Source organism: Macrotis lagotis, chromosome 1 (genome assembly GCF_037893015.1).
Source record: "Macrotis lagotis isolate mMagLag1 chromosome 1, bilby.v1.9.chrom.fasta, whole genome shotgun sequence".
NCBI classification, from domain to species: domain Eukaryota; kingdom Metazoa; phylum Chordata; class Mammalia; order Peramelemorphia; family Peramelidae; genus Macrotis; species Macrotis lagotis.
The window spans coordinates 491,500,909-491,645,087 of NC_133658.1; the positions used below are offsets into that span (position 1 = coordinate 491,500,909).

Here is a 144,179-nt window from a genome sequence, read left to right on the forward strand (position 1 = left end):
TTTTATATTTTTTGCATTCATATTCATTAGCAATAACAATCTATGGTTTAGCTTCTCTATTTTAATTCTTCAATTCATTTATCAGGATGACATTTATTTCATAAATTTATTTCCATTCTTTTTGCAAACAATTTATATAGTATTTTAATTTCTTGAATGTTTTAACTACTAAATACATATAGGCATAAGGATTTTTATCATTCCAGATTTATTTATGGATTGTTCTATTTCATATTCTGAGATTGAACTCTTGAAATTGGTTATTTTTCTGTTAACCTGAGTATTTCATATTTTTATAAATATACAGTTATTAACTATTTCTTTTCTATCATTAATTATTGTTACATGCAATTGTGCAAAAGTTTCTTTTAAAAAAAAAGAATTGCATACCAAAGAGAGAGCAATTACAGTTGAATTTTTCGGGACAACACAGTAACAACAATAACAACTAAAATTTATATAGTGTTTATTATGTTCCAGTAACTGAGGTAAGCACTTTACAATTCTTTTCCTTCATGTCCATCCAATTTAGTCACACATGCTTGCTCCTGACCCAATTTTATCCCTTAACATTTCTTTCTCTGATTGGGTTGAGTCAGCTTCTGCGATTTTTTTCCAAAGTTGTAGGATGTCAGTTTCTCCAACTTTAAAGTCTTACATGGGGGTTCCTCAGGAAAAAAGAGACCCAGTCCCTCTCTCAACCAATTCCCTCCTTCTTAGTCATATAGAGTGTGGGGGTGGGTTCACCAGGTAAAGCTCTACAGTGATAAGAAAATCCTTGATTAGATTTTTTAAATGCTTATATGCTCACAAATAACATTCTATACCTTGAGAAAGGTTGCCTAAAATAATAGATTTACCTCAGATCCTTTACAGTTGCTCTGAATGTTCATCTTCTGGTTTTGATCCCAGGCTTTGATATCAGGTTATCATTCCATATGTCTATGCATAAACATATAAATATATATTCATATATGTATGTGCTTATGTTTATCTTGGCATGATGATAGGTAATACAGATGAACAATATAGGAAAAGTGAAACCATGTATAAAAATGCTCTATTATGCCACTACTAAAATATTTATAAGTAAAATAAGTTTGTTTGTTTTTATAATATTAAAGATTTGTGTTTAATTAAAAGTATATATATATATAAATCATATTTTTTACTAGAGTTACTATTCCCCTTCTATAAAGCTTAATATAAGATTGATTTAATTTTCAAGCCAGTAACTTGCTTTTCACCAAGACATATGCTGATTGCTTTGACTGGAAACAGTGAAATGCTAATTTCATAATGGGAAATTCATTTCTTGCTTCAAATTTGCTTACAATATTTGAAACTGATATCAAAGATCCAGTAATACTATATTATAGTCTGACACTATATATATATTTTTTAAATACTCTGAAATAAATTTTCAAAATGATGTCTATTCATTTTAGTATCATATGAAAGTTCTGAGTGATAGTAGTAAAATGTACTTAAAGAGTTAATAATTCTGTGACCTTCCTCAGTGTGGCAAAAAATGACTTCTCTTTTGCACAGTTATATACAACCCTGAACCACTTCAAACTTTACTTGTTCTATAATACTTCAAGACCTCTGGGTTATTCTGACCTTGCATAAACAAATTAAGCATTTCACCAATTCTTCATATAGAGGCTCTAGACAAAACCTCAAGCTGAAATAGACACAAACTCTAAAGCAAATGATGATAAAGAGTACTTTGCTCTATTTTCAAGAAGGTTAACATGACCCAGAACAACAAAATATTACTTGCTTGTATTGTATGATTTTTAAGCCCTCTTACATTAATGATGTAGATTGGTCTGAAAATCTTTATAATAAGTGTTTCTATGACACTGCCCTCCTAGGAATTTGTTGGACTGTTTCCAAACCTATTTTTTAATTTCTGGGAAAATGTCATATAGTGGAAAGACCACTAGATTAGGAGTCAAGAGATCTGAGTTTTTGTACCCACTCCACTATTATCAACTGTTTGATCTTGGGAAGATACAGTCTCTTTGGTCTTCAGTTTTTTACCTGTAAAATGGAAAAGGGTAAAGGAGGAATAGAGGGAAGGCAAGATTAACCCTAAGGTTGCTTCCAGTTATGGCATTATCTGAATCAATGATTTCTATTTATTTATTTCAATAGAAAGGTATTCAAAATAATATTAATAACAATGGATGTGTATTGTTACTTTCCCATTTTTATAAAATTCATTTAAGAATCATCTACTCACACTTTGAGGATATCATTGATGGACATATAAAGAACAGGAAAACTTTTTATAACAGACCACATCTTTGTACTCACATTGTTGACTGAAAGACAGAGAGGATACAAGATCCTACTGTGCTTATTGTACCTAATATTTTAAAGGTATCATAATAGTCTAACATCCAAGATTTCTATAGTAAGCATAAATATTCTCATCCTTGGAATAAAATACGGAAAGTCCACTACCAAGAATGCTGAATTCTGATTTTTTACACACTGATTGTTCCAATTTGTGAATTGCCTCCAGGGTAATTTGAATCTATTTCTAGAAGGATTTTTTTTGTTTTGCAATGGCACTCAAATCAGGAAAAAAACAGAGTTCTGAGTCCTAAACACTTTGACACTCGCCAACCGAGCAATCTTGGTCAAATTGCTTGCCTACTCTGCCTTCAGTTTTTTCAGCTGTAAATTAGAGATGAAAATATCTGTACTACTTTCCTGACAAGGGTTAGTGTGGGGAACTATTTTGTAAATTTTAAATGTTAAATCTATCATTACTATTGCTATCTCCTCTTTATTTATTTTTTCTCTACTTCTTGCCTTTATATATTCTTTCATTGTTCTTTAGCATAACCTCACAACCATGCAAAATAAATGATAACTATTTCATTTTACTTTTTTCAGTAGTTCTGGGAGAAAGTTGAGTCCAAAACATACTTATAGCTATTTATTAAACCATAATTTTAGTTATGAGAAAATAACTATAAATAATTTATTATAAAATCATAAAACAAATGAATGATTAGAAAATTATTTTAGAAAACTTGGATGTGAAAGAGATAGGAAGGAAGAAGGGGAGATAGAGGAAGGAAGAAAGCAAAGAGGGAGGGAGGGAGGAAGGGAGGAAGGAAGGAAGTTAGGAAGGGAGGGAGGAGAGAAGGAGGGAAGGAGGAAGGGAGGAAGGAAGGAAGGAAGTTAGGAAGGGAGGGAGGAGAGAAGGAGGGAAGGAGGAAGGGAGGAAGGAAGGAAGGAAGTTAGGAAGGGAGGGAGGAGGGAAGGAGGGAAGGGAGGGAGGAAGGAAGTTAAGAAGAGAGGGAGGAGAGAAGGAGGGAAGGAGGGGAGGGAGGGAGGGAAGGAGGAAGGAAGGAAGGAAGGAAGGGAGGAAGGAAGGAAGGAAGGAAGGAAGGGAGGGAGGAGAGAAGGAGGGAAGGGAAGGAGGAAGGAAGTTAGGAAGGGAGGGAGGAGAGAAGGAGGGAAGGAGGGAAGGGAGAGAGGGAGGAACAAAGGAACAAAGGAAGGAAGTTAGGAAGGGAGGGAGGAGGGAAGGAGGGAAGGGAGGGAGGAAGGAAGGAAAGAAGGGAGGAAGGGAGGAAGGAAAGAAGGAAGGGAGGAAGGCAGGAAGGCAGGAAGGCAGGAAGGAAGGAAGGGAGGAAGGAAGGGAGGAAGGAAGGAAAGAAGGAAGTTAGGGAGGGAGGGAGGAGGGAAGGAAGGAAGGAAGGAAGGAAGGAAGGAAGGAAGGAAGGAAGGAAGGAAGGAAGTTAGGAAGGGAGGGAGGAGAGAAGGAGGGAAGGAGGGAAGGGAGAGAGGGAGGAACAAAGGAACAAAGGAAGGAAGGAAGTTAGGGAGGGAGGAGGGAAGGAGGGAAGGGAGGGAGGAAGGAAGGAAAGAAGGGAGGAAGGGAGGAAGGAAAGAAGGAAGGGAGGAAGGCAGGAAGGCAGGAAGGCAGGAAGGCAGGAAGGAAGGAAGGAAGGAAGGAAGGGAGGAAGGAAGGAAAGAAGGAAGTTAGGGAGGGAGGGAGGAGGGAAGGAGGGAAGGGAGGAAGGAAGGAAGGAAGGAAGGAAGGAAGGAAGGAAGGAAGTTAGGGAGGGAGGGAGGAGGGAAGGAGGGAAGGGAGGGAGGAGGGAAGGGAGGGAGGAAGGAAGGAAGGAAGGAAGGAAGGAAGGAAGGGAGGGAGGAAGGAAGGAAGGGGGGGGGGAAAGAAATAAGGTATCATGTCCACCAATAATGATAAAGTTCAGTGGTAATGAGGTTTGAGACAATGTATGAAATAATAGATAAGTAAGAAAGGAAGTCCAATGCCTCATAGTAAGATAGAGGTAGATAATGAGGTAGGTGGGAGAGATAGTGTTTAAGCAAATTCACCATCATTTTTTATGTTAATGTCTATACTAAGATTAATTTTCCTTAATTTTAGTCTTCCTACTACAGGAAGCAGTTTCCAGGTTGCATCTTCATAGGGGTTGTTTCTTTGGATAATGGCTGAGAAATCTGGTCCTGAGGTATTTGATTTAGTTAAAAAAGTGACTCTTCGAGTACTTCCCATTGCTCTTTTTTCTGCTTACTCAGAGGACTCAGGAGAGTCCTCACCACTGTCTTCTTTTTCCAGAGGTTAACCATGTCCAACCAACTACTCCAAGCAAAGAGTTGTGGGCAAAGGATTTTTTGATATATGGTTTCCTTAGTCACCCTGATTGTATCTTAGATTTTACTTTTTTTTTTGACACGGCAGTGGGGTTAAGTGACTTGTCCACCGTCACACAGCTAGGTAATTATTAAGTACCTGAGTATAGATTTGAACTCAGGTACTCCTGACTCCAGGTCTGGTGTTCTATATACTGCACCCCCTAGGTGCCCCTGTATCTTAAATTTTAAAAGCAAATTATTTAAAGTGACTTTGCACTTTCAGAAAAACTTGAAAAGATATAAACTTCTGTTAAGTGAGATGAGCAGAAGCAATACAATAATGTACACAATAACAGCAACATTATGTGATGATCAAATATGATAGACTTAGCTCCACTCAGCAAAACAGTGATCAAAGACATTTATAAAAAATTTGTGGTGGAAAATGCCATTCATATCCAGAGAATCTAAATGCAAATCAAAGCATATTATTTTCACTTTTTTCAAATTTGTTTTTTGTTTTTTCTTTCTCATGGTTTTTCCCTTTTGTTCTGATTCTTCTTTCATAACATGACTAATAAGGAAATATGTTTAATATGATTGTGCATGTCTAACCTTTATCAGATTACTTGCTGTCTTAGGAAGGGAGAAGAGAAGAGAGAGGAAGGGAGAAAATTTTACAAAAAGTGAATATTGAAAACTATCTCTATATGCAATTGGAAAAAATATTTAGATAAAAAAATTTCCTTGTCAGACTTGGAAAATCTAGATATAACTTAGGTTTCCAGCAAAGCTGAGAGCACGTTGCATGATACTTTCCTAATTGGTGTAGTTTATGAGATGGTTCTGAACTAGAAATGTTCAGTTAAATTCAGTCTGGTCATGATGAGAACAATAAGGATGTCAAGCTAAGCAAATGATCTTGGTTGTGAATGACAAATTTATCATTTTCAATGGAAAATGCCATATTTATTTGAACTATTGCTAAAACAACTGCACACACAGTTCTACTTTTTCATAGACATTGGCATCATTCTTTTGTGCAATAGACATTTAGGCACTGAGAGTTTATTTTTAATTAATCTTATTCATGATTACCCTTTCTCAAGGATGGGGTATAGCAGCACAATAAAAAAAAAATTAGTTTCTTTTCCTTCTACAACTTTGGGAAGAATCTTTGTCCTTGAGAATATTAGGTGTACAAGTTATCTCCAAAATTAGCCCATGGAGCAGTTAAACTTTCCCAGGGATTGTGCATTAAAACTCATCAAACCAATACTTTACAGGAGCTAAGATTACTCAAGCAGATTGAATGGTCAGGATAGATTGAATGACCAACTAAACTCTTTCAGGAAAGATAGAGGACCACTGAACCATGTTATATCTTGCCATCATAATTTTTAGACCCCAGGAATTGTCACCTGACCTGTGGATGTTCCTTGAGGACCTATTTGCTCTGCTGCTACTCTACTTTCCATCCTTCATGCAGTTGGACCCTCTTTTATGTGTTGTCTTCCCTATTAGATCATGAGTTCCTTCAGAGGAGAAACTCTCACTTTTCTATTTGTAACTCCAGTACTTAACATAGTACTTGTCACATGATATATAGCTTAATAAATGCTTTTTAAATGATTCATTCATCCATTCCATCAGAGATCTACTATGATATAGAAAGACAAGAAAAAATCCATTCTTTCTCTCTTGAAACTTTTGTGACATGGAAAATATTGTTACATAAAATACCTTCTCTTCAAGGTTCTTCTTAAGAGTTTTAGAATTTTATATTTCAAGGCTCTTTGCATTATTAACAAGGTTTGTGTTGTAAAAACAAAGTAATTATATATTAATGGCACCAATATCCTTTTCAACTAGCCTTAGTTGTGTTTGGGTATAAAGGTTTTTATTTATATTGGGTAGTAATAGGAATTATACATTATTATATTTCTGTAATGTGGAATGAATATCAAGTTTGATAAAGATACTTTAACAATATTAGGTCAATCTAATCTTTAATTTTTCCTTCTCCCTTGGGTATTTAGATTGAAATGAAACAAACTGATATTTTTTCTGGAAAATAAAAGTTGGAGAGGAAATCAAATTATTTTGATCTCTCCTCAATATCTATTCTCCATAACACAATGAAACTATACTTGCTGTTTCTTTGCATGGTTATAGATATTCCATTAGAAATTATTGCTATCTTTTTGTTTTAGATTGCATTCATTTACAAATATATCCTTCCTTCCCCTCTACCTGGTAAACCTGGCTTGTAACAAATTATTTTTAAAAAGGGAGAGATTCCCCAAGATAGCACTGAAGACAAAGAAGGAAGCAGTTGCATACCCCCAAGATAGAAACTAAGTCAAGACTTTGAAGGCCAAGAAAATAGTGTGTAAAGGTGTGCACAGCCACCCCCACTTTCTAGTGGTCCAAGACATTTACTCCAGATATACTTTTCGCCCACAATAGCTCTGGTGTGGGTCTGGACATGAGTCAGGTTGAGTAGACAAACATATCCAAACACGAAAGGTTGGGAAGTGAAAATTACCAACTTTATTTTTAGAAACTCAGACTTTTTATAGCAAAAACTTATCTCAGGAATGACCAATTAAAGGAGACCCAGTTTTACAAGTTCCTGGGTAAATTTACAATATTTGTTCTTAGAAAAATGCATGCTTTTCTATCAAAGAAACCTTTTACAACCATCCTAGAGCCACAGATTATCCTAGGTCAGAGTTCACTGGTGAGCCAATGGATCCATACAATGAGCAATAATCCATTCATACCTTTGATGAAGATCACCAAGTGTATGTGAATATCATTCCCTGGGGCTGGCCTTCTACATATACTCAGAAAAGTGTCTCTAGGAAAAGCAAGCTTGGTCACTATGCCTTCATTAAGTTTCTCTTGACCACTGAATCTATGAAAAAGAATGAGGACTATAACACCCTCATCTTTATCATAGATGTAAAGACCAAGAAGAATCAGATCAAGCAGACTGTAAAAAAAAGCTGTAGGATATTATTGATGTGGCCAAGGTCAACACAATGATCTGGCCTAATGGAGAGAAGAAGGGATATTGCCAACAAAATTGGAATCATCTAAATTTCAGCTGATTCTACTTACCAAAAAAAGATTTACAGGAGACAGGGAGAGGGGGAGGGGGAGGGGGAGGGGGAGGGGGAGGGGGAGGGGGAGGGGGAGGGGGAGAGGGAGAGGGAGGGGAGGGGGAGGGGGAGAGGGAGAGGGAGGGGGAGGGGGAGAGGGAGAGGGAGAGGAGAGGGAGAGGGAGAGGGAGAGGGAGAGGGAGAGGGAGAGGGAGAGGGAGAGGGAGAGGGAGAGGGAGAGGGAGAGGGGAGAGGGAGAGGGAGAGGGAGAGGGAGAGAGTTTAACCTCTCAGCTATGCTGAGAAGGGAAATAAGAATTTTCTCTACTCTTCTCTGGAGCTAGTTCCTCATTTAATGGACATCTATCTACTTCATTTTCTAGTTCTTTGCTACCACAAAATGTGTTGCTATAAACATTTTGGTATATATTATTGTTAAATTCAAACAGCATTAGTGATTCCATTTTGCCTTTATTCACCAATTTGGAAGCTAAGTTTCACTTTCTTTAAGTCACCTGATTTTGTAGAAATCTTAATATTATTCATGGGGTGGCTAGGTGGCGCAGTGGATAAAGCACCCTCCCTGGAGTCAGGAGTACCTGGGTTCAAATCTGGTCTCAGACACTTAATAATTACTTAGCTGTGTGACCTTGGGCAAGACACTTAACCCCATTGCCTTGCAAAAACCTAAAAAAAAAAAAAAAATCTTAATATTATTCACACTCCTAAGTGTGAATAAGACTACCTCTCTTCCTCTCACCTTAGTGTCTCTCAATACACTCCACTAATTAAAAAAAAAAGCCCAGGTGTTTCAATCCTGTTTTTCCTGTGTTTTCCTCCCTCCAAATTATATATTAACTCAGTAGACACAGAGCTTCTGGGCTACTTGAGTCCTGGTTTGCTTCTGCAATTACATTCATTGCTAAATAAATGTAACTACTCAGTTTCTTTATTCTACTGAGCCAATACTGAACCATTCTTTCAGTCTCTGACCTCCCAGGATTGTGCTATGAGTAGACCTCTGACTCTGGAGTCAGAGTATCTGAATTCAAGTTCTGTCTGACAATCACACTGTGTGATCTTGTGAAAATATTTACCATCCTTGGATCTCAAGTTTCCTCACTTGTAAAATAATAGCAATGGACTAGGTGATCTTCAGTCTTTTCCAGCTCTAGATATTTTATCACCGGAGTATACTCCTAGCAGTGTAATCAGAGGGTCAATTTTCACCAAACATTAAAAATATCCATTTTGCTGGAAGTTTGTGTTCTTTCATTGTAGTAGTAAGACACATGCACTTACACTCTTCAATTTTTTATATACAAAATACTCACTGACTAATTCTTTTGAATATGTAGATGATAACTCTGGGACATCAAATAGCCTGCAAATTAGTCTTTTAAGTGGTATAGAAAGAAAGATTACTTTATGTTGGCAGAAGCTATTTCAGAAAAGGTCTGGGCCATGAAGCAGTCTTACTTGAGCTTTGAATAAAGGATATTCTCTTGTGAGAATACTTTGTAAGGAGATATAATTTCTGTTTCAACACATAATGATGGGGATACTTAATAGTATTAGTGAAATTGCAATATTGTGCACATATGGACTGACTGTGGCAGTACATATAAATATTCATTTGCTAATTGCACTAAGTTATCAGATTGGCCATGAACAGATTGACATAGGAGAGGTTCCAAGAACATCATGTACAAGTCATACATCTGAACTATATTTTCCCCATATACTTGGCATTCTGTGGCAGCACAGCAATCATGACTATTCCTTCCCTTAACCTTTCATTAAAAGTAAAATGTTTAAATCTGCTCACTTCTGGCAAAACTAAATTGACTGAGGGCCATGATAGATAGTTAAGAGCTCTAAATCTTATCATTATTCAATCAACAAATATGTTTCAAGTAAGGCTAAGCCACAAAGGGGGAAAGGCAAAAAGAAAAAAAGACAAACCACAAATTCTAATGGGGGGGACATTAAGATAGTTATTATATACTATATAAATTAAAGATTATCTTAGAAGTAGAATCATGGGGGGACTGGAAAATGCCTACTACAGAATGGGAGATTGGAGTTGAGTCTTGAAGGAAACCAGGAAAGTCAACATATGGAGGTAACAAAAGAGAGCTTCCTAGGCCTAGTAACAGAGTCCAAAGATGGAGTGTTGTCTATGAGAAGAGCCCGGCAGACTCTGATCTGATCATGCCAGTCCACTACTGTAGATGCCCATTTGTTATTTCTCCTTTGCACAGAGGAGACTGCCCACCTCATTTTGTGATCCTGCCTCTTTGGGATGATGACTTTTATGTCACTTCTTTCTCACAAGTCACTCATGACTAGTGGTGTGTGACAGACTACTTGATCTTATCATTTGTCTTTCCACTTGCCCTTTAGTTTATGATTGTACTGAGATTAGATTCCATGATCCTCAACCATTGAACGGCTCTTGGATAAGGAGGTTAAAGAGATGGGGTTTTGTGGCAATTAATACTTCAGTTGAGAGCACCGCAGTTTCCTGGATGCCATCCAGACCCCTTTCCTCTTCCTATTTAGTTCTGCACTCAGCTCATTGACCATCTGCAATGCAGATCCAAGATATAGGCATTCCCTGAAACAACTTAATGGACTGACTTTACAATTTTCTATTCTTTCCTCTGGGCAGAGAAGGGGGAGTGGCATCAATTTTTGTCTCCCAAATATAAAACTTCCCCAAACAAACCCCTACCACAACATAAAACAATCTCAAAAGATGGATATGGGGAGGGATCCTGTCTTGTCCTAATAGATTTTTCACACTCTGAAGTTCATTTCTTTCTTTCCAAATCTATTCCCTCCAAAATCTAGAATTGGGCTATTTTAGTGTCCTGCTCCTCTTACTGCTTTAGATCATGATACCCAACATCAGTAGGGATCCTGAGTCTGAAAAAAAATGACTTAACCCAGGAAGGGTGTCTCAGTCTCACTAATTTTAAAGAAAGCATTTTATGGTTATTCAGACAATCAAAGGAGGTTACACTCATGCATGTGTTGGGGGTGGGGAAGTCTCCATTTTAGGAGATCTGGAAGTGCCCACTCAACTTCTACTTTAGGATGCTTACATGTCAGATATTCTATGAATGGTCCAAAGTCCCTATTACACACATACAAACATACATATACACACAAACATACATACACACCCATAGATGAACAAATAGGAAAATACATAGATAACACATAGGAAAAATACATATATACATATATGTGTACATGGATGTATATGTAAATATTAATTAAATTTATTTTTCTTTTTTGTTTCTTTTTTGACAATATGCAAAAAAGGCAAATTATTTTTGTGGATTTTATAGTTAAATAGTAGTAAACTACATATCAGTAGGAAGATATAATTATGTTTCTTCTTAAGTTTTCAATTTCTTTTTCTTGTTTTAGTGTTAGAGATATTTCTAGACTAATACACAGTACTTTAAAATTTATAAGATACTTTTAAAAGATCATTGGATCTTTTCAACAACCCTATGATATGTCTTATTATTATCCCCACTTTAAAAATAAGGAAAATGAAGCGAAGAGAAAGAATAATTTCCCCAGGATCATACTAATAGTAGTTATATGAGGCAAGATTCAAACTAAGGTTTTTCTTCTTCCAAGTTCATCTTTCTATTCACTAAAAGTCCTCTAACAGTAGCAGATAGAGCTATATCAAATAATAGTAGAATAACTTGCTTTAGGTCTAGTCTTACTTAAAAAGTCTTTAGTACTTTTCCATTACAGAGAATGCTAGCTCTTTTTTTCCACCTTTACCATAAGCAACTATTTTTCCAAATTAAGGTTCCATTTATTTTTTATGCTTTCTATGTTTTTAAGGCAAATGACTGCTGCATTTCTTTTAAAAACTTTTTTATATCTATTGATATGATTGTGTCTTTTTTTTGCTATTCATAGCTTTCTAAATATTGATTAATATCCAAATCAATCATGGTGTATAATCATTTTAATCTGTTGGGGCAGGTAGGTGGCACAATCTGGCATTAGGAAGACTCAGCTTCCTGAGTTCAAATCTGACCCCAAACAATTTCTAGCCATATTTACTATTTTTCTTTATTAGCTGGGTAAGTCAATTAAGCCTACTGGCTTTAGTTTTCTCATGTGAAAAAGGAGCAAGAGAAAAAACACTCCAGTATCTTTAGCAAGAAAACCCCAAATATACTTATGAAGAGTTTGACATGACTAAAATGACTGAACAATAAATGCAATATGTTGCATCAATACTTATTATAAAAATTGATCTAATTTTATCTCTCCCTGATATAGACATGAAGACAAAATTCACATTATAGAATGATTCTAGCAAGATATCTGTTTTCTGGGGTTTTTTTGTAAAGAATTTGTTTAATATTCTAATTAACTGTTCTTTCAGTGTTTGATTAGTACTAACTGATGCTGCAGACAACTATTAATGTACTCTGAATTTTACATATGTATCTTTCAGAAACAAATTTGTTTAATTAAACATTAATCTATTATCTAAGCCTTCTTGGATATTGCTTCCTAAACCATCCTTTTTAAGGATGGAAATGGTCTCATCTCTATAATCAATATCTCCCTCTTTCTGAATGAAGAAGGGTGAATGATAACCCAGTTCTGCAGGAGATGAAGAAGATAAGAAGACAATTAGTATGCTTTATAACATTTGGTTTCAAGGATCAATACATTTCTTTTTTTTAAAAAAAAGGTCTTTTATTTCTTTAACTTATAACATACTAAGAAAGGATTTTTTTCATACTAAAGTAATATGCATTTCATAATATTTTCAATTGAACTAAAAAAGAATTTTCTAATATGTTTCAGCAATGGTAAATCTGTCTAGTCCTCAGTTTCTTTTATTTAGGAGTACTGCTTTTTTCAATTATTTTTCTGATGTTGGAATATTAAAATTCTCTATTTCTTATTCTGTTCATCTAAGGATTTTATAGTTTTCCTAAATATTTATCCATTTTATTTAATTTATCAGTTTTGTAATCATACTGTTACAACACATTAGTTTCTAATGGTTTCATTTATTGCTTTATCAGACTTTGGAAGGTAGTAGTGCATAGAAGAGTACACAGGGTCATAGTCAGATATGACTAAACAGCAAAAGTTTCCTTTATTTATTAAAAATGTTCTTCATTGTGTTTCATAAAGTTAACCACATATATATGTGTATATATAACACATATAAAAGATTCTAGTTTCTTTTAATCAATTAATCAATGTTTTTGCAAACATTAGATTTTTTCATTGTGTTTCATAATTATATTTGTGTTAAGGTTTTGTTTTATTTTATTGAATTTCTAGTAGATTTTAGTTGCATGCTCAATTCATTGATATGTTCTTTCTCTCTTTTGATTATGAAAATGCTTTGTTATGGTGAATGTAGGTAGAGAATAAACCACAAAACTTGAAATAGTTTTAGAAAGTATTACATCACTTGGCAAAAGAGAGAATTGAAAGGTGTTTTTCCTTTCAAAGTCTTTGTGAGATTATATTATATAGAGTTCAGGCCAGGGACATTTTCCTGATATGGGGGTCACATAGTAGGGCAGTTTAAGATGTGTATGATCAGATAAATATAAACGTTCAAATTTGGGGAACCCAAAACATGACAAAAATTAATGCCAAATGTAATGTTACTTGCCATTTCCTTAAATGATCCTAATAATGTGAGAATTTCACTGTATTTCAATATATGCCAACTCATAGGATATTTACTCTTGATTAGGTTGGATTGCACTATACCCTAGGTCCCCTCACATGTTTTGAATGGACGCAAAGCAAGATCTAAGTGGGAAATCTAAACATTTGTTGCAGATATGGTCAATCTGATCTTTACCATAAGCTTTAAATTAGACAATTTCATAACCACATAATCACATAAAATATTAATAAATAATAATATATTCCTCTACAATGAAGACATTTTTCCCTAATGACTGCTTTAGACATATCCCTTAAGATTTTGCATGTTGTCTCACTGTTGGTTCTTTGATTAAATTATCCATTGATTCTATGATCAATTCTATGACCAACATATTCTTTCAGATTATATTTATTGTAAGTTTGGACCCTTTCCTTAAATGCCCTTTATGGATAAGAATTATTATTTTTTGTGTCATTCAACATTTTATTTTCTATATTTGTTCTTGAGTTTTTTTAATGACCTAGCAGATGGTCATTTTTATAAAGCCTCCACAGAAAGACAAATACATGTATATGCATGTATGTATATATATATATGTATATATACATACATATATATATATCAAATTCTCATTCAGTCATTTCCAAATAGCTATCATGCCTTACTTTCTTAAATTTCTTCAGATCCTTGAGTTCTTTCTTCCCCACCTTTGATAATTTTCCAAGTCTGAAAGGCATGATTGATGACCTCAAGTTTTGCCATCTATTTCTATTTTGATTAAGTTTTCCTTTAAGGACTGAAATTCTATGTCATCTTAGAAAGAATGCTAAGTACTTACAACATTTCATTTTCTTTGGTATCTTTGAGTGTAATATGATTTCTTTCCTTGCTTTTTTAAATGTCTTTCCTAAAATCATTATTGCTACTTCTGATTTTAAAATTTTGCTTGAAGGCATAAAAAATTTATTTATGCTTTCTTTTAATTCTGTGAAAATTTTTATACTTAGAGGCAATCAGCATAGTGGTACAATAGATACTTTCAGACTCTTATGAAAAATTATTAATGTAACAAGACAAAAAATTGTTAATGCCAAATGTAATGTTTCTTTGCCATTTCCTTAATTGATTTTAATAATGCCAGAATTCCAATATATTTCAGTTACATACCAACTCATAAGATATTTACTCTTGCTTAGGTTATAAATCACCCTGAGATTTTACCTTATAAAGAACCCTAACTTGAGACAGATCTCAGCTTCTAATGCCCTTTCATCATTCCATTGGGATTCATGGCATGAAAGGTGAAACAGCCAAAATGGTTTTCCTTCCCTGGATTGCCAAGTGACTGGGGTCTCAAAACCAGGTCTTGCTACTTTATACTTTCTCCTTCCCTTTTTCTCCTAAAAGTATAAAAACCTATTCCTCTGAATTTGCTGATGGAACATCCTCCAGACTAGCAGGTCTGTTATCCTGTTTTCTCGATTAAAGATACTTGGTTCCTCAACTCATGACTTTGATTTATTTCAGAATTTAACATTAAACAGTGGTAGTGGTGGGATTCATTAAAGGTTATGTCTCCCCTAGTCTAGGAACTGAGCTTCTAGATGACCTAATACCAGCACAGGTCTAGTCCCCAAGCCCCATCCCTCACTAGACTGGTAAGTGCCTAATCTCTCTTGAATCTGTATTCCCATCTTTTTTTTCAGTTGAGTGGTCTTTTTAACTGAGAACTGGTCAAACAGAAACAAACACAAAAATGCTCTTCCAGGAGCCAATATGGTAGAATAAACAGGAAATCACCTGAACTTTCCCATATTCACCTCCAAACTAAATAGTGCCTCCACCCCAAACGAATTCTGTAATTGCAGACCCACCAAAAAAGATTATATATAAGCAATCTTCTAGTCCAAAAAACTCAGAAGGTCAGAAGATCTGTCTCACTAAGGTAAAAAGGGTACAGGATAGGAAGCAACCCAGTAACCCAGCAGAAAGTTCTGAACCCCTCTGCAACACAAGAAAGAGGGGAGGAGAAAAGAGAAAAAACTAAAACTTAAAATTTTGTAAACATGAATGCTAAAAAATTGTCATTACATATAATTGGAAAAAAAAACATTAAAAAAGGACAATCAATTTGGGATCAACTTAACTGACCACTCCCCTCTCAAAAAAAAAAAAAAGAACTGAAGTCAGTCATAGCTTTCTAGTATGGTTTAGATACTTTCAAGTTTTTGGAACATTGGCAATCATTGGCAAAATCTGATATAAAATCTCATCCCTGATACTGCTGGCCCCAACAGGATCCATTTGATAGATATAAAATTAGCTACTTAAAAATGTCCCTTGATAAGAAAGGATCAAAAATCAAACACCCTTAATGGGACTCATTTAACTAGTAATCATTAGAAGTAATTAAGAGGGAAAGAGTCTAAACTTTCATCCCATCAAGAAAATATTTTTTTAAAAAAATTCAAAATTGAGGGGCAGCTAGGTGGCGCAGGATAAAGCACCAGCCCTTGAGTCAGGAGTACCTGGGTTCAATTTTGGTCTCAGACACTTAATAATGACCCAGCTGTGTGGCCTTGGGCAAACCACTTAACCCCATTTGCCTTGGAAAAAACCTAAAATATATATAGATATAGATATAGATATAGATATAGATATAGATATAGATATAGATATAGATATATATAGATATATAGATATATATAAAGTTTTAAGTAAAAATTCAAAATTGATAAAGAGGCTGAATCTAAAATATTTCTCTTCTGGGAAGGATTAGGCCAATTGGAATCTCAAAAGAAAAAAATGAAAACCAAAATAGAGTCTCTCAGGCTATGTCAAGAACACACACAAATACATAACACACACACACACACACACACACACACACACACATACAAAAAACACATATATCCCAGAATTTTACTTAGAAAATGAGATTTTTTTGTGTGTGCACTCTAAATTATTTTTTAAGGAAGCCATAGCCAAATTTTGTTTTTTCTAAGGCATATTAAGTGTTGGTTTGTATATGTGACTGAAGACAGATGCTAATTCAATCTGAGAGTAAAATCTAGTCTATCAGTCTTGTTTGTTTAGTTTTGTTTGTTTTGTTGTTGTTTTTGAGGCAGTTGGGGTTGATTTGCCCAGGTCTACACAGCTAGTAAGTATTAAGTGTCTGAGATCACATTTGAACTCAGATCCTGACTTTAGACCTGACTCCATTCTGCTCTATCCATTGTGCCACCTAACAGTCCTTCTATATTTATTGATGTTGTTTTTTCAAAGCCTGCTTCAGCAAAGAGATTGGGATAATGAACGTTTAAACTCTGTTTTTGTCATTTTTTGTCATTTCATCTATGTTTAAATCAAACTAGCCTTTTCCTAAAACCTCTATCATACATCTATGACTGTTTTCTATTTCTCTGTCCATTATTAATCTGTTATCTTTTGCTGGGATGCCTCCTGTCCTGGACTGTGTTCTGCTTTTACCTTAGTGAGACAGACCTTTCCTTCTGATCTTCTGAGTTTCTTGGGCTAGAAGATTCTCTGGTCTTATTAACCACCCTGCTAGGTTCTGAGCTTTTAAAAAAGATCTTTTTTCCCCCTTTACTTCCCTGAACTGGTCAGGTTTGGAAATGTAAAGAATGGATTGATCATGATGTTTGTCCTTTATTCTCAAAGAAGATCATGACATCAGGGGAGGTGCCAAGACAAGGATGTGCACTGGATTTGAGTAGAGGGGGGTTGCCCAGCCTCATATTCTCCTCGGGAGCCATCTGGGTCCAGTGGTCAGATATGACTCAGGACAACTGGAGATGGCCCTGGAAGCGAGGAAATCAGAGTTAAGTGACTTGCCCAGTGTCACACAACTGGTAAGTTTCTAGTGTCTGAGGCTGAATTTGAACTCCTGTCCTTCTGACTCCAAGGTCAGTGCTCTAACTACTGTACCATCTAGCTCACCCCCAAAGATTGAATTAACACTCTTTAAAATTAAGGAAGATAGGGGCAGCTAGGTAGTGCAGTTGATAGAGCACCAGCCCTGTAATCAGGAAGACCTGAGTACAAATCTAGTAATAATTACTTAGAAGTGTGACTTTGGGCAAGTAACCCCTCTCAAAAAAAATTAAGGGAGATAAGAATAAAAACTTGACAGAAAAACAGGTTCACAATTTCATGGCTAGAAGAGGAAAAGGTAATCTTGCTGTCAAAAGAAAAGTGAGCTTCTAAGGAAATGCTAGAAATTTTAATTATATGCTTAGGAGTTTTGCAAATTAAAATGAAGTAGGAATTTAAGAATAACTTTTAAATAGGTGTATATTTCAAACTTAGAAATGCTGTTGCAACTTATGAGACTCCTATTTATTTTTATAACAGATTCAGACCTCCAGAAAGTAGCAAACTGTTCTTTTGCCCTAAACCTTTAATTTTAGTCTCAACTGAGATTAATTGATAGCCTCTCATTTATCCTAAGCCCTGTGGCCTGTTGGGAAGGAATTTCAGCTAAATTTAATTTAAATTGAAAGATTTACTAAAAATTTCTTCCCTTTGTCTAATCAGGCTAATGCGATTTTTATTAGATGATACAAACCTTTTTCTTCCTCTTATCTCTCCACCTGGAGAAATAATGCCCATAGGTCTGAAGAGAATCCAGGAGCAATTATAGATCATTTTAATGATTGAAAAGATGTAGCTGATTTAATGGTGACTTTGTTCTCTCCAAGTGAAAGACACATAGTCATAAAGAAGCTAATTGGTTAGCCCCAATAAAAGAATCCCCAATTGGTCTTTAAAAGATCCACAATGAGACCCCAATAATTCTGATGATCACAATTACAAGAGGTCAAATAATTTTTATTTGAAAGTATGAATATTTGTGTAACTTTCCTAGCAAACTGGAATAGGTTTCAGTAGACAGGAGAAAAGGAGCATAAGAATCCAACTCATTTTTAAGATAGGCTATGCAAAAGTGATAAATTATATGGGAGACCAAACTCTATTCTGAGAGATGCCCAGATCATTTGCACCCACTTTGTTCATCAATCCTTGCCTAAAATACAAAAGTATTTCCAGAAGAGATGCCCAGGTTGCCAAGGAATGATCATAGAGAAGATTAAGGGAATTATTCTTTAAGTCTACAAAGGAAAGGGAATTGTGAAAAGGGGCCAATATGTTATCCAATCTGCTTCAGCCCAAATCATTCTTAAAAGAGTTAGTATAGGGGCAGCTAGGTGGCACAGTGGATAGAGCACCAGCCCTGGAGTCAGGAGTACCTGAGTTCAAATTCTGCCTCAGACACTTAATAATTACCTAGCCGAGTGGCCTTGGGCAAGCCACTGAACCTCATTGCCTTGAAAAAAACTAAAAAAAAAAAAGAGTTAGTATACAGATCATTAGAAAGGCTATGTTGGAACTTATATATAAACCACCTTGCACTTTTCAAAAGTGTTTCCACTGTTATAAAAAGGGAATCTTAGAAATGAAAAGGTTTTAAGGCTTCCCCATAAAGAGAAATAATGCAACAGGAAAGAGTTGTAAGGACTATGAATCTCAAAGATAGTTGTTGGGGGTGGGGTTCCAGACTCCAAGATCCCAGCCTTTCTCTAGGGGTTCCCTTCACCCCTTATTCCCTTCACTGGTTTTATAGTTGAATAACTAATCTTTCCATTGGTAAGTTATCAAGTAGAAATTTAACAAGTCCTAACAGATTAGATGAAGTTGGTAAAGTGCTGTTGTAATAAGACATCAGTTTAACAATAGTATGTGAAGCACAGACATTTATAGAGTGAAGAGAAATTTCATAGGCAAGATGTTCCTTAGTGTAATAATTGCAATAGATTAATATCACTTGAAATCTTTTGTTGTGGGTTGGTTGAAAATGGTGAATCCCATTATAAAAAATACATAGAATAGATAGCCCCGTTGTAAAGTAAAATACTAAATAATTGAAATTATAAATTGAGATTCTGTATGATACTATTTGGAAAAGAGATACAGATATGTAACTGAATTTATTATGGTCTCATTTTAAGTGAAATGTACCCTTCCTAGAATTTATTATATTTGTTAGCTATTTGTAAGCCATTATCTCAATTATTTTATTAATATTACATATAAAGATAATGCCTAATATTAATTTGATAATTCATTACATTATAAATGTTATAAGAAAAGTTATCTTTCCTTATTTTGGATTATTGATCAATTGTTAAAAAACTTATATAAGCACATTATTAAAAATACATTTTTTCTGTGAAGTTGGCACAACAAAGATCCATTAAAATGTCCTCCTCTATGAAAGATAATCTTACTAAAAAATCTTACTAAATCTGTTAATAGCTTAAAGTCACATTGAAAGCTGCCTTTTAATATCAGATTGACAACTGAATGGGATGCCAATATTTTAACTCTTCAAGATCAAGCCCCATGCTCATGTTAAAATACGGTGATTTGATTTTATCAAATCTTAGAAATTAAAAAAAATATTCTATTCAATCTTTCACCATTGGAATGATGTAGAGAATTATGAATGTAGCAAAAACAAAATCTGTAACCTCTAAATGCTGTTACAATCAGGGAATCTTGTTAAAGGTGTGGATAGGTCTTTGCTCTTGAGATATAAATAGACTCCTATTGTTTCAATTGCTTAATGTAAAATTTGTATACTATCTCCTTCTTTCCAAACCCCAGTCTTCAACCCTCCACCTGGTTTTGGTCAAATGGGGGGGAGGGATTTCCCCTTTTGCCCTCAGTGCCCAGATAAGGGCCAAGGCTATAAAACCTGAACTGGACTTCCATTTGGGGCCAGCCCTCTCCCTCTCTGGTCCTGTCAGCACTTTCTCTCTCTCTGACTGTCTTTCCTTATCTCCCTATTATCCAAACAACCATGGGGAGCCTTTTGTTATTCTTTCTGTCTTAAGTACTTGTTGACTCTTCAGGAGGAAAAGTTTCTTTAGCCTCTTTTCTTAGCTATATTTCATAATAAAATCCTGAACAATTTTCACATCCCAGAGAAAGCATGCAAATTCATTCGTCTTTCAGTGGCCCCCAAATTCCTATGCTTATCTGGTTACCCCAGATACCATCGGCAACAGGAACACACCGTCCTAAAACTGTTTTGCAGTTTTAGTTTCCTATTATAAGTAAGGTTAGATAAGCATCTGGCAGTCTTGTTCATTCACCTTTCAGGATGAACTGTCAGAAATCTATATCATAAACTTAGTGTCAAATAAATATTGGTAATGGAAAAAAATAAATTTGGTTTTGTGATCTGAGACTATTAGAAAGAGTCCTAAATGTTTCTTTGTAATGTTTTAATTAAGAATTAACTCCTTCTTTGAAAACTTTCAAAGGTTTCTGCCTGGGGAAATTGGGCTACACCCTACAAGCATCAGATCAAATTCTTTTAATCTTCTGCCTGAACCAAATCAGTCTTTCAACTAGAATTGTTGAGTGAGACTTAGAATGAATCTACCCACACCTTTGATTATTGGATCTTGCTGTTTAACACCTCATGGAGGACTTCTTGGACAGAGCTAGGATGGTAACTGGAAGCTAGGAAGCTCCTGTACCTTTCCCAGAAATAACTTTAAATTGAATCCTCTAAACAGACCCTCTCTGTGACAGAACCCAACAAAAATCAGAGTGATACAACTTTTCAGTTCAAGATATCTTTTTCATTGTTTTTTGAATTTTACCATTTTCCCCCAATCTTGTTTCCCTCCCCCCCACCCTCCCACAGAAGGCAGTCTGATAGTCTTAATTTTGTTTCCATTCTTATATATATATATATATATATATATATATATATATTGATCTAAATTGAATTTATTGAGAGATAAATCATATCCTTAAGGAAAAAATAAAATATAAGAGATAGCAAAACTATATAATAAGATAATGTTTTTATTTAAATTAAAGGTCTTTGGTCTTTGTTTAAACTCCACAATTCTTTCTTTGGATAGAGATGGTATTCTCCATTGCCAATACCCTAAAATTGTCCCTGATTGTTGCACTGATGAAATGAACAAGTCCATTAAGACTGATCATCAACCCCATGTTGCTGTTAGGGTGTACCACGTTTTTCTGGTTCTATTCATCTCGCTCAGCATCAGTTCATGCAAATCCCTCCAGGCTTCTCTGAATTCCCATCCCTCCTGGTTTGTAACAGAACAATAATGTTCCATAAAGAACATGTACCACAATTTGTTCAGACATTCCCCATTCCCCGGTTTCCAGTTCTTTACCACCACAAACAAGGCTGCTATGAATATTTTTGTACAAGTGATGTTTTTACTCTTTTTTCATGATCTCTTGGATCAAAGGGTATGTACATTTTAATTGCCCTTTGGGCATAATTCCAAATTGCTCTTCAGAAAGACTGGATCAGTTCACAGCTCCACCAACAACACATTAGTGTCCTGGATTTCCCACATGTCTTCCAACATTGATCATTGTCTTTTCTGGTCATATTGGCTGGTCTGAGAGGTATGAGGTGGTACCTCAGAGATACTTTAATTTGTATTTCTCTGATCAGTAATAATTTTGAGCAATTTTTCATATGACCATGGATTGCTTTGATTTCCTCATCTGTAAATTGTCTCTGCATATCCTTCAGTTCAAGATATCTTGGAGGAACTTCAGGAAAAATCTGTCTCATGTGGATAAAAGGGAAGTGCAGCCTAGTGTAGGTGGTAGATCTGGGAGGTCAACAGAAGGCTCTTAGCCACAGTGTAGTTCAGGTCTTGGCTCAGTAGGCCAACAGTGAGGGTCCCAAGACCAGCTAGGAAGACAAAGTTTGACCCAAGAATGCTGGTACACAGGCAGGATTGAGTAGGGCTAGTCTAACACAGGTAGCAAACAGAAGAACTTGAGATGCCAGAGCAAAAAAACAGAAACTAGAACCCCGTCCCAGAGTAAAAACCCTGGCTCTTCACCCTCTCTGTCCCACAAGCAAAACTCAACTTTCAAAATGAGCAACAACAACCACACACACACACACACACACACACACACACACACACACACACACACACACAGAGAGACAAACAAAACCCAGAGCTTTAGCCATAGAAAGCTACTATTTTGATAGGGAAAATAAAAATGCCATCTCAGAGAAGGGAAACAGTAACAAAATGTTTGCATGTGAAGTCTCAAAGGAGATTTTGAATTGACTTCAAATCCTTGAGCTCTTAGAAAAGCTCAAAAAGGATTTGTAAAACCAAAGAAGAGAGAAAGGGAAAAAATTGAGAAAAGAAAAGAAACTCATGCAGGAGAATTACGAAAATTTGATCGAAGAAAATAATACCTTTAAAAAAGTAAAACTTACCAAATGGAAAAAGAAAACAGCTCCTTTAAAAGTAAAATTAACCAGGGGCAGCTAGGTGGTACAGTGGATAGAGCACCAGCAGTGGAGTCAAATCTGACCTCAGACATTTAATAATTACCTAGTTGTGTGACCTTGGGCAAGTCACTTAATCCTATTGCCTTGCAAAAAAAAGTGCAACATAAAACATACATTTTTTAAAAAAGTAAAATTAACCAACTGGAAAAGGAAAACTACTCCTTTACAAGTAAAATTAACTAACTGGTAAAGGAAACACAAAAACTAACTGAAGAAAATAAAACCCCAAAATTAAAATTGGACAAATGGAAACTAACACCTCTTTTAAACACCAAGATTCCATCAAACCAAGCCAAAAGATGGGAAAAATAAAAGAAAATGTAAAATACTCATTTAACCTGTCCAGAGGTTGCAGCAATTTCAAAGGTCCAAATGTTGGCACTTCTGGAATAGCAGGTGACTGCCCCATCCTCCAGGCAAGGATGCTGATAAGACAGTGGTCCTCTTCCCCAAAGATACAGTTCATGATGATGAGACAGTGTTCTTCTTCTGTAAAGATAATCTAATGATCATGGCTTTATATGCTTATGTGCATCAACATATTTGTACAGACATATGCCTTATGTAATATAATGTATTGGAACTAGATGAAAATATTCATGTGGTTGATAATTTTTAGTTCTATTAAGTATTTAATGAATTTAGTAACATAAGAATGTGTATTATTATATGCTAAGGAATAATAAATCCATGTTTTCTATACTTAATAATCATTGTATAAATGATAGTCTATAATGATGTAATGAATAAATACAATATTAAGGATAATAATAATAATTGTATATGAATCTGTAATCTCATCACAGTGAATGTGTTCCTACCATCACATCACAATCATTCCACCTTTTCACCATATATGACTTTTGTCCATGTTCTCCCATAAAACCTCCAAAGGAAGTCTATGTAATTTAATGATCAACTTCCCTTGATTTACTTGACATTACATAGATTGTAGTAGGGCATGTAAGGTATTTACTAACTACACTTCCCTCTTAAATAACTAAAGGACTCACCTTTTCTAGTCACACATCTCTGATGACTTCCTTTCCTGTACAATTATTTCTTGGTATTAGGTCAATGCCTACAAAGACCTATCATAAGCCTCTCCATTGCCTTTTAGGTAACTTGCATCTGTCTTTGTAACTTGTGAAAAAAATGAACTTATCCCTATATATAATGACAATTGTCCAAATTGTAAAAATATAGATGGGCTATCTTTTGCACAAAAGGAAGAATTACTCATATCAAAGAGATCATAGAAATACATTATTTCATATTGCTTATTTCTCAAAATAAAGAACCAGATAGCATCCCACTTTTTTGGTTCTTTCCAGTTGACTTCTTATTTTTGTCTTTTATTTTCTAAGCTGTTTTTGAGATTGTCTCCTCAGTTTTATCTTAAGACTCACACATGGTTCCCAAAATGTTGTTCATGATTAAATAGACTAAATATTAACAATTATTTTTAATTAATCTACATTTGTTTGGCAAAATGCAAATCCATTTTAGGCAGAAATTTACTAGTTTAGCAAAATGAGGACTATCTTCAAAAATTTTGTTTCTGAATATCTGATGTGAATTATATGGATCAAGCTGCCTTGGTTACATATATTCATGTAATTGATTCATTGTCAGCCTTTAGATGGATCTGTGAAGAAAGTAAAGATGTTATTCTAAGTGTAAACATATATGGCCATTTACTTTTCCTTCAAATTCTTATTAAAAAATTCTCATTGAAATAAATAACTTTCACTAAGCAACAATTCTCTGTCTAGAAAAACATTCCCTGCTTCTACTTTTATTAGACATTGTTTTATTGTATTGTTCCACATCCTTTTCTGGAGTTTTCCCAGGATATCACTGACCACAATTAAGAGACACAGTCACAAAATATTCCAATTTCAAAAGTGCTATTCAGTCCACTAATGAAGAGTTAGTTGTAGTAATAGAGGGTCCAGGTGCCCTTTTAAATTCTTGGAGATATGAAATTGAAAATTTAAAAACAGAAAACACGAATTATTTCTTATAGATTTGGTATTATCTTCATTTGTTTTGTATGTTTGGTGATTATAGAGGAGGTCTGGTTTGTGAAGAATTGTCATTTCCGTGATTAAAAAGAAATATTATTCAAAGAGAACATTTATAATTTAAATTGATTAAGAATGGCAGCACATCTTTAATTGTGTGCCTTCTTTCATAGTTCTTTTAATGTTTTTATTAATCTTGTTTTCAAAAATAACTCTTTCAGTTAGAACTATGGATAAAAATTAAATGTGGCAATTTATTTTCTTTTTACCTTAGAAGATGGTGTACTCTAACAGTATGGGTCAACATGACCATAACTTTCATTTATTATATGATATCAATGGTGTCTTATTAGTTCCTTCCCACTCTTTCATGTTTGTACATTTTTAAAAGAACTATCATGGTTCAATAAATTTTAACCTTTACTCTTAGAAAGTCAAATTATTAATTCCTAGCACTTATTTGCTTACATTTCTTCCTAACTGAAATAATACATATATAAATTAACCTAAAGATGAGAGTAAAAAATGAATGAACCAATTAAAATATACCATTTTTTTTGGAAACTATTTTATTTTTCCAATTACATGTAAAGATAGTTTTCAACATTCATTTTTTATAAGATCTTGAGTTCCAAAGTTTTCTTTCTCCTCCCTTCCACAACATGGCAAGCAATCTAATATAGGTTATGCAAGTGCAATCATGTTAAACATATTTCTATATTAGTTATTTTTGTGAAAAAGAAACAGACAAAAATGGAAAAGCATGAAAAAAAGATGAAAATAGCATGTTTAGATCTACATTAAGACTACATAGCACATCTTTTGGTTGTGGTCAGAAATTTCCAAACCTAATGATTGTCTTGGATCATTGTATTGATAAGAAGAGATAAGTCTATCATAGCTGATCATTGTACAATGTTACTGTTACCATGTACAGTATTCTAGTTCTGCTCACTTCATTCAGCATCAGTTCATGTAGGTCTTTCAAGGTTTTTCTAAAATCTGCCTACTCTTTATTTCTTCTAGCATAAAATTTTTCTGTTACATTCATAATCACAACTTGTTCAGCCCTTCTCCAACTGATGGGCATCCCCTCAATTTCTAATTCTTTACCACCAAAAAGAACTGCTATAAATATTTTTGTACACATAAATCATTTTTCATTTTTCACAATCTACTTGTGATACAGATCTAGTAGTGATATCAATGGATCAAAGGGTATGCACAGTTTGATTTCCCTTTGGGCATAGTACCGAATTACTCTCCAGAATGGTTGCATTAGCTCACAACTCCACTCATAATGCATTTGTGTCCCAATTTTCCCACATCTCCAACATTCATCATTTTCCTTTTCTGTCATCTTAGCCAATTTGATAGGTGTGAGGTGGTGTTTTAGAATTGTTTTAATTTGTATTTTTCTAATCAATAGTGTTTTAGAGTATTTTTCATATGACTGTAGATAGTTTACTTTCTTTATCTGAAAACTATCCATTTCCTATGACCATTTATCAATTAGAGAACATGTGGCAATATTATTAATTGTGATAGTGATTTCATATTTTTAAATAGGAAAAGATAAGTTGTCATAGCGTTGTTACTAAAGCTATTTTTAAATGTTAAATATTTCCAAGAGAAATAGTAGCTTTGGATCCAATTAAAAATTGTTAAATTTTGGTGTCTCTTATTTAGAGAACTTTTACCATACAGATTCTCATCTGTCTGACATGACAAGTGTCATCCTACCTGACTTCTTAGGATCTCTTCTGTAATTACAATTTCTATAAAATAATAGTTCACATTTAAGTAGTGTTTTGCTGTTCACTAAGAACTTTCTTCACAAATAATTTGGGAAAGTCATAACTTCAAGCCTAATTAATATGACAGAGCAAAAATTAAACTCCATACATAATCTGATGTACTAAGATATTTCTTAATGTAGGAAGGATTTCAAGTGGGAGGGGGGATGAGATGATCTGTGAAAGGTTACTCAGTCTGAGTTCCTATGGGAAAGCTTATCCATATTTCAAATAGTAAGGGTTAAAATCATTTTTGGCTCTCCTGCTATCCTTTGAACTATAAAACTAGGTTTTCATTAAAACATGCCAACCTATACTTCTCCCTTATCTCACCATTCTTTTTTTTTTTTTTTTTGGTTTTTGCAAGGCAAATGGGGTTAAGTAGCTTGCCCAAGGCCACACAGATAGGTACTTATTAAGTGTCTGAGACTGGATTTGAACCCAGGTACTCCTGACTCCAGGGCTGGTGCTTTATCCACTGTGCCACCTAGCCGCCCCGTTATCTCACCATTCTTAATGAAACCAAGTTATTTTTCCTATGTTCAAGCTATCTAGCTATTTTAAAAAACATAGAAATAACTTTCATTTATGTAGCATAGTAAGATTTTCAGGTTTTTCCTTATAACTACTCTATTCTCTCTCTCTTTATCTCTCTCTCTCTCTCTCTCTCTCTCTCTCTCTCTCTCTATATATATATATATATATATATATATATATATATAATTCTTATTTTACAGATTTTAAGACAGTGATTTACTAAGTATCACAAAATTAGAAAGCATTAGAGTCAAAATCCCTACCTCAGGAATTCTGGCCTACAAGATCCATGCCTCTTTCCTCAGTAGTCTACTTTCTACTAGATCATCTTCCTGTCACCTATGTAATGATGCTTGTCCTTTGTTCTTGAAGAAGACCTTGACATCAGGAAGGTGATGGCATGACATGTACTTGAATTGGACTTGAATGAGGGCATGTTGTGCTAAGTCATCAGTTTCACTTTCTCCTCCAGAGCCATCTGGATTCAGTGGCCAGATATGAATCAGGATGAAGGAAAAAATGACCCTGAATGAGAGGTAATCAGGGCTGAGTGACTTGCCCAAGGTCACATAGCCAGTAAGAATCAAATGTCTTGAGGTTGGATTCAAGCTCCCATCCTCTCGACTTCAAGGCCATGACTCTATCCACACCGCACCACCTAGCTCACTTATAGACAAACTCCTAAAGAACATGAAGTGTTTCCCCATTATCATGTTTATCAACATCAGATTCTCAGTTTAAAAAAAAAAAGACTTCTCTAGTTTGTCTCAGACAGTCAATCTCCCTCATATTTCTCTGTTTCAGACATTTCCTTTGCTCCACCCAAATGAAATTAGACATTTCATTTTTCTGATCTTTCAGCTTCCATCTCTGCCATGTCACAACCTTGAATATCCTCTTCCCTCCAGGGTATCTAGCTCTCTGATAATTTCACTTCTCACATGAAACATTCCCAAATTAAATTAAGTGATCACTCCAACCTTTGACTTTTCACAGCATTTTGGAGTTTTTGCATAATTTTAGACTCTACATTTATTATATTGAATTTATGAGTCTATTCTCCTCCATGAGTCAATAATTCCTAGAGGACAGCAACCCTTGCAAATTCCTCTTTGTTTCTTGGGTACTGACTAGAACAGTGCCTTACACATAGAAAATGTTCAATAAACATTTGTTTGGCTGAATTAAATTACATTTACTTACTATTTCTCAATTCTAGTAGTCAAGTTGCTCATATTGAAACAGATGAAATACATAGATGTGTATTCCATGTGAAATCTGTATTTTATCACCATTCTCTCCTGTTTGCCTTCTTATATTTCTGTACTTCATTTGAGTGTTGGCATTATCCTCATCAGAAAAGAAAAAAAAATTATCATCTACATGATTAAGCTATTGTTATATACTATTCAAACATATTGTATATACATGTAGGTATATATATATACATATACACATAGACACACATGTATTTGTATATATTCACACACATAGTGATTAATTTTGAAAATCTACAATCTAAGATGTTTGAAGGAAATAAAGAAAGCAGATTAAAAATTGGAAATATATGAAGGGCTGAGATCTGCTTCAGTTGAGAGAGGGAGATACTGGGTTAAGTCATCTTTTAAAGTATTAAAGAAACTATATGAAATTTTGCTTTACATTTTTCTTATATGAGTTATAGGGAAACGAATTGTTCTTATTAAACTGGCACCTTAGAATATTAATCTGAGACTCTTTTAAACCACACTAGAAGCTATGACACCTTAAAGCAATCAAGTCTTCCTCACACTACTGATAATTGAAACTTTCTATCTTATCTATGAGAAATGATGAAAGTGCTATATAAAAAAGCAGAGAAGTAGAGTGGATTTTAATTTCTGAGTCTCAATTTCCACCTCAAAGAGCTGATAGAAGATTCAAATAAGATATGAGTAAAGCATTTTGTCAGTTAAGAGCAGCTAGGTAGAGCATTAGATAAATCACCAGGTGGGGATCAAAAAGTTCTGAGATCAAATGTGATATCAGATATGTAACCCTGGCCACCTCAGTTTCCTCACCTATAATGCAACATGTAAAAATTTTGAGAGATATGGTTTCTGTGTTAACATTTTATTAATAATGCTAGCTTTGATTAATAAAAAGAATAGTTATTTGACCCACTTTCTCTTGAACCAAAGTTAATTCATGGAGGTGGGCTCACAGTTTATATGTCCTTGGAAGAGTGGGTATCCCTCAGGGTGGCAATTAACTGTGATTGGTTAATAAGTAATGAGAATTATTATAATGAGAGATGGAACATTTCAATAAGAGCCTGGGGGAAGTAACTTTATGTCATTTACTTCTAAATTGTCACCCAAATGTGAGCAAAACACAGTGTGGTCAGAGTTTCACCTTAGATTCATATCTTGTAAAGTTGGGTGGGGTAGCAAAACCTAGATTGAGGAGAATCTAATCCTCTGCCATCATCAATCCTGTCCTACTGAGCCTTGAAATGAGAACTTTAGAAAAAAGGGGGAAACTCTGGATCTCCCCAAGTCATTGGTTATTAATAATAATTTCTTCCAATAATAAAAATACCTATCTCTCAGGCTTGCTATGAAGATCTGTTATTATTTTTTTTTCATGTATTTAAGGTAATGGGGTTGAGTGGCTTGTCCAAGGTCACACAGTTAGGCAATTATTAAGTGTCTGAGACTGGATTTGAACTCAGGTCCTCTATTGTGAAGATCAAATGAGATAATAATTATAAAGGCACTGTGTGTGTGTGTGTGTGTGTGTGTGTGTGTGTAGCACTATATAAAATTACTCCAAAAAGGTCAAATATCATATAGCTATGCCAACAGTAAGTTGGTTTGCAGCAAGGCTTTGGTATGTATAAATGAGGGCAGGGTGAAACCTTTTGATGAGAGACCAAAAGTAGAAGACAGAACTATCACTCAGAAAATAAATATCATTCCTTTAACCTCCTGAGAAATTCATATACAAAGAGTGATTGTCATACAAATTATTTACACAACTGTGAGAATATAAACAGATCTTAGATTTTCCTTATTCTTTTGTTCATTGAAAGAGAAATGCTTTAAAGGAACTGGTATCTTTTTTTAACCCAACTATTAGTACCTAATTCACAAATGAGATGCTTATGTGCATATGTATCTTTCTAAGATGTATTATTTTAAAAGATGTTCTAGGATACCCACAGATTCTTTGTTCCTCTTTTCTCCTCCCTGATCAATTCTTCCACATTCAAAAACCCTGTTTATCTACATAATGGGGACTTTTTCCAACACAAACCTCAGAAGCATGAAATCATTGTTAATTTATCTAACAAAGAAGACTATTGTATTAATGTTTTAGAACTGTCTAACTAAACTGTACTTAAAACAAGACCAGTGAATGTATGCTTTTCATTCTCTGAAAAACTGACAGCATGATAAGCAATATGTAATTGAGGTAATCCAAGAAAAGGTCATTGAGCTTGATGACAAAATTATTTTCTTTAGAGTTGTATTGATTGGGTCAATGATTGCTTTCCTTCTGTATTTCTTACTTCAATTGAACTTCTATTTATCTCCATCATTTCAAATCAAGTAGATTCTTCTGATAAACTTGCTATCACAAACATGATTGGGGAATGGATGGTATGAGAGAAGGCTCCATAAATTATTTTAAAGTGTCAACATTTACAGTTGAACAAATACTTTCTCTTACAAATCAGGAATGAACATAGCATTGAAAAGGGCAAAATCTGGTCTCAAAAAAGAAGTTGATTCATCAGGAAGAAGGCAGGTATTCATCACTTGCAATGTGTTTTGGGGAAGGCTATATTCTAGATACTTAAGTATATTTACATTTTTTCAAATAGAATGCATATTCTTCAAGCACTGAAATTTTCATACATTATGTTTCAAGTCTTTTTTGATTGTATCAGGTTTTTTTTTTGCCAGATTATCTGTGTATATCTATCCTTACCTCTTTAAAAGATAAGATCCACCAAGTACTTTGACTATCTCTAAGTCAGGCTCAGCAACTTAGTTCTTCATTCAGTTCTTTTTAAAACTTTGACAGGAAAGTTTTCCCTCAAAGGAAAATGGGAGCAAACTAACCTTCCTTATATGATCATAGTTTTTAAGTCAATTTTAATGGGTATAGTACAAAATACTAGATTGACAAGCAAAGTAAAAACAACCCACTATAATATCTGAGGTAATGAATCTTATTTACTTAACAGATAAAGAAATTTATATTTTGCCATATTCTCATAATGCAAAAAAAGGAGTTAAACTAAAGAAAATACTTGAGATGATAAAAATTGCCTATGATAAAATTACCTTAAAAGGTTTTTCTAAATTTTAACCTTTGGCTACTGATTTCAAAATTATTTACATAAGTTGAAGGGATCAGATAAAGTCACTCTTTTTTTAGGTTTCTTTTGCAAGGCAATGGGGTTAAGTGACTTGCCCAAGGTCACACAGCTAGGTAATTATTAAGTGTCTGAGGCCGGATTTGAACTCAGATACTCCTGACTCCAGGGCTGGTGTTCTACCTACTGCACCACCTAGCCACCCCTAAAGTCACATTCAAATGTAAATGGTTGACATTAAATATCTGTGTGTAAATTTATAAAAATGAATATATGCATATATATGTATAAACATAAAGAAACCTATACTTTTACATATTAGCATAGCATAGGGCTAAAATAAACCAGGATGAGCCTGAAGAAATAACAGTATCCCAATTCATACACATCTCATCCAATGTTTGTCACTCCCCGCCCTTCAATCACATTAGCAAATATGATAGGTATAAAATTATGTCTCAAATTACATTTCTAATTAATAATGATTTAGAGCATTTTTATATGACTAGAAATTGTTTTGATTTCTTTATATAAAAACTACCTGTCCATATCCTTTAACCATTTATAAATTGGGGAATGACTTATAGACTTGACAAATTTCTTGAGATATTTGAGATATGAGACCTTTATCTGAGAAACTCTATAAATTTTTCCAACTTTCTCCTTTCCTTCCATTTTACTTCTCCCAATGCTCTCTATTTCTTATTGATTTACAAATTGTTTGTTTATCCATAAGTCTGATGTTCCACATTCTTCAAATTCTCTTGAAATATATCTCTTTATATCTAGGTCATGTGTCCATTTTTATCTTGATAAATGGTGTAAGATATGATTTATGTCCCTTTTCTGCCAAACTGCTTTTCAGTTTTACCAAATAATGAATTCTTATCCAAAAACTTAAATCTTTACACTTGTTAACCACAAGATTACTATAGCTACTTGCTGCTATAAATTTTATGCCTACTCTGTTCCACTGTTCTTTCTATTTCTTAGAATCAGATAATTTTGATAATTGCTGCCTTATAATATAGCTTAAGATTTGGTACTGCTAAAGTTTCTTAATTAGTTCCTTTGAAAATGTTGACCTTTTGTTCTTCCAAATGACATTTTTCAAATTCAGTAAAATAACTTTGGCAATTTAATTGAATAGGTGAATTAGTTTAGGTAAAATTGTCGTTTCTATTTTATTGTTGTACTCATGAAAAATTAATATTTCCCCAATTATTTAAATCTGGTTTTATTTGTATAAATAATTTTTAAAAATAATTTCATTCATATGTTCCTGGGTTTCTTTTGACAGGTGTACTCCAAAGTATTTTATACCATCTAGAGTTATTTGAAATTGGATGTATCTAACTATCTCTTCTTACAGGATTTTGTTCATGATATATAGGAATTATGATGATTTGTGTGGATTTGTTTTATATTCTGCTATATTATTAAAACTATTGTTTCAACTAACTTTTTATTTGTCTAGGGATTTTTCAAGACTATCATTATATAATCTGTAAAAATATATAATTTTATCACCTTGATTCCTATTCTGATTATTTTTCATCTCTTATAGCTCTTGCTAGAATTTCCAATAAAATATTGAAATTGTGACTATGGGCATCTTTGTTTCACACCTGATCTTACTGAGAAGGTTTCTAGCTTATCTCCATTCCAAATAATCCTTGCTGGTGGTAAATGTTTCTTATCAGTTTAAGGAAAAATTCATTTATACCTATATTTTTCAAGTGTTTTTTAATAGGAATGAGTTTTGTATTTTGTCAAAAGTCTTTTCTGCATCTATTGATATAATCATATGAATTTGTTACTTTTATTATTGATATAATAATATGATCAACACATGTTGGTGGAATATGGAAAAACCAGGATGCTACTGCATTATTGGTAGAACTGTGACCTGATCCATCCATTTTGTATATTAAACTATCTATATCCTCTGACCCACCAATACCACTCTTAAGTCTGTTTCCAAAAATGATCAGGGAAAAAGAAAAAGAACCTCTATGTTTTAAAGTATTTATAGCAGTTCTTTTTGTGGTGACAAAGAAATGAAATTTTTGGGAATGCCTGTCAATTGGGCAATGACTGAACAGGTTGTGGTGTGTGATCATGGTGGAATATTACTGGGCTTTAAGAAATGAACTTGATGATCTTAAAAAAAACATGGATAGACTTGTATGAAATAATGATGAGCAAACAGAGCAGAACAAAGAGCATGTTGTATACAGTAACGACAATATTGTTTTAAGAACAACTTTGAGTGACTAAGTCATTTGGACTACTATAAATACCCATATTAATGCAAAGGATCTATGAAGGAAGATGCTATGTGCATGCAGAGAAAGAACTGATAAATAAAAGTATGTATAGAACTTATACACACACACACACACACACACACACACACACATATATATTTGCATCTAATGGTAGTCATTTCTAGGATGGGGTGGGAAAGAAAAAAAGATAAAAAAAGAAATTTGTATGATAACTTTATATTTAAAAATGAATAGCAAGTTGTACAAAATAGATTTTTCAGTTTCATGTACAATTATCTTTTTTTATTTTACTATGCTATGGAAATGTTTAATTTATTAAGTACAAAATAAAATAAATTTTAAAAATGCAAGAGTGAACAAGTAAAAGTAGGTCATGAGTTGTAAACTAATGATGTTTATTGTCCTGTTTGGGGAAGATACTGTCAGAATCAACCAAAGGGTGACCCAAGAGTTCAATGTTGAACTAGGTATTTTTGTAGCATAAAGTGAGAGCCATCAGATACGAGGGAGTGGAAGTTCAGGTGAAAGGGATTCTCAAGATTAATAAAAACAGGGGCAGCTAGGTGGCATAGTGGATAAAGCACCGGCCTTGGAGTCAGGAGTACCTGGGTTCAAATCCGGTCTCAGACACTTCATAATTACCTAGCTGTGTGGCCTTGGGCAAGCCACTTAACCCCATTTGCCCTGCAAAAAAAAAAAAAAAAAAGATTAATAAAAACAATATGGTAGGTTGCCAGAAAATATTTGAAGGAGGGGTGTGTTACTCCTCCAGAGGATCTCCAGCATATGTGGGCAAGATGAAAACCAGAGATGATCAAGCAATTGGAATAATGCCTCTTATTGGGGTATTCTGGATGCATCAAATGGAATTGAGTTAAGTTAATTAAGTTAATTATTTATTATGCCCTGCTATGTGTCAGAATTATTACTAAGTCCTAGTATACCAAAAACCCAAAAAATTCCATCCTATAAGAAACTCACAGTCTCTGTGAGGAGACAAATAAATAAATAGGTAAACAGATAAACAGATACATAGTTAGATAAGCATATATATGTAAATATAAATGTGACTGTGTGTACATATATATGAGTGTGTTTATATGTGTATATATAGATAATATATATATATATATATGTGTGTGTGTATATATATATACACACACACACCCATATATATGTATACATTGGAGATAATCTTAGATTGAGAAAGACTTCTGTTAAAAGATGACATTTTATCTAGGAACTGAAGAAACATAGGGAAAAACAAGAAATGGAGAAGAGGAAGGGAAAGTTCCAGTCATTTGGGACAGCCAGTGAAAAATGTAGCCTGGTGAAGTCATTTAAGAGAATGTCACTAGATAGCAGAGAATGTAGAATAGAATAAATTGCAAGAAAATTGGAAAAATAAGAAGGGGCCAGGTTATGACAGATTTCCAAAAGCCCTCCAGAACCTCCACATTTTATCTAGTAATAAGAGGGAGTTCGTTTTGAATAAGGTATGGTATTTTTTGGATCTGTCCTCCTGATGGATAGTGGAGGGTTAAATGTCCATCTGCAGGAAGTCTGATTCCTGGAACAGACTTCCCCACACAGGCTAGTTGAAGGTCATGACAGAGTAATATCAATAAATGTTCTTTAAGGGGCAGCTAGGTGGTGCAGTGGATAAAGCACCTGGAGTCAGGAATATCTAAGTTCAAATCCAACCTCAGAAACTTAATAATTACCTAGCTGTGTGGCCTTGGGCAAGCCATTTAACCCCATTGCCTTGCAAAAATAAATAAAATGAAATGAAATAAAATAAAATAAATGTGCTTTGACCAAAATAAATAAATAAATAAGGTATGGCACCTACACCCTAAGTTGAGTAGAGAATGAATTGGAATGAGGAAAGGCTATTGGAAGTGACCAATGAAAGACTATTGTAAAAGTCTGTGGATGAGGTAATGAGGGCTAGTATCCAGGTGATATCCATTTTAGAGGAGCGAAGTGGACATAAACAAGAGATGTTATTTAATCATTGACTGGATGTGAGGGATGGGTGAGAAAGTAAGGATGAAACCTAAATGAAAGCCTAGTAGAGAAGCTAGGAAGAAAGATTTAGGGAAAAGATAATAAATTAAGATTTAGGTGTATCAAATTTAAAATTTCTACATGAGCAAAGAATTGGAAATTGAGTGAATGTCCATCAGTTGGGGAATGACTGAACAAATTATGGTATATGTATGTTATGGAACACTATTGTTCTAATAGAAACCAGGAGGGATGAGAATTCAGAGAAACCTGAAAAGACTTCCATGAATTGATGCTGAGTGATATGAGCAGAACCAGAAGAAAATTGTACACTCTAACAGCAACATGGGGTGATGATCAACCTTAATGAACTTGTTCATTTCATCAGTGCAATAATCAGGGACAATTTTAGGGTTTCTGTGATGGAGAATACCATCTATATCCAAAGAAAGAATTGTGGAGTTTAAACAAAGACCAAAGACTATTACCTTTAATTTTTTTAAAGTTGTCTTATGTACTATGTAATTTTGCTATCTCTTATATTTTATTTTTTCCTCAAGGATATGATTTTTCTCTCAACACTTTCAATTTTGGTCAATGTATAGCATAGGAAAATGTAAAGATTATCAAACTGCCTTCTGTGAGAATGAAGAGGAGGGAAGGGAGTTTGGGGGATTAACTGTAAAATTCAAAACATTACAAAAAATGATAGGTAGAAACTACTATTGTATAAAATTGGAAAACAAATAAAATATTTATATTAAAAATTTCTACATGATCTTCAATTAAAGATGTCCAAGAAGCACTTGAAATTGCAAAACTGGTGGTTAGGATTGAGATTAGGGCTGAACAAATGTATCTAAGAATCATCTGCATAGAGATAATGATTGAATCCACAATAATTGATGTCTTTACCAAGTGAAATAGTATAGAGTTACAAGAGAAGAGGACCCAGGACAGTCTTGGTGGATGCTCATGCTCAGCAGCAATTTAGATGAAGGCACTGCAAAAGAACAATCAGAGGGGTAAGAGGAGAAACCCTAAAGAGAGAAGAGAGTCTGAAGATGAGGGGCATCTGCAATGTTAGAGGCTGCAGAGAGGTCAAGAAGATGAAGTCACCAAGTGCTCATAATTTTAGCAGACCAATGATGTGGGATTCAACATCAGGATTAGTTACTAATGGGCAGAATTATCAATGTACAAGCATGAAGTAATAATCTGCAGGATTTAATGGATTATACAAGATCCTAACAGCCCTAACACTAACAAGGATTGGTTTCCCAAAGATCCAGTTCATCCCCAAGACATATGTTGGGAGAAGGACTGTCAAGTTCCTCTTCACTCCAGACTATTGCTACCTTTGAATGCATCCTTGTTAATACGTTTTATAAGATTATATGTATATGTGTAATATACATACATATATATATATATATATATATATATATATATATATATATATATATATACACACACATATATATGTAGGGTAGTGCAGTGGATAAAGCACTGCCCCTGGAGTCAGGCAGACCTGAGTTCAAATACAGCCTCAGACACTTAATAATTACCTAGCTGTGTGACCTTGGGCAAATCACTTAACCCCATTGCCATAAAATAAATTTAAAAATTTTTAAAAGATTATGTGTAGAATTTGGTGAGAGTTGGGAGACGGTCAGATACCAAAGGTGAATGAGCAGCACTGAAAAGGTCTGAACAAGTCCTCTTACTAGAAGTGCTAAATCTTAAATACCTCATATATCCTATGTGTATATATGTATTATATATTTGTGTATCCATTTATAAAACTATTACATGGTAAGATTTAGTCTCCTTTCAAAGTATAAAAACAAAGTAGTGGAACAAGCCATGTCTATATCAGAAGCAAAACTTTAAATAGAATTTCAAGAGGCTCCTCTTGATTAATGTCTGGTTAACTACTAATAATAGACCCCAATATTTCATGCTGAACTTTATTAATGATCTATGGGTTGGAGAGTGAGCTCAATTTAACCTTCATAATAAAAACTGTCATACTTTCCTGTTCTCCACAATCCCTACCTTTAGAGCAGTTACAGTCACTTATGGAGGTATTTTAGGACTTCAAGAAACTCTAGTCATATACTTGGAGATACCTTAGGGCACTTCCCTAAATGGTTCTAAAAGCTACTGATTACCAAGATTTTGGATTAATATTTGAGGGGGGGCCTTTGCTTTTTATCTTAGACATAAATCCAAGGAAGGTTGCAAATGAAGTTTTGTTTTTCCCTATTCATGTTTTCAGAAGTCTTGACTGATGCATACTTCCAAGGAAAGAGAGAAAATTGGACAAGTTAACTTTGTAACTTAACTATTCACCCATGTGAATTGGAATATAGTCAGAAGAGGAAAAAACCACCTTGAGAAATTATAGGCAACAAATACCATTACAAAATTGAACACTTTCTTATATACAGGAAGCTTTTCAAAATTCTTGAGAGATTTTTTAAAAAATTGATTATCTTTCTGAGAACAAGATTCAAATTAGGATATTGCTTTTCTTTTTCTCAATTTGAATCAAAATCAAAAGAACTTTTTCATCTCTTAGAAAAGTATTAGTTCAAGTTCAAGCCTTTATTTTCTATCTATGTTCAAATAAACCTCTGGTTGGAGAGAGAGAGAGAGAGAGAGAGAGAGAGAGAGAGAGAGAGAGAGAGAGAGAGAGAGAGAGAGAGAGAGAGAGAGAGTTTCTACCTAGGCCAACCCAGGCCAACATTTGACTAAAAATATGTTATTTGCTCATTTTATGTTTATTCTTTCTTGCTCCTTAGAGAAGGAGCATTAGCCAAGGCTACATCACTATGAGTTTTGAAAGCCTAGGAGAAAGAATTAACAACTTATGGGAGAGATAGGTTATAACAGATTTTGAAGATAGCTGAGCAAGGTAAGAAGCAAAGTCCTAGCAACCTGTTTGACCAAGCAAAGAAGTGGATCAGAGGCAGTCAAGAGGATGTAGAAGTAATTCAACCATGAGCTTATTTTTTTTTTTTTGGTTTTTGCAAGGTAAATGGGGTTAAGTGGCTTGCCCAAGGCCACACAGCTAGGTAATTATTAAATGTCTGAGACCAGATTTGAACCCAGGTACTCCTGACTCCAGGGCCAGTGCTTTATCCACTATGCCACCTAGCCACAACCCCCCTCCTTTGTTTTAGAAAAAAGACCAGGACATTAGGGAGGTGACACTGTGACAAGAACATGAATTGTATTTGAATGAGAGGGATACCTTACTTTCTCTTCCAGAGTCATCTGAGTTCCAGTGACCAGATATGAATCAAGACAACTGGAGATGATCCTGGATGAGAAGCAATCAGGGTTAAGTGACTTGTCCGAGGTCACACAGCTAATAAGTATCTGGTTTTAGATTTGAACTCAGGTCTTCTGACTTCAAGACTGGCACTCTATCTTCTGCCATCTAGCTGCCCTTAACAGTAGCATCTCCCTGATGTCATGATCTTCAAAAACCAAGGACCAACATCATCATCGTTATCCATGAGCTTTGATTTATTCAAAAGTGAACTTGGTAAATCAAATGTTTTGCCTTTAACTACCTTAAAGAGACTACCCAGATATTGAAGGGACTTGGAGGAGACTCCTTCAGGTCTTAGAGAGGAAAGTCATGTAACTTCCGTTCTTGATATAACTTTTCAGTAAGTATTACTTTAAAAAATATTTTTAACGAGTATGAACTTTAATTCAACATCAGTTAAGACTAAAGGGCAAGTTAACACTAACACTAGAATTACACATTCTAGTTAGGCCTTCCTCATCTCACACCTGGATTATTTTTAATAGGTAGGTCTACCTGCCTCAAGTCTTTCCCCACTCCAATCTATCTTGTTTCAAAGTCTATCAGTCACCAAAGTGATTTTCCTAAAGCAAAGGTCCACTCATCATACACACACAATACACACACACACACACACACACACACACACACACACACACACACACACACACACACAGAGACATTCACACACACTGCTCAATCCTCAATAAACTTCAGTGTCTCCTAATTACTTCTATGATTAAATATAAAATAATCTATTTTGCATTTTAAAACCCCTTCATTATCTAACCCTCTCCTGCATTTCCAGTTTTCTCACAACTTTCTCCTAACATGGACTCTAGCCTCCTCATTGTTTCATTTTCTCTTTTATCCCCAATGCCTAGAATGTTCTTTCTCCTTCTCTCTAAGTATTTGGTTCCCTGGTTTTCTTTAAGTCGCAACTAAAGGTTCACTTTCTATAGGAAGTCTTCCCCAAGTCTTCTCAATTCTAGTGCTGTCTATTTTTTTTCTTATTTATCTTGTATATAGCTCATTTTGTTTATATAGCTTCTATTTTCAATCTAGCCTATGAATACCTTCATGCATTTTCCACTGGACAAAGTACATTGGAAAAAACACTAATAATTCTTATACATAAATTCATAAATGATTGATTGATTGACTCTATGTATCTGCTCCCCTCCCCCCAAAAGAGGAGCTACTACCCTCAGGGATACTTCTTGGACAGTATTTGGACAGTTACTTTTGATATTTTCAGCCTAGGTTTCACCCATTGCAACTGCATATATGTTTGTGATATCATGCTGTCTATCCAGATTCATGGATTTTTAAAAAACATCTTTCCTTTTTTCTACATTTCTTAAAGAAAAAAGAACAAAAGAGTGTGACTTTTTTATTGTCATGAAATCCTACACAGTAGGACATTGAAAACAATTTTCTCCTTTATTCTTATCTCTTTTCTGATAAGTTTATATAAATTCTTTTTTTTTAGGTTTTTTGCAAGGCAAATGGAGTTAAGTGACTTGCCCAAGGCCACACAGCTAGGTAATTATTAAGTGTCTGAGGCCGGATTTGAACTCAGGTACTCCTGACTCCAGGGCCAGTGCTCTATCCACTACGCCACCTAGCCACCCCATTATACCACCTATATAAATTCTTAAGAAATACTAGGACTATCATATAAACAAATCTTCCTTCAACTCTTGGTTTTAAGGGATAGGAAGGGAAAGAACCTACAATTTCAGTAGATAAACAAGGAGGGTAAAGTTGAGTAGTTTGGACAGAAACACAGCTTATTTTCAGCCTTAACTATGAATACCACCTAGGTAAAGTACACTGGAGAAAACACCAGTGATTCTCATACATAAATTCATAAACTTTTCTACAACAGCCTAGACAGCAAATCGCCAGGGTTGTCAGACAAATTCATTGACAACAGCAAAATGTTCTGCCAGATGCAATGCCTCAATACAAAAGTCCTGAGCAAATTTTCTGCAGCCATGAACAAGCAATGGGCACCTTGCCTTGTGGAGAAATGCCCACAGTGCCAAAATATACTGATCACAATATCAAAAGATAATGGTTTCCTCATGATTGCCACCCTGCAAGTTGCTGCCTCAGTTGCTTTGGTCATTGCTACAGAACAACCAGGGCTCTGCTAAGTAGATCCTACACATTTACATTGTACCATTTCTATACCATGGATTAGAAAGCTTCCAAAATCTCTTCCAGTTTTATATCTATGATCCTATGAGCCTACAATCCTATATAGTATAGGATTGTGTATATATATATATATACATATATATATATATATACACACACACACACATATATATATACATATTATATTATATATTACATTTGTATTCTATGCTAGGATACAAAGATTGAGAAGATACAGACTTACAGACTTCTGGGGATCTGCAGTCCAATAAGGAACAGGACTCATTTTCAGAAATAAACCATGATTCAAGAAAAATTGAATTGATGAGTACCCCATAATTGTATCTTTATAAGCACAGTGATAGAATGAGCTGAGTAGTCATTTAAAGAAAGCATGGGTAGTGCCGGAGTGCCAGAATGCCAGGCCTGGAGTCAGGAAGACTCACCTTCCTGGATTCAAACATGGACAAGCAGTGTGACCCTGGACAAGTCACTTAGTTTCCTCAATCTATAAAAATGAGCCAGAGAAGGAAATGGCAAACCATTCCTGAGTCTTTGCCAAGAAAAACTCAAATTGGGTCACAAAGAGTTAGACATTACTGAAAAGACTGAACAATAACAAGAAAAACAATAGTAGAGTAAAGAGCACTGAAATTCAGGCTATAGGAAGACCTGGTTGCTGGTGCCAGCCCTACCACTAATGAGCTCTGTAATCTGAGCCAATTCACTTAACTTCTTTGATTTCCAGCTTCCTTAATATATAAAAGAAAGGGACTATGCAGTTGACCAAAAATTTTATGATTCCATAAATTTCTCTTACTTTTGCATGCTGGGGAGATTCTGCTTCTCTAGATATTAAAATCACTGCAAGATTTAACCCCATATCCTGTATATACTACAAGTTAAATGGATCTACTCTAATTCCCATGATAGAAAACAGATCTTCTCATTGGATGACCCAAGACTGTTCAGTACACAAAAACATGAGTTAAGACCTCCTTATAAGCTATCCCATCTCCCTTCAAAATATTCTGCTTCTATCTCAGGCTAATTATATTTGATGACTTGACAATGTTAGTTGGGTGGGGAAACATCTAACTAACCCACAGGCTGTATAAGACTGGTGAAATCATTTGGTGTGACTACCACAGCAACTGCAGATGGAACTTGAAATTCAATAAATTAGGAACTTTTAAGGGGTAAATTAAATGTTTGACCAAATATAGCAGGCTAATTTTTATAGTGATAATTTTGCATGGCCTGTGAATGATGGCATAAATTTCCAAATGGTCCTTGGAAGATAAAAGTTCTCCAAACCTGTGGAAGTCAAATGATTTTTGCTTCCATCATTTAAAACAGAATAAATTCTAACATTTCTATTCAACATGATACCATATATGGAAAAATTTTATGAGTGACTTAGGGCAATTTTTCCTGTGTCTAACTTTTTCTATTATTAAAATGGGGTTAGAAATACATAACATATATTTCACAGAATTATTCTGAGTTGCCAGAAAGGAAATATGTTGAAACTTTTCAAGTTCAAGTTTAATGGCATAAATATACAAACCAATATCATTTTCTTAGCATCATTGTCAATTGGTAATTTGCATCTTCATTTCCTCCTAGCCAATAGACACAATTAAGGGTTTGATTTAGTTTTATGGTTTAGAGTAGGGTGAAATTTGACAAGCTTTTCAGAGGTATTTCTTTGGTACCAACAGTTCTTCCATACTTCATACTCACTTTGAAATGAACATAGATATGTTCTTTTTCCCATGGCCACAAAAACTGTTAGTGATTATGAATTTTCTGTCCATCCATATGAGCACATATCACTTGCTAGTTACAAAAAAGGAACCTCTAGTCAATTGTATGCTTATACATAACTTTTAATAACTAAATAAATTTAAGTTCTTGATTTGACCTCACCCACCACACAATTCCAATAATTTCAAATCTTTAAAGATTTCTAATAGTTAAAAAAAGCCATTTAGCCATAGTGGAAAAGAAGCTTAGAAAATGTATAGATCAAATAAGAGAATGGAATAGATAACAGAATATATCATGGCATCATGGCATGCATATCTTCAAAAATATTAAGCAATAAATAACTTCCCCTTGTCTCACCCCCCCCAAAAAAAGGATTACTAACTGCTTGATTTAAATTGTAAACTTATTCATGACACATAAACCACTTGTTTGAGATTTATGTATTTTATATATACATTTATATGCCATTAAAATGAAGGTTTTTTAAGATTTAAAGCAAGAATCTTATTTAACAGTCATAAAATGCATTTGATGCTTCTAAAAGGACACTCTTTTTAAAAAAAAACCTTAATATGTACTTATCATCCATAATCCCATATTTTTTTTAAATGTAGAAAACAACATGGTTCTTTTCTTCTTTTCAGTTAATAGTATTCTATGTATATATGTGTGTCATCTCCCTTTGGTGAAAGGGAGATGACATCATAGAGAAATTATTTTTTTCTCTCCACCTTTTAATTCTATGTCAATGGACCTTTCAGTCTAGGTCCTATATTATAATAAAAGACAATGTCACTAAGCATTAACAATAACAACCTGGTGCCCAATGACCCAGCAGTTGCAGGTTCCAGTCCAGTGGTGCACAAGTCACTTTGACCTCCACTATCCATTGCTCAACCTCCTAAGAACCAACTGTCCTGCCTGTAATATTAACTTCTGGGAAGTGATTTTTATTCATTTTGGCTGCTGTTTTTGGACTTGTTCTCACTGCTGAGTTGTAAGGACAGTTTATCAGGCTTAATTACCTTCATCTTGTTAAGTAGCTCAATTTTTTTCTTTAAAAAAGCCAACAACATATATGCTGTTAATAAGATTAGCAGTTTGGGCTTGATGCCAGATACTACCTCTACGTAGATACATTGACAAATTTTTTTAAAGAAAAACAAGTAAAAGACTTTCTACCAAATAAAAATGGCTTTTGGAAAATTCAAAGTAAATTAGGAGATTGTGGAATGCATCTAAGGAGTAGGAAAAAAAAGCTGTAAATGTGACCATTAATCATCATGAAATCAATTTTGACTTTCTAGCCAAAATGAAATAGAATAGTTTGGAGATCTTAATTCTGATAAAGTATGATAAACAAACTGCCCACCAATCAATTTCATAACTCTTATTTAGATACTCATGTTAAGGGACTGGAGCCAGAGACACTGGGATTTCCCTGCTTATCCTAGAGAAATAAGCAGAAGTAATAAGACAATAAATTTCAAGGCATCAGAAGGACTATCACAAGAGGATCTCAGAACTGACCTATTTTTTGAGATCTTTAAAACATTAACAAGGTTGGGACCTGGGGGTGGGGGTGAGGGTAAAGAACAGCTACTACTTGAACAATGAGAGTAGGTATTTAGATTTGGAAGCCCTACTGCCTCTGAACTTCTTGTCTCATGTGGAAGCTACATATATTCTGCTCTGCATTTCACAGTTCTGTAGCTTTCCACTACCTCTAAGCTTGTGAGCAAACATCTATTTGTCCTGAACTCACGTTCCATATTCTTGCACTCATGGAAAACTTGGTCCTTTAGAAGACACTTCATCTTTGACACCCCCCCCCCAGTAATAGGTTGCAACTTAGTGAGTTCACTTAACTTTTCTCTAAGAGAAGACTTAGGCATATGCTTATTCTTCACTGACTTCCAAACTCTCCAGAGACCAAACTCACTTAGTGAAAAATGGAACTTATTGCCTTGAGAAGTACAAGAATAGATTCATCTTCCTGAGTTCAAATCTGGTCTCAAACACTTACTAGCTGTATGACCTTCAGCAAATCACTTAAACCTCTTTGCCTTAGTTTCTTCATTTGCTACCCCAGAATCATCTAGTCTAGCTCTCTTGTTTTCCAGATAAGGAAACTGAGGGAGGTTAAGCAATTTTTCCCAGGGTCACATAGCTAGTAAGTTTCTAAGATCAGATCTAAGATCTAAGATCTAAAACCAGATCCACACTGGGTTCAAAAACAGGGTCTAGACACTTGTTTTTAGTATCCTTCTACTTTCTCTTTTAGATATCCTAACCAACTACCTAATATTTCTTTCTTGTTCATTTTCTAGATGCCTAACCTACTCATCTAGGGTTTTATTGTTATTTTAAAACAGACATAATGATAATAAACATTTATATAGCATTTTAAAATTTGCAAAGTACTTTACATCCATTATCTCAGAACAATTCCATGAGGTAGATACTGTAAGTTTTATTATTCTCATTTTGTAGATAAGAGTTTCAGTAACTTGGCCTCAGTCATACTAGAAAGTGACAAAGGTGGGTTTTGAACCATGGTAAATAGTCAATTTTCAAAAAGTATTTATTCAGCATATACAATATACTGTGAGCTTGCTTTTCCTGAATTCCAGAAAATATTCTACCTAGTATTGTCAATATATTATGCTTCTATAAACTATTATATGACTAAACATGTTAAAAATGCTTTACAGGACATCCTGTTAGAGGGTAAGATGAAAATCTGCCACTAAACATCTTATCCAATTCAGCACTACATGAGATAACCAAAAACCACAAACAATATAGGGGAGGATGAGCCAGCTTTAAAGTTGGGCAGAAGTCTGATAAATAGTTCTGAAACCAGGAATGTCTTAGGTATGACCTATGAGGAGCCACATTAGAGAATGGAGATCCCTGATCAGGGAGCTGGGACAGTATGCCTGCTTCAAGTCCTTCCAGGTAACCTAAAGCCAACACTCTTATTTAAGCCACCAACAGAGCACAAGGCCAGTTTTGAATGTATGACTGTCCAGAAAGGAAAACAATGCAATACTTGGACAATGCAGCCAATGTATGGAAAATGAGGGCATTGAAGGGTCATGAGACCAATACATTTGTGACCTGTCAGGGACATACCATGGGATTATCACAACTAAACACTATTGATTTTGCAAGAAGAAATAGGCAGAGATAGAGTTACAGTAAATATCAAACTGAGTAATGAGGAGGCAGAGAGAAGAATCACTGGGCTCCTAAGAATTATGACTAAAGGCATGTACTATATGTCATATTTCAAGAAATAATTATAACAGCTAGCATTTGTCTAGTGTTTTAAATTAGCCAATAATAACACAAGCATTTATACATAGTTATGCAAAAAGTTATCACATTTTGATCCTCATAACAACCCTGAAAGATATGTGATATAATTACATTCATTTTGTAGGTAGAGAAACTAAGGCACATAGAAGTTGTGACTTACATGGAGTCACACACCTAGTAAATTTCTACAGCCAGATTTGAATTCAGGTTTTTCTGACTCCAGACCCAGCTCTCTCTATCTGTCTTACCTAGCTACTTCTCCAAAAATATTTTTAATTGCCTTATATTCATTAGAATTAGAGAACAAAGTGAAAAAAAATTTTATCTACCCAATCACCAACTAAAATTCTCCAAATCAAACAAATCAAAAATTAATACTGTTTAAAATTTAGGGTTCCAGGTCAAAGAAAAAGTATTCCAAGCAGATAGGGAACAAGAGTCAGGATCACAAACAACTACATTGCAACTACAGTAAAGGATAGGTGAAATCATAAAAAGATATTCCAGAAGGCTTATCAAATCATCCTGCCAATTTTAGTATAGTACTATAAGGGGGAATTGTATCTTTAATAGTGCTGACATCTTTCAAGCATTCCTGATGAAAAAATATCAGAAGTAGGTAGAAACTTTGAAACCACCAGATGAAAACAAAATGTAGAAAACTAAATACATTTTAAGTAAATTGGAAGGGGTTGAATATTGAGGAACTAGATAACATGCTAATACAAGGAGAAAAGACTTTTGAAATCTCTAGTCACAGAAAGAAAAGACTTTTGGAGTTTCTAATCACAAAAAGAAAAAAGAAAGAAAAACTGGAGGGGAGGGGAGGGTATTTTTTTTTTGGTCTTGATTTTAATAAACAAAATGCTAAGTCATCCTAATAATCACTGCTCTGAACTTTGCAATGCTCTATCCACTATATATCATTAAGCTGTCCTTAATATTCCACATAAATGGTGTTCAGGTGTGGGTGTGTGTGTCTATTGGTATATATATACATATATATATATATATATATACATTCATGTATGTGCTTGTTTCTGTTTCTATATATATGTACATTTGTGTATATACACATATAAACTGATTTTTAAGCAAAGAAAGAAAATAACATTAGTAAAACATCTAAAAATTGAAGAGAGTATAAGTACATTCAAAACACAAAGAACAGTTTTGTTATATTTTAATACAATATACACTGGTTTGAAAACTATGTAATAAAAATTCACAGAATTATATACTAAACTATGCCTTGAGATACTAAAATATCTTTGAGAATTGTATAACTAAAGAATAGAGAGGATTACAGAAGTTAAAATAAAGAACTTTGATTATTTCAAATTCAGAAGTACTTTACAAAAACAATATAGTTAAGATTTAGAAAGAAAATAGGTAATCTTTGCTGAGTTTCCTCTGATAAAGGTCTCTTTATAAAACATGTAAGAAACATTCAAATTTTTAAGAATATCAGCCATTTCCCAACTGATATGGTTGAAGATATGAAAAGACAGTTTTCAAGGAAAGAAATGAAGCCTATCAATAGCCATATTTTTAATATTCCAAATCTTTAATAATGATATAAATACAAAAGCAACTCTGTGTTTCTACTTCAGATAGATAAGATTGACCAAAAAATTTTACCAACGATAGACAGGCTATGGAAAAACAAGCAAATTAATGCACAATTCATGAAGTTAGACATTGATCTAGCCATCCTGGGAAACAATTGAAAACTTTGTCCCCAAATTCCCTAATCTGTGCATCAACTTTTGCCCAATGATAACATTATACCCATACTTCCAAAGAATTCCAAGAAATAGAGAAAGGACCCATCTACACAAAAATGTTTATAGTAGGTGTTTTTATCATGTCAAGGAGCTCAAACTGGGAAATAATTGAGCAAATTAAGGAATATATTAATGTAAAAGAATAATATTATATCGAGGTTCAAAGAGCTGACATCCTATTCAACAAGACCTGCTGATGTAAATGATGAAATGATTGTTATTGGAGAACTTTTGGAAGATATAAGCAAACTAAGGCAGAGTAGAATAAGCAGAAAAATAATTTATACAATAATAAAAACATAATAAAACTGATCAACTTTGAAAAACTTAAGGATGTTGATTAATGCAATGGTCAATCTTGATTCCAGAGGAGTAATAATGAAGAATACTATCCCCCTTCCTGATAGAGAAGGGAAGGACTAAAAAAATATGTGGGGTATGATCAATGTGGGAATTTGTTTTGCTTGCCTATGAATATTTGATAAACATGTTGCTTTTATTTCTCCATGAAAGAAGGAGATAGGAGGGAGAAGAGGGAGAGTGTTATTTTAATGCTCATTAATTTAGAAAAAGAATCCTATTAAAAAAAAGAATTATAGAGTATTATGTGAGTATAAAATATCACTAGGATTATGGGATTATTTTTCCCTGTAGAATTTCTATTTCAATAAGTGATTCTTAAAGACTAAAATGTCTTTGTAAAAGAGTAAGATTTGGTTATTCCTTTCTTCAGTTGATGAACACATAGCATGTATTCATAGGTGAGGTTTTAATGTGTTAACAAGGTGTTAATACCTTGGTATGATAAGCACTTCTTTCTAAGTCAGAAGGGTACAACTTTATTGGACCAACAAAAGTCTTAAATAGCTATGTTTTGGAGTCAGTTGGAATCAGTCAGAGAGAGAACAACAATAGATCAACCTTTTCAGTTCTTGAGGAAATGGGGACGACTAAGAGATATTTTCTTCTAGGCAAATAATCCAAATTGTTTCTAGAATAGAAATTACTCAACAAAAAGATTGGAGAATCAATTTGAGAAAGTTTGAGGAATTGTTGACACATATTCCAAATAGGAAAATAGAGAGGCAGTTACTTGAGGATGGGAAGCAGCTTCAATAGAGGGACCCCAGACAGTAGAAAAAAAACAACTTGAAATGAATTCAGGGAGCTAGTTCTAGCAAAAAGAGTAGCCAGATCTGTTAGCTCCACTTAATAAAGCCATAGCATCCTTTGTGGAGTTTTATAAAGATTCCCTAAAGAGAGAAAGTTTTTCAAGTCCTGATATACCCAGAATTGTGTCTTTGAATACATGTCTGCTTCACTGTCATTGTCTACTGTTTGTACCTGCCTTTTATAAAGACATTGTGTATTAGTGGGAGAATACAGTCTGGATTTTCAAGGGGCAGCCAAGTAGCTCAGTGGAGAAAGTATGAACCTGGAGTCAGGAGGGCCCAAGTTCAAATCTGATCTCAGAAACGTAGCTGTGTGACCCTGGGCAAGTTATTTAACTTTATTTGGCTCAGTTTCTTCATCTCTAAAATGAGCCGTTGAGGAAAGTAACAAGCCACTTCAGAAAATGGTAGCATGAAGAGTTGGACAGGCAATTAAACAAGAACATTTTTAGATTTATGGGAAGATGAAATATTTCATAGCTAATACTTTACTATTTCAACTTAGGAAATGATTTTTCTATGAGGTAATTATTTTTATTGATTTGACTTTTAAATTTTATTTTTATTTTATACTTTAATATTAAATAAATGGATATTTCATATCTAGAGAAAGGGAAAATACTGATTATACATGAAACTATAGATGTCAGTTATGTAAAACTAACTTTTCTTTTTAAATGTATAACAAGTTCAAACTGTGGTTTCTGAAGTTATTATACTTGTACATGCTTCTTTTTGGTCTTCTTTCTGTTCTTAGCATATTATTCAAAATATGCATCAATATCTTAATGCCTAACTCTTCTGGAGGTCTCCCCAACTCCATGGGGGAAAGTAAGATTTTTAAAATCTTTTTTTTTGGTTCTTTTTAAAAAAATTTTTTTTCTAAGATTTGTTGCACTTGTGTTCAAACAGCATATTTCTTTGAGGTTTTACTTATAGATGTTTTCAAGTTATTTCTTCTGAATTTGTTTCTTGAACTTCCCTCTCACCTTTTAGTTTTTAAAAATCAGATTCTTTTTTATTGTTTGCTTATTTTCCAATCTTCTTATTCTTGACTTTGAACTTTATGTTGTATTGAGCTCTGTTCTTTTAAGAGAGGTTGTCTGACCTGAGCTTCAGTCTTTTCTATCTATCTGCCACTTTCAGGGCTCAATTTGGAGGCTTGGAAGTTTCAGTGTTTTCAAGGTGATGTAATTCAGGGAGAGGTATGGTCATTGCCAATGCTCAGATAACTTTACACAGGTAAGGCCCCTGCTCCCTCACACCTGTGAGTGCTCCTCTTCACCCTGGAACTATAACTCAGAATTGGAAAATGGACAATAGAGCTGCCAGATGGCATCTCCATATTATTATAGGATCCCTTAAGAATTCTTTCTGCCCAAGTACTTGGTCCTTTTGCCAACCCTGAGTGCTGGCTGTCCTCCATCGTTGCTATTGCCAGTACTTTTTGGCTCCACTACTACCTTCCCAATTAGGGTCTTTGCCCCAGGGTCCACAAACTTCTCTTTCTGTTCTACTAAGTTGTGCTGGAGGGTGGGGTGGGGGAGACCATGATTGTCTTGACTTCTTTTTGACTTTCTCACTCAGAATCTGTTTTGGCATATTTTTATGTCATTATGCAAGAAGTCCTGGGGAGGATGAAGCAAAGAAGTCTTAGGGAGGATGAAGCAAAGTAGTTGATCCCTCACTGCACCATCTTGATTCTACTACCTGGCTTATTATTAACGAAAAATACACTAGTGAAGGACTTTGAGCTCTAGTATTAGAAGGTCACAAAAGATAATGCTTGAAACCTGAGTATAGTCATCCCTCTGACATCTCAACCTGCATACTTGTGAATACTGAGTTGGGAGATATTTCAGAATGAATGCTACATTATTAAAAAAAAACTATAATGGTACAATTGGTGCAATGGTGACAAAAGTGAGTGGCAATCATTATTTAGCAGAATGCTTGTCTAATCAGGAAGCCTTGTTTTAGTTGTTGATCTTCATATTTGAATAGGACCAATTTCATCATGGGGTTCTAGTTTGACTTGTGCAAGAATTGGATTTAAGTGAAGCAGAGTTACACAAAGTCCTTAGTCTCACTGCCTCTTCCAGAGTCATCAAAGTCTAATAGCAAGACAAAGGTCAAGATGGCTGGAGATGGTTCTGGATGCAGGAAATGACGTTAGCAAATTTAATGTTTCGCCAAACTTTAAACACTTCACAGGTCCTACTTCAATCACGTTCATGGCCCATTGGAATAAATTGTTCTCAACTGCCCATTCCACTGGGAGTAATCTTCACATGCTTAGAATAGACACCTCCCTACCTCACTGACAGGTTCAAGGTCTCTTGATTACCCTCAATCTGGTTTAGCCCCATCTGCCTAGATGGCTTTACTAGGATGTGACCACTAAATGCGCAGCTTCCTGTAGACACAGGTGAAAGCTGAGTGACAGATGAACATCACAGGTGGATGAGTAGTCATGAAAAGGGCTCGGCAAACTCTGATATAAAAGGGACTAGTGCTTCCTGAACATCCCATATCACCCTTATTGCAAAATTACAGTAGCCTTCTAGTGGATCTACATACCTCAATCCTTTCTTCATTCCAATCCATCACTAGTGATTTTCCTAAAGTACAGGTCCAACCATGTCACACACACACACACACACACACACACACACACACACATCCCTTTCCCCCAACTTGCTAAACTCAAATGACTCCCAATGGCCTACAAGACCCCCCCCCCAAATCCTCTTTTTTGACTTGCAAATTCTTCTTCATCTCCCCCTTTCCCATCTTCTTACACCTTACTACCTTAACCTTATTCTTTTTTTCATTGTCACTGGTCTCCTTTTATTCTACAAACACTCCATCTTGTGAGCACAGATATTTTCTCTGTTGACCTGAACTGCTCTTCCTCCTTATACCTACCTACCAACTTCCCTGGCTTTCTACAAGTCCCAACTAAAATTCCATCTTCTACAGAAAATATACAACACAAGATCAGATTTAGAAAATTCCAAAGGTAATAAAATTCACATGAATAGTTTTGTTATTGAAGTTGTCTGAATATATTGTAAACTGATACATACATCATACTCATAAATCAGTGAAAGGATGTGTGGATTTCTGATATGATAAAATGAATCCTATAATGAAATGAACTTTTTTTCCATGACAACATGAAATTTGCTACAGAAAGTTTTGACAATATTACTCCTCAACCACTAACATCACAAAATTCTAGGCATATGTAGAATAATGGATCTTTGTAAAACAACTGAATAAGATATTTCTTGAGACTTGTCTAAACATGTCATTGTAAGTGTCTAAGTGACACAGGATAAAGTAATATATAAAATGAAAATCCTAGAGCTGAGAAAGGACTAAGTTTTTAAAATAAAGAGGCATGATAGATTCCCGATATCTTCAAGAAAATCAAGTTTGATCAGCATTTCTAAATTTTCAACCTAAATATTATTCTATGTTTATTATGTTTTATGGCTTAAAGTTAATGTATGAATGAAAAAGATGAAAAATAAAAACTTTCAAATTCCAGAAACATTCTTTGCTTTTATATTTTGTACATTCTAAACTGTTAAATGCTTTCTTGTCATTCAAGAAAGATTTTATTTTGAGTTTTATAATTTTTCATCTAATCAGTCTGTTAGTCTTTACATTGTTTCCATGGTATACATTGATCTAAGTTGAATGTGATGAGAAAGAAATCATATCCTTAAGGAAGAAAAATAAAGTATAAGAGATAGCAAAATTACATAAAAAGATAACAGTATTTTCTAAGTTAAACGTAATAGTCTAAACCGTTAAATGTAACAATTTTTAGCCATAAATTTAAAATAAGAATTTTTCAAAAAGTATGAAGTATCAGACAACTGTAAGCTACCTGTAGCATTAAATTCGCATGAAGACTCATAACTATATGCTTTATTAAAGAGATAGTTCCCTTCAACATTGAGCATTATATAAATAAAATACAATATGGATCCACTGAATTGGTGAATTCTCTTCAGAGTATTTGACTGTGGTAATGGAGCTGTGCTACTCAAAAGGTTTAATGAAATAACTGGACTACTAAATCTTGCAGAGTAAATAAGAAATAGAAATAATCTGCTGAATTTTAATATAATAGCACTCAATTGCAAATTCTGCATTTCATTAACTTTTGTTGAAGGGGTCACTTCTGAGAATGAAATACATAAAACTTTCACATTGTTAAAGCAAGATGCTTTTTAAAAATAAAAACTTGGATTCTTATGTAATGGGGTACATGCCCAAGGTTACAGAGCTAGTAAGTGTCTGGGGTTAAATTTGAACTTGGTGCTTCCTGAATCCAGGGCAGCTAGATGGCACAGTGGATAGACTGTGGGACTAGAATAAGGCAGATTCATCTTCCTGAAATCAAATATGTCTTTAGATTAGACAGATTATTAGCTGTGAGACCCTGTGCAAATCATATAACCCTCTTTGCCTCAATACCTTCTCTGTAAAATGATCTAGAAAAAAAATTCCACTTTCTTTACCAAGAAAACCCTAGCAAAGATTTGGACACAAGTGAAATGGCTCAACAACAACAAACATCTTGACTCCAGCCAAAACACTCTATCCATTGAGCCTAGCTGCCTCTTAGGCAACAGAGATTAAGCGACTTGTCCAAAGTCATACAGTAAGTGTCTGAGTCTGGTTTTGGACCCAGGTTTTCCTAACTATAGGCCCAGTGCTCTATTCCTAAGTGGTCTGGTCACTAACTCATTATACTAAGTCATGATTTTTATTCAATATCAGACTCAAACTTTGCATACAAGATGGTTAATCTGAAATTAAAATGGAAGTCAGGGGAAAATAAAATCATTCCAAATACAATTTTTCATAGGATTTAGACCTGGAGAGAACATTAGATATCATCTAACCTAACTTTCTCTTTTTCACAGATGAAGACCAGAGAGGTTAAGTAACTTGTCCAAGATCACACAGATATTAGGTAGCAGAGTCATGTGAAGGAATTCAGATCCTCTAAAAAATCAGAGCTATTCCCCTTCCACTAAACTGTATTTGGGTTTCAAATATATAAAATTAAGCCAGACTTCTTAAGGAAATAAAAAAATTATATGTTTATTTGGACAGTGTAAAGGAAAAAAGCTGTAAATCTGTTGTCAAGTGTGCCATTTATGAAATTATATACTTTGAATGAAAGAGGGTGGTAAGGTGAAAAATGTCACTTTAAAGTAGTGCTTAAAAGGTTTGAAAAGTCCTTTATATACAAGGTATGGTTATTATTTAATCTTCATAGCAACTCTGTGAGAAAAATATTTCAAGCATTATTATCTTCTTTTTAATGGCAAAAAAATCATTGCTGAAGTCAGCCAGAGTCACAATGTTAATAATTGCACACAATAGGATGCAAACCCAAGTATGGAACTCCCAATTCCAATTTCATACTCAAAACTCTAAACCAGAGGTGTTAAATACAGGTCCAGTGGCCCTCATGTTCTTGCTATTCCCAAGCACTGAATCTAAGTAAAATGTAGTTGGGAAATAATTAACAAAATAAACAAAAACATTGAAAATGCTACATTTTAAAACTAAATCAATATGCTTCCTTCTGGGATCCTTATGTATGGATTTATGGACTCTGTTTCCCATTTGAGTTTTCTCCAAACCACTTCTCTAAACTTCCTTCATATGGAAATGTGAAGGTCTTCATAATGAACTGCAGGATGCCAAGAAATCTCATAGTAACTAATTAGTTCTTTCTCACCAGAAGTTGAGTCAGGATTGCCACCCTCTTAAACAGATTGGAAAATTGACTCTCAAAGTGAATAACTGAACTTCCCCAGGTCACCTGAGGACTGCTACTAATGCCAGTGCAGTCTTCATTTAACATAATGGTTGAAGATGCCTCTATATATAAAGAGACACCAAATGTCTTTTTAGCTTCAGTTCATAATGAACTGAAACCAGTTCAAAAGTTTTGTTTTGGGAAGTCATTTGTTTCAATCACTATTAATGATTGGGGGGGGGGGGGAGTAAGCAGTAGTAAATATAGGTTACTTCCAAGTATATCCCTTTCTCCTATCGCTCAATAGAAGATTCATGTTATTCATATCTACTATTCAATCAAAATTCTGATAGTTGTCCACAGATACCCGTGTCTTTCCTCAATGACTTTGATACCTGGCTTAAAATTTTTTTCTCCTCCCCAACTCCTACCCCATAATAGGGGACTTCAAATATTCTCTCTCTAATCATTCTAATTCCTCAATCTAATCATTCAGTTCCTCAAACTACGCACCTCCCACAAATTACTCTACCACCCTTACATAAGCCACATACAAAAATACTCTTGATCTTGCCATCACTCATAAAATCTCACCTCCATGTCCAAAATTTCTGAAATTCCCTTATCCAGTCATAATCTATTGCCATTTCATCTCTACCTCTGCCTTTCCTTATATAACCTTACTCTTCATCCACATCATGACTTCCAATCCTTTGATCCTTCACTTCTCTTCAAACCATTTCCCCTGCATTAGCCATTCTTTCCTCTTCCCATATTGGTGTTGTGGTGAATCAATTCAATGCTACAATACTACATTGCCCTCTCTTGCATGCAGTCCTTTATCACATCACCAATTATGACCAGACTAGCCTCATCCTTGACTCTCTCATCTCCTTCACAACCATAAACATGCTGCTGAATGAAAGTGGAAAAACTCATGCAACCATTCCTGGGTCCACTACAAATTTATTTTATATAATCTTAACAGGGCCCACACTGATGCTAGGTATCCTACTATATCTCCTTTATCAAAGTCCCTTCAGTGACTTTTCTAAATCTCCATGGGCTTCCCTTCTTCTCACTCCCCTCCAGTTGAGAACCTTGTTTCATACCTTATAGAAAAAATAAGACCATTTGTCATGAACTCCCTCTTTTTCTGTCTTCCTCTTCATCCCATATCACTTAGGTACCTTCTTCCATTTTTTAAGGGTTTTTGGAAGGCAAATAGGGTTAAGTGGCTTGCCCAAGGCCACACAGCTAGGTAATTAAGTGTCTGAGGCCAGATTTGAACTCAGGTATTCCTCACTCCAGGGCCGGTGGTCTACCCACTGCACCACCTAGCCACCCCTCTTCTTCCATTTTTGCTCCTTCATTTCTATTTCACATGATGAAATGGTCTTGACTCTTTACAAAAGATTCACTCTTCTACTTGTTCAAATGATTCCATTCTATCAGGTCTCCTCCAAAAGACTGTCCCCTCTGTTATCTATATTTTCAATCTCTTCCCTCTCCCTCTTCCTACTGCCTACAAACATGCCTGACTCTTCTATCCTGATAAACCCTCACTTTATCTTTTCATCTCTGCAAACTATAGTCCTATATCTCTCTTCTGTACTTTAAAGTCAAACTCCTAGAAAAGGTTTTCTCTCCTCTCACTCTCTTTTTAACCCCTTACAATCTGGCTTCCAATCTTATCACTCCATTCACATTTCTTCAAAGTTACTTTCTTAGTTGCCAAATCCAATGGCCTCTTCTCAGTCTTCATTCCTTTAAACACTCTAGTGACTTTGACCCTCATAATCACTCCTCAATGATCTCATTTCTCTAGGTTTTCAGGATATCACTTTTTCTAGTTTTCCTCCTATCTATCCTATCTACTCCTCTATCTTCTTTGCTAGGTCTTCATCCTCTTTGCTAAATTCTCTAAATGTAGGTGTCCTTTGGGGTTATATCTTGGAACTTCTACATTTATTCCTCTATGGTACTTCACTTGATGATCTCCCATGAATTTAATTATCATCTCTGTGATGATTATTCTCTAATCTACCTCTACTGACCCAAATGCACAACAGACTTCCAATCTCAGGTCTCAAACTTCTGAGCATGTTGAGTTGGATGTCCAACAACCATCTTAAAACAAAACAGAACTCATCTTTCCCTTTCAAACATTCCCCACCTCCTACCTCCCTAGTACTAAAGAAAGCATCATCACTTTTCCAGTTCTTCAGGCTCACAGCTTAGTAAACATTCTGGTCTCCTCACTATCTCCCACCACCTCAGGTCATTCCTGTATCCAAAGTGTTGCAAAAGCCTGATGATTTAAACTTTGCAATATCTCTTATCAACTCATTCCTTGAATATAAACTCTTATCAACTCATATCTTGATTATTGCAATAGCTTTCTGGTGCATCAGCCAGCCTGAAGTCTAATCATGTCACCCCCACCTACCACTCAAAAAATTCTATTGCCTCCAGGAGCAATTACAAAACGCTCAGTTTGAGATTCAAAGCCTTTGCCTCCTACTTTTTCCAGCCTTCTTATACCTTATTCCCCAAAATGTATTCTTTGACCCAGTTGACACTGGTCTCTTGGCTATTCTATGAACAAGACATTTCATTTCACAGCTTTGGGCATTGTCTCTGGCTATCTGACATGGGTGAAAGTCTCTCACTCCTCCCCTCCATCTACTGACCTTCCTGACTTCCTTAAAATCCCAAATAAAATTCCTTCTTCTACAGAATGTCTTTCTCAACCCTTTTTAAATTCTAGCAATTTCTTTCAAGTGATTATTTCCTATTTATCCTGCACAGGGCAGCTAGGTGTGCAATGGATAGAGCACTGGTCTGGGGTTCAGGAGGACAGGAGTTTGATTCCAGCCTCAGAAACTTGTCACTTACAAGTTGTGTGACCTTGGGCAAGTCACTTAATCCTAATTGCTTTATGTGCAGAACTAACTCCAGGCATCCTGATTCATATCTGGCCAATGAACCCAAATGACACTGGAGGAGGGAGTGAGGTTTGTGACTTAGCACAGCCCCTCCTCATTCAAATCCAGTTCCTTTGCTTGTCAGGGCATCACCTCCCCTGATGTCACGGTCTTCTTCAAGAATGAAGGACAAACATCATCATCCTGCATATACCTTGCAGTGTCTATATCTGTTTGCCTCTTTCTCCCTCATTAGATTGTAAGCTTCCTGAGGATAGACTATCTTTTGCTTCTTTTTCTACACCCACTGCTTAGCATAGCGTCTGGCACATTTGTTGTTATTCAGTTGTTTCAGTCATGTTTGACTCTTCATGACCTCATTTGGGATTTTCTTGGCACAGATATTGAGTTTTTTTGCTATTCCCTTCTCCAACTCATTTTACAAATGAGAAAACTGAGGCAAACAGGGTTAAATAACTTGCCCAAGGTCACACAACTAGGAAGTGTCTGAAGTCAGATTTGAATTTATGAAGATGAATCTTCCTTACTTTGGGTTTAACACTCAATCTACTACATCATCTAGCTTAACTGACTGGCACACAGTACACAATAAATGTTTACTGATTAATTGATCACTTCCTTGTCAGAATTTGGAGTCTGAATCATACAGAACTTGACATCTATTTAATTTTTGTAGTTAGATGTCTTGAAATTAAGCTTCATTTGTATTAGTTATCTCTTCCACATCATGATTTTCTCCATAATGGTTTCTATATATCGTGGATCAACATGAGAAATTAAATGGAAATGGGGGGGGGGGGTTTATAAAAGTCACATCCGACCTGAAGGCTAGAAGATGCAGAAAAAGTTTAGAAATTCAGAAATGCATAAAATATATGTTTAGGGGGAACTAGGTGGCGCAGTGGATAAAGCACCGGCCCTGGAGTCAGGAGTACCTGGGTTCAAATCCAGTCTCGGACAATAATTACCTAGCTGTGTGGCCTTGGACAAGCCACTTAACCCCACTACCTTGCAAAAAACCTAAAAATATATGTATATATGTGTATATATATATATATATATATATATATATATATATATATGTTTAGTAATATATAATATATCCTATTACAGTTAACCCAGATTCTACAATAAGATAAATACCCCATAAAAAGAAAAAGAAAAAAAAGTTCAGACTTCTCTGGTCCAAAAGAAGGGTCAAAATATTTTACATGAATTTTCCATATGTTGGGAAATGCCCCTCATCCCTTCACTGTGAAAGGGATAACTATAATTCCTTTGGTTTATTTTTTTAATTTATGTTTTTGTTCCCATGTTGGTTTTTACTTTATTTAGAGCAGTAGAAACTTGTACAGCTATTAATATGGTACATTTTCATTCCTAACATTCTTATTGTTCTTGTTTCATGCCAATGCATCAGGAGCATTTGCCAAACGTTATCTTAAATAATCCTCAATTTGTATAGGATTAAACATAAAAATGAGTGCTCTATTTTATGAAAAAAGAAAAATAAAATGACAGCAGGTTTGAAGCTGGTAGGAAGAAGAATTAATAAAATACTGATAAACAGAAGCATCTCTTTCTCTAAATATGCCTTGTCACTTACTTAGCATAGAAAATCTCTCCTTAAGTAATTATAAGACTAATCGTTCTAAGGAACAGCAATCACAGTTTATCTTCATTTAAGTTCCTAAACACTCTTTCTGTGTCATTTAAATGCTTTGTGTCAGTTTAAATTCTATCAGGAATAAAATATCTAGTAAAGCTCAAATTAATAACAATATTCATTTATCTTTGCTTCTGAGAATTTCAAGAGTATTGGAATCTTCAAAACAGCCTTGGTTAAGTCATGATTTATAGATGTCTTTGTCTGTGAATATACATATATTGAGATTCCCTACTAATTAATATTCTCACTATTTTCACAGCCTTTTATTCTCTGGACAAAAATAAAGGAAAATCACTCAAAGGTCAAGCTTGGCCGTATGGTTCCCTAAATCCAGTATTGCAGTAGTAAGACATGCTCAGCAAGGAATAGTCATTATTTTCTGTCTTCCCTAAACAAAAGTGATATTATTTATCTATGGTCAGTTGTACCAATATTTTTTAAGTGTCTCCACTACCATCTTGTTGATGGCATTGTGTGAATTAGTTCTGGATTCCTTCTTGCAGTATTAGTGAAAGAAGTTAACAATATAATTTGTGGCCATGAAACATAAATTTCTTTGTCCACATTGAGGTTAAATTTGTGTGTGACCTTGGTCTCCATGTCACAGTTCATTTATAAATACAAAGTTCTAAATGCATGCCCTCTGATATTCAAGTAGAATTTCTCTGTTTAATAAAATTATATTAAAAAAATAAAAGAAATGTTTCACTTTTGGAGAAAATAAATTTCCAGTGTTTTAAATATATATTAACTGAATAAATGTGGAACTAAAAGGATTCAATTGTTTGATGTTTCTAAGGTTTTAGACCTAAAATTATATTATTTTTTTAAAAAAAATCATCTGTTGCAATGTCTTTTCCTAGGATACATTTTTAGTAAATTCTTTTAGTCCCTGAGGTCTTATATTATATTAAAAAGCAGATTTCTCCCACTAGGTAGGAAAGAACATCTACTAAGTAGATTTTTTCCATTCATTCAACAATTGTTTGTGGAAAATTATAGAGCTATAAAATATATCAAGTCATTTTTAACTTCCTACTTTGTACAAGGCATTGTACTAATTACAAAGGAAGTAAAAAGTTTAAACAAGATAGACACAGTTCAATAGAGGGACAACAGAAACCCAGATTGCTATCTAGTATATTATTAAATGTTTATCAATGTCTATAAACAATGAGCTATATGAGGTCTGAGGAGGATGGTCTTTTCTAGAGCTATAACTAAGAGAAGGGATATATGGAGCATTCAGGAAGAATTAGTCCCTCTGATGTGAGGAATTGCTGAGCCATTAAAAGGACTGCTCATCCACCTTTGCTATCCACCCAATTCTCACTTGTGGCTCCAAGAAGTTATAGCATGCACAGTGGCCACACCTTGATCAAACCAGATTGAGAGTGAGTCCTTGAACCTGTTGATGAGGTAGCAGGAGGTCTACTTCAAGCATATGGAACCTACCCCCAGTGGCATAGGTTGATGAGAGCAATTTGTTCCAATGGGACCTGAAGGTGACTGAAGCAGAAACTGAGGATGGAGCACTTAAAGCTTGGTCAGACATCAGACACCAAAGTCATCCACTTAATCCTGGAATATCAGAAATTTTTGTTTTGTTTTACCACTAAATTTTGATTTCTCTGGAAAAGAGAATGAGACTGACAACTACAAATCTAACTCCTTTAAATCCAATTCATAGGCAAGTCAAGGACTCACCTAAAATATTTTTTTAGGGTTTTTTGCAAGGCAATGGGATTAAGTGGCTTGCCCAAGGCCACACAGCTAGGTAATTATTAAGTGTCTGAGGCTGGATTTGAACTCAGGTACTCCTGATTCCAGGGCTGGTGCTCTATACACTGTGCTGCCTAACCGCCCCCACCTAAAATATTTTAATATTTTACTAAGCTATAATATTACTATTTTACTATTCTTGAAGTCCTGATAGGTGATGGGTGGCAGGTAAATTATGTGAAGCTGCAGGTGTTGATATACTGAAAGCTCTAGTCACAACCCTCACAAAAGTGAGACACAGTGTTATCTTTTCACTGGACTGAAGCAGCAGTGGGATTCAGCAGACCCCTGGGTGTGTGAGTGGCTTTTTTAAAGGATTACACTGCTCATCTCTTGGTGTGAGGAAAGGGCAAGAAAAGGTGCCCTAAAAATTGTCTGCTTCACCTGACCCTAACCTGTTTACCGCAATGAACAGGTATCTCACCCTGAGGTCAAAACAAAACAAAACAAAAAAGTGCAAAACCTTTGCAAAGATGATTCCACTCTCCATTGGGACACAGAATGTGCACATGCTCATGAATAACATGAAAGATCAATAACTCCTGTTGCAAGAGAACTCAGCAGCTACCACATCAAAATATTATCAACCCTGAGTGAAATAAGGCTGGCAAATAAAAACCAGATCACTGAAATTGATGTTGGATACATGTTTTTCTGGAGTGGGCACAGTGATGGGTAGCATCATGAAACTGGTGAAGTTTTGCTATCAAAGGTAATAGAGTCAACAAGCTTAAATGCCCTCAAAAGGAGCAAATGACAGATTTGTAACATTGCAGGAAAGCACTATGCCACCATGATGAATGTATATACTCCCACTATGTTGAAGGGAGAACAGAGAAAAATTTTAAGGAGACCTGGAGACCCTCATCATCAATGTTCCAAAAAAAGGACAAGCTAATAATTCTAGATGACTTCAACACCAGAGTAGGCACAGACTATCAGACTTGTTGGGCTGTTGTTAGGAGGATGGAGTCAGAAACAGCAATGATAACATACTCCTGCAGACATGTATCTCATGATTCCATCACCAACATTATCATCTGTTTAACTAAATACAAAAAAGTATCAAGGATGCACCCTCTCACCAAACACTGGTATTAGTAGACTACATCACTGTAAGGAGAAGAGACAGTATGTGAAAGTTAAAAAGGAATTATGTGGTGCAAAGAGTTGGACTGATTGTAGATTTATTCTCCCTGAGCTAAACAAGGGTAAGGCAAGATGACTTATCAGGACCCTCAAGGACATCAGATTAGAACACTTGTCCTTGTATGAACACTTCTTTGCTAACTTGGAAGAAAAGTTGAGTTAATACACTTCTGGCAACAAAGAAGCAATAAAGGAGTAGGCAGATTTCAGAGATTTGGTGAACATCACTGCTCATCTGGGCCAGAACTCTTGCATATATCAGGATTGGTTTGATAAGAATGATGAGGTAACTTAGAAGCTATTAAAGGAAAACATGAGAACTCAATAGGGCTTACCAGCAGGAAAGTTCATCAGTCTCTAAGAGAGAGGTATTTAATTCCATCAAAAAGTAAAATGCAAGCAAAAGTCAAAGAGATGCAGAATTCTTGGCTCAGGAAGCAGATGAGATTCAGTCCTATCCAAAAGCAATAATACAAAGTGCTTCTATATTTCAGAAGAAGATTTTGTTTAGACCAAAGACTTCTAGTACATCTCAACTCAGCACTGATGACCACAGTCACACTAATCAATGATAATAAGGACATGATCCTGGAGAGATGGGACTAAACAATTCCACAGTTTTCTCAATATATCATCATATACCACTGACTGTTGTTTACCTGAAGATAAAATCAATTCCTCTCTAACTTCCTCTTGTGTGACAAAGAATCTGAACACAGAAAATTCACTGCTCATATAGAAGATGACTGAAATCTTCTAGGTTATATGACAAGAGGAGGTTATCCCCCAGAATTATTGGATATCTCCATTGTCCATCTTTATAAAGGAAAAAAAGCAAACACGTTGTCGTGTGATAATCAAGATTCTTGTCAGAATAATCCTTAATAAACTGCTCTTTCACCTGTAAAATGGTCATCTACTCAAGGGCCAATGTGGCTTCAGAAAGGGACCTGATGCTTACTGCCTAATAACTCCGGGAAAAATGCCAGGAACAGGAAAAAGGTCTATATACAAGTTCATCTACCTGTCTGTCATGAGGGTTTATGAAAGATCATAGCAAAATTTGGTAGCCCAAGAGAAGTCCATTGATATTGTATGCCAGTTTCATGATGGGAGCTTGCACAGATTCTCTCTGTGCAAGGACAATGTTTTCACATTTTTCAGTCACCAAGGATGTGAAGCAGAGTGGTATATGTGCTTCAATGCATTTTTTCAATGATTTTTTTCAGTGATGTCATATGCCTTCAACAAGAATGAAAATACCATCAAGGATAGCTATCACACTTGAATAAAATGGAGGGAGAGTTGGTATGTGACTTTTTGCTCACAGATGATTGTGAACTCAATGTAGTCTCTGAGACTGAGATGTAACAAAAGTATAGATTAATTCTCTGCTGCTTTTGTTAATTTTAGAATAACAATTAACACCAAGAAAGCAGAGGTTCTCCATCAGCCAGTACCACACCATCATATGTTGAACCATCAGTTACAAGTGGAAAAATTTTAAATTCTATGGATAAGTTCATGTACCTGGCAGTATGCTTTCCAGAGATACACACATAGATGAGGAGGTTGAAACACACACATTGCCAGAACTAGCTCAGTATTTGGAAAGCTTTTCCTTTGGTAAAGTGTAGGAGAAAAGAGATATTAGAGTGCCTACAAAACTCAAGCTCTACAGATCCATTGTGCTGACCTTATTGTTGTATGCCCAGGAAAACTGGACAGTCTACCAGGGCTATATCAAAAAAAAATTGTCTTTGAAAGTTTCTAAAGATCACCTAGTAAGGTAAAATACTGGACATTGAGTCCTTTCTTGAGCTAAACTGCTAAGTATTCAAACTCTATTGCAGAAAGCATAACTGTGATGAACTGGCCACCTTGTTCAAATACTAAATGTACTTTTGCTTAAAAGACTATTTTTATGGAGAACTCACACAAGGCAAGTACTCACATGGAGGTCAGAATAAGTGGTACAAGGATCCTCTCGAGTTTCTCAGAGGAACTTTGGAATAATTTGTGATATATATGGGAGACATTAGCAAAGGAACAACCAGTTTGCATCAAAGAAGGCACTGTGCTCTATGAGCAAAGCAGAAACATAATAACTCAAAAGAAATGTGAGATATAAAAATCTAGATACAGCTTCATCCCAAAAGGAATATTTGTTCCTGACCTGTAGAAGAGCCTTCTGAGCTCATATTGACCTGACCTGCTACAATTAAAAAAAAACAAAAACATTGTATTTTGACCCCAACATAATGATCTCATTTTGGTTCTCTGTGACTAGGAAGGACGAACAACTAAGCAAGCCAGAACTTTGCCTCAAGTGCTGATGCATTGGGGGTAAGGGAGGGTTGTAAACTCTCATCCCTAAACCTTTTATTATGTTCCTCCTGGTTTTCTGCCAACTCACTCCTAACCTTTTCTGAGTTGTAAGGAGGGAATGGCAGAGAATGGGAGGTGGGGGAAAAGGATCCAGGCTTTAGGGTGGATTTTAGAGGAAGAATAAACCTCCTTATCCCTCACAACTGAATCAAAAGCTCAGATTTTCTTTCAGGGGACACAACTAATTTCATTCCCTAAACTCCTGCAACTTGGTGCCCCCTCTTTGCTTCTATCACTCCCTTCAACAACAAGTACAACAAAAAAAATTAGCAAGAATCCTAAGTGCCAGGACTCCTCCATAAGGCTTTCATCCTTACAGAGGGCAGGGAAGAGAACAGGAAAAACTTTACTAGGGAGGAAGAATTTTAATTGGACTATAAAGAATAGGTAAGCATTAAATAAATTAAGAAGGGGAATACCTCCCCGGCAAAGGTGTCCATCAAAGAAAGGGCAAAAAGTCACTACAAATAATTGAATAAAATAAAAATATCTAGCTTTTTAAAGTTTAAAATGCTTAGCAAAAAGCAGAGTATTGCAATTTGACTGAAGAGTAGAGCAAATTGAAGAAAGCAACATGCAAGATAAAGTTAGAAGGATAGAAAAGCAAAAGATTGCTGTAGAGACATCTTGAATGCCAGGGACAGAGGGGTTTGAATTTTGCTCAGTAAAAACAGGGAGTATGAGAACTTTTTTTTAGAACAAGAAATGAAATCAGGTAAATTTATTGTTTATTATTTGTTTGGAAGAGGACCAATGACATCAAGGGATGAAGTCTTGACTTCTGCATGAATTGGATTTAAGGGAGACAGAGTTTTACAAAGTCACTAGCCTCACTCTCTCTTCCAGAGTCATCAAAGACTGGTGGCAAAACAAAAGTCAAGAAGACTAGCAATAGCCTTGGATGCAGCAAATGATGCAGTAGATGCGGTGTCTTCAATGTATAACCAAGTGCTTTAATTTTAAAATGTATTTCTTGCTTGAACATTTATTGAAAATGTTGAAAATACTTATTTTTAAAAGATTTTATTTTATTTAAGTTATTATTTACAAATGTCCTAATATTCCTATTTTTCAGATCAATAATTAATTTTTTAAGTTACTTAACCAAATGTATATGATATGCACTTTGAAATAGTGTTCATATGCATATTTACATTATAAACTTTAATACCTTCTTCCTGACTTTTATTGCTACTGGTATCAATTTTAAGCTTCATTATGGTGGCCATATTCTTTTTTCAAAACTGTTAACTTCTGTTAAAATAACAAAAAAATGTCAATCTAATAATTAGGGTAAACCCCTTCTAAACTAGTAGCAACTTCACAAAAGTAAAGAAATAGAATTTTCCTTTCTTCTTTTCTTTTGTACAATTGTTCTCAATTGGAATGCATAGATGAAGCCAGAAGCCAAGGGGTGGGGGGAAAGAGTGGGAGGAGAGGGAGGAGGGAAGCAAAAACTTCAAAGACTTCAAAGAATTAATTGAGAGAGTAGTTTCAGGTTCTCAGGGGATTGTAAAGCACAAGAGATTAGTCTGAAGTAGAACTGTCAAATTTGGTCATATTTGCAAAACATAAACTTGGGCTTTCTTTCATTAGTCAACAGAAATAAAAGAAATCAAAGAGTATTCTGAAACTCAAATAATCTTGCTGAACTTCTGGGCGTGCCTATTATGTACTTGTTTCTCAAAGTTTGCCTTATCGGGAATCATCTGGTTGAATTTTATAAAAATGGTACTGATTCAGAACTCTAAGAAATAAAGCTTTAAATTCCTGATTTACAATCCTGCACAGGAATATATATATCACATACCACAATAAGCTCAAAACCTGTACCTAATATTTAATGCAATTTGAATATGAAAAGTCACAATATAAAATAAGTAAATGAGAAGTAAACCTTTGATAGCTATGGTTAGGGTAGAATATTTGTGGGTTTTTATTTAAATTTATATTAATATGCTTTTATATTTCCTTTAATTCCCAATATATAGTCCTCCCTCCCTAGTTCTCAATAAACAATACCCTCCAACCTTCCCAAAGGCATCTCTGCTTTCATGGAATAAAAAGAAGGGTGGAAAAAAAACAATTATTGAAATTAGCTAAAATTAGATCTGGCAATTAATATGGTATTCTATACCTCATTTATACAAAGAATATGTGAAAAAGTATCATATCTCTTCTTTATGGGCCATGTTTGATAATTATAATTATAGTAGTCAGTTTTAATTGTTTTGTTGTTAGTTTCCATTTCCATTATTACAATAATTGTGCATATTGTTTTACAAGTTCTGTTCACTTCACTTGGTATCAGTTCAGATTAGTTTGCCCCATGCCTCCCTCTATTGTTTGTTTCTTACAGTATATTAATATTCAATTACATTGATGTATGGCAATTTATTTTGCCATTTCCTAATCTATCTTTATTTCTAGTGTTTTGCTACTACAGAAAGTGCTGCTATAAATATTTTGATTTCTCAGGGTTTTCTGTTTGACTTTTTTGGGGGATATATTGGCTACTAGTGGATTCACTGAGCAAAAGGGCATGGAAAAATTTTAGTCTCTTTCTGGCATAGTTCCAAATTGCATTCAAGACTTATTGGACAAATCCAGAGCTCCACTATCAATATATTAGTGTGTTTATGTTTCCATCACTATTTCAGTATTTGGTCATTATTTTGCTGGGAATGAAGTGAAAACTCAACTGTTTTGATTTGCATTTCTCTTCTTAGTAATTTAGAATATTTTTGTTAATAATTTTCAACTCTCCTTTTAAAACTATTCATATTTTTTACTAGTTTTTGGAGAATTTGGAAATGTTTCTTGGTTTTCTGTACTTCTCTCATATATCTTGGATAATAGATTTTTTTTTAGATTTTTGCAAGGCAATAGGGTTAAGTGGCTTGCCCAAGGCCACACAGCTAGGTAATTATTAAGTGTCTGAGGTAGGATTTGAACTCAGGTACTCCTGACTCCAGGGCCAGTGCTCTATCCACTGCGGCACCTAGCCACTTCCAGATAATAGATTCTTATTGGAGATGTTTAACACAATTCCCTCCACACATAAGCTGCTACTTTCTTTTCCTAATACTAATTTTGCTTAAAAGTTTATTAACTTCATGTAAGTAAAATTATTTTATATTATTCCTTCCAATAATGATGATAATAATGCTTATCCTTTGTTCTCAAAGAAGCTTATGACATTAGTTAGGGAATGTCATGACAAGCAAGTGAATTGGATTTGGGTGAGGGGATGCTGTGCTAAGTCACTAGCCTCACATTTTTCCTCTAGAGTCATCTGGATCCAGTGATAAGATATGAATCGGGGTGATTGTAAATGGCCCTGGAAGTGAGGTTAAGTGACTTGCCTGAGGTCACACATTTGTCCAGTCTTTGAAGTCAAATTTGAACTCAAATCTTCCTAACTCCAGGGCTGCTACTCTCTCCATTGAACTACTTAGTTGTCCCTATTCCCTTTCAATAGAAATGATTATGAAAGATAAGTTTCATGAGCAGACTTGTACTAATATGCCCTTGTGAATATCTTTGCAAATCAAGACTTTTAAAATCACTTTTGTTTGAGGTTTTTTTAGTGAAAGAAAGACATTCTATAGAGATTGACATCAGTAAATAACATTTAAGAAAACTTTTCAAATTCTATATAGTTACTTCTTTTTTAATATCCTGAACTTTGTAATTCATGGCCTTAAAAGTATTTCTGTTATCAGTTTCTCCATTTTCATTAACTTCTCTCTTCATTCCCATTCTTCAAAATTCACAATCATAAGAAATCATAAGACTAAGTTTCAAGCCCAGTTTATGTAAGCAAAATAAATCTAACTGGAAAACAATTGACCCCTGTAACTCTTAGCAACTTTTTCATATTTAAATGTACTCTGAATTTCAGATATTTTTCTATATAATAATTATTTTCTTTCATTATATGTATACTTTATCTTTATCTAAATTAGATCTTCTGTCTTTTTCTGTCTTATTCAATTTATGCTCCACATTAACTGTTATCTAGCTGCACTAAAATCCTTTACCAATTTTGTATACATAAAAGTTATTTTATTTTACATCAAGAAAGAAGAATAATCTATTCAATACAATATGTGGGAATTGAGTCCCAACTATGAAGCCTATAACATAAGCTAAAAAGTATATTTTATATTCAAATGTTAAATAAATAAACACATACATATTAGTAAAATAAATAATTCAAATGGATCTAACAAGATGCAAAACAATTATATGAAAATCCAAAATTAAAAACAATGATAAGGAAAGTGTTATTAAAGAAATGTATTGAATTGGCAATTCAGGATATTAATCTTTCTGCTATATATTAGAGTTTCAATATTTATTCAATATTTATTTTTTGTTTTATTTATTTATTTTATTTTATTATTCAATTTATTCAATATTTATTAAATTACTTATTCTCTCAATCTTTTAGTTTAATGATAAAATGCCCTGATTTGGGGGGAAGTGGTCAAGGCAATGATTTGTCCATGGTCACACAGCCAGTGTCGAGTGAGGCATAATTTGAACTCGGTTCTTTCTGACTCTAGGGTCAGTGCTTTAGTCCCTATGCCACCTAGCTGTCCTTATTTTTTTAACTGAATCTATTATTTTGATATTTCAGGGAGATCCCAGTGAAGAAATTTGTAACTTTAAAGAACTGCCTACTTAGAAATTTATCTACTTATTCAGAGTCACAGAGGCAATATGTCAGAGGCAGAACTTGAAGTTGTCTTTCTGACTCAGGATCTCTATAGAGGTTCCACTGCTTCTTTGTATTAGAGTTAGAAGGAATAAAGTTTAAAAAAGATTTCGATATGTGAGAAAGTAGTTTTTTATCCAAAAAATTAAAATTTGCCAAAATTTAAAAACTATATACTCTTAAAATATTAATGATACATTAATGATCTTCCCTTCCAATTAAACAGCAAAGAATATTAGTGGAATTAGCTTGAATTCCAATAGCTCTTACCCTGAAGGGAAAAAAAGAAGTTAAAATTATACAAAGAAACTTCGTATAAAAGATATTAATTTATGGGGGGTGGCTAGGTGACACAGTGGATGGACCACCAGCCCTGGAGTCAGGAATACCTGACTCAGACACTTAATAATTGCCTAGCTGTGTGGCCTTGGGCAAGCCACTTAATCCCATTGCCTTGCAAAAACTAAAAAAAAAAAAAAGATATTAATTTATAGTAGTCTAAATACTACTAATACAATGCTAATTAGAAGAAGCATAAGTAAATCAGTAAAAGTAAACCTTATACTTTGCTATTTAACTACTGATTCCTTCTTTGCATATTTGTTTTTTTTAATTCATAAAAAGTTATTTCAAAATAACATGGAAAAATAAAATACCGATGTGAACTCCTTGAGGGCAGAGACTATCTTTTGCCTCTTTTTTTGTATTCCCAGCACTGAGCAAAGTACCTGGTACAGAATAAGTGCTCAATAAATGTTGATTGATTGATTGATTGATTGATTGAAAAGGACAAAAAAATTCAGTTATATTTCTCAGGTCAATAGTAATTCTACTAAAGAACTATATGGATGAAAATTAGTATTTTTATTAATAATTTTAGTTATAAATATTAATTTAAAGAACTTTATGAAACATATCCTGAATTTACCCAAGAATAGAAGACTATATAACTTATTTTATTCAAGAAGACTATATTATTGATTAGAAATTCATCATATTGTATTTGATGTATCTAACTAATGGAGGCAGCTAGGTGGCACAGTGGATAGAGCACTGGCCCTGCAGTCAGGAGGACCTGAATTCAAATTCAGCCTCAGACACTTAATAATTATCTAGCTGTGTGACTTAACCCCATTGCCTTGGAAAATAAAAAAAAAATATCCAAAGGACAAGTAGCAGGAAACAAGACCTTTATTGTCTCTTTGTTAGATATTGATATGAAGACGTCTCCTTTATTATTTGTTATTTTAAAAGTTCTTTCATATAAAAGATGCCATGTATTTAATACTAGGTTAATTTTTTTCAGCAGTCAAAAATACAAATCTTTAAAGTATGCTATTAAAAAATTTCAACATTACAAAAATGGAGTGCAAAGATATTTCCTACAAAAGAATATTGTAAAATGAAATAAAAAGGTGTTGCTAAACATTCTACAAAGTAGAGAAACAGAAAGATAATAAGTCTTTAACTGACATATTAAGACATTTATATGTATTTAAAAGATAAAAAGGTACTTGTAGCAAAGATACCTATTACAAATTAATTTTAATATTAATTACACTATTACCAAATTAATAATAATTTGTTGCTTGATCTTACCTGGAGTAACTTTTCTTTCAGTAAATACTCCTTCCCTTCTTCCCCCACTCATTTCCTCTTTTCCATACTTCCCACAGACATTCACATTTACATAGAATTCTCTTTCTTTATTGAAAGACTTTAACCATCAATTGACCTTTATACTTATTGCAGGATTCATCAAACTATTTTCCAAGTTATCTTATATTGTATAGACACTTCATGAAAAACACTTTAAGGAAAACAGAAGAAATACCAAACCTATACAAATTCTTACCTTGTGAAAATGAAATGAAATACTTTTCTTAGTACTTTTGTGGATGGGGAGGTGTAAGTCAATTGAATTTCATGAGAATAATGTTTCATTAAGTCTCCAATATAATGTAAAAAACATTAAGAAAACAAAAACAATTTAACATATATTAATGAAACTGGTCAGGGTAAAAAACCAATTCTGAATGTACACCCCTAGAAAATACTGTTGTTATTCCTTCTTTGCCCCAGTTACCAGGTAATTGGATTTGCCCAAAATTTTCACTTTGTTATGAAAGATCTTGTCTTAAATAGATTTCTATTAATTAAACCAATATTTTCCATTTTTAGAAATGATATTACTGAGAAACTTGATTTCTGTTCCTTACAGTAACTCATAATTTGACCCCAGAGGAGTTCAGTGGGTATGAATCCATCTAGATATTTGCAAGGCCTTTCAAGAATCACACAGGAAAATAGAGGCACGGATAAATGAAATTCTCCTATAATCTAAAATTCTCAACATGAATTTAAAAGCTGTTTTAACGGAAATATTTAAAATTAGTTTTTAAAAAGTTTTAATTCATTGTATTTCTTTTTTTATTTCTCTGTCCAGTCTAAGAAGCATGTGCTAATGAACAACATTGTGTCTACCCCACCCCAACCACCATCACCAGTAAAAATATAATTGGCAGCAACAGAAAGGAGGATAATGAATGCTTCAAAATCTAGAAAGTCAAAACAAAAATAATTTATAACAGCTATGATAGCTGTATAAAAATTATACAAAATGTAAACAAAAATTCCATGTTGGGCTGTTTAGAAAGCTATTTAAAAGCATCTTTGGTACTTATTTAACTTCTCAAGAAGTTATAAAGTAATTTCTGAAGTTTCCTTCAGATATATTTCAGGATTTCTGCATTGGTCAGAATATCTTACGATCATTTTTATGCCTTTTTAATATATATTGGATAATTTAAACACAAGGCTAAAAATAGTTAAAATACAAAGAATAAAAACATTTATATTTTTAAAAATTAACCATTAAGCCTTGCTTGAAAAAGCTCAGATATATGTGTTCACCCTAACTCAGTATTTTGAAATTTAAAAAAAAACCTGATCTTGTCCTTCTCAACTGCCAGTCCATCTAGTTTCCAAAATACAAACTTTGATCTCAGGCCCAGCACAGTAAAGTTTCTTGAAGTATTATTATATAAATGCCTAAAGAGGATCTCTGCTTTCTTGCCATCCTTGGATTCTGAAAATTAGTCTACAGTAAAAAGTAATGAGAATCATTTTCTGATTTTTTTTTCCTTTGGAAGAGAGTTATTTTTGTAGGTATTTCTCAAATTTAGTCTGAGCAATGGACAAGTTTACAATTGGAAATGACAGATTTGTTATTGTTACTGTTCTTTAAATGTCATATTTTCACATCCTAAACTATAGACTATATTTGTCAAAGTACATGATATGTGTGTATATAAATATATATATATATATAAGACTATATATATATATGTGTGTGTGTGTGTGTGTGTGCACGCGCTCACACACACACACACACACACACACACACACACACACACACAACAGTTCTTTCAATACTTGAAAGCAGGTATCATTCTTCAGTAAGTGGTTTCTTCTCCAGGTTAACCATTCTTAGTTCCATCAACAAGTCTCCATCCACCAACTTACCCTTCTCTGAAAATGATCCAAATGGTAAATGTCCTACATAGGGCTCAGAACTCATACAATACTTCAGAGGTGCTGAAACCAGAGTGACTGCGTGATCATCTTTGTTCTGTACACTATTCTATTGGTGAAACAATGTAACATTAACTATTTGAATTGCCATGTTGTATGGTTGATTCATAGTTTACTAAAATCCAAAGTATCTTTTCAAATGAACTATTGTCTATACACTTGCTCCAATCTATATGAGTAGAGTTTATTTTTTAACCTAGGTATATAATTAGCTTTAAAGTTATCTATTAAATTCATCCAACTGAATTTGACCCATTATCATCCTTATTTCTCTGTATCCTGACTCTCATTTATGATTATTGCTCCCACATTTAGTTCATCTGATCATTTGATAAGAAATACCTTTATACAATTCACCAAAACTATTAAACAAAAACAGCATCAAAGACAAATACCAGGTTTATTAAAAGGGTCTTTTCTAAGTGGCATCAAAAAACTCTTTGTTTGAATCATTCAACTAATTCTGAATCAACTATCATCTATCTAAACTACAATTCTTAACCTTGTTCATCAGAATGAATGATTTGTTTTATCCAATGTTTTGCTAAAATCTGTTGTCATCTTCTCCTGATCTACTTTCTAGGAAGCCTTCTATTTTCTATGTGATCATTAACTAGTCTTTGATAAGATAATCTAGAATTCTAAAAGACTTAGAGGTCAAGGTCAAGAACACTGACCCATTGTTTGAGATGTCTTCACATTTTTTAATTTAAAGCATTTGCTATTGTTCCATCCTGGGGTACCTCTTCCCCCCCCATCTTTTAAGGATCACTGGCAATCATATTTCCAATTCCTTTGGTGCCATGGAATATAATTCCTAAATTCATTTATCCTATGGATTTTATGAAAGAATGACTTTGAAAATGATGAATGAATCAAAAATGACTGCAAATCTATGTGACTAAATTTCATTGCCAATGACTTCTGCTTGCATTTTGGGTAAGTATGTATCTCTTGCTTAAATCTCATAGCTATAAAGTAGATGTATCACAAAATAACAAAAAGAATCAAAGAAGAAAAGAGACAGTTGGAAAAGAATATGGATAATTTCATATAGATAACATTTTATGAGGTCAAAAATGTGTGTGTTTTGTTGTAGTTTGGAGGAAGTTTTTATGTTATTTAATTGCAAGTAAAATGAGTTTTGTATTTTAGGAAAACAAATATCAGACAGTTCAAATTATTCAATTCAGTGACAATATTTGAAGATTAACAGTTGAATTCATCTCTTAATATAATTAGCAAATTATAATTAAATTGTCCCACCTCATCTGAAATTCCTACCTCTTAATGAAACAATAGCTTTTCCCATCTTTATCAAACTTGAAAATATTTCAAATAAACTCCCCTTTATCTTTATGACAAAGAATTGGTGGTATAATTTTTTACATTTAGGTTTCCAAATTAGAAACTAAATATGATTTTTTAAAAAAAGAACTGGAATTCAAGTGATAAATACCCAGGTTCAGATTCCAATTCAGAGACATTAGCTTTGTGATCATGAACACATGTCCTAGACAGATATTTAAGATCACAAATTAGGAATGTTACTAATCTACATCCTTGTAGAGAATTCTCACACCATAATTTCCAGGGATTGATTAAATCAAAGAAAAAGTATATAAACATTCAAATATCATCTATTTATTTTTAATAAAACAAGAAAATATGCTATGTAAAAATAATGATGTTTTGTAAAATATATATGCATTTATATATACATATATATCAATAAGACATGTGAAAACTTTTATTTAGAAAGGAAACTGCTTCAAAAGTAATTAATATGTTTTGAAGCTAAATTAGCCAGCTAATCATTTTATAGCAAATGTCTCAAGTAAATGTTATAGAGCTGGCATTTTATTAAATGAAAAAATAAACTCAGAAATGTCTTTGTAAGAAGAGAAATATTTGTATTTTAATTAGCCAAATTTTTAGTCTAAAAAGAAACTCAACTTGAAAATATTTGCTCTCTGAAGTACTTACATAAAACAGTAAGTCTCTAGAGTTTAGTGTTTATCCCCTATCTAGACTGTGTGTTTTTGTGCAGTGTTTTTTTTTTTTGGTTAAATGGAATAACAAAAGATATTAGCCATCTCCTTCTATGCCCACTCTAAACCTCACCCCTGCCCTTCTTCACCTAGTCATAGTTAAATGCTGAGCAAGCACCTAAAACAGACCAATAAATGAAAGGAAACTCAAAGGTCACTCAAGGTCTTAATTTTCACATACCTTTGAATAATGAGAGCATCATATGTCAGCTAAAGGAGAACAAAATGTCACATTCTCCAGCTAAAGGTCAGTGTTGGCCAAAGGTCACTGAAGGGAGGCCAGGAAATAACCTAAGAGGTTAGGCTGAATGAACAAAGAAAGGTCAACAAATGCCAATGAAGGCATGCAGCTGCTTGGAGATGAAACTACTGAGGCACCCTTTTGTGCTGACATAAGCTAGAAAAAATGTTTCTGCTGACATTTTTTAGCTGGCAGTTTTATAGGACATTGACATTAATGTACCCAACCCAGAATTAGTCTTTTTAAAAGCAACAGTTTGGAATTTAAGTGATGCAGTTTCCAAAGAGTTGTAACTATGACATTTTAATTTCAAATGATTAATACTATGTGGCCTCTTAAAACCAAAATCAGAGTCCAAAGAGTCTTTCTGGTTCTGTCATTTGATACTATCAAGCCATGAATATTAATACCAATGAGGAACTATTGCTTTTTTTTAATTTCTACTATTATTCCAAGTCACAGGTCTTCATAAGCATTATTTTAATTTGTAGAGGAAGATGTGGGAGATTCCATATTTTCCCATGGTCAGAAGTTTAAAGTTACTGACCCACTCAAAATTAACAAAACAAACAAATAACCAAAAAATATCCCCCAATAGTCATTATTAGTTTGATGGAACTTGTTTTTGATATTCACAGAAATTTTCTCTCTCTCTCTCTCTCTCTCTCTCTCTCTCTCTCTCTCTCTCTCTCCACAGACAAAACAGAAACAGGAAAATTCATGCCCCTCTTGTTAGGACCTTCCTTTTTTCCCTAACCAAGACTGAGACCCTAGGGCCCATCCCTGAACACATGCTCTTTACCCTAATAACATAAGTGATATGTATAGGAGTTGTTGCCTCTTCCTTGTCCTGAACTTCCCTCAAATTACATTAAAAAACTATTGAACAGATTTAGTTTGTTAACAATCTAGATTTAGAAAAGTAGTAGAGGAAAAATATTAAAAATACAAATTAAGCTTAAATAAACTATTGAGCATTACAATGCTCTCTTTAAAAAAAGACAAAAAGTAAAATCTGAATGTCTGATGTATTCAAAGGCATTCTAAAATAATTAAAATAATGTAAGGTTTAGAGCTTCTTTAACTATGGGATGTTAACCAAGGTCTTTCAGTGGAGTAACTGGCTAGAGGTAAATAATTATGATGTAAAGGCCTGTTTCCTTAGAAAGATAGCTACAATGTTAAAAATAGGCAATTCTTTATGAATCATGTAAAGACCTTTATTAATAGAAAATGCTTTAATGATATTTGGAAAAATTCCATACATAGACATATATATATATATATATATATATATATATATATAAAATTTCACTTTGTCTGTGTGTGTGTGTGTGTGTGTATGTGTGTGTACACTTTAAGCTTAGCCTAGTATAAGGTAGAAACAAGCAAAGACAAAGTAAAGCAAACAGGTTTTATAGATGGGGAAGGATGCAATAAGAGGGACAAGTCAGGGAACTTAGAAATAGTCTCTGGTGCTATAGTACATAAAAACTAGGAAAGCCCAGGAGAAAGGGATTCTATAAGGATGGTAGAATAGGTCAGGAAATTCCAAGCTCTCCAAATTTCCCTCAGAAACTGACAAAATATTGCCTCAAAATGAACATAGAGTGGCAAAATAAAAGAACAAAGTAGCTGTCCTCCTAAGAAAATGAGAGGACCCCAAGAAAGAGTTTTGGCCTTGGGGAAGTGCAAACACCTCCAGGTCATCTTGGTTGAATCACCAAACAGGACCTGGGGGAGAAGGAGTAGAGCACAGAGCTGGTGGGGCCATAATTCCACCTACCAACCTCAGGACCTTGCACTACACAAATTTTCATCTAAAGAATTGCATGGGGGCAGCTAGGTGGAGCAGTGGATAGACCAATGGCCCTGGAGTCAGGAGGGCCTGAGTTCAAATTCGACCTCAGACACTCAATACTTACCTAGCTGTGTGGCCTTGAGCAAGACACTTAACCCCATTTGCCTTGCAAAAAAAAAAAAAAACCTAAAAAAGAAAAAAAGAATTGCATGGGGATCAATCAGCTGAGTAAAGGAAAAGAGTGAAGGACCCTCTGCCATCTCTGGATGACAGTTCTAATGGTCCTAGCTAGATGTGGTCCTGAGAATGAAGGACCCTCTGCTGTCTATGGATGACAGTTCTAGTGGTCCTAACTAGATGTGGTCCTGAGAATGAAGGACCCTCTGCTGTCTCTGGATGACAAGCCTAGTGGTGCTGGCTAGATGTGGTTGTAGAAGTGGAAGAATGAGTTCATGCCTAGAGACAACATGGGGGGGGGGTCTAGCTTAAGGGAGGAGAGTAGTGCCAGAGGCTGGGGGGTCTGAACAGAATTCAGAAAATAACAATAAAAAGGGCCTGAAGCCTGGGTGCCATTAACAACAACTCAGGTCCTGATCACAATAACAAGATGCTAAAAATAAAATAAAACAAAATATAAATAAAAATGAATAAGCAAAGGAGAAAGAACTCTAACTTAAGCTGGGCTTATATTCAGAGGAAGATAATGAGATTTTTTAAAAAGGCAGTCCTACCCCAAAGAGCATTTCCAAATAGTCACAAGTTCAAAAAAAATTCCTTGGAAATACTTGAAAAATACTTCAAAAAAACAAATAAGAATGTTCTTGGAAGAACTTGAAAAGAACTTTGAAAATCAAATGAAAGAGAGACAGAGGAACAATTAGTAAAAGAATAAAAGAAATAAAAAAAATCAAGGAAATTATGAAAAGAAAGTCAATCAATTAGAATAAAAGAGATCCAAAATCTAATAGAAGAAAATAACTGTCTTGAAAATTGGAATTGGGCAAGGGAAAGTGAATCACATTATAAGACACCAAAAATAATAAAAACAAAATCAAAAGAATGAAAAAGATGGCAGCAAATATGAAACATTTCATAAGAAAAACAAATGATCCGGAGAACAGATCAAGGAAGATAATATATGAATTTTTGCACTACTTGAAAGCTTTGATCCCCCAAAAAAGTTTTATACAATATTACAAGAAATTATTACAGAAAATTGCTTTGAAGTTTTAAAACAAGAGAGAAAATAGAAATTGAAAAAGATCCATCATTCACTCTCTAAAAGACATACTAGGAAAACTTAAGAATAATATAGACAAGTTTTAAATCTCCCTGGCTAAGAAGAAAATATTGCAAGTCACAAGAAAAACAATTTAGATGTATGAAGCTGCAATCAAGATTTCCTAAGACCTTACAGCTTTTACACTAAAAGACTAGGTCTTGAAACATTATTATTTTAAAGAGCAAAATTGCTGGAGTTCTAACCAAGAGCAACTTGCCCAACAAAATTGAGTATATTTCTGAATGGGGAAAAAAATGGACTTTTTAACAAATTAAAAGACTTTCATGTGACAAAAAGACCAGAACTCAATGAAAAATTCAATATATAAGAACCAGAAGAAATATTAGGAAAACATTAAAGATTAATCACAAAGAACTCAAAATGTTTACTTCTCATTTATAAAAATGTTATCAATATTCTTAAGACTGTCATCATTACTTGGGTAGTTTGAAAGAAAGTTTGGGGTTCAGCTAAATATGATTGAGAAATCCTAAAAAAGTAAAATAGGTAGGAAGAGGTAAAAAGGAACAATTATCTCAAATAAATGGGTCATGAAGGAAAGAACTAATATGGGTTGGGGTGGAGGGCCCATAGTACTGGAGACTTCCTCTCTGGATTAAAGAGGGAACTATATATATAAGAGATTGGGAGAAGAGGATAAAGTAGGGAGACTATTAGAGGGGTTGGTAGATAAGGAATAAGAAGGTAAGGAGAAAGGATAAGGAAGAGATTCTTTAAAAGGGTGTGATTAGAGAGGTAGTAGTTAGAAGTAAACTAGACATATGAGAAAGGATAGGGTAAAAAGAAAAAATGAAAAGGACAAGAGTGGGGAAAAATAAGATGGAAGGAAATAAACAAATAATAATTATAATTTTGAATGTGAATGGGATGAGCTCACCCATAAAACAGAACTAGATAACAGAATAGATTAAACATCAGAACCCAACAATAGGTTGTTTAAAAGAAACACATTTAAACACAAGAAATACACAGTTAAAATAGAGGGTTAAAAAATACAATGTATTATGCTTCAATTGATACAAAAAAAAAGAAGGGATAGTAATCATAATCTCAGACAAAGTTAAAGGTAAAAAAAGATTTAATCAAAAGAGATAAAGAGGGTAACTACATTTTGATAAAAGATACTATAGACAATAAAGTGATATCATATTAAACCTATATGTACCAAATACTATAGCATCTAAATTTTTAAAAGAACTTACATGAAGAAGTTACTATGGTAGTTGCAAGCATCAATCTTTCCCTCTCAGGACTAAATAAATCTAACCAAAAAAAAAAAGTAAGAAATCAAGGAAACCAATAGATTTCTAGATAAGTTAGATATGATAGCTATCTGGAGAGAATTACATGAGAATAGAAAGGAATACAACTTTATTTCTCAGCACTTCATGGTACTTCACAAAGACTGACCCTAATTTAAGGAATACAAATTTTATAGTTAAAGTTGAAAAACAGAAATATTTAAAAGCATTCTTTTCAGATTGAAATGCAATAAAACTTATATTTAATAAGGGATCCCAGAAACATAGATAAAAAAAATCTAATCTTAAAGAATGAGTGAATTGAGGAACAAATCAAAGAAACAATAATTTCATTAAAGAGAATGACAATAATGAGGCAACATATCAAAACCCATGGGATGGAGCAAAACCAATAATCAGAAGAAAATGTATATATCAGTAAAACAGAAAAAGGGTAGACTGATAAATTGAGTTTGCAATTTTAAAAATCTAGAAAAAGAATAAACTAAAAACCCCAATTAAACACTAAACTGGAAATCCTAAAAATTAAAAAATGAGATTAATAAAATTGAGTGTAAAAATTCAATTTAATAAATAAAACTAGGAATTTTATGAAAAAACAAAATAGATAAACTATTGGTTAATATGATTTTTAAAAGAGAGAAGAAAATTGAGGTGGCTAGGTGACACAGTGGATAAAGCAGTGGCCCTGGAGTCAGGAGGACCTGAGTTCAAATCCAGCCTCAGACACTTAATCATTACCTAGCTGTGTGGCCTTGGGCAAGCCACTTAACCCCACTGCCTTGCAAAAAAAAAAAATGAAAGACAAAGAGAGAAGAAAATCAAATCACTAGCATTAAAAATGAAAAGGATGATTATCCCCCTAATGAAGATGAAATCAAAGCAATGATAAGGAATGTTTTTTGCTCAGTCATATGCCAATAAATTTAATAATTTAAGTGAAATGGAAGAATATTTACAAAAATTATAAACTGCTTAGATTAACAAAAGAGGAAATAAAATATCTAAATCTATTTTATAAAAAGAAATTGAACAGGCAATAAATAAGTTTCCTACCAAAAAAAACCACCAAGCTTAGATGAATTTACAAATGAATTCTAACAAACATTTAAAGACCAACTAATTCCAATATTAAGTAATTTAGAATAATAAGCAAAGAAGGGGTCCTACCAAACTCCTTTCATGAAGCAATTATAAAACTTATCCTGAAACCAGGATAAGTAAAAACAGAGAAGGAAATTTATAGATCAATTTAATGGATGCAAAAATCCTAAATAAAATACTAGCTAAAAAACTACAATAATATATTTGAAGAATTATACATTATGAAAAAGTGGGATTTATACCTGGAATAAGATGGTTTAATGTAACAGTTAATATAATTGATTATATCAATAATAAGAACAATAAAAATCATATATCTATAAATGCAGAAAAAGTTTCTAATAAAGTACACTTATTTCTATTAAAATGCTTGAAATTTATAAGTATTAATGAAGTATTCTTTAAAACGATAAAAATCATTTACCTAAAATCACCCATAAGCATTATTTATAATAGTAACCTTTTCAGTAAGATCAGGTGTGAAACAAGAATGACACAGTCACCAACCATATGCAGTATTGTATTGGAAATCCTAGCAATAGCAAGAAGTGGGGGGAAGAAATAGAAGGAATCAGAATAAGAAATGAGACAATAAAACTATCTTTTTTGAAGATGATATGATTATACACTTAGAAAAATAAAGACACCATCAAGGTTAATTATCACGCTGACTTGATAACATGAAATAACTTGAAAAAACTACCAGCCAAGACTAAAATGTAGGGAAGAGTTAATGTGTGATTTTTTTTGTCCATAGCTGATTGTGCACTCTATCCAGCCTCTGATGCTGAGATGCAATAGTATATGGATTGTTTCTCAGTTCCTTGTGCTAATCTTAGCTTAATAAAACAGGTTCTCCACCAGCCAACAACACACCATCCATACATTGAATCATCAATTACACAAATGTAGAAATTTTAAATGCTATGGATAAGTTGATGTACCTTGGCAGTAAAAATTTCTAGGGATTGACTCACACATTGCCAGTTCAGTATTTGGGAAGTTCCAAAATACAGTGTGAGAGAGAAGAGGTATTGGATTACCTGCCAAACTGGTCTATAGAGTCCTTATGCTGACCTTATTGCTGTATACCTGTGAAACCTGAACAGTTTACTGATTCAGGAAACTGAATCATTTCCATTTGAATTGTTATAGGAAGATTCTGAAGATCACCTGATAAGATAAAGTACTGTACTTTGAATATTTTTTCCAATTAAACTGCCAAGCATTCAAACTCTACCAAAGAGACCTCAACTCTGATAGGCTGGTCATGTTGTTCAAATGCCTAAAAGACTATTTTATGGAATACTCACATAAGGCAAGCACTCATACAGAGTTCAGAAGAAGTAATGCAAAGACATTCTCAGGATCTCCAAAGAGCTTTGGAATTGACTATAAGACATGAGAGACACTAGTATAGGACCATTCCACATAACATGACTATATCAAACTAGGGACACCCTGCTCTATGAGTAAAGCATAATTATAGTAGCACAAAAGAAATAAGGTGCAAAAATTTAGACATCTCCACTCCAAATGTTCATCTGGACTATTTGTTTGCAACCATGGTAAAGGTTTCTGAGCATATTAGACTGATTAGCCATATTAAACACAATGCACCTTGAACCCAACGTAGTGATGTCATTTTGTTCCTCTTTGAGCAGGAAGGTCTTAATCAACCATGACTGAAGACCACACAAGTCATCATATCCTAACCTACTTACCAGATGGGTTTCCATAAAGAGATTGGGAAATGGGAAGGATGTCAGGAGAAACTAAGTTCCACAGGATCTTTGTTATGTATTTTTTACTGTATTAGGATAAAATATACTTCCTTTAGTTAACTGTTCAAAAGTTTCCAAGTGCCTTATTTTGTCCCAATATAAAACCTGAATTAATAGGGCAATGTTATTATCTATAGATAATAACTGTTGCCTTGAGGTCTTTTGCAATAGTAATGTAGTACAATAATTAAAATTTCACAAAAATGCACTATCTAGAACTGTGTACCATAATAAAAACAAACCTTAAACTGTTTAAGAACTTGCAAATGCTAGCTCTGAAACATTGTAGGCTGGAACCCACATGATTCTTTGTTCAACTCATAAGCATTTACTTTAAAAAGTTTTCCCTTGCTTCCCCACAGGGCCTTCAATTTATTAAGAATACCTATTCATATTCTTATTTTTCTCTTTTCTTTCCTTCTCCTCTAGCCTCACATTTGTTTCATTTGATCATAGCCACTCATAAGATTATAGATACAAAGACAGAATGAACCTGAAAGGCCATTTATTCTCATCCTCTCATTTTACATATAAGGAGATAGGCCAAGAGGTGCTAAATGGTTTGCCTGGGGTCACACAGCTAGTAAACACCACAGGTTGGATATGAACACAGCTAACACTTATTCCAGCTCCCCCCACCTCCATGCTGCCTCCATGGAAACAGACTGGATGACTACTGATATTCTGAGGTCATTATATAATGGAAGATGAAGATTTATCTGACTACCCAAAAGATAGACTACTGAAATATATGGACAGATACAACTAGGGAGAAATGAAAGAAATTACTGTCAGGGATGTGTTACTTTCCACTTACTGTTAAATGATTTAAATATGTAACTTACTGTTAAATGATTTAAATATGTAACACCAGATCTAACTGGTGCATGCTTAATATATTTTATGTCATTTTATACTGACTGCTTTTCTTATAAATTTCTGCATACTTCTAATCTATAAAATAGATACTAAGATATTTTTCATCTGTTCCTATTCTCAGTTGATTAACCAGTGTTTAAGGTCAAAATTCAGAGAGACTCGAAAAGGAAACAGAATTGAAAAAAAGACATTTATTTTTGAAAGAGTTCGTTAATCTCTATACAAATTTATCATGATGTATCCAAGTCATTAATTCCACCTCCATATAACTGATACTTGGATAAAAATGTAAGGAGACATTATCACCAGAACTACAATAATGAATCTCTTCCAGCCTTTTCTTAATCTAGTTCAGGGCCCTTTAATTTTTAAGGATAGACAACAAAGATTCTACTTTGGAAAAAAATATCAAAGGTTTATATTCAAATTCATGGAAGAGAATTCCCTTATAATACTATAACTGTAAACATCAAGTTTGATGAACAGAGGAGAGCAAAAAGGGAACTAAGAAGAATAGATGTAACTTTAGTGAGGCATAGTAAGGAGGTGGGAAAATAAGATTTTTAAAATAAATCAATGTGTAAGTGAATCAACTAATTCAAAAGATAATCTGAAAACATTTTTTATATTACCATTTTTTAGTCTTCAAAATTTTCTTTAGTCTTCAAAATCTTCTAACAATTAATTTATTACATAAAAAAATCAAATCAAATTAACAAACAGGCTATTATTTAATGGATTTTATGAAATGCCAAGAATAAAACTCCTCAAATAAGCATTTGACAACTTGAAGAAATATATAGTTATTTTATCTCTCTCTATATATGTATATATATATATACATATATATATCATGTTCTAAAAGGGATGCTATAGCTTCTCTGATAAACTATCACCATCATAATTAGATAAATTGAAAAACTTCTGCAATATTTCTAAAATTGGGGGGTGAGGAATAGGCAGAAAGTGCCAAGTCTGCTATCAGGAAGAATTATCTTTTTAAATTCAAATCTAGCCTCAGATATTTATTAGCTATACAACCCTGGGCAATTCATTTAACTCTGGTTGCCTCAGTTTCCTCAGCTATAAAATGAGCTGCAGAAGGAAATGGCAAATTACTCCAGTGTCTTTGCCAGAAAACTCCAAATGGTATCATATAGAGTCAGACATGACTGAAATGACTCAAAACAAAATCAAAATGGAAAAGGACTACCTCCTCCCAAAGTTCATGAGTATTATAAAAAAATAATATAATCTTTCTCTTTTAGATTGATAGGGTAAAACCACAATTTTCACCTAGGAAGAAAAATGCTCAACTATAGGAAGAAGAAAAATCACTTTAGAGTTGAATAGAGATTGGACTGGAGTGGGGGAAAACTTGAGGCAATCAGAAAGCTATTGTGAAAATCCAGGTGTGAAGTGCTGAGGGCTTTATATCAGAATGTGGCAATAGGAGGGGAGGCAATGTTTAGGAGATAAAAAATGAGTGTGGAAATAAATTGCCTATGGGCATGGGGTGAAAGAAAGTTTGATGTAAAAGATGACTTCTATGTTTATAGATCTGAGAGACTGGGAGAGTGGTTTTGCCCTCCATAGTATCAGGGAAGGTGAAATGGTGGTGGGTGGGAGGTGGATTAGGAAGAAAATTCATTGCTTTTCTGAAATCACCCCCTACAAAATTTCTTATAACATAATAATACTCTATCACAATCACATGCCCAACTTGTTCAGCCAAGACCCAATTGATGACTGTAGCAAAACCATTAAGTCTGGAAACACGCATTTCAACAATAGACCAGGATCCTTCTCTGAAGGAAACTTAAGAAGGAATTTCTCTTGGGACATAAGGAATAACAAGTTTCTCACTATCCCAACCATCATCATTGCTCATGTGATAAACATGAATTTTGAAGATCTGTAGTTTAATAAGAAGCAGTGTCTACCAGAGCAGAAGAGACTAATAGCAGTATTGCACTGGGAGATGAGGATAAGCTAGATCCATTAAAGAAAGGAATCAGAAAGTCTTAGAAAAACTTCATGAGGACTCCACAAAGGAAGGAAAAAACTTCTAGTAATTCTCAAGCTGGTGAAACTGAGGAAATAGTTTACCTACTTATACTCTCTAAGCTTGACTCTACTCTCACATGGAAATCAAGAAAATTGAGTGCACATTTGGTGTAGGAGAATGTTTCTGTATTCATAATTTTCTTTGCTGCACTAGTTTAGTAATGCCTTTCTAACAAATCTAATCAAATCAGCTGATAATCAATGGAGAACATAATTCTGGGAGCTCATGAACAACAATATTAAAAAACCTTGGTCCCTTCTAGTTACCCCTAGAACTGTGAAAGAAAAATAATCAACCGATCTCTGGGGTCCCTACCTCCTAATGTGAGTGGGAGCTGTAGCAGTAGTACTAAAGGAAGAGCTTCAAATATAAACATAATTTCCTTTACATAGACATTTTTCCTAAGATAGTATACCATGAGGTATGTAATGTAAAACTGGAGATTTTATACCTGAATAAATGTTACTCCCCTTTTATTAGTCACATTGGGAGGCAATGAATGGTGTTACCTTTCCTCTTTGTTAGTGATTTGTCTTCAAAGTCTATAAAACATTCTTTGGAATATCCTCTATGATGGCAAATCTTCATTTTTGCTAGTGAATTCAGTTTTTAAAAAGTCAGAAGTCATTCAGATCCAGGCAGGTGAACCTGATGGAATATCAAAATGTTTAATGGGGTTTGGGTATATATGTGGTATAACTATTGAATCAAGCTTTGTGAACTGACTTAAATTATAAGAGTAGTTACAAAAAAGTATTGTACAATGGAGTCTGTCAAGGGCATTGATTTTAAAAGGTCATTTGGATATATAAATTCTGGTATGCTTATTAAAATTTTAATCATATTAAATTATAGTCACACATTATATATCTCTTTTGAAGCACTTGTTCTCCCTCCATGAAGACTGTTGTATTTGTAGTATATCTATAAAATGTTTAACACAATAACTGACCACTGTTGTAAGGAATAAATGCTAATGATCTTCTGCTAATCATAGAACAGCTTGGTGTGACAAGAAAAAGTGAGAGAAGGATCTTAAAATATTTAGGTCATAGTTTCTATGTATTTTTTGCTTTTGTCTCATTATTGAATAGGAAATCCAAGTAAAAGTCTGGCTGTGAAATTAATAATTTGGTGTTTACAAATATACAAAGTATATCATATGTTTGTTAATGTATATACATTGTGTGTATCTTTGTGTATGTATATGTAATGTTTCGTTTGATCCTCACAACAATCCTGAAATATAATAACTATAGATAATTTTCTTCCCAATTAAATGAAGTTCAAAGATATTAAGAAATTTTTCCAAGTTCACAGCACTAAGCACTAGGAACTAGATACAAATTCAGGTACTTCCTGATTCCAAATTAACACTCTCTCTACTACATGAATAGTATAATATGAAGGAATATTAAAAGATAGCATCATAGTTATGGCCTCCCTGTAAAGTATGGGTCTAAAATAAAAAAAATTCCATAATGGTTCAAAAGTGAAATGATATCCATAAAAGGAAAATTAGGAATGTATATAGGCACAAAAATTAAAAAAAAATGAAAAAATTGGAAAATAATTGAATTAAAGATGGACAGGTTCTCAAATGAAGTTCCATCTAATAAATGAATGTTATCAATAGTACTCAGAGAAATATTATCTCCCTTAGAAAATATCTGAACAAAATAGAAAAAAAATGAACAGAATGGGTGATTAAAAATCAGAAAATAATAATCAGATCTAAAAATACTAGCATAAAGAAGTTAAACTTGAAAATTAGAGGAGAAATATACAAATGGGAAAACAAATATGGTTGAACTGAAAAATAAAAATAAAAGTTATTTCTTTTAAAAAGACTAACAAAATTAATAAACCTTTAATTAGACTTATTTAAAAGAATAGGGAGGAAAATCAAATTGAGAAGATAAAAGCTGAAGTTAAGAAAATTATGTCAAATAAAAGAAATAAAAGAAATTTTTAAAATATACTCTACATAGCTATTGTCAGCTTTTTAATTTAGAATTTAAAATAGAGAATTCTCTGTAAAAACATAAAATGATCATATTAGCTATCTGATTTTAGAAAAAGAGTAGCAAATCTGTCATAGAATTAACAAATAAAAAACCAACTCCTACTCCAAATGAATTTGCAGAAGTTTATCAAAAATTTAAAGAGTAATAAAATTTATGCTATATTTTAAACAATTCAAAAAATTGAGAAAGAAAATTTTCTATAAAACTCCCATTTTTGAGGCAAATATAAACTGAATGTCTAAACCAGAGAAAGATGAAGCAAAGGGAATTATAGAACATGATCATCATTATTGACTACCAACTGAAATAAATTAAAAATCTGTCCACCAGGCGGCTAGGTGGCACAGTGGATAAAGCACCTACCTTGGAGTCAGGAGTACCTGGGTTCAAATCCAGTCTGAGACACTTAATAATTACCTAGCTGTGTGGCCTTGGGAAAGCCACTTAACCCCATTTGCCTTGCAAAAAATACCCCTAAAAAACAAAAACAAAAACAAACCTGTCCACCCCCCCCAAAAAAGACCACATCAATATAGCTAGAAAAAAAATTGTTTACTTTAATTAAATTGTATTTATACCAGGGATAAAAAGATGCTTCAACCTGAGAAAATAACTAAGCTATTAAAACAACACACCAGTCTATTTGCCAAGACAGACTCAGAATCTTTTTGAAAACAATTATAAAACATTTCTCACACAAATTAAATTAGATTTAAATAACTGGGCAAATATCAACTGCTCATGGATAGGTAGAGCTAATATGATAAAAATGACAATTCTACCAAAACTAAACTATCTGTTTAGTGCCCTACCAATCAAAATTCCAAAGAATTACTTTAACGAGTTAGAAAAAGTTGTAAGTAAATTCATATGGAGAAGGGGTGGCTAGGTGGCGCAGTGGATAAAGCACCAGTCCCAGTCCGGGAGTCAGGAGTACCTAGGTTCAAATCCAGTCTCAGACACTTAATAATTACCTAGCTGTGTGGCCTTGGGCAAGCCACTTAACCCCATTGCCTTACCAAAAAACCTAAAAAAAAAATTCATATGGAGAAATAACACAGCAAGAACCCAACCCAAATGTAGGTCAATAGCAAAATCCCACCTCACTGCTGGCTAGCAGCAAAATCCTACCCTGTTAGGGTAGGTCAACAGAGAAGCATTGCTCTGGGTACAGTCTATTAGAGAGGTCTATTGCAAGTCAGAAGACTTCAAACATTAACAGAAGAAACTTGGAACAGTGCAGGAAAAGAGATCAGCCTGTACATAAAGTAAATAAAAGTACAAAGTCATAGAACAGGCAAGAAAAAAATGAGCAAAATAAATATAACTTGACCATAGAAAGTTACTATAGTGATAGGGAGGATAAAGGCACAAACTTAGAAGACAACAGCATTAGTGATTGTATGCAAAAGCCTCAAAGAAAGATGTAAATTGGTCTGAGAACCAAAAAGAACTTCTGGAAGAACACAAAAAAGGATTTTCAAAAGCAAATAAAAGAAATGAGAGTAATGCAAGAGAATCATTAAAAAAGTCAATAACTTAGTAAAAAGAAAAATGGGGAAAAAAGAAATAAAAATTCACCAAAAAAAAAAAAAAACCTCTGGGGCAGCTAGGTGGCACAGTGTATAAAACCACCAGCCCTGGAGTCAGGAGGACTTGAGTTCAAATTTGGCCTTGGACACTTAATAATTGCCTAGCTGTGTGACCTTGGGCAAGTTACTCTTAACCCCATTGTCTTAAATAAATTTTTTAAACGCTCAAATGGAGAAAAATTACAAAACAAACTAAATAAAATAATGACTTAAAAATTAGATTTGGGCAGGTGGAAGCTAATGACAACATGAGACATCAGGGATCAATAATATAAATTCCAAAGAATGAAAAATTAGAAGAAAATGTAAACTATTTCATTGAAAAAAAACCACTTAACTGGAAAATGAATGTAAGAGAGATAATTTAAGAATTATTAAATGATCTCAAAGTCATTATGATAAATAATCTGGACAACATATGTCAAGAAATTATCAAGGAAAACTTCCCTGTCAGCCTAGAACCAGAAGGCAAAATAAAAATTGAAATAATTCATCAATTATCATCTGAAAGAGATCACAAAATTAAAGCTCCCAGTAATATGATAACCAAATTCCAAAGTTTCCAGACCAAGGAGAAAATCCTACAAACAGCCGGAAAGAATTCAAATATTGTGGATTATAGAATTGCCTCTATATTAAAACAAAGGAGGACTTGAAATATGATGTTCTAGAAGGCAAAGGAGGGAATTACAACCAAGATTCTCTCACCCCACAAAATTGAGCCTGATCCTTCAGGGAAAAAAATAGTTAATGAAGCAGAGGACTTTCAAGCACTCCTAATTAAAAGACTAGAGCTGAATAAAAAGTTATATCTCCAAATACAAGACTAAGAAAAGCATAAAAAGTAAATAGGAAAGGGAAACCAGAAAAGTTCAATAAAATTAAACAGTCTATATGGCAAGATGATATTTGTAATTCTTAAGAACTTTTTCAATGTTAGGGCAATTAAGAGTATACATAGATAGTGTGTGTGAATTGACTGATTTCCAAAAAAAAAAAAAAATTAAAAGGTGAGAAAGAAGATTACACCGAGATAAAAAGGAAGGAAAATAGAAAAAGACACAAAAGAGCTATTATACTGGAGGGAAAATTAGAAATGGAAAAAAATGCTTGAATCTTATTCTCATCAGAATTGGCTCAAAGAGGGAATATTATGTGCACACAGTTGGATATAAATGTCTATCTTACCTTAAGGGATATAAAAAGGGGACAAGAATAAGAGAAATTTTGTGTGTGTTCGTGTGTGTGTGTGTGTGTGTGTGTGTGTGTGTCTGTGTGTGTGTCTGTGTGTGTGTGTGTGTGTGTGTGTGTGTGTGTGTGTGTGTGTAGCAAGGTTGATAGAAGGGAGGGTAAGTGATAGGGTGAAAGGTAAGAGGGTGAATAAACAATGGGAAAATAGTATGAAAGGAAATCTACAGTTAGGATAGCTATAAATATGAATGAAATGAACTCATTCATAAAACAAAATTAAATAACAAAATGGATTAAAAATCATATAATATACTCTTTATAAGAAACATATTTGAAGCACAGAATAAGCAAACATAATAAAGGTAAGGGCTTGGGGACAAACTTTGTTATGCTTCAACTGAAATAAAGTAGGGAAGTAATTATGATCTCAGACAAAGCAAAAGCAAAAATAGATCTAACTAGAAGAGATAAGGTAAAAGCTTAAAAGGTAAAATAGACAATGAAGTAATATCAATACTAAACACATATGTACCAAATAGCATAGCATCCAAATTTTAAAAGAAGTTACATGAGCTACAGAAGGAAATAGTAAAACTGAACTAGTGGAAACCTCAACTTTCCCCTCTTAGAACTAGATAAATCTAACCAAAGAGTAAACAAGAAAGAAGTTAAGATGATGAATAGAATTTTAGAAAAACTAGATATGATAGATTTCTAGAGAAAATTGTATAGGAATAAAGAAGGAATGTACATTTTTATCAGCAATATATGAAACCTAAAAAGAATTACCATGTATTAGGGCATAGCAACCTCACAAACAAATTTAGAAAAACAAAAATATTAAATTCAGTCTTTCAAATCATAATTCAATCAAAATTACGTTCAACAAAGAGCTATGGAAAGATAGATTAAAAACTGATTAGAAATCAGATAATATAGTCCTAAAGAAGTGGGACAAAAAACAAATCCTAGAAAACATCAATAATTTCATTAGAAAGAATGACAATAAATGAGCTAACTTACCAAAACTTAAAAGATGTAGACAAAGCAATAGTTAAAGGAAAAATTTATATTTCTAAATGCTTACAGTGTTAAAAGACAAAAAGAGCCGATCTGTGAATTGAGCATGCAATTGAAAAAACTAGAAAAAAGAACAAATTAAAAATCCCCAATTAAACACTTAAATTGGAAATCCTGAAAATGAAAAAAAAGGAGATCAATAAAAATTAAAGAAAAATATTGAACAGAAAAATAAAACTAGGTTCTAATTTTGTGGAAAAACATAAAAATCGATAAACCAATTATTATTTAAAGGAGGAAAGAAGAAAAACAAATTACTATTCCAAAAATGAAAAGGGTAAACTCACCACCAATAATACCAATAAAGCTGACCATCTAAATGAAATCAAAATAATGTGAATGGCCTAGATTAAGAGAAAACAGAAAACTTAAATAGTCTTTTCTTAGAAAAAAGTAATTAAAATAAGACATTAATGAGCTCCTTAAGGGAAAAATTCCCAGGGCCAGATGGGATTCATAAGCAAATTATACTCAACATTAAAGATCAATTAATCCCAACGTTATATAAACTATTTAAAAAAAAGACAAAAAAGGAATTTTATGAAATCTCTTTTTCAAGAAAAACACTGTACTGATACCTAAACTAGGAAGAGCAAAAACAGTAAGAGAAAAACATAAAGAAATGTCCCATGAAGGTGAAATTTATACCAGGAATGCAAGATTGGTTCAATTGTAGGAAAACCATGAGCATAATTAAACTTTATTAGTAACAAAACCAAAATAAATTATATGATTATCTCAACAGATGTAGAAAAAGACTGATAAAATACAGTGCCTCTTCCTATTAAAAGTTAGAGAGCATAGAAATAAATGGAACTTCCCTTAAACAAGTAATAAGTAATATCTATCTAAAATCAACAAGCATGATTAGAAGTTATACCAACAAAATCAGAGGTATAGCAAGGATACCCATTATTACCACTATTAATTCAATATTATATTAGAAAGGCAAAGTATAGCAATAAAAAAGAAAAAGAAATTGAAGGAATTTGTATAGAAAATGAAGAAACACAACTGTCACTCTATAGATGGTATGATGGCATATTTAAGAAAATTCTATAACAGAAATTAAAAAAACTAGTAGAAATAATTAACAACTTGAGTAGTTACAGTATAAAAATAAATCCACATAAACCATAAGCATTTTTATATAGTCAACAAAGTTCAGAAGCAAGAGATAGAAAAATTCCCTTTTGTTTGAATCTTCTTGTACAAAATGACTAATATGGAAATGTTTCACATGACTTTGAATATATAACCTGTATTGAATTGCTTTTCACCTCAGGGGGGAGAGAGAGAATGGAGAATAGAATTTGGAACTCAAAACTTTTTTTTTAAATGCTAAATATTGTTTTGATATGTGATTGGGGGAAAATAAAAAAGTATTTAAAAATAACTTAGAAAATATGAAATATTTGGGAGTCCACCTGCCAAACAAATTCATATATTATATGATAATGATTATAAAACACTTCTCACAGAAATAAAGTTAGATCTAAATAATTGAAAGTCAATTGTTCATAATTAAGCCAAGTCAATATAATAAAAAATAACAATAGTAACTAAATTGCTTATTTAGTACCACACCAATCAAACTATCAAAAAATATTTTGTAGTACTATAAAAATAACAAAATTCTTCTGGAAGAACAAAAAGAAAAATTATCAAGGTAGTCAATGAAAAAATATGAAGGAAGGTGGCCTCACTATACCAGATTGCAACTGTATTATAAAACATTAATCATCAAAAAAAAATCTGGAACTAAGTAAAAAAGAGGTGGATCAGTGGGATTGATTGGGTCCACAATACAGTGTACTGAATAATCAAAGTATTTTGGTGTTTAATAAACCTGAAGACCTAAGCTTTGGGGCCAAAAAAATTATTTTCCAAACCTGCTGAGAAACAGTAGGAGAGAAATAAGGTATTGACCAATATCTTAATCTTACACTAAAGTTAGATCAAAATGGATGATTTAAATGTAAAGGGTGATAACATAATGGATAAGGAAGAATTTAGGAAGAAGCAAAATAAGTAATTTTGATTAGTATCAGATTTTCTACTCCATCAGGAATGTTAAGTCTTCCATTTGTCTATTTTTTTCTCCTTGAAGAATCATGCTGAGTTTTCCTGGGTAGGTTGTAATCCTAGCTCCTTTACTCTACAGAATATCATATTCCAGGCCTTCTGCCCTTTACATGGAAGCCACTAAATCTTGTGTGATCCTCACTGTTACATGATGATATGTTTTCTCTTTTTTTTTTCTGACTGCTTAAAGTTTTTTCTCTTTGACTGAGAACTCTGCAATTTGGCTATTACATTCCTGGGAGGTTTCATTTTGGGATCTCTTTCAAGAGTGGATTCTTTCCATTTCTATTTTATTCTCTGGATCTTATCAATCAAGACAGTTTTACTTGAAAAAATCTTTTTTGAAATATGATGTTTAAACGCTTTCTTGGATCATGGATTTCATGTAGTCTAATACTTATTAAATTATCTCTTCTCAATCTGTTTTCCAGGCTGGTTGTTTTTCCAATGAGATATTTAATATTTTTTTCATTCTTTTGACTTTATCATTTCTTTGATTTTACATAGAGTTATTATCTTCCACTTAACTGGTTCTAATTTTTTTAAGAAATTATTGTCTTCAGCATTTTCCAGTCTATTTCTTGACTTTAAACTTTATGTTAAAGTTGGGCTTTGCTAACCTCAAGGTGGGGAAGCACCGTCCTAAAATTCAGGGTGTGTTTTGTTTTTGTGCTACTTTTTTTTTCAGAGCTATTTCTGTGGATCTGCAAGTTTTTATGCTTCCAAGGTAATATGATCCTGGAAGAGGTATTGTCACTGATCACCTGGTCCTGTGCCACAACACTCACTAGCACTCCTCCTTGCTTTGAAACTTGTGGCCAGGGACCCAGATACTTCTGCCAGACCACCAGCATTCTTCTTCACCCTGGTATGATTCTGAACTATGTATATACAATAGTTACTAATAAGGGCCAGCTGTAGCCAGCACTAACGAAAGCTCCCCTATAATCTTTTTCTGACCAGTTGTCGGACACCACCCCCAACTCTGGACTGAGAGCTTCCGAAAAATGCTACTGCTACTGGAGCCACTGTTGTAAGCAGTATGGGTGGGCTTCAGAAAGGCCTCCCCTCCCAATGTCATAGACTTGTCTTGCCAACTTAAATTTTCTTAGGCCTGAAAAATGTCATGCCCTAATCTTGTTTTGGCTCAGCCACTCCAAAATTTGATTTCAAGAATTATTTTAATGCTGTTTGAAGGAGAATATTAAGAGACTTTAGCTGGGTGGCTACTTCAAACTACTATCTTTGCTCTATGAATTTATTGATATTAAGAGCTTCAAGGTGATGAAATTCCTTCTCCATATGTAAGCCTGCACCTTCTCTTTGCTTTATAAAAGGAGAGATCCTAGAGCACTGATATGTTTTGACTTGCCCAGTGTCATACAGGCCTTATGTGTCAGAGGTAGGACTTGAAATCCAGGTGTTCCTGGATCCAAGAATAGCATTCTATTTACTCTGACATATTGATTCTCGGTTTGCCTCTGCTTCTCCCTCTGTAAAATGTGGTTAATAATAACATCCATCTCCTAGCATTTCTGTGAAGATCAAATCATATAATATTTGTAAATTACTGAACACAGTACCTAGAACATATAGTAAGCACTATATAAATTACTTTATAAAATAAACAGTTATAGAATTATATAAATATCAACTATATGAAAAATAATTATATGTTATATAAAATTAATATTATATATTATTATTATTATTATTTTACAATTATATTCTGTATAGTCAGCAACAGGATATATTCTCTGAATTATATTATCTCCTGACTCTGCTTATTTGTGACTTGTACCCCAATCTGGAATGTATTCCTTCTTCATCTCAAACCTGTCAAAGTCTTCTTTTACTTCAAAGTTAAGTTTTAATGTCACTTTTTCTCTGATCCTCCTAGCTTTAAATTCTCTTCCACCTAAATTTTTCTTGAACTCTTTGTATCTTGACGTTATACTTATCATACCCTAATCTGTATTATAGTTATCTGTGTGCATGTCATAATTTATTAACTCTTTAAGGGCAAAGATTCTATATTTTTGTAGTGTCAGTACCTAATGAATAAACATGTAATAAGAAGACTGCTGTGTATCAGGTGCTAGAGATACTTCTAGAAAAATGAGAAAGACTATGTCCTCAAGGAACATGTTTTATTAGTTAGGTAACCTATTTACAGATGAATAAATACAGATTATATACAAAATAAATATATAAGGATTTGGAGTAGCATTAACAGCTGAGAGAAAAAGAAAAGGTCTCTTGAAGGAAGTAGCATTTGAGGTGTTTTAAAGGTATTATGGATAAGAAGTATAAGTAAAGAGGGGAAAAAAGTTTAGAAATTGGGTCCAGCCTATGCAAAGACATAAAGAAAGACCAAGCGGTGTCATTTATAGAGAACAGTATGTATAGCTAGAACAATTTAAAGCATTAGAAAAATATGTAATTAGCCTTGAAAGAGTGGCTGGAACCAAACTGTGAAGAGGTTTCAATGTCAAACAGATGCTTTTTATTTGATCCTAAAGGCAATGGAAAGCCACTGGAGCTTTTAGTGGACAGTAGTCTAGTAAGTTGGCCCTCTTTTTTTTTTAAATTTTATTTATTTTTGAATTTTACAATTTTCCCCCCAATCTTGCTTCCCTTCCCCCCACCCCCCACAGAAGGCAGTCTATTAGTCTTTACATTGTTTCCATGCTATAAATTGATCCAGGTTGAATGTGTTGAGAGAGAAATCATATCCTTAAGGAAAAAAATATATGAGATATCAAAATTACATAATAATATAAGTTTTTGTAAACTAAAGGTAATAGTGTTTGGTCTCTGTTCAAACTCCACAATTCTTTCTCTGGATACAGATAGTATTCTCCATTGCAGATACCCCAGAATTGTCCCTGATTGTTTTACTGATGGAATGAGCAAGTCCATTAAGGCTGATCATCATTGTCATGTTGCTGTTATGGTGTACAGTGTTCTCCTGGTTCTACTCATCTCTCCCAGCATCAGTTCATGCAAATCCCTCCTGGTTTCTAACGGAACAATAGTGTTCCATAAAGAACATATACCACAATTTGTTCAGCCATTCCCCAATTGATGGACATTCACTCGATTTCCAATTCTTTCTTAACAACTTTATGGAGGGTAAATTGGAGAAGGGAAGAACTAGATACAAGGAGACCCATTGGGAACCTGCTGCATTAATTCTAGTACATGGTGGCATGCAAATGGTCATATGGACTACAGTAGTAACCCAAATGTAGATAGTAATTTCCCTTCAGTGTTGTAAATCACAATACTTCTTATGAAAAGATCAATGTTGCTAAAAACTATTATTCAGGGGGTCCCCATCCCTATATCATAAGGAAGGCCCTGCCTAGAATCATATTATAAATGTGGATGAAAAGGAAAATACATCCTTGGAATCAGAAGAGAGGATCCTCATTTAATAGGGGTGAGAGAGCAGGAACTCTACAATCAGATATCCAACAATAGGATAATTTCCCTGGGAACTGCTGAAAATGGGGGCAGTAAGAGGGTAGAACTATGGGAAAAGTGAAGGCCAGTTTAAATTGAGCCAAGTCTAAAAATGGTTCTGCCTACTTTGGGAGATCAGCAAAAGGTCAAGGTACTTCTCTGATCTCTGCCAAGTTATCCTGTCCCAATTAGAATATGGGTTCAAGTATCTGTCCCCTGCAGCCATTAATATGAGTAGTTGCTGGCAGAAAATTTTGTAATAATAAATATCCTTTAAAGAAGATTGAGCCATTGTATTCATCTTCTTAAAGATGAAATTTCTAGTTTAGACAACAACATTTAAGTCATTCTCCCCACCTAGAAGAAAGCATTTTTACTTTTAAATGTAGACATAGATTACAATCCTTCAGCAAATATCTCTATCTAATATATGACAATGAGGAGGGTGGATTGTTCCTGAGGAGGAAGAGGAAATAAGAAATTCACTCTTTTTTTGAGGACTGGACATCAGCAGCTATCAGATAAGCTATAAAACACTAGGTAATAATCTGTTCACTCTGATTAGCAGGATTTTGCTGTGGGGTAGCAAATGGCTATGGGTCCCCTGGGAGAGGCCAAACAGCTGACACTACAGTAAACAGAGAAAGCATCTTTTCGTATCATATTTCCATGGGCATGTCTGGAGCTGCCCCAGAGGCCTCATCTTCCTTCCTCTGGCAAAAATTGTGAAATACCACAGGGGAGCCCAGAATATGCCTTATGTAATTATAACCTCACAAACTCTAGAAGTCTTTATTCCAACTTCCATTCATACTTATGAGTCAAACTCCCCAAAGGACTAACTATATTCCCCCTTTAGGATCATAGCAGTAACCCTGATGGATGGTAAGATCTTTTTTCCCCTAGTGGTAAGAGTTTAAACCCTAATTATCAAGAGTTCTACCCAATAGCAATCACCAGTTACAATTAATATCCTATCTTTTATTTATTTGCACCCCAATATCATTTAATCAGCTAACATCAATTAGGTTTCATAAAAAGGATCTACTGAGTAGTATAGAAGGAACTGAAGTACAAACACATTCCCTGAAAACCAAAAGCAACCTATCCCCTCCACCACCATAGATTCCAGAGAGAATGAATTCAAACTTAAAGGAGTTTCCACAAAGTATTTGTCCTGGCAAATTCACTTCAAGGCAGTATATTTGATGAATGGAGTTGATCTCTTATTGGAAACTAGATCAGTATCTCAGAGTCAATGAGGTAGGTCAAGTACATGATTCCCTGACCACTGCTACTGTCTTTTCACTAGAAGACCATTAGAAGTAGTCTTAGCTTCAAGCAAGGCCTAGTTTTGGGGACCTTTTGTGTGTACATTCAATTATGGCTTAGTGAACAATCAAAAAAATATTCCCCCTTTTTCATACAATAAGCAGACAGAAACATGCTACTCTAAACTCCAACAGAGAGAAAAGGGTTTTCTATTACATATACTCAGAATAGATTCATCAAACACAATCATGTGGGTCCCCCTGTTTTATATACCTGGGACTAGGATCTCATTGACCAGTCTTCTGTTACATAAGCATTATTCTTTAGTGTCTCTGAACATTCTCATTTAGTGCCCTCCAAAAAAAAAAAAAGTATTGTCCTCTCCCTTATTCATTTACCATCTTTGCTACTCAACATTTCTCCTAATTTGTCAAAATATTTAAATTTTCTATTGGTTAGTTTTGGTAATTTATCTATTGAAAAATAGTATATATTTCAGCAAATATATCTTACAGAAATATTTGAATTTTTTCATTGGCATGAAATAAAATTGAAGAAATGATTGTATTTTTTTCTATTGTGCATGGCTGTGTCTCTACAGATTTCTTCTTGTGTATCTTAATCTGAGAAATACTATGTCCCTCCAAAATTACATCTATAAACTATTTCTTCAGAGGAATGGCATTTTTCTAGATCTCTGTTTAAGACTGGAGTGTATGGACTTTCCCATTCTATCAGTGCAACAATTAGGGACAATTTGGGGATATCTGCAATGGAGAATACCATCTGTATCCAGAGAAAGAATTGTGGAGTTTGAACAAAGATAAAAGACTATTACCTTTCATTTAAAATAATTCATTTTCTTATTATGTAATTTTGCTATCTCTTATATTTCATTTTTTTCCTTAAGGATATATCTCTCTCAATACATTCAACTTAGATCCATGTATAGCATGGAAACAATGTAAAGACTAACAGACTGCCTTCTGTGGGGGGTGAGGGGAGGGAAGCAAGATTGGGGGAAAATTGTAAAATTCAAAAATAAATTAATAATTTAAAAAAAGACTGTAGTGTACTTCTGAGACTTTGCATTAATATTCTGCAGAAAAGGGGGGGAAGCTTATTTTTTCTGATGTGCAAGTTTGGAGAATGCTATGTGATCATTATTTGTGCATAAAGGCATTGCATAATCTATTTTCTTAGTTTTAATTTTCAACACCCATGATAGGCCCTAAAATCTAGAGAAGACAATACTCTTGGGATGTTTATCTGTATTTGTCCATATTGATATACCACTGCCCTCTGCTGGACAGAATTGATTAGACTTTAGCTTATCTCCTTGTTGCCTTTTTTTTTTCTTCTTGCCCAGGGGTATTACTATGAATTGGTTTTTTGGTGTGTTTTTGTCCCACTTCATTGAACCTATGTAGTGGAATAAAGGACACCAGTTTTATGTTCACTGTTGGTAGTTAACTAATTATAATGGTTGGAATTTATCATAAAGATCTAATACAGTCTCATACTGATCATGAACTCTGGATTTTTACTTGAAGATTGAATGATTTTCTTATTGATTCAGAGGACTGGAAAATATTTTAGAAATTATCTAGTCCAAGCTCATTTTATTTTTGAAGAAACTGAAACCTATAGAGGACAGACTTGCTCAGCATTAAATAACAAAGTAATATCAAAACCCTAGCTAAAAACTCAGGTCTTCTGAATCCTATTTCAATGCTTGATTTAAAAGAACAGGAAAAAAGGGTGTGAAAAGGACTGCTTCTAAGTAGAGATGATTCCTGATTTTCAAATTTCTCATATATGTTATACATGAATGGTCAGTTTCCCTCTCAAGGTTAGAAAAAGAAAAGAAGAGGAATTCATTACTATCTGCTTTGCTGCTGAACCCTATAAACCAAAGGACCTTTCTGTCTAACTAGAAGCTGAAGCTTTCCATATGTGTTGTCTCATTCCCACATTAAAATGTAAACTCTCTGAAAGCAGATACTGTCTTAGTTTTTTCTCTTTGGATCACCAGAATTTAGCATAGTCCTTTCTATAGAGAAAGTGCTTTATATTAATTATTCTATATCCGTCATATGTCACAAAAGGAAATTCAGAGGCACTCTCCCAGAGCAACAATTTTTTAAATTGTGGTTTGGGGAAGAGCAGGGTGGTACAGTGGATAGTGTGGTAGCCCTGAAATCAGGAGGACCTGAATTCAAATCTAACCTCAGAAACAAATTGTATGACCCTGAGTAAATCACTTAACCCTGTTTTCTTCAGCTCTCTTAACTATAAGATGAGCTAGAGAAGTCAATGGCAAACTATTCTAACATTTTTTTGCCAAGAAAACTCCAAAATGGGGTTGTGAAGAGTCAGACATGATGAAAAAAACTGAACACAATGAAAACAACAATTTATTAATGATATGTAGTTAATTTAGGAGGACATGAATCTTGTATTCCTTTCATAACTTACCTGCTTGTTAGGTCTGTTCCACTCATCCTAAGTTCCCATTGCCACACACACCCCGCCCCGCCCCACAGAGACCCTGCCAAAGATCATTCCAAGGAGAATATTATCATGTAAGACAATGATGAAATTCATAGCCAGGGCCACAAAACTGCTGCTTCTGTATTCCACATCACCTTCATTTGAGGTATAAACGTATTTGGCATAAAAGGACAGGCCACTTAGAACATCATTGTCCCAAGATGTGCTGAGCCCTTTCCTGTCTAGGAAAAGATCTGGGGCACAGGGTGGGGGACTATACAAATGATGCAGTGGTCTCTTGATCCTGGATATATTTTCAACTAATCTTACTCATAATTGTACTTATGGATGTCTAAAAATCACCCTAAGAAATTACTGTTACATATATTATGGGACCCATTGTATTGGTAAGGAAATTGAGGGTTAGAGAGGTTAAGTGACTTGACCATGGTCAAACATCTAAAAACGTTTAGAGGAAGTATTCTGAATTTGTTCTTCCTGACTTCAAATCCAGTTACTATAAAGTATGGAATGAGAATTACCAATCCAATTTTATTTAATAACAAATCTTTTCATCTTAACTTTAAAAGGAATAAAAGTATGTTAATTTCCAAACTTTTATACTAGAAACAAACCCCGAATGATTGGACTGGTGTGAATGAGTTGGTCATCAAACCAATCCACAAAAGCTTCTTTACCCCGCTAAATTTTGACAGAATAAATCAGATTTTTCTCTATTAGGGCTTATTTAATAGTTAACCTGGGAATTTAACTATGATTAGTATATACTTTCTTTGAGAAACGGCATTCCACATTCTAAAAAGGTAACTTATGGAAAATTTTAGGAACAAAAATCTATTCATAATTTTCAGAATTTCCTGTGTATGTGCATCTTAACTGAGGAAAAAAAGAACAATAGCAACAAAAACAACTACAAGTAGGGTTAATATAGAAAAATAAAGGGTCTTTTTTAAACATTGCTTGATTAAGAACCCTTCCGGACTCAAATTTCTGTTCATCTATTTGGTCAATTAAACTCTAGTATTTGGTTCACCAAATTTCTGGCTTTCCAAACCATTCCAATAAATGGGAACATTACCTTTCCTACAACACAAAATTTTAAAAATCATTTTAGTGTTAATTGAAAAAAGAAATGGTTAACAGGGTAAAGGATACCCAATAGTTTTATTCTTCTGAAGTGTCTAGTATTTAGAGATAGTATAATTTATTTTTATGAGTATTTCATAAACAATGTTTTTGAATCAATCTATTGAATTGCCATTTAGAAAGGAACTTCTTTTTCCACATGAGGTCCTGAGGAAAAACAGATGTAAAAATTCATAAAGGCTAGTTTGTAAAAAATCATACCAAATAGCTACTTAATAAAAATGCCATTTTAAACATTATAAAATAAAGTAAGGGATTAAGGCTTTCAAAATAAAATATAATAAACTAAAAGCAAAAGATTTAAACTGATGAAAAACTCATGTGTAGAATCAAATAAAAAATCAAATTAATGCACTATTCAAGTCATAAATAAGACACTAACATTGTGAAAAAAATCAGAAAATGTAGTTATTTATGCCCAAATAAAACTGTTTCTTCCTATTCTTTGACATTCCTTATTCTAAATAATAGGTTATCATGTTATTCTGGAGACTAAAAATAAACCCTCACTGTCAAGAATTTTTCATATTCTACTCATAACAGGCCATAAATGCTTATTACACACACTTATTGTATGTCAGGCACCATTATAGACCCTAAGAGTAGGATAAGGAGAGGAAATGGAATTCAATGGTTCAATTCATTGATTTCCTGGGTATAGGGAACATTCAGTAGAAGAAACTCTCCTCTACTTACTGAAGTCAGGACCTTCTCTGCAACTTAAAGACTTAGTTGCCAAGAATATTGATAATTCAAATGACATGTTCAGGATCATAGATCCTTTCTTTTCTTCTCTAATAAGTACTGGTAACCCTTCTCTCCATTTATCTGTAGTTATCTTATTCCTTCTTGTGATATGATTTCATTCTTAAAGTAGTACAATCACCACTTACATTGGTGATTGTACAAGGGTTTCTCAATTACAATACCGATAACCCTATTAAAGTCTGTAGACTTGGGTAAATTTGCAAAATTGTGTTTAGTAGTCCACATTACTTCTTTTTTTGCCCCATCACCACCACTGCAGAAGTGGAGGGAGTCAAAGTTCAGAGATTTTTTTTTCAGCTTTTATTTGCTTCCTATGTTGTCAGTGTTAAATCATAATCAGTTTTGAGCTTCTTACATACTTCCATATGTTTGCCTAAATATTTGTATCAACTGCACCAACAATGTATTAATGCCCTATTTGTACTGTATTTTATCATTTACTATTTTTGCCTTTCTGGGAGGTTTAAGAGGTATAATTCATTGACTTGAATTTCACTTTTCATTAAGAAATTTGAACATCTTTTCATATGTTTAGTAATAAAACTAATATTTCCTCCTTTTGTAAGTGGTAAGCCCATATATTTTGACTACTGGGGAATATGTAATAGTAATCATATAGATAATTATCAATTACCTATAATTATAACTTCCTAATCTGTGTCTGATAAATTTATTGCAAATGTGACTTTACTTTTGTCAGGTCAATTGAGTAAATAACTCAATTCACCCTTTCCCATTTAAATGCTAAGCCCTCATACCTTAGCTAGGTGAAAGTACTTCTATTGAATCAATTGAGCATAGGCTTATTTAGCCTATTTAGTTATTATATAAGAATCTAATGAAATACTATTTATGCTACTAGAAATGAAGGGAATAGTTTCAGAAGGAAAAAAATCTGAAAGACTTGAATGAGTTGATGCAAAGTGAATAGAATCAGAAGAACAATTTAAGCAATAATAATAATAATATTAAAAGAACAAAAATTTTAAAGACCTTGGAACTCTGTCCAACATTAATTACCAATCACATTTCTAGAGTACTCACAATGAAACACCCTCAGATAGAGAGGTGAAAGACACCTTTGGATAGAGAGTTGCTGAACTCAAGAGTGCAGATTGAAATTTTTTAATATTGTTAATGAGGGAATTCCTTCATTGTTCTGTTTTACTCTACAATGTTATAAAAGATTTCATTTGCTTTGGGGGTTTTTTTTCAGTGAGAATTGTGGGAAAAGAGAAGTAGGAAAGAAAGAATGAAGACAATTCAAGGCTGGGTCATTAATTTCTGGATGTCGTGACTATGTATCACAGTTGATAGAAGCTATATTTGAAGTCAAAAAGACCAGAGTTTGAATTATGTCACAGACACTTACTGTTGTGCTCCTGAGCTAGGATCACTTAGCATTTGCCTCAGTTTCTTCAACAATAAAATGGGTCTAAAGTAATAGCTACCAGGCAGCTAGGTGGCATAGTGGACAAAGCACTGGCCTTGGAGTCAGGAGTACCTGAGTTCAAATCCGGCCTCAAACACTTAATAATTACCTAGCTGTGTGGCCTTGGTCAGGCCACTTAACCCCATTTGACTTGCAAAAACCTAAATAAATTAATAAATAAATAAATAAATAAAAGTAACAGCTACCTCCTAGGATGGTTGTGCAGATAAAATGAGGCAATATCTTTTTTTAAATTTTATTTATTTAAAGTAATAGGGTTAACAGTGACTTGCCCAAGGTCTTTGTGGCAATTATTAAATATCTGAGGCTGGATTTGAATTCAGGTCCTCCTGACTCCAGGGCTAGTGCTCTATCTATCCATTGTACCACCAAGCCACCCTGAGGCAATATCTTTAAACTGCCTTGAAAACTTAATGCACTATATAAATGCTAATTATTATTATTATATTAGAATTAAGGGTAACCAATAGAAGGTCTTCAACTAAATACTGGAGTGAATTAAAGATGTTCCATTTTCCCATTGTTACTTGGGATGTTACTATAATGCTAGCAATAGCAATCAGACAAGAGAAAGAAATTAAAGACATAAAGAAAGAAGAGAATACCTTCATTTGCTAAAGACAAGGTGGATTACTTAGAACATTAGAGAGAATGAGCAAAAAAAACCCCAATAACCTGAAACAATAGCTTTTGTTTTATATCCTATTTAGGATACAGAATAATCCATAAAATAGCAATATTTCTATAGCAATTTCAATTCACAATAAAATAGTAAAAAAGTAAAATTCTATTCAAAATAATGATTAAAGGGGTAGCTAGGTGGCACAGTGGATAGAGCACCAGCCCTGGAGTCAGGAGGACCTGAGTTCAAATATGGCCTCAGACACTTAATAATAATTACCTAGCTGTGTGGCCTTGGGCAAGCCATTTAACCCCATTTGCCTTGCAAAAACCCAAAATAATAATAATAATAATTATGATGATGATGATGATGATTAAATCCTTAAAATACTTGAGTCAATGTCCAAAAATTAGATAAGGAAAAATCAGAAACAATTGAACATAATAACCTAGTGTTTAATAAAAGCAAGATTATCAACTACTTGGGGGGAAATTTGCTATATACACATGGGGAAAATTGAAAAACAACTAGGACAGATTTAGATTCATGCTATATACATGAGTCCAAAATATATATGGGACATGAATGTCACACCATAAAATATTGGAAGAAAATTTTATCAGATAATTCTCATAGCAATATTTAGAAGGAGGATGCCTTCTAAAGGAAGTGAGGTAGTTTTTTTTTAAAAAAAGACAAAATAATTCATTTTGGTTACACAAAATTCAAAGTTTTGCACAAACAATGCAATGAGAATAAGAAGGAAAAGTCTTTGCATTAAATATATCTGATAAAGGATTGATATCAGAGAGATATATAAGGGGAAATACAAACATATTAAACAAATAGTCAATCACCAAGAGAAAAGAAAACAAATTATATGAAGAGCTTCAAAAGGAGAATTGCACACTATATGAACAACCATATCAAAGTTTATTTCAAAACATTTATAAAAAGTTAAAATCAAAAAATTCTCAAAAGCAATTTGGGAATATGCTAAGAAACTAAATCCCAAGAAGGTCAAAGACAAAAACTTTGATCTTTGCCCTTTTATGATTAGCAAAGAACTCAATACAAAATAGATAGCCATCAATTGCATTTAATGGAATATTATTGTGTAAGAAATTATGGATATATTGGGGGCAGCTAGATGGCACAGTGGATAGAGCACCAACCCTGGAGTCTGGAGGACCTGAGTTCAAATCTGACCTCAGACACTTAATAATTACCTACCTATGTGACCATGGGCAAGTCACTTAACCCCATTGCTTTTCAAAAGAAAATAATACCAAGAAATTATGGAGATAAAAAATAAGTGGAAGATTTATATGACTAATGTAACAGATTCCTGAAGATTAAACCTATTATAAGGTTTCATGTATCATTATCAAATATCTCTCCCTAATTAGAAGTATTGTTTTCAATGGAATTTCTCCTACTACTGTCAATATTTCTCCCTTTCCCATTATTTTAATTCATCTCCTCAACCATCCTCTTATAGCCCTCCCCCTCCCCTTTTTTGCTAAGAGACAACAGGAGTTATTTTCTCTTTGTTTATGAGAATACGTACATATATATATATATTTAGGTTTTTGCAAGTCAATGGGTTAAGTGTCTTGCCCAAGGCCACACGGCTAGGTAATTATTAAGTGTCTGAGACCGGATTTGAACCTAGGTACTCCTGACTCCAGGGCTGGTGCTTTATCCACTGCCACCCTATAAAGAAAATGTGATATAAATGTGATATAAATCACATATTTTTCTCTTTCTTCTATTTCCCCCTCTTCCCTTTTACACTCCTTCCCATTCTCCTTTTTATTCACCCAAAATATAGATTTACTTATAGGAAGTTTGTGAGACATTTTTAATACATTGTATTTATTTTTATTTAGTCCAATTTAATTTTCGGTTTCAAATTGCCTCCTTCTGCCTATCCCGTCCTCAACATATTGAGGAAAAAATACAAAATCCTTTATTATTATGAAGTCATGCAAAACAAATTTTATATGAGCCTCGTTTGTGGGGGAGGAGGAAAAAAAGAAAAAAAATATTCATTGGTTTGTGCTGAGTCCATCTATTTGGAGTTTCCTAATTAGAGGTCAATAGCATTTTTCAGTATGAGTCCTTTGGGATTGTGGTGGAACATTGTGTTAATGAGAGTTATGTTGTCAGTTGTCTTTACATTACAGTTATTTCTGTATAAATTGTACTAGTGGTTGGTTCTTCTCATATCATTTAGCTTATAGGTCTTCCCAACCTTAGAGGTTGGTTGAAACCAACCCCTTTATCATTTTAAAAGCAGAATAGAATTCCATCACATTCATATACTGTAACTCGTTTGGCCATTCTCCAATTAATGGATATCCCCTCACTTTCCAATTCTTTGCCACCACAAAAAAATCTGCTACAAATATTTTTGTGAGTAGTTCCCTTTTCCTATTTCATTGATCTGTTTGAAGTATAGTGATTTGTTTCTTTTTTAATGATTTTTATTTATTCATTTATTTATTTTTGAATTTTACAATTTTCCCCTAATCTTGCTTCCCTGCTCCCATCCCCCCAGAAGGCAGTCTTATAGTCTTTACCTTGTTTCCATGCTATACATTGATCTACAGTGAATGTGTTGAGAGAGAAATCATACCCTTAAGGGGAAAAAAATAAAATATAAGAGATAGAAAAATTACATAATAAGATAACTCTTTTAAAGGTAATAGTATTTAATCTTTGTTCAAATTCCACAATTCTTTCTCTGGATACAGATAGTATTCTCCATCACAGATACCCCAAAACTGTCCCTGACTGTTGCACTGATAAAATGAACAAGTTCATTCAGATTGATCATCAACCCCATGCTGCTGTTGAGGTATACAATGTTCTGATTCTGCTCATCTCGTTCAGCATAGTGATTTGTTTCTTGAAGTAATTATATAGCTGCTGCTTAATTAGTAGGATTTGAGTAGTAATTTCATTGCTGGGTCAAAGGGCATGCATAGTTTAATAGTCATTTAGGCTTAGTTCCAAATTAGCTTTATCTGATCGAATTTAGCCTTACCTGATTCAATTATCTTTCTGACAAAGGAAACTAAGGCTCTAACAGCCTGGTTCTCTCAAAGCTATGACAAACTACCCCTATGCTCCCCCCACCCTGCTCCCACATCAAGATAGTGTTTCTAGAAATGGCCAGAAATGAGTCAGCAAAAAGCTTCTCCTGATGCAATCCATTCCTGGGTTCAATTATTCCCTTGTCACTCCCTTGCCTTCTTTGACTTCTTCTTTGTTCATTAACCACATGACTCTTCTTTTTGCTGTCTCTCAAAATTAATTCTATAGTAATTTGGCATGGTAATGCCAAGTAAATTAATTTAGGTTGTATAGCATTTTTATTATATTGACTCAAGGGTGATTAATATTAATATTTCACAAAGTATTTAGATCTGTCTTTATTTGTATGAAGAATATGTGTAATTGCAGTCATATTATTCTTGTGATACCAAGTTCATAGTTCCTGTGTGCAGAAAGAGTCCCTAGTGTTCTAGACTGTTTACAGCTATTTTAAATGAAATTTCTCTCTCTTTCTGTTGAGTTTTATTTATGACATACATAATGATGATAATTTGTGTGCATTTATTTTATATCTTGCCACTTTACTAAAGTTGATTATTTTTATTAGTTTTTAAATTGACTGTCTAAGATTCTTTAAGCAAACCATACCTGTAAAATGTGACAGTTTTACTTTTTTCATTGACTATACTAATTTCTTCAGTTTCTTTTTCTTTTTTATTGATATAGCTATCATTTCTAATTCAGTATTGATAGCATTGGTGATAATGGGCATCTTTACTTTACCCCTAATCTTACTGGAAAGAATTGTAGCTTATCCAATAAAGCTAATGCTTGCTATTTGTTTTAGATATCACTTATCTTTTTAAGAAAAGTTCCATGTATTCCTATGCTTTATAGGGTTTTTAATAGGAATGAATATTGGATTTGTCAAACTTTTTCTCCAATTATGGATATAATCATATGATTTTTGGGTTTTTTGTTATTTATATAGTCAGTTTTGTTTAGAGTTTTCCTAATATTGAACCAGCTCTGCATTCCTGGCATAAATACAACCTGGTCATAGCATATATTCTGAATTATATAGTACTATAATCTCTTTGATTGTATTTTAGTTAAAAATAATGCAACAATATTCACTGGTGAAATAGCATTCTGTCTTGTTTGGTTTTGCCTTGATTTAGGCATTAAAACCATATTTTTTGTCACAGAAGGAAATAGACTATTTTTTCTACATATTTTTTTTCAAACAGTTGGTATAAGTGTTAGAATTAATTATTCTTTTAAGTATGTAGAATTTGTTTGTACATCCATCTGGTTTCAGTCTCCCTGCCCGCCCCCCCTTTAGGGAACTCATTTATGGCTTATTCAATGCATTTTTCCAAGATGGGGTTGTTTAAGTATTGTATTTATTCTTTCATTGATCTGGACAATTTTTATTAGCATATAGTTAGGTAAAATAGCTCCTAATAAATGATTTTATTTCAATTTCATTGGTTGTAAATTCACTAACCAATTTTTTGTGGACTTATGGATTTACTATATTTTAAAACCAATAGATCTTAGAAACAAGACTGTACTTTTCTGCCTGTCTTTCTCTTTCTGACTCACTGTCTCTGTCTGTTTCTATGCATGTGTCTCTATATGTCTCTTTGACTCTGTCTCTCCCTCTCTGTGTGTCTGTCTGTCTCTCTCAACAAAATTGAACTGCTGTGAAAGTGGAAAATGAAATCCTATTTTTCTCCATGGCTGATCAGAAGATGAAAAGGAATTCTCTGCTCAGATAGGTTCCTGGTACCAAAAAAAGTATCTGGAGAAGATTCATTACTGAAATCCTCATTTCTTTAAGACAAGCAAGTTATTTAATTTGGTTAGAGGTACCATTCTTAATGAAAAGACATCATATATAAAAAAGAGTTTAAAAAAGTAACATATTTTGTCACTATTCACATTAAAATTACCTGGGGAGAAGGGGAGAAAAGCTTTCCTGAAATCTATTACAAATCTTACAATTTTCTTCTTAAGAAAGAAAAGTACTATGGCTCTCACACATACTTTTTTGCATTTCAGTCCCAACCTTGGGAGATTCAGCATTAAATCAAAAATTGTTTAGGGGTTTTTCTGTCACAGAAAAGTCAAACTCCTTTTTGTAGAACCTGGGGATTATAATCTATACAGATATGTAATTATAATATATGTTAAATGTATATGTATATACACATCTGTCTGCATATATACACCTATCTTAAGCCTATGCACATATATTTGTGTACATGAATATATATACACATATTAAACATATACATAACACATTTATTCCTCCCTCTCCCTAGCAAAGTCTCAAGCATCATGGGTCTTGCTTGCACTGAGTCTACTTCTGGAAAATTTGAAAAGGGCAGTCTCTGCATTAATTTGGGAAAAGTCAAGTTTTCTCAATTAATTTAGCACTGTAAGCTTTAAACAAACTAGGTGGTGCAGTAGATAGAGCCCTGGCCTAGGAGTCAGGACAGGAGTTCGATGCAACCACAGACACTTGACACTTAACTAGTTGTATAAACTTGGACAAGTCACTTAACCTTGATTACTTCGCATCCAGGGTCATTTCCAGTTGTCTTGGTTCATATCTGGCCACTGGACCCAGATGGCTGTGGAGATGAAAGTGAGACTGGTGACTTAGCACAGTACCCCCTCACTCAAATCCAATTCACGTGCTTGTCATGTCATCACCTCCATGATGTCATTCATGGTCTTCTGCAAGAATGAAGGACAAACATCATTATCATCTCTTAAGAATACATCAAAGACAAAATCCACTGTCATTTGTAGTTCATGTCAACTTTGTCAGACAAGTCTCTACTAATAAAAAAAAATTTTTCTCAGTCTACTAAAGTATATTAGTAATGGTCTAGTCTTGTCAAAAAAAGAGAGGGAAGGAAGGGGGGGAGGAAGGAAGGAAGGAAGGAAGGAAGGAAGGAAGGAAGGAAGGAAGGAAGGAAGGAAGGAAGGAAGGAGGGAGGGAGGGAGGGAGGGAGGGAGGGAGGGAGGGAGGGAGGGAAGGAAGGAAGGAAAAAGAGAAAAGGTTCCACCCCAGTGAGAGTCCTTTTTCATTGGATTCCGCTTAGTATCAAACAGCACAAAAAAAGAAAACTAATGACAGAAGTCTGCTAGTACAAACTGATACAGAAATAAATATGAAAAAGAATAAAGGTTCTTACTGACTATTTAATAATTAACAAAGTTCCTCAGGCAGGTATAGCACTCTGAGACATCTACTTCTGAAATCTGGAAACATGTAGGGGAGCAGAGTAAAGAGAACTTTATGACTTCTCTTCAGTTATCCCATGTTAAATTTCTAGGCCAATGAAACCAATAATGTCATGGAAAATTTCCATAATCAGTTTCAGGGTACAAGTCTAGAAACATATATATCTTGATATTGCAAAACAGTGCTAAGAAGTTGGTTGATGAGAAATTCTATCAGTTCAGTGAACTTTCATCTCAAACATTGTCTAGTCAGTATTTATAGAGGAAAAATGAAGAAGTAAAAAGCAAGAACAATTATTCTGGACCATAAACTATTATTAAGCATGAGGTAACAATGCTTTCCTCAAGGAGAAATAAAGACAGTGAATACCATAGATTTCAAATACACAGCTCATACTACTCCCAAATGAGACAAAAACCAGATCAAAATCCTTATGTACATTTTAGTGACCCTCATTTCTATTTGAGTTTGACACCCCTAGAGTACACAGTCCTCAGATATGAGTTTGAAACATATTACAAACTCATTCATCATGTGAAGATAGTGGGATGATAAAAACATATGAAAAGCTTTTATTTATTTATTATATATATATATATATATACATATATAATACACACACACATAAGAAAAATATAAGGACTTTTCCTCTTTGCCTCCATGTTTTCATCTTGAAAGGGGAAAAAGATCATGTCTTCTCCAAAACCAACACTCCCCAGACTCTTCACTTAGCCACAAACTGTGAGAATAAGCCTAGGTATTGACCAAGCCTTTTTGGATCACAGAGAGCTTTCTTGGATTTTGAGGTTCTCTAAGTTCTATTAACCAACATATTCTTGGAAGTGTCAGGCTTCCTCAATTGTTAATGCTCAAAGAACATGAACAGGCAGTTTACAGATGAAGCAATCAAAGTTATATATATTCATATAAAGAAAAACTCTAAATCACTATTGATTAGAGAAATTCAAATTAAAACAATTCTGAGTTACAACCTCACATTTGTCAGATTGGAAAATAAGACAAGAATGCAAAATAAAAATGTTGCAGGGGATGTGGGAAAATTGAGACACTAATACTATACTGGTGGAGTTATGAACTTATTTAATTATTTTGGAGAGCACTTTGGAACTGAATTTAAAACACTATAAAAATCCTTTGATCCAGCAACTACTAAGCCTGTATCTCGAAGAGATTTTTTTTTAATGGGAAAAGAATCTATTTATGCAATGATATTTATAGCACCTCTCTTTGTAGTGGCAAAGAATTGGAAATTTAGGGCATGCATATCATTTGGGGAATGACCGAACAAGTTGTGGCTGTGATGGAATATTATGGTGCTATGAGAAATGACAAGCATAAAGAAGAAGAAAGAAAAAGAAGAAAAAAACCTGGAAACTGAAGCAAAATGAAGTAAGCAGAACCCGACAGTAATATTGTATGATTTAGCAATTCTCAGCAATATAATGATCTAAGACAATTCTGAAGAACTTATGATGAAGAATCTCCAAAGAAAGAATTGATGAAGCTGAATGCAGATTAAAACATTCTTTTTAAAATTGTGGGGGTGGGGGGGTTAGTCTTAGCTTCTTTACAACATCACTAATATGGAAATGTTTTTGTATGACTACACATGTAGAACCTATATTAAATCACTTGCCTTCTCATGGAGGGAGGAAGAAAGAGAGTCAGGGAAAGAATTTAGAACTCAAAACATTTTTAAATGAATATTAATTACATGTTTTCACATGTAATTGGGAAAAAATTTTTAAAAGATGTTATTCTGGGGATTTCCCTGTTATTTACTAGGTAGTCTATGACACAATATAAATTAATGAGTGCTTGTGAGAATGACCATTTATAAAATATTGACATGATTCCAATTACTCCACTAGTACATATATCAATACCTATTACATTGATGGATGGTTTGATTAAATCAGAAAGCTATCAACAAATATTTCCAGTAAAATTGATCAAATTTTATAGTTTGTAGGAAACTAACATGATCAATTATTTAAGAAGTGGGAGTTTTCCTATGACTACAAAGATATCTGTTAATAATTTCAAAGAATAATTATCCCTAGTTCTACAATTATCCATTTTAGAATTTTAGTAAATGGGGAAGTTCTTTATCATTACCAATGCAAAATAAGGTGAGGTAAGAGGGTGTTGTATCCATACTCCTTTTAATTAATCTGGTCCAATATCTTTTGCCAATTTTCCAAAGGTAAAAATAAAATAGTAAAGATAGCATTGTTGACTTTGCAAAGAGCCTTCATTTAATGACCTAAGCCTACTAACTAAAAAATAAACTCTATTTTAGTTCTCTTCCCTATCCTCACTGTCACCTCATTGTTTTACACTTATAATGATAAATGTGATAATGAGTAATGACATCTATTCATGGAAAATGTGAGAGGTCAGAAGGTACAATATTTGCATCATGAAATGTGTTTCTAGCAAAGTGAACCACACTGACTTAATCAGTTTATCTTTTTGATAAATGAATTGTGCCTAAATTTTGTAAAGTACATTTTCCCCTCTCTGGTTTCCTTAAGTATATATTTTGGCAATTGACTTATCCATTCAAATGCAAATTATGTCAGTCTTGCTGATTGTTTAATCTCTTAAGAGTTTTAGGATATGCAGCATTGGGCACACATCATTTCAGAGAGAAATCATATTCCAACATCTTTCTAGACTCAGAACACAGAGAATGAATCCTGTTAATTCTGTTTTGAGGAAAGACAAGCTCTAGAATAAGCTGCTTTGCATTCCCCATTACTATTTTGAACTAACTGTTGGATTCTTAGAAACCATTTTAAGAAGTTTGAGTTTGCAATCAGTGTCTCATATCTTTTTTTACACTGGTAATTCATAGCAATTTCTCTTGAATTGGATATTGCAAATTTTGATGTTGCGACTACATTAATTTAAACTCTGTAAAATAATTATAATGTTCATTTAATTAATTTTAGAAAGCCAGCTCTCTATCAAATGATGATAGAGGGGAAGCAGTTAGTAATAGAGGGGAAGCAGCACAGTACAACAACTAGAAAACCTGGAGGACTTCAGGTTCTTTCCCTGAAACATAGGCTGTAATTTGATCTTTCAACTCTCTAGAAAAGTCTCAAAATCTTTAAATTACAGAGAAAATATTTACCTTCATTGGTAAAAGAAATTTTCTTGCCCGAGAAGCCCTAAAGTAGCAAAATCACAAATACAGTACCAGTCCCTAGCTATAGTTCTTTGGAACATAAATTTAGAATTAGAAGGGACCTTAAGGATTATCTAGTCCAAACCCTTCATTTTACAGATAAAGAAAATGAGATCTAGAGCAATTAATTGGTTTGCCTAAGATCACACATATGACACATAGTAGAACAAAGATTTGGACCCAGGTCTTGTGACTTTAAATCTAGTGTTGTTTCCCCCTCCATCATGCTGCCTCTTTTAATTTCTTAAATATCAGACCATACGGGATATGAAATAAATAAGTTTTTGAGCTTATCAATTTTATGAATGTGTTTGGTATATTGAATATAATAATAATGATAGTTTATTTATATTTATTTTATATTATTTATATAGCTCTTTTAAGTTTTGTACTTTATAAATATTTCATTTGACCTTCACCCCAAGTGATAGGTGCTTTATTATCCCATTTTTACAGATAAGGAAACTGAAGAAGAGTTTAAGTGACTTTCCCAGGATTCAACAGCTCTGGTGTCTGAGGCAACATTTGACTTTGGTTCTTCATCACTCCAAGTTCAATACTCTATACATTGATACCACCAGCTTCTCCTCTTTTTTTAGAGTTAAGGTTATCTAACAAGCATAAATGATGGTAGTTTAGGTAAAACAAAGTTGTATTGAAAATGGATACAATTTTAGAATTCTTTGTGTAGATCCAAGTGTAAAAATATGTGTACAAAAATATACTCATAGCAGCTCTGTTTGTGGTGGCAAAGAATTGGAAACTGAGTGAATGTCCATCAATTGAGGAATGGCTGAACATATTGCAATATATATGTGGGGGGGGTGTGGGTGTGTGTGTGGGGGGGTGTATGTATATATATGTTATGGAACACTATTGTTCTATTAGAAACCAGGAGGGATGGGAATTCAGAGAAGTCTGAAAGGATGTGCATAAACTGAGGCTGAGCAAGATGAGCAGAACCAGAAGAACATTGTATTCCCTAACAGGAACATGGGGGCGATGACCAATCTTAATGGACTTGCTTATTTAATCAGTGCAACAATCAGAGACAATTTTAGGGTATCTGAGATAGAGAATACTACCTGTATCCAAAGAAAGAATTGTGGAGTTAAATGAAGACCAAAGACTATTACCTTTAGTTTTTTTTAAATTTATCTTATTATGTAATTTTGCTATCTCATATTTTATTTTTTCCTTAAGGATATTATTTCTCTCTCAACACATTCAATTTTGATCAATTTATAGCATGGAAACAATGTAAAGACTATCAGACTGCCTTCTGTGAGGCAGGGGGAGGAAAATGAGATTGGGAGAAAATTGTAAAATTCAAAAAGCAATAAAAAAATTTTAAAAAGAAAATATGTGTACAACTGTATAATTTCTTCAAAAGATTTTAAGGAATCAAAAAGACCAGGACAGTATAAGGAAGCTAATAGAAATGTGCTGGAGCTATCACTAACCAATTCATCTTTAGAAATTGACTTTTGCATGATTTATTTTTTTATCATCTAGACTTGAGTCAGAATTATAGGATATACTTAAAAATTGAGTGCGCATATTTTTCCCAGTCCTTTGTTAAACATTTACCAGCACACCCCTGAAATCTAACTAGTACATATAAAAATATTCTTTCTAATATGAGTGAGGTTTAGGAATGAAGGTGGAATTAAATGGTCTCTGAGTGATAACTAAATATAAAATTAGTTTCCATCTGAGATAATTCATCCAACTGTTGATTTAATTTGTTAAACTCTTATTTCATTCTACCACTCACTCTAGGAATAATCAAGTGAAGTTGTACTTTGTACATTAGAAAAACTACAATATTGTGAGTATATAAAATAGTTCTACAAAATACTCAACCAATTATTTTAATTGCTTATTTCTAGAATTTGAGGTAGGAGAGGAATTAGAATGGTTCTTTTCTCCCCTTCACTCCCTGTCATGAAACAATCTTAAAAATTTCTTTTTTAAAATGTTTTATTAAGGATTTTGAAGACAAAGATCAAAAGGGAACATTTCATAAGCACAGCAGAACACAAAAATAGATTTCTATGTAACCGCGAATCTCTATTTCATGATTATTTTCTTTTTTAGAGTATATAATAAATTCTACACATTATTTTCAAAACTGTCCCGATTGTGCATCCTTCTGAACTTCCTTTTGTTCTCTTATGTATATTAAAAAAATTCTTGAATCACCCTCTTTTTATATCACTATTGCTAATTTCATATCTTTCCATTAAGTCTCCTAAAATGAAAATTCAAGGAAAAAAACCATTGCAACAAATAAACACAATCAAGCAAAATGAATGCTTGTTTTCATATCTACAAACTCATACCACTTTCTTCACTTTTATGTCCATCACTTTTCTTTCAGGAAGTAGAAAGCATACTTCATCATATTTCCTCTGGAGACATAATTGATTTATGAATCAATAGCTAATTTGTTTCCTGTATTTCTCATGTCTTTCTATACCAAACTGTGTGTATGTGTTTTAAATCTAACTCCTTTGTCCAATTCAAATAAGAATGAAATTCATCTAATGTTTCCCTGTTTCCCTGTCCCACCGCTATTCTCTGGGAGTTCCTTCACAGAGGTGATTGATATCTGTGCTCATATACAGCCTCTGTGTGTGTGTGTGTGTGTGTGTGTGTGTGTGTGTGTGTGTGTGTGTGTGTGTGTGTGTGTTGGTTGATAGACTACCAAATATTTTATGCTGTTTGTAATAATTTTAAATGGAATGTCTCTATCTCTTCCTGCTGGATTTTGTTGATAATATATGGAAATACTGATGATTCTTGGATTCTCTAAGCAAACCATCCTATCATCAGCAAAAATGATAATTTTGTTTCCTTATGCTTTGATTTATATAGTTATATAGTTATTTTGTAGTTCAAAAATGAATAATAATGGTGATAATGTATATCCTTGTTTCACCTATGACTTTATTATAAAGTTGTCTAGTTTATCCTCATTTCAAATCATGCTTGCTCTTAGTTTTAAGTATATTCTACTTATCATTGTAAGAAAAACTCCACTTATTCCTTGCTTTCTAGTATTTTTAATCGGAACAGGTGTATGTTTTGTGGGTGTTACATTTATGCATTTATTGATATAATCACTATTTTTGTTGCTTTTTTATTGATATATTCAAATATGCCTTTAGTTTACCTAATATTGAACCAGACCTGTCTCCATGACATAAATCCCACCTGGTCGTAATACAGGATTTTGTGACATATTGCTGTAATTTTCTTACAAATACTTTATTTAAAATTTTTGCACCAATATTCAATAAGAAAATTGGTCTTTAATACTTTTTTTTCTTTTGGCTCTCCCAGATTTTGGCACAAAAAAACTATATGTCATAGAAAGAATTTAGTAGAATGCTTTCTTTATCAATGTTTATAGTATTGTTCTTGAAAAACTTTGTAGAATTTGATGATGTTTGTCTTTTGTTTTCGAAGACATTCAGGGAGGTGATGCCATATAACAAACACATGAATCGAATTTGAGTGAAGGGTCCAGTGGTCAGATATGAATCAAGACAACTAGAGATGACCCAGGACTTGAGGTAATCAGGATTAAGTGATTTGCCTAAAGGCACACAGCTAGAAAGAGTCAAATGTCTGAGGTTGAATTGGAACTTCTCTCCTCCTGCCTCCAAGGCCAGTGCTTTATCCGTTGTGCCATCTAGCTGCCTTCATCTAGATTGTACAGTGGATAGGGCACTGGCCTTAAAGTCAGGAGGATCTGCCATCTAGCTGCCTTCATCTAGGTTGTACAGTGGATAGGGCACTGGCCTTAGAGTCAGGAGGATCAGTGTTCTAATGTGACTCCCGACACTTGACATTTACTAGCTGTGTGACCTTGGGCAAGTCACTTAACCTTGATTCCCTTGCATTCAGGGCCATCTCTAGTCATCCTGATTCACATCTGGCTACTACACCCAGATGGCTATGGAGGACAAAGGGAGACTGGTGACTTAGCACAGCACCTCCTCACTCAAATCCAATTCTCGTGCTTGTCATGGCATCACCTCTCCCTGACGTAGTGGTCTTCTTTGAAAATGAAGGACAAAAAACATTATAGAATTTGATAGGAAATTGGTCAGGGGCTAGAGATTTTTCTTAGAGAGCTCATTTTTAGCTTGTTCAATTTATTTTTCTAAAAGCAAAGTTATTTAAGTGAGATAATTGGTAGATTCCTCTTATTTTTAACTTTACTTTTAGGTTCTAATAGATAAGGATCATTTTTCACTTAGGATTGATTTCTTGAAGTATAGTATTTAGGTTTTTTGTTTTAAAATTTTTTTACGGAGTCTGATAATTCTTAAATTGTGTCATCTTGACTTCTTTTCCTACTCAGTTGTTCTTGATATAAGATATCTTATTTTTTCAATCTTTTTATTTTATTCTAATATTTTTACTGTCTCCTGAAGTCATTATTCTCTGTTTAATTTATCTTAGTTTTATGCACCCAACACTGAGTTAAGATTTACCTCTTTTTTCTTCTAGGAGAGTTAGTCTCTATAAAATTCCTTTCCTCCAGAGCTTTTTCTTGATTTCTAAAAAATCACTTGCTTCATTTGTTCCTAGCCCTTATGAAATTTTTGTAGGAAATTCATTTTTTCCTGTTTCAACTTAAAGTTGTATTAAAATTACATTTTATTTTTGAAAAACTTCTAGATTTGCAATAATTTCTGATACTGATCAGTATTTTCTCAGCTTTAGGTCCTGAAGTGGGGCATTGTATCAGGGACAGGTTCTATTCTTGTAATGTCTGGATAGACTGGTTGGTCCTATTTGCTCTTATTCTGATTCTGAGTCACCTGAGCTACTGTGCTCACACCACCTCCTAGACCTCTCCCACTTCTCAGGATCTTTGAAGTTCAGAGTATTAGATCCATACAAACTCAGGACAAGATGCTAAGGACATAAGAAACCTGAGCTATGTTAGCCCAGAAAACTATTGCTCTTGTACTGAAATACTACTTCGAAGGCTTCCAAGGGCCTCTCATTTCCTGTGGACTTACACCCACCCTGATGTTTTTGCTCCAGAGCACCTCTGTTCTTGCTGCCTTTGGGCCAAAAGCCCTGCAGGTAATAAGTATATCTAGCCAGTTGATGAATGAGTTGGGAGATCTCATTGCATGAAGTGAAGTGATACTAATTTTATTTGAGGATTCCTGTCCTATTATTCCAAGGACTATTGGATGATTTTTTTTGTAAGCAATTCTGAGGAGGAAATAATTTAATATTGTTTCTCACTTGGTTTCTTGATCACTCTTAATTCTGGTGATATTTTGAGGATTTTGTTAGAGTAGTTTGATGGGACTTGGGCCATCTGGGTTAGGATTCTAATGATTTCCTTGTCTAGGAGAAATTTAGATCTTGACAGGATTATCATTATTTTTTTAGATAAAGTGTTAGATATTTAGCTGTCATGTATTTACTAAAATCTTGGATAGGTCACATTAATATTAGATTTATAAAAGTAATGAACAAATAGATGAATGATTAAGTAGACAGATGACTGGAGAGATAAATGGAGGAAAATGGTGTGAATTCTTATCTAATATAGTAATAAAATATAACTGAAATTTAACTGCTCCATAAATATTAGTTTTACCATTGGGTGATATCAGTGTGTCTTCCTTAAGGTGAACATATCTTATTCTCTGTCCATCTGCTATTAAATTTGACAAGGAAAACTAAAATTTGTCTTCAGATCAAGTTATAATTAAGATCAGCAGATATTTGCCCCAAGACACCAAAATTTAGATGGTGCAAAAAATGCATATCACATTTTTAAAAGATTGTATAACTTTTGAATTTATATTCATATTTTACATTTATATTTATATTTTACATTTTCATATCTTTAGCTGTGAAGAAACTAAGAATTAAAAATATTTATTAAATGAAGAAGTTATCAAATTATATGCTTTTCCCACCACCCAATAGCCATATGCTATATGAATTTTCTCTGGGGAGCAACCTTTTTATCAGTGGTCTGGTATTATCCCAGTGCTTTTGGGATATAATTTCTTACCCACTAGTGTCAATATCCAAATTATCTTCTTTAATATAGGAGTGCTCCAGGCTTTAATTCATTGGACCAATGTTTGCATATAACTCACAAGTAGTATATTTGAGGACATGTACTGTGCTCTTTTGTCCTAAAATACTTTATACTCCATGTTAAAAGTGCTAGATACAGTTCTGTCTTCAGAACCACCGTGTCTTCCTCTCTCCCCTTCCCCTGTAATTTAGTATATAAATCTTATTCCCCAACTATTCAGGAAACTCCCTTTTGCTGAACCTCCTCTGTCCCTAGAACAACTTTTAGTAGCAGCATCCCATGCTCTGTGAACTTCTTAGTCCTTTTTTTTAACCACAATATGACTTAGGGAGAAGGAAATTCTCAGAAGTTGTTATAAACAATATATATATATATATATATATGTATATATATATATATAACATATATATATATAATAGAATGTTATTAGGTTTATTGATCATGTGAACAATGAGATAGAAGACTAGGTGTTTTCTCTGATCTCTACAGATTTTCAGATTTCTCCAAAAACAGAAATTATGCCCCAGAGATAAAGTATCTTTAGATACCTCCATAATCTAAGACACACCAAAGACAAAAGGAGATTTTAAAAAGTGTACTGATATTTACCCTCAACAATGCTACAAAGCTCTGAACTTCTGGTACTGGATCAGAAAATGGAGCAACAGAGTGGACCGGATAGGACACCAGAATAGAATCTAGGAAGTAGGGGAGAGGAGGAGTTAAGAGGGAAGGGACTATACAGTCCTCCACTAAGCCTGAAGGAAACTACTCAGTTTCCAACTGGGGACAGTTCAATTCACCAAATCATCACTTGGAGGCAGAGACCTAGGTTGGTGAAACCATGAATTGCATAGGACAGGAGGAGGCTGAGATATTTTGAAACCGAATCCCAACAAAACCACCATCAAAAGATAGAGAATCAGAAAGTGAACAATAGGGGGAGACAAAGAGGTGAAATAACTGAAATTACCAAAGATTACAAATAAAACAAATAAACAAAACAAGCAAATAAATTCATAGGGAAAACATAACAAGAAACTGAAACTTGATCTCCAGATCTAGCAAATAAGTTCAGGCATCTATGAATAAATACTCAAAAATGCAAGAAAATGATCCAGGACCTGATGAGACAGAGGACCTTGTGGAAAGTGAGAAAAGAGGAAACTATAGCATGCCATTCCTGAGTGGTTCAAAAGAGAAATGAGATAAGGGCAGAATTTGTAGTCTGTCTGGCAAAAATAATAGGTAGAATAGAAAAATCAGAATATGTGAAGGTGAATCTCACTAAAAAAAAAAGAGAAAGCACTAAATTGAAAGTGCAATTATACAGAAGTAAAGAATTTTATGGAACAAGAGAAGTAAAAAAAAAACCCAATAATATTAAAAGAAAAATATAATCACTATATGCAAACAGGACATACTGATTTCAAATCTAGGAAATGGAAAGACAAATTAAGAATCGTAGATCTTTCAGAAAAAAACAAGACAGGACCAAATATATATATATATATATATATATATATATATATATATATATATATATGTATGTATGTATGTATTAACATCACAATGCCAAAAATAATAAAAGAGAACCTGCCAGAACTTCTGAACATAGAAAATATTTGTTACCAATTGAAAGAATTCATGGATTGCTACCAGAGAAAAACTCAAGGCTGCAAACTTCAAGACTCACTGTGGTTAAATTTAACAATTCAGTAAGAAAAAAAAAATGTTCTATAACCAACCTAGAAAAAGACCATCAAAAGTACAAAGGAAAAAGTTTCAAATAACAGAAGACTATTCTGTACCTGCTGGAAAACTTAGGCAGCACTAGAATGACATGTTCCAAAAATCAATGGAGTTCAGGGATGCAAAACTGAAGTAAACCATTAATGAAAAAGGATGGATGTTTCATAATAGAGATGTTTCAAATATTTTATAAAGAAAACCAGAAGAGGGGGCAGAGCCAAGATGGCGACAAGAAGGGATCCAGTCTTAGGAGCTCTCTGATAAAACCCATCAGCTAAGGACTCTAACTAAACTTTCGAGAGACAGAACCCACAGAGGGACCCAGTGAGGCAGTTCTCCTACTCAAGGTAACCTGGAAAAGAGCAGAAAGGCTCTGCTCCCCGGGATCAGAGAGACAGCCTGCCAGAAGGGTAGCCCGCCAGAGCCAAAGAACTTCAGCCTCCCAGAGGCAGCCCCAGGGCACTGGGAGTCTCAGCTCACAGCAGTGGGGGAGTCTCCTGAGCTGCACCCTGGGGAGCACCGGGCACAAAGTGGGGGAACAGCAGGGAACCTCTGCCAGAGCAAGCAAGTGGAGCCCACCCCTCGGGGCACACAGGGAGCAGCTTGGTCTTTCTGCAGCCCAGAGCCAGAAACAGAAGCAGGCAGAGCTGGTAAGCAGGAGCCCCCAGGGCATGAGCCCATTGAACCTAGGGAGGGGAGTGAAGAGAGAGAATACAGAGCTCTGTCCTCTGCCCCTAGAACAGGACTCTGGGGCTCTGACCACATTCAGATCCTGATCTCAGTCCAGGCCCCCCCATAGAACAGCAGGGCCCCCCCCACCTCAGCCCCAAGGCAGAGGGGGGCGCATATGGTCATTCACAGACCAGGAGGGAGGACAGAGCCTCACACACACACTGAGACCCTTGTGGGGGTATCCCAAAATCTCAGGAAGCACCCCCAAACCAGGCCCAGGCTGGGAAAATGAACAAGCAGAGAAACAAGAGGAAGACCATTGAGAAATATTTTGCAAATGAGCCCAAGAAGGATCAAAATACTCAGTCTGAAGATGAGGAAGCACAAGCTCCTGCATCTAAAGACTCCAAGAAAAAGAGAAATTGGGCTCAGGCTATGACAGAGCTCAAAAAAGACTTTGAAAATCAAATGAAGGAGTTGGAAGAAAAACTGGGAAGAGAAAGGAGAGAGATGCAGGAAAAACATGAAAATGAAGACAGCAGCTTAGTCAAGGAAATCCAAAAAAATGCTGAAGAAAACAGCATGCTAAAAACCAGCTTAGTTCAAATGGATAAAACAGTTCAAAAAAGTTATTAAGAAGAATGCTTTAAAAAAGCAAAATTGGGCAGATGGAAAAAGAGAGAAGAAAACTCTCCAAGGAGAACAAATCCTTCAGACAAAGAATAGAATTCAGGGAGATTGATGAATTTACCAGAAATCAGGAATCAGTACTTCAAAACAAAAAAAAATGAAAAATTAGAAGAAAATGTGAAATATGTCATTGAAAAAACAACTGATATGGAAAACAGACTTAGGAAAGATAATTTAAAAATTATTGGAATACCTGAAAGACATGATAAGGAAAAGATCCTTGACATCATTTTCAAAGAATTACTACAGGAAAATTGCCCTGATATTCTAGAAGCAGAGGGCAAAATAGAAATGAAGAGAATCCACCAATCCCCCCAAGAAAGAGATCCCCAAAAACCAACCCTCAGGAATATTATAGCCAAGTTCCAGAACTCCCAAGTCAAAGAGAAAATATTACAAGCAGCCAGAAGGACAAAGTTCAAATATCATGGAGCTGCAGTCAGGATCACACAGGACTTAGCAGCAACTACATTGGAAGCTCATAGGGCTTGGGATATAATATGCCGGAAGGCAAAAGAGCTTAGAATGCAGCCAAGAATGAACTACCCAGCAAGGCTGAATGTCCTCTTCCAGGGAAAAAGATGGACTTTCAATGAACCAGGGGAATTTCAAATGTTCCTTTTGGAATGGCCAGAGCTGAACAGAAGGTTTGATCTTCAGATACAGGACTCAGGTGAAGCATGGAGATTGGAGGAGAGGGGGGGAAATATGAGGGACTTAATGAGGATGAACTGCATGTATTCCTGCATAGAAAAATGACACTGATAATACTCATATGAACCTTCTCAGTTAATAGAGCAGGTAGAGAGAGCTTTTATAGTTGAAGCACAGGAGAAAGCTGAATTCGAAGATAAAATATGGTGTAAAATGGAGTCAATAGGGGAAAAAAAGGGAAATGGAATGGGACAAAGAAAAAGGAGAGGGGGAATAGTCCAAGATATTTCACATAAGATTTTTTTTTTATTACAATGAGCTATTGCAATGATATGGAAGGGGGGAGGCAAGGGGGAATGAGGGAAACTTTGCTTTCATCAGAGATGGCTAGGAGAGGAAACAGCATATACACTCAATGGGGTAAAGACATCTGGAGTAAGAAGGAGGGGGGAGCAGGGGGAAAGGGGTGGGGATGTGAATAAAGGAGGAGAGGATGGACCATGGGGGGAGAGTGGTCAGATATAACACATTTTCTTTCTTACTTCTTGCAAGGGGCTGGGATTAGAAGGTCTGCCCATGACCATGGGGCCAGGTGGATTCTGGGCCTAAGGGGTGGTATGGGGGCTCAGGGCTTCTTGGCCCCAGGACCAGGGATCTGTCTGCTGAGCCAGTCAATGACCCTACAGGAGAGTCAGAGTGAAAGGAGAGAGAAAATAGAGTACATGTTAGTGGAGAAATAAGAAAGGAGGGAGTTGCGATCAGCAATGGCAATGGCGGAAAAATATGGAAGTAATTTTTGTGATGGATTTATAAAGAATGAGATCCACCCATGACAGAGTTGTTGGTGTTGGAACAAAGACTCAAACACATTTTTTGTTATTGTTATTTGGGGGAGGGTGCAGGGCAGGTGGGGCTGGATGGCCTGCCTGGGGCCACATAGCAGGGTGATCTTTGGGTGTCTGGGGCTGGATTTGGACCCCAGACACCCAAAGATCACCTCCTGGCTCAAGGGCCAATGCTCTGTCTGCCACCCAGCCACCCCTACTACTATTACTATTTTATTTTATTTTGGGTCTTTTTTCTTTTTTTTTTTTTGGTTTTTGCAGGGCAGTGGGGATCAGTTGGCTTGCATGTCACACAGCTGGGTGATTGTTGGGTTTATGAGGCTGGATATAGACTCGGGTGCTCGTAGCTCCAGGGCTGGTGCTTCATCCATTGCGCCACCTGGCCATACCTACAATTATTACTATTATTTTTTTAATTTTAATTTTTTTTCTCTCCCCTTTACTTTTTTCACCCAAGCAAGTCTATCTATATGCACGGGGGAGGAGGGGTATTTTGTTTATTTGTAAACAAGAATATTTTATTAATGTAAAAAAAATTTGTACAGAATGAGAATAAAAAAATAAATTAAAAAAAAAAGAAAAGCAGAAGAGATTATTTGCTTCTCAAATACCACAAACAATAGAAATAGAGAGCAACTAGGTGGTGCAGTGGATAGAGCACCGGCCCTGGAGTCAGAGGACCTGAGTTCAAATCTAACCTAAGACACTTAATAATTGCCTAACTGTATGACCTTGGGCAAGTCACTCTTAACCCCATTGCCTTAAATAAATAAAAAAATTTTAAACAATAGAAATATGTAAATGAATAAATGTAGCAGCCAAGAACATCAATAGAAACAGAGTAACAACAGGAAGACTATTAAGAGACTTCTTTATAAATGTACACAGGAAGATAGGCGTGATGATTGCTATCCAGTGGACGTAACAGTGAAGAGGCAGATCTGGGATATTATGAAAAGAATGGAGCAACACTGCCTGAACATGAATCAAATTTTTTTGTGGGATACATTACAACAATGGAGGGAAAGAAACAGAAATGGAGAAGGGCAATAGAGAGAAATATGTGATGTAATCAGAATGAATCAAGACCTAACAATAAGGGGAAGATGACTCTAAGGTCTCAGAAAGAGAAGAATATAAAAGGAAGTGAATTAAAAGATTAAAGGAGACCTTATTTTGGTGATGGTAGGAAGTTCCAATGATGAATGCTCTTATGGTTGAACAGAGAAGCTCTATGAATAGAAATGGGAACTTTCCATTGAATGTAGGCAGAGGGATTTGACACTTGAAAAGTCTACTCAGTTGAAGGGAGAATTTATCTTCATCTGAGGGAGAATTGAAACTCCTAGGGGCAATGGCACTTAGGAGCAAGGTATGGATGAAGGAAGGAGATTTTAAGTCAAATGTTTGGAAAAAGCAACTGGAAGAGGATGTAAATCTGTAGTGGACTGTATAATCAAAGACATGATGGGGAGGGGCTTTACCTTTAAGGTAGTGCCCTCTCTGAAATCTGCAAAAATTGGCATTGTTCTAAAAATGAGGCATCCTGGGAAAGGGGAATCTGCAGGGCAAGTTCAGCAAGGCAGTGGCAGAAATGGCTAGAAGGAAGAACCTAAAATGGATACATTGGAAGTTTTGAATACAGGAGGAACAGAGAATACCAAGAAACTATATAATTATAGGGGTCATAAATCAGAGAGTGAAGTTCTAGAGTAGACAAAAAAGAGAAGGTGAGTAATGAAGAAAGTGAGATAAATACTCTTTGGAAAAGAACTAGGATTTTTTAAAAAATGAAGGAGAAAAGAGAAAGAAGGAATCTACTTGACTAAGAGGTAAGAAGAGAGGAAACAATTAGATAATCATATAATAGCAAGAATGGAATAGGGATTTAAAAGCAAATTCCAAAGGGGAAAGGATAACAAATGAGAAGAAAGGTGAAGAAGTAAAATGACAAGAGTTAGTAGGAGTAAAACTATCTTGTAAAAATAGAGTTATGGGAAATCTGGGACACTGACTCATTGTTGATGGAGCTGTGAATTCATCCAACCTTTCTGGAGAGCAATTTGGAATTACACCCAAAGGGCAACAAAATTGTGCATATGCTTTGATCCAGCAATACCACTACTGGGTCTATACCCAGAAGAGATGATGAGAAAGGGTAAAAACATCACTTGTACAAAAATATTCATAGCAGCCCTGTTTGTGGTGGTAAAGAACTGGAAATTAAGTAAATTTCCTTCAATTGGGGAATGGCTTAACAAACTGTAGTATATGTATATCGTGGAACACTATTGTTCTATCAGAAACCAGGAGGGTTGGGAATTCAGGGAAGCCTGGAAGGATTTGCATGAACTGATGATGAGTGAGATGAGCAGAACCAGAAAAGCACTGTGCATCCTAACAGCAACATGGGGGTGATGATCAACCTTGATGGACTTGCTCACTCCATCAGTGAAACAATCAGGGACAGTTCTGGGCTATCTACAATAGAGAATACCATCTGTATCCAGAGAAAGAATTGTGGAGTTTGAACAAAGACCAAAGACTACTACCTTTATTTAGGGAAAAAAAACCGTTATCTTATTATGTAATTTTGCTATCATACTTTATTTTTCTTCCTTAAGGATATGATTTCTTTCTCATCACAATAAACTTAGATCAATGTATACCATGGAAAGAATGTAAAAACTAACAGACTGCCTTCTGTGGGGGGAGGGGGCAGGGAAGCAAGGTTGGGGAAAAATTATAAAACTCAAAATAAATAAAATCTTTCTTAAAAAATTATAAATGGGGGGGGGGCTAGGTGGCATAGTGGATAAAGCACTGGCCCTGGAGTCAGGAGTACCTAGGTTCAAATCCAGTCTCAGACACTTAATAATTACCTAGCTGTGTGGTCTTGGGCAAGCCACTTAACCCCATTTGCCTTGCAAAAACCTAAAAAATTATAAGTGGATTTTAAAAATACAATAAAACAAAAAAGAGTAACATATTGAATAAGGGAAAAAACCCTGTAACTTGTTGTTTATAAGAGACATTTTAAAAAGAATAGCATGCAAAAATAAAATTGAGAGGATAAAAAAATTTATTATGCATCAAAACAATAAAAAAAATCAGGAGTGGCAACCATGCTATTTGATAAAGTAACCTTAGACAACAAATATATTCCAATTCCTGAGCATCCAAATTCATGAAGAAAACAAGAAGACATTGAATGTAAGAACAGTAGTGACCAAGAATATACCTCTCAGTTCTGGATAAACCTAACAAAGATAAACAAAAAGGAAACTATAGAACTGATATAGAACTATAGAACACATTTTTGGAGAAACGAGTTAAGTCTTATGGTGTCTCTTAAAGGAGATTCAAAATAATATACATATTTCTCAGCACCACATGGAGCATTTACAAATAATTGATCATGAGGATATAGAGATATTGAAAACAAATATTCAAAAGCAGAAATAATAATATTTATTGCAGCATTTTTTGTGATAGTAAAGAATTAGAAACATTGTCGGATGCCAATCAGTTGGGGAATAGCTAAATAAATTGTGATTCATGAATATAATTAAATATTTGCTATAGGAAATAAGGTGCAAAATCAATTCAATAAAGATTAAAAAGAACAGTGAAAGCTGGGGAACAATTTTCACAGCTTGTGACATTGATAAAGGACTCATTTCTAAAATTAGAGAGAGTCAAATGTATAAGAATACAAGTTATTCTTCAATTGACAAATGGTTAAAGGATTTAAATAGGGAGTTTTCAGTTGAAGAAACTAAGTTATCTATAGTCATATAAATAAAATGACCTAATCATTGTTGGTTAGAAAAATGCAAATTAAATGACCTATCAAAATGGTCAAAATGACAAAAAAAGAAAATGAGCAATGTTGGAGAGGATGAGAGATATTGCATTGTTGATAGAGTTGTGAACTGATCCAACTATTCTGGAAAGCAATTTGGAATTACGCCCTAAAGGCTAGAAAACTGTGCAAACACTTTGACTCAGCAGTAGTACTACTAAGTCTGTATTACAAAAAGATCACAAAAGAGGGTAAAAATCTCACATGTACAAAAAATCTTTATAACAGCTCTTTTTGTAATGGCAAAGAATTGGAAATTGAGGGAATGCCCATCAATTGGGGAGTGGCTGAATAAATTGTTTATATGAATGTGATAGAGTATTATTTTCTTTAAGAAATCATGAGCAGGGGCAATTAGGTGGAACATGATAGATCATGGACACAGGAGTCAGAAGGACCTGAGTTCAAATCTGGTATCATACATGTAATACTTACTTAGTTGTGTGACCCTGGGCAAATCACTTAATTCCATTGCCTTGCAATAAAAAGAAAAAAGCAAGCAAACAAAGAAATCATGAAGTGAGCAGAACCAGGAGAACATTGTATACATTAACAGCAACATTGTTAAGATGATCAACTATGACAGACTAAACTTCTCTCAGCAGTTCAGTGATTAAGGACAATCCAAAGAGATCTAGTATTAAAAAATGCCATCTACATCCAGAGAAAAAATTAAGGAGTCTGAATGCATAGCAAAGCATTTTATGTTTACTTTTTAAAACTTCTTTTATGTTTTTTTCTTTTTTCTTAGTTTTCCCCCTTTATTTGTAATTTTTCTTTCATATTACAACTAATATGGAAATATATTAGACACAATTGTACATAAACAAAGTATATCATGGAGGCGGGGAGGAAAGGAAGGGGTGTAAAAAATATGGAACTCAAAAGTTTGCAAAAGGATAAATGATGAAAATGATCTTTGCATGTAACTGGAAAAAATAAAATTTTTAAAAATAAATAATGCAATGAATGTACCAAATCAGGGAAAGATCTATTTGCTATATGGGATGTTTCTCTAGGTCAGAGAAAAGGGGGGGAATACATAAAATTATGACAATGATGATGTAAGAAACAGAAGATATCAATAAACTCTCTTTTGGAAAAGAGAGAATAATTATTAATTATTAATTATCCATATGCTTACTTTCACAAAAATATAATATTTGTATGAATCAGTAATATGTAGACTTTGGCCCAGCAATAGAAAAGCAATGCATTACATGTTAAGCTAAATAAGTTTTCATACAATTAAATAATCTATGCCTACCTAGAAACCACACTTAGAACAAGCCTTTTGACTTCAATCATTTTAAATCAAACCCCAAATTCTAGCTTAAATAAAATAGGATGCATGGGGAGTGGGAGAAAATATATTTTTCTCTATGTTTGGGGAGAGTGGATAAATCACAGTGTGGAGATGAGACTTTTTTTTGTCCTGTTTAAAGGCAACAATGCCTTTAACAAAGAGATTTAAGGATTCTAGAATATAAAATACTAATTTCAGATTATTCGAGTATAACAGGGATTCCAGGGAACATGAGGGCCTAAAGAGTCTATCTCTGGAATGTGCCCCTAATAAAATCCCAGAATCTTTACTCATTTATACTCATGGTTCTGGGGCAAAGGTGCAAAGAGTCAGAATGTAAAGAAAGGACCTAATCCTCATAAATAAGGCCTGAATTTAATGTAAGACTTGCCCACTCTTCCCTAGGATTGAACCCAGTCATGTATCTTAGGTCCAGAACAGGCTCTTCAATAAGATGAAGATAGCAAAGCAAACCCAGTTCCACTGCATTTGCTAAGTATGCTAATTAATGAATTCTAACATTTTTTACTTTTTGATGTTTAAATAGCCTATAATTTCCTAATGTTTTAATGGTTAGGGGAAACCCAAGCAGTTATGCATCTATGAATTTGGGTTGTTGTTGTTGCTGTTCAGTTGTGCCCAATTCCTTTAATGATCCCACTTAAGTTTTCTTGGCAAGATACTGGAGTAGTTTGTCATTTCTTGCTCATTTTACAGGTGAGGAAACTGAGGCAACCATAATTATGTGACTTGCTCAGGGTCACAGAATTAATGGTATATGAGACTCAGATTTTTCTCATTCTAGGTTGATGCTCTATCAACTGTATCTATCACCTAGCTACCCTTAATTGGGGCCTTAGACTTAAAACTGACTTTAAAACATAAATGGTGGTAGTAATTATTATAACTGGTTATTACCAGGCAAGTTGGTATTCTTAAATGTGTACTATAATTCTCATATACTTCATACATTCAAACTAGGGGAACTCAGAATACAATGAAAATTATAGACTCTAAACACAACTAATTTGTAAATATGTTCAACATGATTGTGCATGTATAACCTATATCAGATTTTTGCTGTCATGGGGGGAGTAGAGGGAAGAGAGAAAGGTAGAAAAATGTGGAACTCAAAAGTTTATAAAAAGATGAATGTTAAAAATTATCTCCTGCAAATCATTTAAAAATAGAAAAAAGAACATTAAAAAAAGAAAATTGTAGATTCTATTTTTGGTCTTACAACATCAAGATTTCAATACATATTTACTTCATGTGGGCTACAGGACTAAAAAAATTATTTCATAATTTTAAAATAAAATAAATGTATACACTTAACATTCTATTCTCCAAGAAAAAATAAAAACTTCCATTAAACTACATAGAATGGCCTTAACTGAAATGGTCCTGGTTACCTCTTTATCCTTCATATAACTAGAACAATATCTTTTATTATATAATGATGCATCTGCTGGCAGAGACAATTAGTAACTTGTAGAACTATTCAATTTGTACTCCAAATCCTGATTTCCATTTTCATTAAAAATTATCCCTTGGTCAAAGTTTAGTACTTTAAAGATTACCTTCATTTCTTTGGCACTTGAATTTGAGGCATTTATAAAGTCCTGTTTTGTACTACTTAAAGGTTTAAAGTGTCAAGGATGGTCTAGTGGGAAGAACACAGGATTTGAAGTCAGGGAATATAGACTAAGCAACTACAAAATAGCTTTGATTATTGACACTTTATGAGATACACTATGATTAGAACACCTTCTTTTGACTTTTCTTTAATTCTCTTGATAATTTTGAACTTTTATTCTTCCAGATGAATTTCATTATGATTTTGTATAGCTGTACAAAATAGTTTTTGGTAGCTTTAATTAGTATAGTTCTGGATATGTAAATTAATTTAGTAGAATTGTCATTTTTATTAAATTGACTTAGCCTGCCCAAGTTCTGCTTTTGGCTACATCCCATAAATTTTGGTTACATTGCTTCATTTTTGTCTCTTTGATGAAATTATTCATTGTTTTTATTATTTATTCTTTGATTCTTTAGGATTAGATTATATAGTTTTCATTTAATTTTTAATCTATCTTTTCATGGTGCTTTTTAAAATGTAATTTTATTGCATCATGATCTAAAAACTATGCCTTTAATATTCCTACCTTTCTGTATGTGATTGTTGGGTTTATATGCCATAATAAATAGTTAGTTTTTGTATAGGTGTCATGTACTGCTGGAAAAAAAGGTATATTCCTGTTTCCATTCAATTTTCTCCACAAGTCTTTCATAACTAATTTTAAAAATTCTATTCACCTTCTTAGTTACCTTTTTGTTCATTTCATGGTTAGATTTATCTAGTTCTGAAAAGAAAAAGTTCGGGTCTCCCATTAGTATAGTTTTTCTGTCTATTTCCTCTATAACTCATTTAACTGCTTTAGAAATTCAGATGTTATAACATTTAATGCATATATGTTTAAAATATATGTTGGCCCAGGGACAATTCTGAGCTATCTGCGATGGAGAATACCATCTGTATTCAGAGAAAGAATTATGGACTTTGAACAAAAACCAAAGACTATTACCTTCAAATTAGAAAAAACCTTTTATATTATATAATTGTATTATCTCATACTTTATTTTTTTCCTTAAGGATATGATTTCTCTGTCATCACATTCAACTGAGATCATTGTATACCATGAAAACAATGTAAAGACTAACAGAATGCCTTCTGGGGGGGAGAAGGAAACAAGAATGGGGGGAAAACTGTAAAACTCAAAATTCAGATCCCCAAATCCCAAGTAGCAGAGATGAGCTCTTAGGTGTCTGGGGCAACAACATGATCAATCCCGGAGAAGCCAGGAGCCCAAGTCTTTATGAAATACAGGATTGTCCTGGGATGGGTTAGGCTCAAGGAAGGGACCTGCGTCTTTGAAAGCATCAGGGTTCCAGAAGATGTATGGTGAACCAGAACCTGTGGAAGTACAATTACAGAACTGAGCAGCAGTTTGAATGAAAAGTTAGCTTTGTTGTACTGTCTAAAGTTTGTTAACTCATTACACAACATTGATGAAAAGTTCATTGTGAGATAGGTTATACTTTATCTTATTGTCCAAAAACTATCATCAAAAAAATCATGGGGGGGGGCGGCTAGGGGGCGTAGTGGATAAAGCACCGGCCCTGGAGTCAGGAGTACCTGGGTTCAAATCTGGTCTCAGACACTTAATAATTACCTAGCTGTGTGGGCTTGGGCAAGCCACTTAACCCCATTTGCCTAGCAAAAAAACCTAAAAAAAAATCATAGGACTGACAGACTCCCGAGAGACAGGTTAGCTTTACCATATTGTCACAAGTTTGTTGCCACAAAATTACCATATTGATACTCTGTTCAAGCTTATAGTAACACAGTGGTGCCTCAGTAACATGGGAAAGACATCATCCAAAAAGCCAAGGCCTTCCATTATATTTAGATCATTACCAGAAGTTATCTATCCTATTAGATCAGATGAAATGAAGATGGTTCTGGAAGAAGCAGTGAGAAGGACATCTTTGCACAATATTCCCCCATTATAATCAACATAATGTGCATGTCACACCACCATTCATCCGACATCATGGTCTTCTTTGATTAAAAAGGACAGCAACAATCATCATCACATTTGCTTAGTACTGATATTACTTCATTTTCAATGATACTTTTTAAACAAGTTTCTCTTCTTGTCTCTTTTAATACTATTTTTTCCTTTTGATTTATCTGAGATCATGATTATTACCCTTGCTAAAGCAAAGGTAAAGGTAAAGCAAAACAGATTTTGCCCAATTCTTTTACCTTCAATTTGTCTGTGTGTGTGTGTATGATTTAAATGTATTTCTTGTAGGATTCTGACTTTCTTCTTGTTTATTTTGTGATTAGATTTATTTAATTCTGAGAGATGGAGGTTGAGGTTCACCCACTGGTATAGTTTTATTGTCTTTGTCTCCCTATAACTCATTTAGCTTCTCTTAAGAATTTGGATATTATACCACTTGGCACTTAAATGTTTAATAATATAACTTCATTGCCCATGATATCTTTTAAGAAGATGTAGTTTTCTTTCTTACCCTTTTAATGACATCTATTTTTGCTTTTGCTTTGTCAGAGATAGAGATTGATATCCCTGCTTTTTTTTCTTCAGCTGAAGTATAATATATTTTGCTCCAACCTTTTATCCTTACCCTATGTGTATATCTCTGTTTCAATTGTGTTTCTTGTAAGCAACATATTGCAGTATCCTGGTTTTTAATCTTCTCTGCTATCTGCTTCTTTTATGGAAAAGTTCATCCCATTCATATTTACAGTTATGATCACTAACTCTGTATTTCCCTCCATGCTATCTCTCTTCATTTATATTTTTCTTTTTCCTTTTCCCTTATCCCTCCTCATTATTTTGCTTCTGCCTGCTGCTCTCTTTTTACCTTTCTTTCTCCATTTCCCCTTTTACTTTTTGTCTTTTACTTCAATTTTACCTTTATTTTACTTTCACCCTCCCTTTTATCAGTTCCTTCTTCCCTTTCTTTCCCCTTCCATCCCCTACTTCCCTGTAGAAGGGGAAAGAAAGGGGAAGTTTAAATTCCATGTATGTTATTCCTTCTTTGGACTCAAATCTATTGAGAATAAGATTTACTCAGTGCTCTCACACCTCCCTTCCTTCCCTCTATTATAATAGTTCTCTGTGCCTCTTCAGGTGGTATTATTTTTTCCTCTTATGCTTTGCCTTCTTTTTAAGTCTTGATTATTTTAAATCTGTTTTATACCCACAACTTCTAGCAAGATATGCTCCTTTTATCTGTTCTGATAGAAGTACAATTATCAAAGGTTCATTGATTCACTGATTGATTTATAAGCAACATTACCTCATAGTTACTTCATACCCACAGCCTCTAAGTACACTCTACTCAACTGTCCCATTAGAAATAAAATTCTCAAGAGCCTTAAACATCATCAAATTACATTCAATTTATACCACATCCTGTTTCCAAGTGTCCTCTATAGAAGTATAATCCTCATGAGCATAATCCATTTATAGCCACCCTTCAATTCTAAGGACATGCCATTCAACCATATTCAACCCTCATGAACTAAAATATCACCTAAAGTATCATTGCTTTCATGATAAGTCTATAGGATACCTGTTCTAAGTAAGCTTCTTTTAACTATCCTAAGAGAAATACAATTTTCAAGAGTTATAAGTATTGTCTTCCCATGTATGGATGTGTATAGTTTAATGTTCTTGACTAACTCATTTTTTCTCTTTGATGTTCACCTTTTTATGTCTCTCTTGAGTCTTGGATTTGAAGATCAAATTTTCAGTTCAGTTCTGATCTTTTTATGAAATGATTTTGAAATTCTTCTATTTCATATGCCCTCCAATGCTTTAATGTTGAAGATGATACATTATGTATAATCTTGTCTGTGGTTCCTTTGTATTTACATTGCTTCTTTTAGGCTACTTGTACTTTTTTCTTTAATTGAGAATTCTGAAATTTGGCTACAATTTTTCTTGGAGTTTTTATTCTAGGCTCTCTTTCTGGAGATGAATGGTCGATTCTTTCAAGGAATATTTTTTTATTCTTGCTCAAGGATATTAGGACAATTTTACATGATAATTCCCTGAAAGATATTTTTCCAGGCTCTTTTTCTGATTGAGGCTTTCAGTTAGACCAATAATTCATAAATTATTTCTCCTGGATCTATTTTCTGGGTTGTCAAGTTTTTCCTAAGAGGTGCCTTAAATTTTCTTCTATTTTTTTTAAGCTTTTTGGTTTTGTTTGATAGAATCTTAGAGTCTCATATAGTCATTGGTTTCCATTTTTCCCATTCTAATTTTTAGAATTTTATTTTCTTCAGTTGACTTTTGTATTTCCCTATCCAATTGGTTAATTTTACTTTTAAACAAGCTGTTTTCCTTTTCCAATTGGCTAATTCTACTTTTTGATGACATATTCTTTTTTCCAGTTGGATCATTTTTTTTATTTTAAAGGAATTGATTTCTTCAGCCAATTTTTCATAATTCTCCTACATGGCTCTCTCTTCTTTTCTCTGTTTTTCTTCTTTTCTTTGGTTTTTAAAATATTTTTTGAACTTTTCCAAGAAGTCTTTTTGACTTGGAAATCAATTCATAAACTCCTTTCAGATGTCACATGAAGACATTTTGTCATTGTTTTCCTCTTCTGAGATGGCACTTTTATCATCTCTATCAGAATAGCAGTTATCTATAATTAACATTTTTTGAGCTTTTTTTTTTTGCTCATTTTTGATAGTTACGCTCTGTTCCTGGGGCACAGGGCATTTAGCTCAAGCTTTTTGTGCTGAGGCCAGGATCTGGTCCCTGGCTTATTGTGTGCCAATAGCATTGCCTCTATAGTGGTTGTTCCCTGTATTTGGATAGCCCAACCCAGTCCTATCTGTTGCACTAGTGTTCCCAGGACTACAACTCTTTCTTCCAAGCCAGGGTTTGGACTCTCACTGCTGGCAAGTGCTGATTTGCTAAGCCTTGAACTGAACTGCAGTATGGCTAAGAGCCTCCAGCTTTCCTGCCAGCACTGGGTCAAGACCTTTACTGAAGTTCCTACATAATATTTTGAGTTGAGAACTTGTTTCACTCTTTTTTTGTATGTAGGATCTGTAGCTTTAAGATATGGGTAAAAATGTCAATTAAAGTTGTTTTGTTCTTTTTTTTTAGGTTTTTTTGCAAGGCAGATGGAGTTAAGTGGCTTGCCCAAGGCCACACAGCTAGGTAATTATTAAGTGTCTGAGGCTGGATTTGAACTCAGCTCCTCCTGACTCCAGGACACTGTGCCACCTAGCCAACCCTTAAAGTTGTTTTGAAAAAAACTCCAGGAACTTCCAAGTTTTGTGGTGCCCTCTTAGCTCTGTCATGGGAGTCCACATGAGCTGATACAAAGTGAAATGTACTGTGTACAAACTAACAGCAATATTGTATGATTAGTTGTAAATGACTGAGCTACAGCAATACAACACAACTCCGAAAGACTTATGATGATGAAAAGTATTATCCATCCCCAGAGAAAAAACTGATAGTGTCTTAATATAGATTGAAGCATACTTTTTTACTTTATTTTTCCTGAGCTTATTTTTCTTTTGGTCTATGTTTCTTTCACAACATGACTATTATGGAAATGTTTTGTATGACTAAACATGTACAACCTCTATGAAATTGCTTGCCTTTTCAATGAGAGAGATAGGGATTGAGAGAATTTGGAATTCAAAGTTTTAAAAATGAATGTTGGGCGGCTAGGTGATGCAGTGGATAAAGCACCAGCCCTGGAGTAAGGAGTACCTGAGTTCAAATCCTGCCTCAGACACTTAATAATTACCTAGCTGTGTGGCCTTGGGCAAACCACTTAACCCCATTTGCCTTGCAAAAACATTAAAAAAAATGAATGTTAAAACTATTTTGTGTGTAACTGGGGAAAGAAAGTACTAAACAAAGAAAAACAATATATAAATATCGATTTGCCAAGAGAAAAACTAATTGGAAACTATTAGAATAGTCTAGATAAGAGGTGGTGAACTAAGGTGGTATTTAGGTGAGTACAGAGAAGGAAACGAATTCCATGAATGTTGTGTATATAAAATCAGCAAGTCCTGGAAACTTTTTTGATATATGGAGGGAGAGTGAAGAGTTGAGAAAGATCCCAAGCTTGTGAATTTGGGATTACTCTGAGAGTAATAGTATTCATCCATCAATGAAACCATTAGTTATAACAAATGGAGAAATATTGAATGTTATGAATAAGTTCACTTACTTTCTAGGAATGCATACAAAGATGATGACATATATTGTCAGAGCAAACTCAGTGTTTGGGAGACTCCAATGGAAAGTGTGAGAGAAAAGAAACATTAGACTGCCTGCAAATTGAAGGTCTACAAAATCATTATGCTGACCTCACTGTTGTATGCCTGTGAAACTTGGATGGTATGCTAACACCACTCCACAAAAAGGAGTTGCTTCCATTTGAATTGTCTTGGGAAGATTCTGAAGATCATAAATAAGTTACTAGTTACTGAGATCTTTTCTTGATTTGAACTATTAAGCATTCAAACTGTGTTGGAGAGAGTGCAACTTTGATGGATTGCCAAATGTACAAATGCCAAAAGTACATTTGCCTAAAAGACTATTTTATGGAGAACTCACATGTGTCAGAAAAAAAAATGATATGAGGATATTCTCAAGACCTCTCTGGAGAACTTTGGAATATATTGTGAAACACAGACAAAGAATTGCTGAACTGGCAAAGAACATGAATACTGGCATACCCTCATGGGAAAAAAAAAGTGTATTAGACTATGAGCAAAGAACTTCGGTACCTCAAAATAAACTTGAGCCACACCAATTTAAAGCCATCTCCACCCCAGACGTTCATGTGGACTAATTGGGCCTAACATGTGACAAGCTCATTGGTTTGATCAGCTACAGTCAGACACACTGTACCTTGACTCCAACATAGTAGTGTCATTTTGCTCTTCTTTGAGACAAAAGGACAAAAACTGACCAGTGTCCTCAGAAGGAATAGGTAATTCAGAAGAGGGATTAGTTAGGAGAAACAATAATTATTTTTTTTAAATGTTGAATTTTAGATTGACAACAGAGCTTAGGAGAAAGACCAAGATTGTATATTCTTGGAGTCATTTTCATAGAAACAGCTATTAAAATAATATTAAAACATTCCGTATATGTCCTACATGTAAGTAAGAGACAGAGATAGAGAGCTTATCATTTGGTAACAAATTATTATTATTATTCATGTGATCAAAAAAGATAACTGCCATAGAATTAAACTTTTTTTATTTAAAGTTTTCATGTAAAATTCTTTTTATTCTAAATCCTTTCTTATAAGCATTTAATTTGAATAAATTTTGATTGTTTATAATGACAAGGAGATGAATCTATTGATAAAGAACATTCCCATTAGTCAGTTATAGACTTGTAGAACTAAAAGGGACCTTAGAGATCTAATACAATCATTTCATTTTACAGATGAAGGAATGGAGGTCCAAAGAAACTATCACTTGCCTAAGATGATACAACTATATAGTGGTAGAATCTGATGCATTTTTCTCTAGTGGAGATGACCTTTTGTGACCCTCCCACTACTCCCAAATCTTAGTCCCTTTCTTGCTTCACTTCTCCATTTTTATCCTGGTGTCAGTCACTTTCCTCTCTCTCTCTCTCTCTCTCTCTCTCTCTCTCTCTCTCTCTCTGTCTTACACACTTACGCACACAGACTTTCCTATTCTTTATTCTTAAAGAGCTACTTTTTCCTCACACATTTGCAATATTGTAAATTTTGAAGTCACACAAAACATATTTCCATATGAGCCATGTTGCAAAAAAAAAAAAACAAAGGAAGAAAAGAAAAATAAAGAAAAATAAAAGTACGTGTCAAGAATATGCTTCAATCTGTATTCAAAGTTTATCAGTTCTCTTTTCAAAGCTGGATAGTATTTTTTATCTTAAGTTCTTTGGCATTATTTTGGTTCATTGTATTAATTATAAGATCTAAGTCTTTCACAGTTGATTATTGTTACAATATTGCAGTACTGTGACCAATGTACTGATTCTGCTCACTTAATTTTGCCTTAGTTAACATGTCTTCCCAGGTTTTTCTGAAACTATCCCCTTCTGTATTTCTTATAACACAATAACATTTTATCTCAATTAAAAAAAAACACAATTTGTTCAGTCATTTCCCAAATGATGTGAATCCTCTTAATTTTCAATTATTTGACACCACAAGAAGAGTCTTCTGTTCATATAGGTCTTTTTCCTTTGATCTCTTTGGGATACAGGTAAGCGATTAATTTTTAAAAAGCTTTATTTCTGTATTTTGCTTTTACATTCAAACATTTACAGATTTTATTACCACTCCATGAAAGGATTCTTGTAAGAAAGACAAGTAAGACTAACAATACAATAACCTCTTCTAAAATTGCACCTTAATATTCCACATCTATAGCATCCCTTCCCCATTTCTCTTTTAAATCATTTCTGAATTGGAAGAAATCTATTTTCTTTCCTTCTTACCTAACCCCATACATTTGAAAGAATAAGATGTGAGATATTGGTCTAAATCTAAGTTTATGTATATTGATGATTTTCCCAACTATTTTTTTAATCAGAATAACTGGGATCTTGATATAGTTTTTCTGAATGTTGTATATTGTTGACCTATGAGCTACCCATTTTTTTCAACCACTACCAAACTATTTTGAGAATAACTATTTTGTAGTTCGATATCTGGCACTGCTAAGTCCCTTTTGCCCCCATATTTTTTTCATTATTTCCCTTAAGATTCTAGACCATTTTTACCTCCATAAAAATTTTGCTATGTTTTATTAGTTTTATAAAGTAATTATCTGGCAATTTACTAGAATGGCATTGAATATATATAATAACTCTGACAATAATGAATAATAATAATAATAAATACTGACAATGCTACCTAAGTTAATCTATATAGATTAACTTAGGTAGCATTGTCAGTATTTATTATTATTATTATTACTCAAGAGCAATTAATATTTTCTCAAATTATTTGGAACTGTCTTCATTTCTTTAAACAGTGGTTTAAAGTTGTATTAATCTTTCTGTGTGTGTTTTTGTATATTTGTAAGTAGACTCACAAGTAATCATACATTCTATAATCATTTTAAATGCATTTTTCTATCTCTTCTTGCTGAGTCTTATTGATATTATATGGAAATGCTGGTGATTTGTATGTATTTATTTATGTTGAACTTATTATTTCAAATAATTTTTAAATTTTGTCTTGGATTTTTATCAGCTGTTTCAAAAATAAAAAATTGTGCTTTTTCATTAACCATCTTATTCCCTAAATGTGTTTTTTTCTTTTTGTATTGCTATAGCCAACATTTCTAGTATAGTGCTGAATAGAAGTGGTGACAATGGATATTTTTTTTTAATTTTGCATTTCTTCATTTATTTTTCTAGCCACATGTAATGGTAGTTTTCAACAATAATTTTTTAAAAAATTTTCTCCCACCCTCCCTTTCCTCCCTACTCCCTCAGAAAGAAAGCAACGTAATACAGGTTCTATATTTATAATCATGCTAAACATAGATCCATATTAATATGGGATTCATAGACAATGGACATCTTTATTCACCTCTAATTTTATTTCAAAATATTCTAGTTTATCTCCATTATACATAATGGAAGTTGTTTTAGATATTTGTATGTTTTGTTTTAAGGAGAGCTTCATTTATTTCTGTATTTTCAGGGTTTTTGATAAACATAAGTATTGAATTTTCTTAAAATACGTTTAATGATATAATCAAACTTCTTTTGATACTGTTGTTAACAATACAATTAAATTTATAGTTTTTCTAACATTAAACCAGCCTTGCATTTCTGGTATAAATCTACAAACTAAAATCAACTCTGACCAATAGTCTCTGCTAATATCTTAAATTTTGTGCATCAATGTTCATTGGGGATATTGGTCTATAGTTTTTTTCCCAGTTTCAACTTTACATGATTAATGGATCAAGACCTTATCTGTATCATAGAATGGGTTTGGTGGGATCCTTTATTTTTCTATTTTGGTAAATGGTTTATGTTATATTGCAATTAATTTTTCTTATAACAATTGATAGAATTCACTAACAAATTCATCTATTACTAAAAGTTTTTCTTTGGAATTTTATTTAAAGTTTTTCATTTTTTTCAATAAATTTGGGTTATTTTAATTGTATAATTTTTGTTAATTTAGACATCTGGTACATTTTCTGAATATTCATTTATGTCATTAAAGTTGGTTGTTAATTTTATTGAAATAATTTGGACAACATATCTAACAAAAATCTTTTATTTCTTCTTAATTTTTTTAAAATCTCTTTTTTATTTTTAATATTGGTAATTTGATTTTTTCTTTCCCTTTTAAGTTAACGAGCTAGTGGCTTATCTCTTTTAGTATCCAAATAGCTCCTAGTTTTATTTATTATTTCAATTTTGTTAATATCTTCTTTGATTTTCAGGATTTCTATTTTGGGGTTGTGTTTTTTTAATTTGTTGGTTCACTAGTGCTTTAATAGGTATGCACTATTATAGTTCTTCCTGTGATCTATCATTGAACTTTAGTTAAAGTCTTTTTTCTTTGCATAAGGAAAAAAGAAAGATAGGTCTCTTCTTTAATCTGTAGTTAAATCCAAGGATGCCCTCCTCTGGTGGAATAGCCCCAGTAGAAGTCTTTTCCTTAAGAGAGAAGAGGGAGGAAAGATTTTTTACTTTTATTTATTTTATACTATGTTAGGGTCCTTTTCTTCCACAACCAGTTAAGACCTGACCCTCTCTGTCCTCCCCCCAGCCCACATATACCATAAAATAAAAACCTAAAAGCATTTGCGGACTTTTTTTCTTCACACTTGAGGTTTTTCCCCCCCATCTTAATACTTGGGGTTTTTTGGTTTTGGCTTTTCTTTAGCCCTTAAGACTTTCAGTTTTATTGTATTATCTTGAAGGATTTCTTCCTACTGAGACTTCTTTCTTATACCTAAGTTGTTTTATTCTAACTTATATGAACAGATACAGAATTAAATAAGCAGAACCAAAAGAATCAGTTAAATGATAACAATGTAAAAACAAACAGCTCTGTATGAACCATGACAATTTATGATTCCAAAGGACTAATACTTTTGAAATGAACCATTTCAGTTCATACATTCACATATATGAGTAAATAGATGTGGTTGTACAGCCTTGGGGGGATTTTTTTGCTTACCTATGTTTATTTGCCACAAGAAATTTCTTTTTTTTTAAATCATGTAGAAGAAGGAAGAGAGATTAGATTTTGGTTAATTTTTTTTAACTTGATGGATGTGGGAATGTTAAAGATACAAAATGCTGCTTGAACTTTCAGGTAAGGTTACTGTGTTATTAAAACACTCTTACTTGTTTCACAATTTGTATTTTTATACAAGTTATTTCTCATTAAGTAGTAGTAATTTATATTTGTAATGTAAAAGCAAAACACATGAATAAAAAGTGAAAGTGTGGAAAAATTGCTGTCTTTTAATACTAAAGTTTTTCACTTTCACTTTGCTTTTGTCTCTAACAGAATTTCTTGCTTTTGAAGATTTTTTTCTTCTCTGGGAGTCTTTCACCTTCATTCCTTTAGAAGACTGAAATCATATTTATTGCTTATCTAAAGGAATGAGCTATTTGGTAATCAGGATTTTTAATGATGATCTCTCTGAGAACTGAGATCTACTGTTTGCTTCTATATTTGCTCATCTTTCTAATAGTAACTCTTTGATCTCTTAGGATTAAATAAACATCTTTGTCAATAGCCATACAATTTATAGACAGTGTAACAAATGACAAATAATTAAATACCTTATATCAGCTATGAGATCATAATCAAAGTCACCTTTAATCCTTACATCTTCCCACTTCTCAGCTCTAAGAAAAAAAAACAGTTTTACAATTCAGTTCTCTCAGGAAAGCTGCCAAATTCTCTCAAGAGTTTCTTTTTCTCTGCAAGAAAAAATTAGAAGTTATCTTAAATAAAAAGTTCTCT

General features: G+C 33.9%; 1 long non-coding RNA gene across 4 annotated transcripts; it reads right to left on the minus strand.

Annotated features, from left to right (window-relative positions):
- Window positions 1-449: 449 nt before the first annotated feature.
- Window positions 450-55,990, minus strand: LOC141520341 (uncharacterized). 4 transcript variants are annotated; one of them, XR_012477595.1, is made up of 6 exons: window positions 55,790-55,990; window positions 43,092-43,187; window positions 28,394-28,540; window positions 23,169-23,319; window positions 861-942; window positions 450-758 (listed from the first exon to the last, which is right to left on the minus strand). It is a non-coding gene; the product is annotated as an uncharacterized LOC141520341 (long non-coding RNA). The 4 variants fall into 4 exon arrangements; XR_012477588.1 differs by lacking the exon at window positions 43,092-43,187; XR_012477590.1 differs by lacking the exon at window positions 43,092-43,187 and having other exon boundaries at window positions 23,169-23,332.
- Between the last annotated feature and the right edge of the window lie 88,189 nt (window positions 55,991-144,179).